The sequence below is a fragment of the Neopelma chrysocephalum genome, unplaced genomic scaffold (assembly GCF_003984885.1).
Source record: "Neopelma chrysocephalum unplaced genomic scaffold, ASM398488v2 Primary Assembly neopelma1_70, whole genome shotgun sequence".
NCBI lineage: Eukaryota > Metazoa > Chordata > Aves > Passeriformes > Pipridae > Neopelma > Neopelma chrysocephalum.
In genome coordinates, this window is record NW_020897730.1 from 1,834,549 (window position 1) to 1,978,727 (window position 144,179).

Below are 144,179 nucleotides of genomic sequence, written 5' to 3' on the forward strand. Positions count from 1 at the left end.
AGAACAGGAAAGAAGTTCTGCAACCTCAGATCATAAAATGATAGAGAGAGCATTGGACTAGAGGAACTTGCCATTGGTTTGGTAACTGAATAACTCTGATACTGGTTACACACCTCATAAACTTTTGTCTTGTGAAACAGTTCACAGTCTCTTATGAAGGTAAAAATATTGCATGGGAAGTCCTAACTAAAACTATTAAGGGGTAACTCTTTAGTTAACCAAATGGTATCTTATCACCTTTGTAATCTCACTTTTTTTTCTATTGCTATTTAATTGAAAAATGCTTAATCCTTAAATTTTACAAGAACTTCTGGAGGCTTTCTCATTTCTGAAACTGATTGTGCTAATGCAGAATAAATAATTCTTTGAGCTGTCTTTCTTCATTTTGAAAGAATCCATAACAGTATCCATATTTAATAAATTACCAGACTAGAACTCTCCACTCTTCATCCATCAGATTGTAAGCAATAGAGTGATTTAGCCCCCATCCATAAATCCAGGCTTTGGAAAACATTAGAAGACTTTCAGCATGCCACCTGTTATTCAACAGCATCTCAGTGAGATGGAACTGTTACATAAAACCTTTACAGAGTGAGATTTTCAGATGGATTTCTCTAGTTTGGTTAATGATCTTTCCATCTGTATCATCCCTGTAAGTTTTTAATTTCCAGCTGATCAGGAGATGCAGTCACTTAATGAAACCCTAGGGTCTATATAGCACAGAAAGACAGAATTTATATGATGTTTCTCAGTAAAAAAGCATAGTTAATTCTGGTTTCCAGAAACAAAAATTATAAGTGTAAACAAAAAAAATTATTTTACTCCTTTAGTCATAATCAAGATTGGTTTTTTGCTAATTGAAGAGAGAAAATAATCTTGCTAATTGAAAAAGAGAAGGAGCATTGTTTTAAAGTACATTGTCTAACAGTTGGTCTTTTGAAAACATTTTAATTCATATTTGCAAAAATCCTAATAAGGTCTCCTTGGGTCTTTTTGTTGACCCAAGGGCAGCCCTTACATCCCTCACATACTTCATGTTGGTTTTACTAAAAAGAATAACTTTGACCAGGAGCTGAGAGTGGGAGCAAGACTGCACAACAAAAGGTGAGTCAGGCAAGGAGAAAGCAACTGTTTTTCCTGAACTGAATTTATCTCATTTACTGTAGATACAGGTACATTGGAAATATGAGTGATAATAAAGAAAATCAAATCTATGTTCAAGGGAATTTATTGAAAAATAGCATGGCTAAAGTGTTTGACTACTAATGGGCATTGTATGATATGGATAGTTATAATTTGTGACAGGAATACTTATGAAAGTGATAAATAGTAAAGGTAAAAGCATGATGCAGGGATGGAGTTGTGGAACCAGAGAAACTTGCAGATAAGGGAACCTCTCATGATCAGGGCAAGGAAACAGGTACAGGTTGCATGCAGGGGAAACCACCACTACATGACAAGATGAAGAAGCCATGTCAAGCAAAAAGCAATTATGTGACTTGATCTTAAAATGAGTGAAACAGGAGATAAAAAAAAGTAGAAGAGCACCACAGAAAACAGCAAGAGGTCAGAGGGAGAGAATAACAAAGTGCAGCTCTCTTGGGGTGGAGGGAAAAGCCCAGCTAGTGGAGAATTCTGTTGGGTTGGATCAGGGCCTTATGTGTTCTTTCATGATATATATGCTTATACTTATATATGCTTATGTACTGATCAGATTGCTCTAAGGCTCTAGTAGCTCCCTGTCACCATTCACAGGGAGACTTCCATACATTGCTGATTTTGTTCTGGAGAGAATTTATCTTCTGTTCTATAGATATATTTGACCTATCCCTTAGTGCTAGTTTATTTACACGTTTTACCTGATAACACTTCATTAATGACACTATTATTATTAAAGACAGCAGTGATGATTAAGTATACATGAGAGCATTGCAGCATACCAAAGAGGGAGAAGAGATGAAAACAGGGATATTCGACTGTGTCTCCTATTTTTCGATGGGTGGCAGTGTTAGCACAGAAATTATTTTTTCACTGCTTAAAACCTGGCTATGAGATCCACAGGCGGTTTGCTTAGATGTCATTCTGATTTTCTTAGTGGAAGAATTTCAGATTACACTATCTCCAAAGTATGTATTCCCTACATGAGTGTGGAAAGCTCGATGTGTCTTTCCCACCCAAGCAGTAAAATCCTAAGCTTCAAATGCAATTATGCACCCCTAGGAAAATTAAAAAATGTGCATGAAAGTATGTTAAACCATGATTGATTTAGAATACTTAGACAAAATACTGTGTAATGTCCTTAAAGTTGCATTAGGCTTGGTAAATGGTATAATTTGGAATTGGCCTATGATTTCTGACAGAATTTACTACCGAAAGGAAAAAGTTATTAATATATTACAGCAGGGTGCATCAAAGCAAACACACTGATTTCATTGCTGCTTTAATGTCACTGATTTATGTCTGAGGTACATTTAGCCCCCTAGACATGAGATAGGCTCAATGTGCATGGCTGTGACGTGGACCACACTGCAGGGCAGTGGAGGAGAGGGCGAGGGACAGGAGACCTGTGCCAGGCAGGCCTAGGAATCTGCTCCAGGCTTCCCCCCAGGCTTTGGTTGTGTTTTTCTCTGTTACATTTAAACTTGCTGCTCATGCCTCAGCTGGTTTAACCTTTAGCTGACCTAGTTATTGAACCAGGGCAGCTGGTAGCATCTGAGGAAGTCAATATTTCTCCTTTGTTGCTTGCCTTTTACCAAGGAGCAAACAGACACACAGACACTGGTGAGAAGCTGAGCAGCACAGAGGGGAGCCTGCACTGGTCCTGTGTACACCAGGACCCTTGAAGCTCCTTGTGTCCCTGCCCCTGATGCACAACCACCATCATTTTTTTGGCAAATGCATGCCAAAAAAAAAGAAGAGAGAGTGGGCTAGTGCAGTGCAGGTACTGATGGTCCGGCTGCCTTCTGTCTAGGAGCCTCCTCTTCCTTGATTCATGTGCTACAGGGAGGGAGTGACACAGAGATGTTCAGCAATAGGAAAATTCCTGTGCAACTCTACATCACAACTTCAGGGAGCACGGACAAAGTTTTATTCCAAAGGTAAGTGTTCAAATACTGCAAAGCTGCCGTAGCACTGCATGGGGAGCTGGGAGTCAGCACTGGCATGGTGGTGCTGGCACTGTGGTGGTGCAGTGAGCTGGCACAGGGCCCCGGGAGGGAGCAGTGGGTGGCAAATGCTGTATGGAAACTCCTAAACAAACCAGCGAGGCTGAGGTTTATGGTGAAGGCTGTATTTAAAGCTATTTATAATAAGAGAAGTATAAACAAAAGGTAACTTGCTAATTTAAATGACCCAGTTATACGTTTTGACCCTGAAGACACTAAAGACTTTGGGGCTGCCTTGACTTAGTGGCTTACAGCAGTGTTTTGCTGGTATTATGTATGACCTGCACATCAGTGCAGTAGTTTTGTAATTGAGGTCCTGTCTGCACATTCCTGCTCTGAAGTACAGTCCCTCTTGTGTAAGTGTACAGTTTCTCCTGAATGTTGGGATTTTTTTTGGCACAATTTGAACAGCACAACTTCCCAAGGTATCTGAACTTGCACAAGCATTGCTTTGTGCTGGTCCACCTTCTGTTTAGTCATACCCTGCTATAGAACTGAGTTGTCATATACCTCATTGAGGAACTCACTCCAACAGTCAGTCTCTACAGGCTGTAAGTTGCTCCTTCAGTTATTTATGAATCTTTCCCAATCCCAGCTGATATTTCAGTATTTCAGCTCAGGTTTTGTCTCACTGTGGCTCTCTCCAGCCATGTAGTATTACAAGGAACAACACTTGCCCTTGGGAATTTGAACAAAATCAATCCTGATACTGTAAGGGCTGTGTATGTTTGCCAAAGACCTACGCATTAGCACCTAAACCCTGTCTTTTTCTACTCGTGCAGCCAATCCTGCTTTTTAACTGGTATAAAACTTTCCTTTTTTTAATCCCATTGATTATGGCTGTACAATGGAACCAAGGCATATTGCTTTATTGTGTCAGCAAGTGTCTCATTTTTCTAAGAAGAGAATTTGTGGCTCTTGGAAAATATAGGTCTTTCAGCAGACTGAGGCTGAGCTTGCTGACCCTCTGTTTATGTCCGTATTCTGCTTGTTGCCAGCTTGGGACAGAAAAGAAATACAAGCAGAGTTGTTCAACATAGACAAGGGCTCACTGTGCCCTGTCCTTTCCACTGGACAAACTTTGGAAAGGCTACGAGAGGTACTAAGCTAATATTAAAATGCAGCAAGAATTAAAGCCATCCATTGAAATGAACAAGAATGTACCTCTGTGTTGCAGAACACATGGGAAAAAAAAGAGCAATTAGTTAATGTTTCAGTAGTAGAGAGGAGTGCAAGACAGAGAAAGGTAAAATCTCTGTCGACTAAATCAACTAAATTTATGAACATTGTTTGTGCTCCATTTATGTTGTTCAACTTCTTAGGCAATAAGTTTAGCTGAAGGAAATAATTGTGCAAAAGTGCATGTAAAAGAAAAGGAATGGAAAATAAATTTTAAAAATGTCAGTGGTTATGTACACTCTAAGGAAGCTACTACGATGTGCTGTAAAACAGCAACTAATCAACACCTCTTAAGCTGCAAATATGAAATCTTTACAGCAAATTGTTCTTCCTGGGGATTTGCACTGCAGTAATTATGTGGTGAAATTTAGCAAAAGCTTTCACTATCAGATAAACTCAAGCCAAATTTGTAGACGGAAGTATGCACAAGTCAAGTTTTTATCTTTTCAGAAAGATGTAATGAGGTGTAAACATCTATAAAACATGTTTGACTTCAAAATCCTTTGAGCTAAAGCTCTGCAAAGTCAAAGGCAGTTAGCTACCTGGTCCAGAGGGCACCTAATACCATGTAATCCCTGTATCTCAGCTCAGATATAGCCAGAGCAGTATTTCTATCCAGGTACAGATTAGGTGATTCTTGATTAATGTACATTTATGATTAGAATGTGACCATTTAGAAATGCAAATATAGCTGCTGACAGTGGGAAAAAGCAAGAGAAGGGGGCTAAAAATGTCAGCGTAATCAAGCTGCAGCCTGGAGCGACTGGATAAGAGAGCATGATGAGGGCTTTCCTTGGGATGTGCTTTCCTGGAGATGTGCTTTGGTCCTGCCTGATTACAGGTAAAAATTGGAAAACTATTGCAATTCCTGAAACTTCATTCCTCCCCTGAGACCATTATCTTTTGCCCCAGATAGCTCCTGAGCTATCTTCCTGCAATTCATATTGATTCAGGTGCTTTTTGTTCAGCTAGGAGGAAGAACAAGGCTTATCAACCCAGCCTACAACAACTGATGCTGTTGGTCCTTTTGCTGCTGAGGTAAATTTGTATTGATAAAGCATTTACAAATGCCTTCTTACAAACTCCCACAGCAATTCTACTAATAGCTGATGGCTGTCAGAATGGCATCAACAGTTAATTCTGCTGAGGACCAAAATGTTTTAAGCTAATGCATGTTCTTTTTTGGCTGTAATATGAGTGTATGTAAGAGGAATGCAGTGAGCGTGCCATTCTGGTCAGAACATCTCATCAGATGTCTCTTCTCATGTTAAAATATAAGAACTATAATTTTTTTCTCACAAAAGAAGGAAAAAAAAGAAGCCATGAAGAATGATGAAGATGCTCCTCTTAATCTAGCAATTTTGTGCATAAAGTTTTTATATTTTCATATATGATGGAATTGTCTAAATAAGATACTTGAATTAATTGTTATATTAGATTTAGTTAGACATTGCCCTGTTTATTGGAGATTTCCGTGACTATGGAGCAGTAACTAAGTTTCTTCCAAGTCCCATCAGTTCCATGGTAATAATGGAGTAGATCACAAGTGCGAAAGATTGCTTTGGTTTAAAAGTTTACATATGCAACTTGCAAATGAGTTTTGGTGCAAGACTAAGAATTTATTCCATAAATTTAAAGTCTGTAGAAGGCTGGAAAGAATTCACAGGAATCATTTCCTTAAAAGTAGTATTCACTTCCTCTATCACCACTGAAAAGGCACAGGGTCCCCCGCAGCACTGCTATGGGGAGTGATCTCAAGGCAGGTGGGGAGGGCCAGGGTGTTGCCAGAGGGGCTGCAGGTCCTGTTCCCAGTGACATGTGCTGTCCCCCAGTGACTTGTCATGAACTGGCACCTCAGCCACAGCATACGTGGAGAAACAAAGCATATTTGCTAGTACCTGTTTTCTGAATCTTTGCTTACTGCCAAATATTTTCCAGTGGGTTATGGGGAGACCACGTCACAGAGAGGTGCTGCTTCCTAGCTCTCACCCACCTGTCATCTAAATTAGGTGTTTTATAAATGCTTAATCACCCAAGTGTCAAAGCCTTTCTCTGCCCAGTCATGCTCTCTGGTTATGGAACCCCAAAATGATGGGAATCACAGACTGAGGTTTGCATGGAGTTAGAAGTGGATGGACAAATTCAGAATCAAGCCTCCTCCATAATGAGAGACTGATAAATCACGTCTGTTTTCCTCTACAATGCAAAGAGGAAAAAAGTGAAGGGATGACCTAATTTAGTCATTGAGATGAATGGTGTGATAGAAGAGTGTTCCTAAAAACGCACATAAAATGTAAATCCTTTTTTCCTGTGAGTGCCTGGGCAGCAGTTGACTTCTGTGACTCACTTAAGAGAAATTCCATGGGAAAAAGGTTAGGCTTTCTCTGGGATGAAAAGAACAAGAGTAAATGATATAAACGGTGATTGTAAAGCAAATCCCTGCCTAATATCCCACCTGCACTATACGGAAAGCAAACTTAGACATTAAAATTTTAATTGCTGCAGTAGGTTCCCTGTCTTTGAGAGGTGAATGGCACAGACTCCCAAAAACAGAGCTCAGCTTTGAAGGCCAGCCTGGGAATGTTGATCCTTTTCAGAAGAGAAAAGAAGTGCATCTCATCAGAGGCTTTTGGCATGCCCACTGAAAACCATGGACATTTAACCATGGTTTTTCCTCACTCCAGTTGGTTGTTGTTCTGATATGGAATAACCTATAGTGGAGTCACAGCCAAAACATCTTCCCCAACTGGCTTCAGGGAGAAGCAGCCAGACTGGAAAGAGTGTGTGGATGGCCTACGTGCAGTTCAGTTCCAATGCACAGCGTTTGTTTATGGAAGCTTATATTCAGCTACACCATCAGCTGTCTCAAATAGTCCTAGAGCACAGGGAGAATAAAAAGCTGGAATTATGTTTGAGAACTAGAGGATTGTTTATAGCAATTCAACAGAACAATTGCATATTGATATACAGCAATCTGGGCTGCTTTTGAGCAGCCGAAGGAAGATATGAAGAGCAGGATTAAATGGCTGACTCTTACTGAAACAACAAGAATCTTCATTCTCTCTGATACTGATTTGGAAAAAGATACATGAGGTATCAAGGACAGAAAGAGGCTGCCACTAAAATTTTGCAGAATCCTGGCTTTAGTGGTGTATGAGTTTTCTTGAATTTCTCTGATTTAAAGGGGAATTTTTTTTCTGCCTTTATATTGTCTTTGTTTTGCTTTGGAAATTGTGTCATAGTTCTCTCTCTGGCTTTGGTAGCTACTTGGAGCACAGTCCAATTTAAAGATTATATTTTGTTTTGGAAGCAAGTGGTTTCTATTCTTTAGACTGGAAAGCTGGGGATGTTATCACTGTTACCTCTTGGGGGGTGAACCTTAAAACTGAGTAACGTGAATAGCCTGTGGCAATAATAATACCTCACAACGGCTTTATATAGTGATTTGAGGAGTCCTGATGGCTCAGTAAATATTTAATAACAGTCTCAACATCATCATTCAGATTGCTAGCCTCCTACTATCCCTGGTGGTGCTCAGTAGGCTTTTGCAGGCTGTCACCACAATGCTGTGCACAATGTGTCTGACACTCTTCTGGACTCAAACAATACCATATTTACTAAACTGATAGCAATAATAAAATCAAATTAATAATAATTTACTAGGATTACTTCATGTTTCCTGCTGAGGAAAAATGTTTCCTAAATATTTTTTTTCCTCCAAAAAACTTCCAAAGATGGTTATAACAGCAATGTGTTATTTAGGAAGGTGTCAAACCACTACAGAAGGCAAGGTTGAAAAATAAAAAAATTGCCTAATTGCCTTGCCTTGGGATGAGAAATCAGTAACATTCGTAGGAGTCCCTGGTTTCTTGCACACAATACAATTTTGAAATTACTTTCATGGACACTATTTTGAGAACTGGAAACCATGGCTTTTATGTTATCTGGCAACTTGAAATCTTTCGTATGGCACTAACCTGCAGGGGCCTGATCCAACAACTGCCTGGATCTGCATTCAGTGTAGGTACAAACACTCCAACTGGAGTATAAAAGTACATGCAAAGTGATCTGATTCTTCCTTCTCATGAACCAATAACTTCAAAAGCATCTTGATAAAAAATGAAGGCCACATGACTCGAAATGCTGTGCTTATGGCTGAATCCGTTCACCAAGGGGCTAGAAAAGCATGCTGATGTTCCTGAGCACTGTTCCAGGTTGGAGCAGACTGGTGAACTTAGAGACAGTTGAGTCATCTCCACACAGAGGGGGCAGGACAAACAATTATACACAAAAAAATGCAACAGAGATAAAGATAGTCACATGTCCCCGTCATGAAACACAGAGAATGAAATATGCATGGACCTGCAGAGCTTTTATACTGAGACTGGGCTAATGCAGTTCTAGATACATTTCATGAGCAGTAAAAAAAAAGTGAACAAGAAGCATCTTGAAAAAAAGGATACATGAAAGGGAAATGATATGACAATGGCTGGTGTAAAGGTTATTTTTTTGTCTATAATTTGTATGAAATATCTCCAGTTAGAAACATTTCAGTAGCTTAACACAAATGTTTATGTAGCTTTTCCAAGCAGAATAACTAGAGTAGTATTACTGATTTTTTTTCCTGAATCATGTGTACAAGTCCCACTCTGGGAACCTGAATGCAAGGAACACTGATATTCCCCACTACATGTGGGGAGCATTGCAGCTGAGCACAATGAGTTTTGCAGGCCTTATTTCAGAAGAATTCTAAATTCTAACATGCAGAGTATAAGCACAATGAGACAGTCACATTAGTAAGACTTTCCTGTACGTAAGAATTTTGCAGAGGTGATAATTTGCTAGATAGCTGCCTGCCAGAGTCAGACATAGGGGCTAAAAGTTTTTCCTCATTTCATTCTGGCTACATCAAAAAACACTGTTAATGTGTAAATACCTCAAAGGCAAATATATCCTTACATTGGTACAGGGATACAAGGAAAAGGGAGTTGTATCCACCCCTTTTCTTTGCTATGACAACAGGATGGATTTTACCTGGAGATTTACTAGGAGTGTCCTGGGGATGTCTGCTCTGTGCCTACCAAGTTTCCAGCCTCCTTTAGGCACTCTGGAATAGACGCTGCCTGCATGGTTTATCTGAGGATACTATTAGGTTGAGTGTTGTAATTTTCATTCTTCTAAACCCTACAGAAGTGATTTTGGCTGCAGGAAAATATACTACATGTATCCTCTTGGTGGAGTGGAAAAAGACTGAGGAAGAGGGAAAAGCTGAAGACAGAGACCCAGGCTTGCCAGCGTGTGTTATTTAGTCTATGTGCCATCTTGGGCCACTTTGTTAATTCTGTTTGGGATTTTATAAACAGCCACTCAGTGCTGGAGCACTGCAGGGCTACCTGTGACTCCTGCTATTTATCCATCACACTGTTTCTCCCCAGTCTGGAGGAGGTTGCTGCCTCCTACGTAAAGCAAGTTTGTTTAGTTTACTTTAAACAGGAAGGAATTTCATTCCATCACATTCCCAAATGTAGACTCAACCTGTATGTTGCCTTGAACAGCACAGGCTTTGGATTATCTGGAAGTGAAGCAGCCAGATCACCCTCCTAAAGCCCAGACTGCAGGAGCAAGATGTACTGCCAATGTCAGGTTTTGCCAACCTTGACACGTCATCAGAATTATTTTAGTTACAGACTTCATCTTCCTGAGCATCCAAACTAAAGAAGCACAATTGCAGCCTCTGAGAAATTATTTCAGAGATTCAAGGTAGCCATCCTCCTGGCTACTGCTGAGTGATGTGCTAAAAATAATTAAATTTCAAAATCTTTTGAGAAGAGTCCTCTTGAGGATCTGTTGGAAGTTCTTAATTTATTCCAGTCATTCCATTAACAGCTGATAGGTAAGTTGTCTTGAATGCAGAGTGGATAACATTCATCAAAACTATGCTGCTATTCAAAGTCTGCCTCTTCTATGCCCCTTTCCATGTAAGCTGAGAACAGTCAAGCTCCCAATCTTAAAAAAAGGGATGTGTGCTTTTGCTCACTGGCCTGAAAAATACAATTGAGAAGAAGCATCCAGTGTACTGGATGTATTTCCCTTTCACAGTACACAGCCTGTAACCTAAAACTTTTTCATTGCTTTAGTAACTCCTGGCCATTTTAGTGTTAAAGGTCTGAATTTGTTTTGCTCTCACACTTACCCTATCAGTGATTGAGTGAAGTGATTAAGTCCACAAGTGTGGGTTAACAGTTGTGAATGCTGCTCTGCAAAGAAAGTTTTCTGGTAGTGATCTGAACCTAACCTCCCTTCATATCCCTTTTTATCAAATAAAACTATGTACACACACAATGCAAGATAGGAGAAGAGGATGAGGAAAAAACCCTCAAAGGTATAAAGCTCCTAAATGTTTCTAAGTTTGAAAGCACATTCTCCTACTGATTCAGTCATGTGATTTTCTTGCTTGCTTGCTTATGCCAAGGACACTGCTCAAAACCTCAGCTTTCCTGGTAACTGTATTTAGTTGTTCATTTAAAGATGCTATTTTTACTTTCCACACCTTGTTTTTATTGGCCGCCACCTTTTTTCCCTATAAAAGGGTTTTTTTTTGTCAGGAGGCAAAATAGTTAGGTATTGCAAAGCCATATAGTATTTTGACCAATGACTAAATTAGGAAAGATCTGTGGTTCTTAGCTTTTCCTCACCTTTCCTGTGGTTGCTCTTTCACACACTGCTTGCTGAAAAGTGGGAGCTGAAAGGCTCTGCACAAGGGGACTTTGCAGCAGCAAAATAATGGTCAGTCCACCTCCTTTCTTTCTCTCTTGAATCCAGCGCTCCAGAAATGCTGCCAAAAGTTGTTTTGGGGCCATCTGGGATTCCTCATTTAGATCATACAGAAAGTATGAAATAAGACTAATTTAATGGCAATGTTGTTATAAATCAAACTAAATTACTAAAAAAACCTACCTGTCAAAATTAGGTTTTGTCAGACAGCAGTTTCTATTTACCTTATACAAGTCAGCTGGAGAGAATGAGATCATTGTGGACACACAGAACAGACACAAAACTCCCAGAGCAGAGGCAGGAAAAGAAACTTGGACCAAAACCATTCCAGTAACAGAGAATATGAAATCTGATGTCTTCCCATAAAGGAATACTTGTGGGACATGCTTCTCTGCTCCAGCGGTTTTCCCAAATTGCCACTCTAGAACTCTTCACTAGTCTTCTGAAATCACAAAAAAAGTAGGCTTTAGGTCAACTATTGTAAAACACATACTGACCTCCCCTCCTCTGTCGATCCTACATGTGTGACACTCTTTGGCCTGTTCAATACCACAGGTGTGTTCGGAGGAATACTTTTGCATTACGATTGTTTGTTGACAGACACAAAACTTCAAGTGCCTCCCAGCTTCATAAAATTTCTTAAAGGCATTTTTCTACTAGTTTCTATGAATCCCACAGTTGATGTTTAAAATTATTTTTTTGCCAGTTTTCTTGAATGTCAATTCATTTTCTATTATATTCTTTTCTGCATCCCAAAATAACAAAAGCAACACTTTACGTTAGTCATTATGATTAATTGTGCATTTCAACGCCTCTCATTTGAGAATCTGGGCAACGTTTTATAGTTTATTGGGTGGTGGGAGTGAAATCTTTACAAGATCAACCATGATCAGCTTAGTCTGCAGGATTTAATTCTTGGTTTCTTTGCCTTTATAAATAACATAAACATGAATGCAGTGAAAGTGAAAAATGGGGATCAGATATTTGTGTCCACCAGAAGCAGTGACAGAGGTCTAATGCATCTGGTTTAAGGCCAGGTGAGCAGGATTTCTTCTCTTATGCTGCTCACTGACTTCTGTAGCACAGGACAGGCCCTTGAGGCTGGAGCAATCATGTCATAATGCCAAAGGATGGACCACAGACAAAAACTTAGCACGGCTTTTCATGAGCACTCATGTCTTGCTGCTCCCATCTCAGTACAGGAATGTAACTCTCCTTGTAATTTCAAAGCCACTCATTCAATCTTTTTGAGTAATTATGGGATGACAGCCTATTATACCCTGAAAATGCTTGCTAACACTATTAATCTTTTGCTCATATGGGCCGTTTATAGCTATAATTATAAATGAGTGAATAAAATGAAGTAATTTCTGATTGGTTGATTTGGGAAAGAAACTATGCCTGTGGTCCAAAGGGTTGACTCCATGCTCAATAGCACAAGGTGCTGAGCTTCCACTGAAATCAGGGGGGCTCAGCATCCCTGAGGAGCACTCGGCACATCTTGGCAATGGGCTGGATCACACCCACAATAACAAGACTGGGGCAGCAACTCAGAGAAATGTTCTTATTGAAGTTGAGGATAAATTAAAGGGAGGCAACCAAAGAGAAACTATTTTCAGACAGCAAGTCTAGAATTTCAGTAACATTTAGCCTGATTCTTTGGAAATAAATTGTCTGTGGAAGATATCTTATTGGGGTTGAAGTACTTAAGAGGCCCTTATTACAGGCTCTTATGCACATAATAAGTCAAGCAATGTGATGCACATTTTAATGCCATATTATTGCCAGATGGACTTTCACATTCATATTAATGTTTTTGTGAAAAAAGAAAAACCAAAATTAATTCTAGTTAAATTCTACTGTTTCATTGGCTTGTGGTCAAATTCAAACAACTTCAGGCATCTAAATGAAATATATCTGAAGAAGGTTTACTCCTATGACTGAAAAGCAATTTTTAAATTTTTTATTACTTTAGAATGTCAGTTTCTATTGCTATTATATTATACTGCTGCTGGGGAATTGTTGACAATTACTTCTGTCACGTGGCTTTCCACAGACCAATCTTGTTATTTTTCTTTTGTTTTAATTACTGTGTAATGAACAATTTCAGTGTTATAAGATTAGGGAAGGAAGTTCATGTGACCAACACTTCTCCATAGTAGCATTTATTGAAAAGATATTCTAGTGGGTCTCCAGAATAAAAAAATAGCTTTAGAGGCCTAGATGCAAGATGAGGTGAGTTCAAGGACAGGCAAAGCACAGTAGGAACAAAGACTGTGTTTTATAAAGACAGTGAAATGAAGAGTAGTCAGAGGATGTGAAAAAGGTCCATAAGAAGTGTCTGTGGTTTAGAAGGCAGCTTCCTGTGACAGGGCTTCCCTCTCTTTGACTTCAGTGGTGGGCTGGTAATGGTAACTCTCTCTGTAACTCTCTCTGTTTCCATTCCATGTGACACCATCTATATGCATTTTGAAATATAAAATTGGTGGTGGTTTGGGGAAGACGGAAGTTGCCAACCCCATGATAATTTCCTACAGACAATCAAGAAAGAGACCTATGGATAGGCAGATACAGACAGGGAGTTGCCAAGACCGTAAAAGAACTCTCTAAACATCTGAGAAAGGGGCACTGAAGGAATTGAGATTAGAAACAATTCAGGAAGCTGTTGTCTTCTGCAGAGGTCCTGTTAAATTTTGCCCAAACACCTGCCAGCTAAATCGTAGATATTAGTGCTGATCTGTTGAAAATGCACAGGGTCTGAAAAAAAAAAATAAAAATTTGGCAACTGATTATGAGGTTAGAAAATCACTTTTCACAGTTACTTTCAGAAGTGAGGACTTCTTGCGAAACTGTTCTTGTTTTCCTCACTACTGCTGTAGTTTTAGGACAAGAAAACTCCTTGGGCTCCCACATTCAGAGCCCCACAGCTAAAACTCTCTCCTCTCCTCCATGCCTACTTAACCAAACTGATTAATTTCTTAGAATCATGAAGAAATGGTCGTTGCAGAAGAGAAGGAAAAAGGCTTGATAAAGTCAAAAGTCAAAAGAACAAAGAGTGACGAGCAAGAAAGTGACCCTGTTTTTTTGGGACGTGTAGGAATTGTTTCTGCAGTTAACCTCTGTAGCATAACAGGTATATTTGCACATTACATTACACACTGCTTATGTTATTCTTTAAAATTATTTTGGTTTGAGGGTAAGTTCCTACTTAGCAGTTCAGAGATTTAAAGGATGAGTTGCTATAACAGTAATACAGTATTGAAGCAACAGCATCAGGAGAGCTGAAGACCCTGCTAACTACCAGCTGCCAGTTCATGCCTTGAAGTTGGGATTTGTGGACAAAAGTAACATTTCTAACCCAAGTGTCTGTGAAGGCAGGGCGAGACAGAGCCCTTGGGCACTGCACAGCTGGTGGAGCTCTGTTCTGGAGTTTCACAAACATTTTCCCTTCCATCAGCCAATGTCCGAGTGAAGCCTCTGGGGGAGGGAGATGTCTTGACCACATCTGTCACTTTGAAAGAGTGTTTCGGGTAGCTTTCAGCTCTGTTTTCTCTCTGGGGACAAAGCTTGCATTTTCTAAGAACAGTAAAAAATGAAACTAGCTTTCAAGAGACCAAGAAAAATGACAAGAAAATGTATAAGTTTCTAGTCCAAGTCTGGGCTTGCCCTTACAGGTATGAGCTGTTTTTATATCACAATTCTCTCAACCCATTTTCCTCATACATTAGAAATCTCTCTTTTCCAGCAATTTCCTTTCCTTTCATTGTTGCATGTTTACAGAGTTCTTTCACCAATTCTTTTCATTCTTCCCTGCTACTGTTTACGTGTTCATTTTGATAACAAAATGCCTCATGGGATCTCTCATGGCTGCTCCCTCCTCTTTATGCCTGTTGGTTTCCACCTAACAGTGTTGTTTCAGGACCTGTGTGTTTTCTCTGGTGAAACTAGCTGCTTATGACAGAGGTGAGGTGCCAGACTGATCTCTCAGAGCACTGTGTATGTACGTGACAGTCAGCTGCTGATTTTACTCTCAATTCTCAAGGCTGAAGCTTCATCTGCTTCCCGTCCCACCCATGGGAGCCATGACATCATCTCCATGGTATTCTGAAATGTTACCCAATGTTCCTGTCTTTTTCCTCTCAGACTTTAGTGATGAAATCAGTCATTTCTTTCAGGGATGATGTTATTAAGTGTGTTCTACATGCCTTTTCTAATTTAATCTCTTCTCAATGTGTTTTTACTTTTTTCAGCTTTGTAATTACACATTCTTTATATTTCTCAGTATGAGTGTTACAGTTAAGCTGTTCTGGATCTGAGGTGAGGTTTGATCTGTCGAGCACCTCTTTTGAAATGCTTGTTTAAAGTGTTTTCTACCTTAAAACTATAGCTGTCATATATTAATTATTTTTTCCATCGTTGTTTTTCATAAGCAAAATTTCTTGAACTTATTTAAAAAACACAAACAAAACAAAGATTTAGTAGCATCCCATCATGGACATGTGCATAAATGTGGTCATACTGTTTACATTTAAAAGGTACTTGTTCTCTGGTGAATCCCTGTGTGCCTGTCAGAGGTGGCAGGAGAAAGTATGTCACGAGTAATTGCCCAAGAATTGGAGGATCTTTTTTGTTTCTCCATAGTTTGCAGCTTCGCCATCATCAATTGCATGATTACATTTTCAGTTCCCAGCTGCTGCTTTCATGGGCCTCTGTTGTAGGAGCTCCTTCAGACCAAAGACCCAGTCTTTTTCTTCGGTTGGCTCTACCTCCCTCCCTGCTATGTGCTGCCTGATCCAGAAAGAATGAGCTCTCCTAATTAAACGTAAAAGTATCTGGGCGCATAATGCAGGCTCTGATTTCTGCCCTGAGTTCCAAATAAAAGCACACAGTTCTTACAGCTGCAGTAGCCCAGGTCAAGTTTTCCCTTCTTTCCCCCTTTTTTTCTTTTCTCTGTGGCTCCAAGAAAGCACATCTGTTAAGCCCATAGACACATTTAGGATAAAAAATGAGGTGTCTTTGATGATTATATAGGTGGATCTCACATACATGACTGTTGCTTTCACCACTAATTTTTGTTTTGGATTATGCCTTTGGTCTTCAAATAATATTTCCAAGGTGTAAATCCACACTGATTCCAATAGGCTGACATCTGCTTTAATAATTTTACATGACTTTTAAAGATTTATGGCAGTTTTTCTGAATATACTTTGTATCATAAGAAGAAGAAGAGTGGAGTGGGTCAGTACACCTCCTTTACCATGGCTGTGCTTGCCTTCAGTGATTTTTTTGGGCGTTTCTTTAATGTTAAAAGTGTAATAGTCTTGTGTGTTAAGCTTAGGCAAATGACCTGTGTCTTTATGGAAAGTTGAATGCTGAGCTGATGGAGTGTTTGACAGGTATGTCTTCCACAAGCAGAGCGGATGAGCGGCGCGGTCCCGATGCCATCAGGGCGCACATGCGAAAGGGTCGCGTTGTTTCTGTTGGCTCATGGAGCAGCAGCTTCAGGTGCTCACAATCGCCCGAACAAAATTAAATTTTCAGAAATAGGTTTATGGGGACATAACAGCCAATGAAAGCACTGAGCAACTGTCTAGAGGGGCAGGCGAATGTAATTGCCCACACGGCCAGCACTGGCCTCTCACCCGGCTGGTACCGGCGCGGGGATACAGCGCGGGCCGAGCCGGGTCTCGCTGGTCCCGCGCCCCGCCAGCCCGGCCCGCTGCGCTCCATCCCTGCGGCTCCCACACCTCCGGCGGCGGGGCCGAGGCGGGGCTTGGCCGCTCGCCCCTCCCCGGCGGCGGCAGCAGCAGCAGCACCGTGCGCCGCCAGCGGCTCCTGTTGCTCCGCCGGTGCCCTCGCCGCCCCGGCCCTCCCACCGCCGTATAAAGCCCGGGGCGGGCGGCAGCGCCCCTCGCTCCTGCCCGCTGCGGAGGAGGAGGAGCAGCAGCGGTACCGCGGCGCGGCGGCCCCCAGGCACCGCTTTCCCCTCTGGTTTTCCACGCCCGCCCCTCTCCCCCCGCTGTCGGGGGCTGGTGGCGCGGGCAGGCCGGCGGGTGCGGAGGGGGAAGATGGCGTGGAGCGGCGCCCGGTGGCCGCGCCTCCTCCTGCCGCCGCTGCTGCTGCTGCTCCTGCTGGCCCTGGCGCTGCGGGCGGCGGCGGAGCGGCGCCCCGGCCCCGCAGGTGAGCTCGGTGCGGTGCGGGGGTTGGGATGCGATGGCGGTGCCCCGCGGGCGGCGTGTGCGGGCGGCAGGGATGCGCCGGCGGCTTTGTGCCTTCCGGCTCGGTAACATCTGCCAGGGAGGGAAAGCCCTCCCGCCTCGGTGGAGGCTGGGACCCGCCGCTTTCCCGGGTTATTTATTTATTTCCCCCCGCCCCGCACGGTAACGCGCCGCTCGGGGCAGCGGAGCGGCTCGGCCGTGCGGGGAGTGGCGGCGGCGCCGGCCGGGGCAGCGCTCCCCAGGTTGCCGACGAGTGGAACCGCTCGGCTTGAAAGTGCCTTAACCCGCCCAGGGGGTCGTAGATGCGTGATCACCCTTGGGAGAAAAAAAAAGGAAAGAAAAAGGATTCCTTAAAGGGAATTGAGTCTCCTAGACTTTCGCCTTGCCCGCCCCCCCCTTTTCTTCCCTCTCCCTGAAACAAGGTGTTGATGAACATGTTTTTCCAGGCTGGGGAAAGCAATAGCGTCAGTTGCTGTTTCTCTGAATTGTAGCAACCGCTGGTGAAGTTTCCTACTTCGTGCAAAAGTCAGCTGGAGACTCACTCCAGTGCCCCTTCCCGCCCCGCAGTGTCTGCCTTGCCTTTCACTTGTGTTCTCTAGTAGCTTTAACTTCAAGGAACCAGAAGGTAGAAGAAAATTTTATCTTCAGCATGTAAAATAAAGGAACGTATACAGGAAATTCCCTCAGAGAGAGGTGTCCAAGCACATGTATGTCCATCAGTATGCCAAAACATATTTTTTGCTCTAATACTTTTTAAGAGTCCGTAGTTCTGATTTCTATTCTAAGTGTACAAAGGTATTTCATCCCACTAGATTATTACCACATGATATCCAAAATAGTTTCATTTCTTGGCTTGTTTTACTCAAGAGTGTAATCAAGTTATTTTTAATATCTGGCTTAATTTTCTAGTGTGCATAAGGAGGCTGCTTTATTTGAGAACCAAGTTTTGTCAGCAAGTTCTTTGATATGAAAACTACTGACTTGGTTGATAACTAGTAAAAAGTTAAAACAGTTTAAAAGAATGGTGTTGATGAATAGCAGACTTCACTCAATGAACTTCTCATTCCCACTTTTCTTCGTACTTTGCTACTTTTGGTCATCCAGAGGATTTCTCTGAAGGCTGTGGTGTGGATGCTGTCTGTCAGAGGGGTGTGAGCATTACCATTCAGCCTTTGCTGCCCCTCAGAGGTGCGCCCCACAGGAACAGTTTTGAGCAAAAAGTTGAGCTCCTGTACCTGTTTTCAGGGCAGTGATTACAAGTCAAACACCTTTGGAAATAATTTGTTGCAAACACAGTTACGTTTTCATGAACATATCTATTCAAATAATGCTTTTTTTAACTATGCGCTTGAAATATGGGATCTCAGGCTGGTATAAACCAGTAACTGGCATGGTAAGGATTTTTCTTTAATCCTGCTGCTGTTCAAATCTGTGAAAAGTGGAGTGTCTAGTCCAGACAGCTCTGTATGATTCAGCAACCCAAAAATAGACTGCTATGTCTATATCAATAGTAAAAATGACTCTACACAAGTTACAGTGCAAGAAAGCACTGATAAGTTTATATATAGGTGTTCACACAGGAAGACCTTAATTCTTTTTAGTTTAAACATGAGTAGCCTGAGCTGTAGAAATCTCTGCTGAGCTGAAACCACTCCTTGAGTAGTTTCTTGACCCCAGACACTTCCTGCTGTGTTATGTGTTTTTATTCCGGTTTTAACCCTTAAATGTTTTCCCTGAGTCAGTGCTGTATAGCCTGAAGAGAGGCAGACCTTATGGTGCTTCTAGTTCTAGAAATCTGTTTTTTAATTTCTAGTCTCTTGATACTTTGTACAGTTTGGTGTAAAACAGCAGGCAAAGACACAATTTGCATGTCAGTTTTTAACACGGTCCATTCATGTTGCTTTCTTGAGACAAAAGCTCTAACAAGAGTGTCTGAAACTGACTGCCAAGCTGCATCTTCATTTCTTAATAAGACTTTATTCAAAAAGTCTTTGGAAAGAACTGCCTGTTGCACAGCACTGTGAGAGTCAGTGTGGCCCTGTGGCAAACAGTGTTTGCAGAAGTCCGTCCTGTGCTCCTTCCTTGGCCGCAGGTTTATATTTCAGGCAATTGCAGAGAAGAGCACTATTGAGCTCTGAAACACTGACCCCTGTGTGGTGAAGATGCAAAGTTTCTGTGTTAAAACATCAGTGTTGAAATATTTCCACTGCACCACTCTTACTGCATGTTCATTGCTGATTGTGACACACAGAAAGACAGTGGAAGTGACATTTGTCATTGCCTGAGAGGCAGACACTGCTCTTGGCAACAGATGCTGATAATGTTCTCACCTAAAATATTTTGTCAGTCAGCTGTTTGCATGGGAAATGAGTTTGCTGCCTTTGAGTCTGTTCCCCAGAGCGGCTGTGGGGACTGGGCTGGAGCGTATCCGTGTTGAGGTGTTGGGGCCCAAGTTGGAATGGTGGCAAATGGGCAGGTTTTGAGGTGGGTCTGTGGTGTCTGTGTGTGCTCCTGAAGTGGGAGGGGTGGGCTGGGGGGAAGAGGGCTCCAGCAGTGTGGGTGGCTTTCCAGAGAAGCCTGGCCAGGAGGTGGGGCAGCACAGCTGGCTGTGGGAGCGCTGGGAGCCAGTGGGCTTTCTTCCACCTCGGTGTCCATCAGCTGCTGGTCACAAATGCTTCAAGCAGTAACTGCTGGCTGGTCTAGCTCTGTGAGGACTCACTTGAAGATACAGCATGTACTGTTGCCATTTGTGTTGACTTTTTCGGGGTCAGCCAAAATAGTATCTATGAGTGATAGCCATCAATAGACCTTCCCTTCTGGGTTGCCTGTGGTGCCCAAACAAGATATTTTATTCATTCAGCCATCTTGACATACTTATTGAAAGTACTGACAGACTCAGCCTGCTTGGTGGAGATCATAAATACAGCACACTATGCCTGCCTCCATCTCTCTGCCTAATCTTCAGTGTCTTGCTTCTTTGCTGGTGCTACTTCGGTTTCCTCTTGTCACCACAGTACCTAAAACTGCTGCATAAACCTGTATTGTGGAAAAACCTCCTCTGGGTCTCCTGGGGCTGTGGCCTTTTCGTGGGGACTGTATGGAAAAAGCTGCCACCTGCCCCTTAGAGGTGAATGGTAAAAGCAGAGGTTGATGAGCCCAGAACTGACCCTGCAGGAGACATACTTGGGTTGCCTGTGTCTGGGGCACCATCATACATTTAGCATCAGTGTGCTCCACTTCAAATGGAAGTATCTATTTCAAAAGATACCTTTAGCCTGGAGCTTTGAAATCAATAGTGACTGACAAATGTAACAGTGTGTAGTGAGGGATGTGGGTATTTGAAAATAAGTTAAAAGTAAGAAAATGTGGCTGTGGAGGTGCAAAACAGCAAAGTTGTTCTCTCGTCACATCTTTTTCCCATGAAAATACTCATCCTTGAAGACACCCAAAGTTTGCAGTCTGAGTTCTGTGTAGCACTTGTTTCAGAGGCTGCACAGTGCCAGTATGTGTGGCGAAAGAAAAGAAAATGTAGACATTTTTGTTCAGGCTTTTCTTTCTTTCTGTAGGTAGAGGGAATAATGAGGCTGTGGAAGTAGATCACAGAGATGGACGTGACATTGCTTCTCTCTGTGATATACAGTGGAATTACTGCAACTTTGACTGTAAAGTGCATTTTTAATTAAAGCAAGAAAAACAGTTGTGACCTTTATCATCAGCATTAGATGCTGTAAACTGCACTGTAAAGGTACAGTGGAATGACTGCCATGATTCTCTGAGCCAGGGGTATTTTGTGTGAAATGTGTCCCTGTCAGGGGTCTAAACTAATATTATTTCTCAAGGTTGACTTTATGTTCGTGGCACATTCTGGAGGGTCATTATTTATGTGCAAGTTCTTGGCTTTTTCCCTCCTTTCTGCTTATTTAAGCAAAAGTGACTCAGTCTCTTCACAGGGAAGTGTTTCGTTTGCCTGTTGAACTAACACTGTTATGTTGTGTAATCAGAAGCCGTATCTTTCCATTTGTGTAGAGCTGCCAATCTGAATTACAAATTACTTGACATGCTGCTCAAGTGAATTTCCTTGTCGTGAAGAGTAAGTATGGTTGCAATAAGGGCATTTTTGTTTTTATTTATGTTGTTAGGGGTTTTTATAGTTTTTGAGGGACCAGTTGCAAACAAGTTTGAAAGGGAAGAAATTTTTTGATCCTTCTTATTTTAAACATGAGCAGGGTTCTCTCAAGCACAAAACACAGCTTGACCAAACAGATAAGACACAATCCTGCTACTAATGTGTGGGAGTGTTGTAGCTCTAGAGAATAAACAACACTTAATTATCAAGGAATACATGCTTGCAAGCACAGCCTGACACCACAAGTGGCTTTAGGATTAATAAACTGCTCCTGGAGTATTTCCCTAAGGTGAATTCAGTTTTAAAAATATAGATGGTACTGGTCATGAGGAAGCTAAATATGTAAAGACACTGTTTCATCTCAGATATCTGTTTTCCAGGAGCTAGAATTTGTTTACAATTTGTAGTAGGAATAAAACAAACAAATGAAAAACAAATTACAAGTGCACTAAAGAAACATTATTTGATCATCAGAGTAATCTGGCTTCTTCATGTTTTCTGTGTGTGTGCATGCCTTTCTTGCTGTGAACTGTTTTTTTTAATATAATATTTTAACGTTGGTTCCAATGAACACTAAGACTGGAGAAACTTAGGTACCTACTCATTGTTTAAATATTTAGATTATTGACTAATGATACGGTTGACATATTTGAATATTTTATTCTGTTTCTGCGTGAACCAAAATTAAAGATACTCTGTATTACTGTATAATTTCTTTTAAGATATGACTATTTTTGTAGTGGAGTTACAAAGCAATTACAGATGAATTTCCTTAATAGTTTAAAGCTAAACCGTAGAACTCTGCTTTGGCTTAAAACATTACTTTCAAATTTATAGGACAATTCTGAAGAAACTGCCTCTATTTTAGTGTTTGCCCCACCAGCTCTTATGGTCTGCCCTTTGAAATATTTGGGGGTTACTTCTTGGAAAAATTGACCATTGTGAATTGTGAATTTTCTTAAAAAATAGGCATGGGGGGAAAAAAGGTGTGTGGGGAATCCTTTTTGATGCTAGTACTGATTCTTGCAATGACAGAGCAAGTATGTTTTTAAAGCTGCAGTATTTGTAATTAATGCTAACAAACCGTAAGGAAAAAAAAAGGTAGAGGAAAAAAAGCTAAACAAAAATAGGTTTGTCATTAAAGTGCCACTCCTCTGAGAATGAATTCTGTACCTGTGGGTCTAAGTGTTAGTGTTCTGAATGAGCCCATTGTTGAAATCAGCTGTCCAAGAACTAATCAGTATCTGATACAATTGCTTTCCTAATTTTTTACTTTTTTAAAAGGTAAAAGTAGATTGTTTAGTTTTGTAGTTCACATGAAACTTTAATACAGTAAAGTGTTTCCTTAGACTATTTGCATAAGCAATTTACTAATGCTGTTTTACTTTGCTGTAAAGCAGTTGTACTTGTGTTGGATCAGAACCAGGCCCATAACTTTATGAGCTGAAGTTGCTGGGTCAAGTATATTACGTTAAAAGCATCTTTAAACATGCATCATACATGACATGTCATGGTATCTTGTGTCAGAATTAGGACAGAAATTTTTACTGCTATTTCATGATTTGAAGAACTGAGTTGTTCAAAACAGGGCACTGACCTATATCCCACCAGTGTGGAGTTTAAGTTGCTTGTTTGCACAGAAAAGAGAACTTTGAAAAGTATGGGATTTCCTTCCTTTCCAGGGTAGTGTGGCCTGTGGTTCTGTTTGGAGAATTTTAGATGTCCAGTGTTTGTACACAGGACCAGATGTGAAGCTGTAGGGCAGCTTTTTCAAATGAACTGACTGATCCGGGTGGTAGCATCTGTTTACAACATGAACCACAGCGCGGGCACGAAGGACAGCTCTGTCTCTTCAGGATGGCTCCAGTTCCAGCTTAAATTTCTCTCTTTTCTTAAAGTAAAGACTAGTCTAAGGCGAAACCATTATTGCAAGTCCTAACTGCTGAGTTTCATTGATGGATTGATTACCTGTCAAAAAATGGACTTGAACAATGCCTGGTGCTGTGTGTGACCGCTTCTGTTTAAACAGCTGGATTTGCTAAACAACAGCTTAAGTAACATGCTCTCCTCTAGATACATATTTATGAGAGAAGCAGAGAGGGCAAGGCTACAAAAAGGCAGAAGCTGAGTAAACTTTCTCACTTAGCCAGCTGATGCTAATTGTGTCCTGCTCTCAGCTGCACAGCCCTGATGACAGTTTACAGAAGGGCCATCCAAACGGTGCATTCAAGCAAGACACAGCTCGTGCCATGACTCCATCCATTCTCACTCTCAAGAAGATTTTTGTGGTTTGATTGCTATCTGGGCACCAATAAACAGCTGTAACCTGATCTGTTCCCCATTTGTCAGGAAGTTAGGCAGTTCCTTCATGCATGGCAATGATGTCATTTACAAACAGTTGATTTTAATTTTTTTCTCGTCTGGGAACTAAGGAACTCGTCTTATCTTTGCTTTACTACAGAATAACTGACTCAGTAAATAGGGTCTGATCCAAGTCCTCTGAAACTGATGGAAAAACACTTTACTCCTGCTTGTATTTGGCTTTGTTCAACTATCAAAACAAGGAAATCTTGCATTAGAGTGAGTGCAGGCCAGAGCACTGGCCAGTGCTGCACCCGGGACTGATGTGTGTGATTGATGAGTGCACATACAGTTCTTAATGAGCTCTTGTTGACTGTGTATTCAGTACTACTAAATTAAAAAAGTAAGTTAAGAGCTGAGACATAATCAGCTTTTAAATGTTTCCTGAAATCAGTTGTATATTGGGAGTAACTGCTAATCCTTGAAACTGTGTATAGGTAATGTATATGCATATACAGAAAAATAGAGTTACAGCCTGTGGGCCACGAGTTTTTATTTAATTGTTTTAGAACTGGCTCTGTTCAACATTTGATCATTTTAATGTAACCATTTTAGGTGCTGTATCAATGCAACATCAGAAATGATGTGATAATAGACAGCAGTAAGCAGCAGCTCAGCAGGCTTGCTGTTGGAGTCAGTCTGCATGGGAGAGGGAAATGTGTGTTCACACCCCTGTATGCTGTGAATTAAAGCACAAGGGAATTACAGTCTGTAGAAAAGAAAAAGAAGAGAAAAAAAATTTATTGTCCTGGCCAGGGGCTGTGTGTTAGCAAGTGCTAATCTAACATAGATTCTATAATATGAGAAAATTCAGAGCAGCTCCTGCTTAGTTTTAAGTGTGCGTTTCAAAATGTACTGTGGCTGAGGAAGTCGCAATAGTACCAGCTATTTGAAAGTAACTGAAACCAGGAAATGATACTTTCTATATTTCTCTCCCTAGAGAGCTCCTGAAAGCTTCCTGCATTTATTGGTTCTATTCCCTGGCTCGGAACAGTGTTGGCAACTTTGATACCACTAGCTATTGCTCTGTAATTTCAGCAAGGTTTACAAACAACCTGGAGGAGCACAGGAAGGATTATCCACAGATAGCCCATGCATTGAGTGATTCTGATAACCATAAATGCCAGCTGTGGTCAGAAACTGTTTGCAACAGTTTCAAGGCAGAAGTTATTCTTTTTTTCCTGCTGGTTGAACCAATTTAAGGGTCAGGTGGTAGTAGGGGTGATACGTGTGTACCTCCATTAGTTCTGCAATAACTTTATACCATCAAAATAAAGACTTCCACAAATCTGCTAAGAAGGATTTTCAAGTTTTTGGAAATGACATAAATAATGTTTGTGCTACTCTCTGTATTTTGCAGCAAGGCATGTGTGTATGCATGTATTGAAGTGCAGTGATTAAAGGGAGGTTTGTGATACAGAGGAAGACAGACCAAACTTTCAGAAGGGGTTGGTACAGGAAGGTCTGCTTCTTCAAAATCTGGCCTTTCAGAAGTATTTGAAACATTGGTTCTTGCTGATATTTCATGAGTTTTTCAAGCATATTTTGTCTCCCATCCAAGGGTATTTTTTAGCATCAATCCAACCATGTTATTTAGTTGCAGAGAATCCAATCTTACAATGCGATCATGGCTATGGTTAGTGGAACTTTGAAACCAGTCTGCCTTTCTGGGAAGCACAAAAATGTGGGATAAATGGAGGAATGCAGCGGTGTCCTGTGCAGAGCGGAAGTTGACTGTATTATATAAAGATCAGATTAAAAAAACCTCAGGACTTCCAAATAGGAAGTAGTATTGTTTATGCCCCATTCATCTTTACCCCTCCTACAGTGTAATGCACATTTATTTACTGAGAAAAGAAGATGACCATGTTTGCTATTTCAGCACATTGTTGCCTTTCTAAAGAATCCTAGGGAGAAAATAAACAGCTGTCGGATGGCTCTGTCTTTTCTCTCTTTATGCCAAAAGTTTTACTTGACCAGAAATTCTTCTGTTGGCTTACTGCTTTCTTTGACCATATGTACGTCACCAGTTCACACTGGATGGATATATATGTTTAAAACTTGTGTTTTTTCTCATTGTGTACTTAAGATATTTGTTTGCTGCTGGATTACATTAGCCAAGTGTACGTCTGTAGGTATAACTTATAATCGTGGTTACATTGTATATGATGGGTTTCTCCTGTCTCTATCTGTTTGTCATCTTTTCACAGTATGTGGATTTTCAATGGTTTTATTTGATGCAGAATCTTAAGTTTAGGCAATAATCCTAAAATCAAATTGCTTTTTGAGTAGTCTAATCTTGCCCTTATGAAGGATAAGTGGAAGATTGTGTTGTACTAAAAGATCTGGAGTCTGAAAGTACTCTTTGATATTTTGGTTGTCTTAATGGTTCTTTGGATTTTGAACATACGGTCTAAGTCCATATAAATAGGGAACGGAAGTTACTGTTGGCACCACTGATGACTCTATAGCCATCTGCAGAGCTTCAACTTGTCTTGAAAGCATACAGAAGAATGTTTTTTTGTGATCTTGAACTGTGACAAGAGGAATCCAGGCTGAAAACACTTTTTTAATTGTGTTGAGCTTTAGTGCATTTCTCCGATGATGCTCCTGTGGGGTGTAAAGGCAAGCTAAATCCAGTCTGTGGGTTGCTTGGAGTTTTTCTTTTTTGTTTGTTTTTGTGGGAAATTACATCCTGTTGGTTTCCTGTGTCTCCAGAGATGCAAGAGACATAGTAGGCACAATTGCATAGCTTGATCAATGGGCTTGGATGCATCCATGTGCTTCTTCCAGTTATCTATCCCATCCATCTTCTCTTCCAGGCATCTGCTTAACCCATGCCTTAGTACTACCTGACCTTTCTTTGCCAGTGTGTGGGCTTTTTTTTTTCTCTTTCTTAAATCCATGGAGGTGTTCCTAGTATGCTTCTGGTTTCCAAGGTTTTTCTGTGATCTCCAGCAACTTGTTTATTAGCTTGCTGGAAATTTTTGGTGATTTATTTTTCAATTATACGTAACTTTACACATTTAATGGGAAGATGGATACACAATTATTACTCTGTTGAGCAGCTCTGGGTGGGGTGTAATGTGCAAATGGGAAAGTAGATTGTGTTTAATGTAGACACTGGAACATGGATAAAAATGTATTACAAGTACAAAACATCATTTGTTTACCATTATAAGCCTCTAGTTTTAAAGATAGAGATAGATTTTAATGTCATAATGTGGTACCATGCACAGATGTCCTTTGATCTTCCAGCTTGCTTCTGTTCCAGAGAAGTCCATGGTACTTGAATCCAAAGACTAAATGTCAGCTTCCGTGTGGCTGTAAGCAATATCCTCAGTTTTGGCTGCTCTGAATCTACTATACTAGTGCCCACAACCCCTGGTAGAAATTATGTAGTAATCTCTGTCAGTGTTCATTCAAGATAAATAAGAACCATGTGGGTGTGTGAGGAATGACTGCAGTTCTTTGCATGCTTCTTTGCCAGGATCCAAGGAGAAAGGTCACTGCTACTTAAAGCAGTCCTGCCGTAGAAATTCCTGACTGAGACCTTGCCAGGCAATTCACTGAAGACAAAGGCTCTGGTTTATTGTTCTTATTTCTGGAAATAAATATTTCTGGTGCAGCCAGGTCCCTGAAGATAGCAGCACAAATAAATGGGTAGAAGAGTGAGATGTTTTGCTAAACCTTCACTGGATTTCCTAATGCGCTGCATGTGCTCTATATGCAGTGTTGTCTGTGCTGAAGGGTTTCTGAATTTGCATATAAAAATGAATTCTGTATGTCACTGGATATACTTTTCTTGGCCAAACACATGCTCTCTCAGGCTTGTTTTCAAAACAGAACAGATGTTTTGTGAGTGTAACTATTGGAAATCTGCCTGAAAAAATTGCATTCTAGTAATTTAAGCACCCTCATACCTGGCATGGAGCTCTGGGGAGATTTTTTTTTCATGCCTTCCTGTTGAACTTCAGTATAGGGTTTGCATTTCCTTTTTACACAAAGTGACTTTACTTGTGGAAATAAATACCAAGCTTGGTAATCCCCTCCAGTGAGTGCCAAGATGCCTCTGGCAGCCTGTGTGCTGGGGTAGCCCAGCCCTTCCAGGCAGCCTGTACCCTCTGTGGCATCCCAGTTCAGAGGAATGTTAGTGGGGAGGAATGTGACCACCTGCTGTGTTCTTGTTTTCATATGTGTTTGCACTTTGGGGATGCTGTTACTGTTGGAAGATATTACTGAGAGTGGATGTTCATCCCCTTGTGTGATAGTCAGACTTAAACTGTAGAGCTCAAGCCTATATGTAAGACCACACAGCAGAGCTCCTTTAGGGTGAACACCTCAGTGGAGGGCTGGGGTTTGTGCGAAGTGGATGGTGAAGCAGGAACTAGCTGCAGCTAGAAATCCTTGTGGGTTTTTTGTGGCACTCTCACTGGGAGTTCTGGGTGACAGTGGTAGCCTGGGGTCTCTGTAATTGCAGGCATCTTTCCACTGCTACACCTGACCTTCACTGCACCCTATTCGAGCCCTGGAGGTGGTACAGTGATGCTGCTGGGGACACTGGGCTGGTCACTCAACCTCTGTGTGGGAGGGCTCTGGTGCAGCCCTGAACCTCTGCACCGACAGGGCTTGTCGTGGGGCCAAAGCTGCTCTGCACAGCAGGGACACTGCGGGTGGCTGCAGCTGAAATAGATGTAGCTCAGCACATCCTGAAATGGAAACAGCACTTGGATAAACTTGCTCCCTTGGGAGTGTTGTACTTGCACTTTGACCCTCCTGTGCGATCATGAAAGTCACTTTAGATTCATGCTGCTAAACACAAATGGGACAAGTGTTCTAAGAGGTTGTTGGACCTAAATGTAGTGAGCAAGGAATAGATTTTTCGAAGTGAATGCAGTTAAAAGGTCAAAAAGAAATTAGCAGAAGTATTCAGTGGTCAGAAGCATTCCCTTCACTCACTTCCACTGGAAGAAACAAGTGTCTCCCATGCTATGTTTAGTGGAAGTCTGCCAGTGAAACTGTGCAAGTTGTCACTTACATCTAAATAAAATCACAGCAGCCTACAGGAATTAGATTAATGATTTTTATTAGCTAAAGGAAAATAGTTCTGCTTTCCTCATTTGATTAATAATACCCTCTGTAATGTGCCAAGGTGACTCTCATTTAATGCACTTTGCATTGCCTCTCCATACACACTATATATAGAATAAAAACATGTTTCTCTGCACTTTGGTCAGACACAGCTTACTTTAAAAAACCCAAACAAACCATCACAAACTAAACAAATGCAAACAAAAAAAAAGGCACAAAACAACAAAGCCTAAGTAATCTATAAAGAATCTCTAATTCTAAAGGGACTTTAAATCCTATAATTACACCTCTGCTGCACTTGAAAATTATTTAAGTACCACATGCATCTAAAAGTCAGTGGTGCAACAAAGACATGAAAATAAAGTCTTTTAAACCTTTTAATCTGTAATTTAAAAAAATTGACCATAGGCAAGTATGTTAAAAAGAAAAACATTTTCAATGTGAATAATAACTTTAAAAATAGCTTTCTTTTGTACTGTGTCTGTTTGCAAACCTGACTCAGACAGCCTACTTAGATTTCTTCATTGGCTGCCAGTGCAATACATGTTCTTTTCCTTTTTCATGTCAATATAAACTGCATTATTTGTCTGCTCAGCTTTCTTCATTTTATATAGCCCAGGTTGAAATCCCTTATGCTTTGGCACATTATTCTCTTTCCTCCTGTTCCACAAAAGTCAAGTAACATACCAGGCCCCATAGTGATTCTTGAAATACATGAATAATGTGTATTCCATTAAGAGAGAGTAACAATATCCCATAAAGAACAGTAGATTATTTTTTGCTTGCCAAACTGTACTTGTATGTTACTTTAATACTTCTTTTGACTTAGTGACTATGGAGGGAATCTGATGCAGCCCACATTTTGTAATTTGCATGATGTTGTCAAGTACAGATCTTTGAAATCCTTGTTGCTAGCATTCCTCAGGAAGGTGTAGGTGTGAAATATGCCTACTCCAAACCAAATTCCATAATTCTAGTCAGTGCTTGACTGGTCACCTAGGAAACTTTCAATAATGGATTCTCTTGGCTTGGTGATGCAGTCTGGTATGATCAGATTTTTCCAGTTCCCTGTAATTTGAAAATGTAGTGCTTGAACAAAAAAAAAAAAGGTCATAATTTAATCTGTTCCATAGAGGAAAACCCTATTCTCTGTCTTCTGTTTTAGTCATAATCTAAGATATCATGTTCTTTATTCTTTCTGTGGTGGCTTCTGTAGAATTACTTTAAATTGCATGACCTTTAGAATAAATGATTTTGAAGGTACTGAGCCATAATTGCTGTGTTTGTGTCTCTCTGTGAGTCAGTATGTCTGTGAACGCCTTGCATTGGAATCCTCTGTGGAGGTCCTCCTGTCCTTTTGAGATGTACTTGTGGGATTTTCTACTGATTCTTGCCTACAAAAGGCTGCTAACACTTAAGTGGGATAAAGATGGAGCAATTTATCTTCCAAATCTATCTTACCCACATTTTTGGATGTTTGAATTGATTGAAGCATTTAAAGTATTTATTTCCAGTTTCTTTGCTATGCATTGTATTGCAGGAGTGTCAGTCTGGTTGAGTAGAGCCAGCAGTTGAAATTGTCACTGGGACTGTTGAGGAAAAGGATTGTGTGTTGCTACCTGTTCCCCCACTCCCACTCGAAAAAGAAAATGTGGTGTCAGGATGTGAGAGAAATCTATGAAACTGTGCGTGGTGGGGAGGGCAGGTAGAAATGGTGTCTGTAGTTGATGAACTTGGGCAGTGTCGGATAAAACTGTAGGTACTGGGTGCATGGTGTTGTCACTGCTTAAGGGTTGCATCAAGGAGTGACTAGGTAAGAGCAAAGTCTCAAAGCAGATCGAGTGTTTTGGAATGTACAGAAACACCATCTAAGTCAGGAAAACCATTAGAGACAAGGGAAAAAAAGGGCAGAGAAAGCATCATATGTGGTTATCTTATCCCTGCTCTTCCTCACATACACCATTGCAGCTGCAATTGAGGATGGACTAGCCAGGCTTGGTAGGAGTGTTCTTGGAAGTGATCTGTTGACTAGGGCTGAATCTAAGCTTTATTTCAGTGGAAACACTCCTGGTGGCTCCTGAGACTAATCTCCATAGTTTGACTGCTATTTCAGACAGACTTGAATTTCATTACAAGCGGTTTTATGTTTCTCTACAGACTGTGTGCTCTAACAGGTATTTTTGCTTGACTGAGCAGAGGTATACACTTGAAGTATCCTGGTACGTGGTTGCAGAGCATCCCATGAGTAACTTGCAAGGTGCATTTCTTCCACAAAGTGAGAAGTGGATTATCATCTCGTCTGTTAATTTTGCTGGTGTCACACAGAACAAAATGGCAAGCGGTGAATGATTTTCATACACTTAGGATGACGTCTGGGCTGTCTGAAGGCTGCTAAGCCTGCGGTGGTGGGCAAGGTTGAAGGGTTAATAGGAATGTTTTCCATAGTAGCCACTTCTAGCACATGTTACCAGGCTGGTGAAGATAAATCTGGAGGATGTTTTTTGAGAAAGTGAAGCAGCAACAAGCACTGTGTCTGGAATGCTATTTGTAGGCTATTGATTTTATTTTCTTATAAGGCTTGATCTCATGGGCTCTGCTTAGAGGGCAGCTGCTGCTTGCACTTGGACTGAATTGGGGAACTGCAGTGTTCTCTGGCATCCTGGCTGGTCTGATTAAATACTTGATTTTGGATAGGGGTCCTGTCCTCCTCATAGCTTTGAATTGCATAGTTTGATTATTCAGCGTAATGCATAGGGTTCTAAATATTGTTTAGTAGTTTAATTGGGAAGCTGTTTAGTGGGATTTTGTGACCCTATTCGAACTGTGTTAAAAGCTCTGGATTGTGAAGAGGAAATGGGTTGCACGGTCATTTGCCTGCATGCAGTAAGAGGGCAAAATTACCACTGCTATAATGTACATAGGCTCTGAATAAAAAAACCAACCAAGCAAACCCCTGCCCTTTTGTCTCTGCCCAAGGACTTAAAAGCACTAAATGCTGTCCTTTGGGGGACTGATTTCCATGGCTGGTTTTTTTGTCTTGTTTTCATGAAGAGTATGAACCACTGGCTTTCAGGGGAGTTACTGAGGATGGATGAAGTTCTCTGGCACCATTCAGTCCTGTGATAAGAGGTCACAGGATTAGCTCAGACTGAAAACTAGTAAGTTATTTTTGCTTTGAAGATTCCTTCCTGTCCAGTAGTCATACTAGCTTTGTATTTGTCTTGATCTAGTTATTTACAGAGTAGATAGGTTTATTTGCTTCTTTTCCCTGAGGATAATTTTAAATACAGCACCCTTGTCCATAGCAGTTCTTGTTTGGTGATGTTTCAAGCCTGTAATATGACAGTGTGTTTGCCTCCTCTATTTGAATGAGATACAGGCAGGTCATAAAGCCCCCTGATCCAGTTCTGTTCTGTGCATTTTTTCTTATAAACTGTGCCCTGAAAACATATTAATATGTGTTCCTTACTTTTCTCCCTCAGATAAACTACTAGTCTTTACTGTAGCAACTAAAGAAACCGACGGCTTTCACCGTTTCATGCAAACTGCAAAGCACTTCAACTACACAGTGAAGGTATTGCATGTTTTGTACCAAATATTCATACTGTACATGCTGTAAAACAGAACCAGTAAAGAGTAACTGACCTTGTCTGAGCTTTCTTGTGTGCTGCGACAAAGTAAAATAATTGCAGAGCTTGGGGGCAGGAAGGGCGCTTGCTGCTCTCCCTGTTGCTTATCTGCTGGTTCTCCTCTGAAGCATCATGGGAGGGAGATGCTTCCACTGCCTTAGGAGCTGCTTTTCAGATTTGTAGCCCTTGTGGTCAGCATCCTCAGTCACTCACTGGTTCTGTCATGATTTATCATATAGCCTTGTTTTTCAGTGTGGCTGATTTTGTTTGCATGAATACTTCTGGAAACTGTACTGTACTCATAGGGCTTGGATCTCCCTCCTCAAGAAAGGCTGGACCACTGCTGCAAGGAAGGAGGGAGGGTCACAACTGAAAATTTCACTGTATTTTCCAGGAACCTCTAATTCTGAGAGGACAATGCATTTCTGTAATTCTTACCAGCCTTTTCTGCCTCCCTCCACGCCTCCATATGTCACGTTCTTAGGCTGGCCTCTGTGTGACCTTGGGAAGAGGGAGGGCACCAACCTTCTAAACTTTCCCCACAAATTGGTTCTGCCAAGAGAAAATCCAGGAATTCATATGGTGTTATGAAATTTTTCAGCTTACTTACCACAGTGCCTGCACTATAAATAGGAAATTATTTGGATCTGTGAAGTTTGACTTCTACCACTGAATTTCAAGGACTGAGAGAACCTTCCTGAATATGATAAAGCTGTACTAAAGCACCTGGGAAGCCTGAGCTCTGGATACATCTCTTAGCTTTCCAGATTTGTCTGAGACATCATGCAATGTAGTTCTTCCAGCCTTTATATGTTCCAAAAACATTATGTTCAAAACCCATAAAGAGTTTATTTTTTTCTTTTTTTGACAGGTAATCTGCTATAGTGCTTGGCTTGGGAGGAATTTTTTGTTTATCTGATTTTTAGCAGTGATCTGTATAGTGGGGAAACTGTCCTTCCCTTTTTGGGCAAAAAGACTGGAGCTTGCAATTTGAATTAATTATACCCTGATCCACCAAAGTCTCTTGAGCCTCCTGTTCTTAAAGTGATTCTATTGATTTTTAAAGGTCTCATTCAGAATGTTTTTCTAATAGAAATTTTGGTACAATTCTTGCCTTTTTTCTTTCTGAAGGAGACACATTGGAATAAATGGCAATAGCAGGCAATTGCTCGATTCTTATTTGGTTAAAAAATGTCTCTCTCATGTTTTTCCAGTGATGTCATTGTGCTGAATGCTGCTTCAGACATGGAAAACTTACCATGCTGGAAATGATGGCTTGCTATGCCTTAGTGTGTTGCTTCTGCTTTAGCATCTGTTTTTAATAAGGACCTGCTTTAAAAAAGCCTCGTGGTTTTGGATACTAGCAAAAAGTGCTTTTCTTTTTTTCTTGTTCCAGGTTCTTGGAAAAGGTGAAGAGTGGAAAGGTGGTGAGCTGCCTAACTCTATTGGTGGAGGGCAGAAAGTTCGATTGCTGAAAGAAGGCATAGAAAGCTATGCTGATCAAGAGGACTTGGTTGTATTGTTTGTTGAATGGTGAGCAAACCTGTCTTCTTGTCTTTATATTTTAGTCTGGGCAGGCATGCAAAAGTAGCTGCTGTGACATGCTGAAAGTTGCACACTGCTTTTCCTCCTCGCTGTTTTATTCAAGAGAGTTTGCTTCTATTTGTCTTCATTCATAAAAATAGTAGATTGCTTTTGGAGCAATCATTACTTTTTTAACAGATTTAAAAATGTAAGAGTTGTTCATAGTTCTGCTGCCTCAAGGGGGTAAAAAAATGTTATTGAGAGCTGACAGGCTTTTAGGGAAGCGTTTGTCCTCTACTTGTTCAGCTGTGGTGAGAGCAGGATGTGGCTGCAGGCTGGGAGTGTGAATGGGAGGGGGAGCAAAAGCAGCTCCAGAAATAAAGTGGCCAGTAGGGACTAGAGGCATAATCTTGTTCCATGAAGTTATAGTGACATGGAGGAAGCTGGAAAATGGGTCCCTGAGGAAGGCATTTAACAGGAGAACTGCTTTTACATGTTAGAGTACCGAGACAAGAGACATGGTGCCAGTTGTACCCCGGTACCTGTCCTGTCTGTGTGATAGAAGGATGGAGAGACAGTACTGCTGTCTGCAGGTGCCAGATTATAGCTCATAGCACAGCTATGCTTGAACATCCTCCCTGGAGGCCAGATAGGTTTCTCCTTGTCACGGAAAACATGAAGCTCAAACATGTTCAAATCACACTTTTTCCATTGCTTCCCTCTCCTTTTTTCTTCTCCTCCTCTTATTTTGCTTCTGTGACAATAGCATGATCCCAGTAGCTAAGAATACAACTTAGAGCAACTACCAAGCTCTTCCACACTCAATTTAACCAGAGCAGGGTCACAGTTTTAATTTCTGCAAGGAAGGCATGGGACCAAGCCTTGAATCAGGGACAAGAAGCTCTGATTGCAGACAGACAGCCTTGTAGAGGCTCAGCTTGGAGAGTGCAAGCTTGGAGAGGTGCATGCACGGGTTCACACTGCTGTTACCAAGTCATATTGGAATGTCTGCTCTGGAATTGTCTTTCAGCTTTTAACTTTTTCTATTTATTTATTTATTCAAATTTGACAGCAGAAGAATTTTAGGGACACTTTTTCAAGGTGGAGTTCTGATAGGATTTGTACAGACATCATCACAAGACAGAAAGTGGTTGGACAGTAGCATTTTATGGGAAGTTAATTTGTTGTTTTGCTGTAGTTATGACTTCAGGAAAGTTTGAATAGCCTATGAAACTGGTAGCAAATTCAAAGACGTTGCTCAGTTTTTTGTTCTAATTTTACCTCTTGTGATGAGTTGAAGATAGAAAGCCAAAAATCTAAATCATCTTCAGCAATTTATAAATAAGCATTATAAGGGACACTTATGCTGAAGATTTTCTTTGTATGCCTAGTTGACTGTAAAGGTAACATAGTTTGGAGGTAGACATTCAGATTTTGAATGTTTTTTGTTATTGACTTGATCAATTTTGCATTTGCTAAGTGGAAAAAGGACCTTTCTAAAAGTAAATATATTACATGTTTGTTCATAATGTTATCCTACTAACCATACAATAGCTGAAACTTTAAGAGATTAATTTGGAAGATTTTATTTTTTACTAAAGCTCAGATGAATCAAACGTTTCCCAAATGTTTTCAACTTATATTGAATTTATTTGTTTTCAAATTAATTATCCTGATTCATTATTATTTTCATCCTATATAGTAAAATATGCAAATTTGTTATCAGATTGCTATCAGGGTATAGCTCAAATTCCTCTCCAACATAATTTATTCTCTTGAGGGGTAGACTGTCTGCTGGCATGGAGGAGAGAGTACAGAGGACCATGTGTGTCAAAGTGCAGAGGCAATAATCTTTCTTGCCATGAAAAATCACAGGATTTAAGGCCTCCCAAGTTCTTGAGGTCCATAATCCCAAGTACATATTTATTTAAAACTGATGGAACTGTTTCCAGATAGGAGAAAAAAATAGTTTGCTGATTGTAGCATTATATTTTAATTCTAATGAGCTTTTTCATTTCCAGAAATCCTGGTTTGCAATTTAAGTGTTGATCAATATAGCAGTAAGTTTGGAAAAGACAAGTGTCATGAACTTCCTTTCTTCTTCAAGTGTTTCTTATTATATTCATTGTGAAGCATTTGGAATATTAATCTTGGGGGTGGGGAAAGGAAATGTCTGGTTTGCTTACTGTAACTAGGCAAAAAATTTCTAGAGAACTGTTTACTTAAACTTAGTTTGTTGGATTTTTTATTTTTGAGCAGTTTTTTAAATAGCTCAAAATGCTGGAAATAGTTTGAGCTTCTTTTGTGGACAGTTCATGTCTAGGTGTAGATAGAAAAATGTCTGCAGAGGGAGCCTCATTTAAATGAGGCTTTTTTTTCGCTTGAGCTAACTACTGGTTTATTTTGGACCATGTCAGATTGAACTGGCTAATGGCCAGTATAGACTGGATAAATTGGTTGATGCTGTGACTGTTCATCCAGAATTCCCACAGCCATCTCTTTGTATCGTGGAAGAGTTTTGAAGCCTCTCAGTTTGTTGTTTGTTTTGTTGTTTTGTTTTGTGGGGTTTTTTTCCGTAACATTTGTTAAAATGTTAAATTTTAACAGTTTAAGGGATAAACATATCTCAAAATGTTTAAGGTGTGATCCTGGTGGGGTTACAGTGTAAATGACAAACTAGCTATGTGGCTGCACAATGCAGCTAAGATAGATGAGACAGGGGACCTGAATTGCTAGTCACTAGTGGGCCATCTCTCATTTGTATTTTGAGCTCTTAACCTGCAGCTCCAATAGTAACAAGTTGTCATTGTTACAAAAGTTGTGGATGCAAAAATTGCAGGGTCAGTTTAGAGGACCCAAGTCACCGTTGCTGTTTCCTGTGTTGCTGGGTGCATAGCCAGGATGCTGCAAAAGAGGAGGAGACACGGGTAGATTCCAGTCCCAAGCAACTGCCATCTGGGAGCTTCAGGAAACGGAATTGGGTTGTGAAACTTTTTGGGTTCTTTTTTCCCCCTTGCTTTCTACTTAATCAGAAGGAATTATGAAGAATAAATAAGAGTATCTGAGCTTTTCCTGCTTGCCAAGGAAGCCTGCTTTTTTCCTGGATGTATCCACACTCTTCCCTGTCGAATTTTGAAGTCCTGTTTAAAGCAAGCCATGAGCATCACCCTTAATAACAGCATAAACTGTAAAGGATAGTCCTGGGACCTGTTTTATGATGGTCTTAGTGGTGTAGACCTGAGGTGAATCCCCCCTTACAGTAGGAGTTGAGTGCTGGATAGGCCAGATGTAATCTGACATAGCAGGTAAACAGGAAAAATGATGCATTTGTAGGTTTTCATTTGACTCCAGGAGTTTCCCTGTTGCCTGGAGAGAAAAGTGGGAGCCTCATAAAGCAGCTGATGAGGACACTGGCAGCAAGGGGCAGAAGGCTGGTGGAGGTAGGTCCTGCCCAGGAAGAGATGTGGTGGCAGTAAATCACCTCTCGATAAAACAGAGTGCCTTGGACATTAATGGAAAATGTAGGTTCATGCTGGATTAATACTCCTGCATAATATCCATTGCAGTTTAGCAGCTCAGTACTGTGCTTTGGATTATAAACTGTACTGCATTAAGTAGCATATCCCTTTCACAAACAGAGCCTGTGGCTGGCCCAGCATGTTGCTCAGCTTTGGCTTTCTTTTACAGAATGACAGTCCTAGGAAGCAATGTTCCAGGGCTATTTGGTTCCTTCCTGCAGCTGTAAGTCATAGCAGCAGCAGCACTAACCTGATCAAAGAGGAGAAGCACAGCCTGCCATAAGCTATTAAGTTGAAGCCTGAGACAAATCTCTTTTTGTCTGCCTTCAACTTGTCTCCTGTTTCTTGCATGTTCTACAGGCTCATTCTGGCATTCAATCGGGCTACAGAAATCGAATGGAAAAGAGAGTGAAGTGTATTCCTGTATATTTGGGCAGAAACAGGCATTTTTTGCAAAACTGGGGAAGCTCCAAAATGTACACTATTTCTTTCCAGCATTCTTCTGCCAAAGTTACAGAAAAACATAACAGTGAGAGTTTTCAGAAACCCACTTACTTATATAGACTACATAACACACTTCCTCTCCAGGGTTCATACTTTGCTTTGCGGTGAAAATCTTTTGCATTTGTAAGCCAGCTGTTGTTCCTTCTCCTAGGCCAATTTCATGAAATCCTCTTTGAATTAAAGACATCTCGAATAATTTCAGAACTATAATAAAGGAGTACCATAAGTCAGTAATGGTCGATCTGTTGGCACTATTGCTGTGTAATAATACATTGCAATGCAGAAAGTTCTGTGCACTGCAAGCTGAAAGCTGCTACAGCTAAAAAGACTTTGCAAGAAAAAAAATCTTGGTCAAGGTTAGACCTTGATTTTTGGCAGCTGTACTATTCCTTTGCCCATTATCAGGGCTGATGACTTTCAGTTACTAAGGTACATGTGTGGAATAAGAATATACCTGTATTCAGATGAGGAAACTTTGAGGCTGAGATGCTGCCATTAAATTAAACTATTGTGCTTCTTCAGCCAGAGACTAATCTGTGACGTGATTCCAATTTTACTGTGTCATTCTTCATGCTGTGTAAAGTGAACCTTGAAGTGGGAGGCACTGGCACAGGTTACCCAGGGATGCTCCATCCCTGGCAGTGTTCTACTCCAGGTTGGATGGGCCTTTGAGCAAACTGGGCTAGTGTGTGGCATTCCTGCCCGTGGGGGGGGGGATTGGAAATAAATGATCTTTAAGGTTCCTTCAGACCCAAACCATTCTATGAATAATGCTTTTATATGTGGATCTCAAGTACAAAAAAGAGACCATATACTGTCAATATTTTAATACTTTATATGTATTTTGAGGTTTTGGTTTAGTTTCTATGTGTGGTTTTGTTTGTTTGGTTTGGTTGGCTGTGCTCCACTCCTCCCCTCCGAGGCATTGGTTTAGATATGGTTCAAGAACAAGAAACCACTAAGCTTGTGATACCACATTCTTACATGACCTTTGCCAACCCCATCCAGATTTCTTTCTGTTTTGGGGTAGTGTTGACCTTTGGCTGTGGGTAACTGCCAAAGATGAGCCCTCCACTTTTAGGTCTTTGTCCTCAATAGGAATTGAGACTCAAATCTGATCAACACATAAAGGCAGGTGAAGTTTTTCATAAATACATGTTGTGACATTTGGAGCCTTTTAAGGACTTCAGCACATTGAAGAGGCTTAGGGAGAAATCTGTGTATTGTCAGGATGCAGCACAGTTTAGGTTTATGTGCAACTAGACTTCATTGAGATCTAAACACATTCTTAATAATACTTTTCTGAAGAGTCAGTGCCATTGTGTTTTGGAACAAGATCATCTAGAGTTTCCCAGTGAAAGTCACCTAAATCATCTTTCGGTCCTACTTTCATCTGTTTTGATTTTTTTTAATTGCTGTTCTTAAAAATATAAACAATTTTCTAAAGGGAATTTTTTTTTCTCAAAATACCTGAAATAGGCAAATCAATTTCAGACAAAACCTGAAGGAAAAAGAATGTCCAAAATGTGGGTGGTTAAAAAGCAGAAGGGGAAATTGTATTGGATAAATAGTGTTGATTGAAATTTTTCTCCTAGAAGGGTATAAAATTTTTTACATGATGATAAAACATGATTTCTGTGAGTCATTTTTCAGAATAAAAGGGCTGTTTGATTTTTAAAATTTGAATAGTCCAATGATTTTTTGTTTTTAACATAGAAGCATTAAAATTAAACTGATCTAATGGATGTATTTTCTTTACTTTTCAGCTATGACGTTATCTTTGCAGGGGGCCCTGAAGAGCTCCTAAAGAAATTTCAGGAAACTAATCATAAAGTGGTGTTTGCAGCAGATGGACTAATTTGGCCGGATAAAAGGCTAGTTGACAAGTATCCTGTTGTCCGCAGTGGAAAACGATTCCTGAACTCAGGAGGCAAGTGTGATCCTCTTGTGAACCCATTAAACCCTTGAACTTGAACATGACTCATCTCTGTTATCTGTTTTATGTGTTTGTATGTGAAACTGTTCCTGAATTCCCCAAGTATGATATTGAGGACTGAGTTTGTTGTCCTCTTCTTTCCCTGTCCTTCCCACTTCAATAGCTGCTCTTCTGTGCTCAAGCATAGTTTTCATTTGAATTTGCATAGTTTGCTTGGCAATAACTTCTAAAAAGCAGGTAAATAAAGTGACAGCTTAGCAAGCAATTGTGGATTGCAAGGAAATGCTGCGCAGGGATGACCCAATTGCTTCAGAAACAATGTGTAGTGTTCAAGCCCAGTCAGAGCATCACATGTTAATTTATAGGTGCAGTTTAGCTGAGTCAGAATTTCCTGGCTTGACTGTCTTGTTCTTGTGGATCTCTGCATCCAGGGGAGATGAGCTGGTAGCTCTGCCCAGCCTGTCAGCATGGCTGACATAGCTCATTCCAAAAGGAATGGGAGTTACTGCTCTTAATCTCAATGATGGCTTAATTCTGGAATCCTCATTTAAATGCCAGTTTTGGTAATAATTTTGCAGTTGATTAATACATACACTGACACTGATACTCTATAACTGCTGCGGAGCACAGAATGTCACTTCTAAGTACATGGAGTTGGGCAGTGTGCAAGTCTGGGAGTGTCCCTGTTTCTTTACCTCCTCCTTTACCTCACCTATCTGCCCTATCTTTTTTTTATTTTGCCTTAAAAATAATGTATATTGGTTTTGAGTTGAATTCTTTTTATATTTCTGGCAGTATTACATTCAGGCATCTCTGCCAATAAGAAGTGATTAATGAATATCGAACTTTTTCCACAGATGGGCTTCTTGGGAAAAGTGGTAGTCCGATCTCTTTGGTGTTCTCAGGACCATCCTAAACAGATCTGTTTTAATTTTTCCCTTAAAATACCATTAGTATAAAAGTAACCATTAATTATGAACTCTTTGAAACAGAACCGTATGTATCACAGGAAGAAAACTGGATTCTGAGCCAAGTTGTATGAATTTCATACTTTTCCTTTGCTGGGACCAGTCAGAATGATGTCCCTGACTGGTGGACAGCATTGGCAGGGTAATGGTGGACAGCATTGGCAGGCATTTTTATGGAAATAACCTCTGTGTGTGTGATGTTGCAGGATTTATTGGTTATGCTCCATATATAAATCGTATTGTGCAGCAATGGAATCTGCAGGATAATGATGATGACCAGCTGTTTTACACCAAAATCTATGTTGACCCATTGGCAAGGGTAGGTAGTAAATGGCTTTCTCATTTCTTTCTGCTTGAAATAACATGCTGCTCCTCCTAAAACACCAGGAGATAAAAAGAAAAGGAATGCTGTCTCTTTGTTCTGGAGTGCCATGTTAACAGTTGTGTTTGCTCTCCTGAGGTTCCTACTGCAGGAATGATGAACAGGCTTCCAAAGGGTCATGACTTGATATATTATTTCAGGCTGTCTTCAGATCCAGTCAGGTTGAGCTTCACTGTTAGAAATAATAGCTCTGAGGTATATGATCAGACACATTCATCTCAATGAGGGTCCCATGTACTTGGCAGTTTGACGGCCAGAGTATGTGGCATTTTTCCACGGTGTCACTGAACTACTTGCTGATCCAGTGTTTTATACTTTGGCTTGCTGCCATTTCAGATCCTGCCTTCAGCTTTTTGTGCAAATACGTTCAATAAAGCTGCATCGTAAATTTTTGGTGAAGACCTTTTTGTGCCCTAGCTTAACAAAGTTCTCTGCTGAGTAGCAGCATTAAAGCATGATAGATGTCAGAGGCATGTCCCTGGTGCTGGAAGAGGAGGGCTAAGGAAAGTTAACAGTGTATTGATGCAAAAAGACTTTTAGAAGCTGATAAAACAGAATTTTGAAAATGATTTTGATATTTTGTATGCTTAAGGCAGATGCAAAGTTTTTGAAATATATACATGTTTTTCCTGGTAAAGCTTAGTGGAAAATCATGTATATTTGGATGCAGGTTCAGAAATAGAATAGAATATCTCTGTTGGAAGGGACCTACAGTGACCATCTAGTCCAACTGGCTGACCAGTACTGGACTGGCCAAAAGCTAAAGCATGTTGTTAAGGCATTGTCCGACTGCCTCTTAAACACTTGACAGGCTGGAGGCATTGACAACCTCTCTAGAGAGCCTGATCCAGGGTTTTACCACCCTCTTCATAAAGAAATGCTTCCGGATATCCAGTCTGAAGCTCCTCTGGTGCAGCTCTGAACCATTCCCAGCAGCTCAGCACCTCCCTCTCCCCTTCCCCTCCTCAGGAAGCTGTAGAGAGCGAGGAGGTGGCCCCTCAGCCACCTTCTCCAAACTAGACAAACCTGGAGTCCTCAGCAGCTCCTCATAGGACGTTCCTTCCAGCCTTTAATGTCTGAATTGATTTCATGGAAGTGAAGTCAGATGCCAGGTATGCAATTGAAAAGACAGGGTGTAGAGACGTTAAAGCTGACTCTGCACCAAAGTCAGAAGTAATATAATTAGCTGTCTAAACAGATTGTCTTCCAGACAAAAAATATGTATCTCTGTGCAAGGCACTACTGCACTGTGATTCAAAACACCTCCATGGTGCTTACTGTGCGTTGCCACTGCTGCTTTATATGATAATGCCCAATGCTGTAGAATATGTGAGAAAATTTTGGAAGACCAAAACAAAGTGTGCTATTTGTGTAAGGGTTTTTAACTGTGTTTTAAAGGTTATCTGCTTTGATCAACTTCTTAAAAGTGGTAAAACATGGTACTCAAAGTAAGAATTGAGGTAGGATTAATAATACAACATTAGAAACATGTTTTCTATTCTGACATGATACTTAAATTTGACTATTGTATTTTTGAAACTGTGAAACACAGTATGTTTTGTTGCTTGGCCAAGACTTGCTAATTTTCTTGAGACACAAATTTTCTTTGGCTTATACTGCTAAATTGCTGTTTCTTTGGAGAGTTATGACCTTTATCCTTCGACTTTAAAGTTTTTGCACATATAAAACTGATTGTTATTTAGCTGCACAACTCTGGAATTCAAAAAAGTAACAATATAAAATAAAGAATTGTATTTAAGAGCTGAACATGTAGTGTAGTTTTGCCTGATTACTTGCTGTCACTGTGGTATAATTGCAACATTACTGTAAAAATATTGGCTTTTAGAATGCCTCAACATCTTTGGTACTTTTATTTCAGGAACGCATTAACATTACTTTGGACCACAAATGTACAATTTTCCAGACCCTAAATGGAGCTGTTGGTAAGTGTATGATTTGCACATCGTGTGTTTTACTAACTGTTATTAACACTTTCTTAGTTTAACCATGAATGTAATTCCCTAAACATATGCTTGTTTTAAAGAAATATTTGGATGGGTAGACCTGATTAACAGATTAGTTACCGGTCTTTTCAGTTGAATATTAATTAATTAATTGATTTCTCATGTTGATAAAATATTTGATTTAAAATAGAAAAATAGATTTTTAATAAATTAAGTTAGCAGTAAAAATGGAATTAAGAATAATTTTCATAAACTTTCACAAACTTAATTACAGGAGTAAGATAGATAATTAAAATTGTATTTTAGATGTTCTCAAGCAAATGGCTATACATAATGAAATGCAATGTGGAATAATGTAGAATTTCCTTTACTCAAATGTCATGAATTTAAATAGAAAAATGCATCTGTGCAACTTCTTTTCTTACATTTAACCTCCAATTATGGAACAACTTTTTATAGTCAGATCACATCTGAAATAACTATAATTTCTCTATAAATAGCATTTGCACTAAATTAGAATTATTTTTTAAGCAGATTTTATTCCAATACTGAAGACTGCTGATGACAAACTCTGAGGTTTTATGTCACCTTATTTAGCATAAAGAGCTTAGAATTCAAGATCTAATTAAAAAGAAATGAACAAAAGCTTCCAAATAAGTAACACTGACAATGATAGCAACAGCAAGGTATATTGTATCAGCAACGACTTAAAGAACTCTGACATTTTAGCTTTTATTTATGGACTTATTACTGTATGGCTTTGATTTGCAGATGAAGTCCTTTTGAAATTTGAAGAAGGAAAAGTAAGAGCAAGGAATTCAGTGTATGACACACTACCAGTCACCATTCATGGAAATGGTCCAACTAAAGTGAGTGGTAGTTTGTTTTTATTTTCTTGCAAAACCACAATTCTAACATAAGTAAAAAAAAAACAAACAGTGGTAGAAGTGTCTGAAGCTGTCATAGCAACCACCACTACACATTTCCATTTAATATTAGGAACTGCGAGGATAAAACCCCTATTCTAATAGCTCTCTCAATCATGTTATTCTGCTGTCACTGTAACTTGTTATCACTGCTGAAACAACTTGTTCTGCTCCCAAATTCATTGTAGCATGGGATATTAGGAGAGAGTAAGCTTATGTTAATTTGTTCACTAACACAAAACAGTTCTTGAAGCTAGTGATGAATGTCTGTCTAGTTATTAAATTGTAATCAGAAGAAGAGGTTTTCAGGGGGAAGATAAACTAACCAAGAGTGGCAGTCTGGGATACAAAACAGTAACACATCCATTCCTACCAGAGACCTGGGTGTGTGTATACATATATAAAAACATATATCGAATACAGGCAAAAAAAAAATCTGTATGTGTGTGGGTGGCTTTTGTTGTCTTCAGTGTCATTGATCACAGCCTGCACTGTGCCCGTGGCTCCTGAGCTTTAGGTTCACGGTAGAGCACTCTCTGCCTTGTGAAATAGCCGTTGTGACAGATTCTGTTCATGTGTAAGGATTCACTGGTCCAGAGAACCTTGCACAGTTTCTCTGAGAAAAATGACTGTGTTTTGGTAATATGGCAGTTGCATTTTTTCACTCTGTGTCAAAGTGTAAGGGTGTATCATTTATAGGAGCATCTGGTGGCTGAAGGATTGGGCATGGCTACTTTCTAAGTTCTTCTGAATAAGTCTTCCTTACTATAGCTAGCTCCTTGTTTTCAGAAAGATGGCTTTCAGGAGAATTAGGTTTGAAACTCATTAATATTCCAGAGATGGCTGCTGCTTAGTTTTTGCACTCCTTTTCATTTTTGGAATTAGTGAATATAATGATGCCGTTATCTGTTCGGCTTATAATTACTCACTAGTGGTGAAATATTTGACCAATTTCTTCCATATTGCTACAGTTATTTTTACCTCAATTAAATCCTGAAGTTATCTGTCATCACTGGCTTTGCTGACACATTGCCAAAGAAAAGTTCTGTATTTTACAGTTGGGCACACAGTTTAGGATGGAAGTTTTTATACTAATCCATGAGTTATGTTACATTCAACAAAATTCAATCTCTGCGTGTAGTGATGTGGTTTTAAAAACAAAGAGGAAACTCTTACTATGCATCACTTTGTCAATGTGGTTAGACTCTTCTCTTTTAAACTTAGAATTGAATTAAGAGGACAATAGTATACTAGGATTGGAAAAATTTTTAATTAGTTAGTAAAGAAACTAGCATGAAAGTAATTCCCAGAATTTATTCCAAACAAAGTTTGGAATAAACTTCTGTTTCATATTTAATCTCTCCAATTTGCAGGTTAGTAAATAGCATTGGTTAGAGAAACTTTTTGAAATGGATACCAAATTATCCTCACCTTCTGACATGAAATTTTTTTTTACCTCAAGTGCAGTGTCATTTTTATGAAATACTCATTTTCATAGACTTTATAGTACATATGTAATCTGTTTTGTAGATAAAAAGAATAAGAAAAAGTTTTTATCATCTATTTTTGTTTGTTTCTTGTCAGTTGCCTTTAGTTACAAGAGATTAAAGAATAAGCCTGAATTGTTTAAAGGTACAGATCACCATTTGCATACATGTTTCGCTAATCTAAATTGTTCATTTATTTACCAGATTCACTTGAATTATTTGGGAAACTATATTCCTAATGCTTGGACACGGGAAACTGGTTGCAGTGTTTGTGATTTAGACTTATTAGACCTGTCATCATTAACGGTAAGAATACTCCTATCTGGAACAAACCCCTTTTTAATACAGTTGAGAGGTGTACAGTGATTTCTGAGGCAAAGTGGCTTTGCTGTGCAATATCATGTTTCTTAGACACATCAGGACTTTTGTTCTTGTACATGAAACTGTAAAGATGAAATTCTAATTCACTGGAATAATCAGTGGCTTTAATATAGGCTTCTCCAGTATTACTGAAGATGATCCAATCCCCAAAAGCCTTCCAGATCTTTACCTCTGTTACTGAGGGTGAATGAATAATTTTTGAATCATGTAACGTACAAGTGAATAATTAGAATTTTGGGGGAAGTAGAAAAACTCTTTAGATATTTCAGATTTTTTAGCGGCAGACCTACAAAATACTAAGTATGCATCAGTTCAACAATTTCTGTTACAAATAGAGTTTAATAGTTAACTAATATGGTTACGATTCCTATTTTCTGAGATAAACAGTCAAAACTGCTTTACCTTGTAAAGGACAATACAGATATCTGTATTGTATATGCAAATATGTTTCTGTAGAAAAAATATGATGTAATTGAGACTGGATTTCAGTACAGAATTCTTGTAGAAAAAACATACACATGATGTGTGTATATCTAGTATTTGGCAATTTTGGCTCTTTGGCTCCAAGCATGATGTCTTTAGTGTCTTTATGAATATTTCAGCTTGTACTCAGTAAATTTTAGGCAGAGTAAAGACTGAGCTCTACCATGTGGAATTGTGAGGCTTGTACTTAAAAAGAAATTCCGATTTTTCTTAACAGGCTGTTTCCAGCAGCTGTTTTGTTTCTGTTCTGTACTGAAGTTTTGAATGAGAACAGGTCTTAGAAGGTGGTGTTGAGGACAGCATGAAAGTAGTAGTGGCTTGTTATCTTTGTAGTGAAGGGAAGAAGTGAAAGAATTTCTGGGCAATAAGTAGCTAATGGACTGGGATATAAATTTAAAAAGTCATTGCTGGGATTGTAATAACTTTCAGATTTCTTTAATATTTTTGAATTTTATTTTTGTTTTTAAGATACAACATTTGAATGGTGATTTAATAAAATAATGTTGGCACTCGCATCATAAAGTTTACCTGCAGAAAACAAATTGTCTAAGTTTTTTCTAATAGTATTGGTAATTAAAACATGGTTGAGGGAGTAGTTAAATCTTAAAGCCAGTAATGGGGAGTAGCTTGCAATGATTTACTGGACAGTTTCTTATGGTTTATGTACATATACTTGGAATGTGTATTCCTTACTGTAATGCATTCTTTGGACTTCATACCTCGCTTAGTCTGCCAGTAGAAATAACAAGGCCTCAGTGGAAGTGTTTACTTCAGGCATTTCAAAGTACAAGCAGTATTTCATTTTCTGAACGTGCTTTTTGTTCAGGCCTGTCTGGTTGCTACTTGACAAGAAATCCTCAGTGAAAAGAGCAGTACCACTCTAATAATTTTTGCCATATTGTTTTATTTAACTTTCTGCATTTGTACACTCATATATTCTGAGGATTTTGCTTGTTTTTTGGAGTTTTGTTCAAAGGAGCTGAGAGCTTCATGTGCAGAATCTTTTGCTCAGTCCTTGTGCCCTTCACAGAAACAGGATCTCCTGGGCAGTGATCATGGCTGAGGTGTGGAAACACTCAGTAACTGCTTTCATCTGGTAATGTCAGCAGCCTGTGCCACCCTCAAATTAGTTATCTTTTCAGGTAAAAGCAAGGTAATGGAAAATAAGTTGAAGAATGCACCTGGAAAAAAATGTAAATTTTTGCTGCTTAAGTTCTTGGTTTTTTCATTTTTTTTTTTTCCCTAAAACCTAAACTAAACTGGACAACAAACTTAATCACCCTAGAACTGCTTCTTAAGTCCTAAAGCTTGCTACTGCTATGAAGACTTCCCAGTGCATCTGGAAAGGATGACCTCACTCATCCTCTCACTTCATTGGTAACTCCTGTGTCAAGAGATCTGGGACTTTGCTCTGTGTAGTTGTACTGACACATTGTTCTGTATTTCTTCCAAAAATTGTCACATGCTCAACTACTGCTTGTGAAAAAGTAAGCTTTGAAAGTCAGATATATGACCTCAGAGAAAACGTAACATCCTGGTGCAGACTGTGTGTTTCCAACGTGTTTTTGCTGAGGCACAACTGGGAAGAACCAAAACCTCTGACTAAATATGCTCAAAATACTTGTTGTAATGTAGATTCAGATTATGCAGTGACAAGTCTGTGCTAAACCAAGGTCTACATTGATGAACTCTACTTTGAGGAGATGCAGTTTACAGGAATTTTTACTCTTAATTTTTTAAACACTATTTTACTTTGGTCACAGATTTTAGTGCAGAGCCAAGTGGTTCACACTTCAGTGTACTGAAGCAGTGTCAGTAATTCCTCACTCTCTGTATAACCTTTGCAGGTCCAGCCTGAACCTATTTCCCTTTATCCTAGAGAATAAGGGGAGAATGACAAAATACAGTTATTGCAGCAGTTCTAGCATTGCCAGCACATGTGTGTGCTCAGCTTGGTCCGATGTCTTTCCTGGCCATCAATGGTACCAGTTCCTGTGACACCACTCTCAGGTGCCTTTTTCAAGACACATATGTCTTCATCAATTATTTTGAAGATATTAGGATCTCCCTGTGAGTGCTTATTAGGTTTGCAGATGAAGTTGTGAATAGGAGGTAGTCAGGGTAAACACTGGTGCCTAATGTTTCCGATCTGCTGCCTTTGCCAGGGTGTTTCTGGATTTCCGATGTAGACAGTGACACTAAAATCTCAGCAAGTGTTGATGTTTTATCCAGACACTCTTCAAGTGGGTGTTGGAAAGCTAAGGAAAGCTAACTGGCAGCCTTTTATACTCATATAAGGTTTCTCTGAGCCTTGTAGTGGATTAGGCGTTTGTAATAATTGTCTGGGTTTGAGATGGAAATAATTTTTGTTGAATCAATGTATTTCTTTGTGTAGGAGTTGAGACCTCTGAAGGTTAAATTTCTTTGTCTTGCATAATGTAATGCTATACTTCAGGAATACACAAAGCACAAAGGTGCTGTCAATGTTTGTTTTAGTGGTTATGATCTCTATCAAGCACAGGAATTCCACACCAGGAATTAATACCACTGTTCAAAAGATGTGAATTCACATTAAAATAGGGTGGATAAAAGTTCAATATCTTTGGATGTGAGGAGAGAATCTCTAATTAGTTTATCAAAGGTCTTCCTAAAATCAGTGGGTGGGGAAGTAATGCAAAGCCCACTTAAAATGATCAGGGAGGAAGAGTGCATATACATTTATAGAAGGGTACTGCAGTTTTCATCTTAAAGTACAAATGACTAAAATATTTTGTGGTGTTTATTCTTTAACTATTTATAAAAAACTGGTCCCTTATATTTTCTTGTAAATGTAACTTATGTATGTATGTGTATTATTTTCAAAAAATGAGTTTGCCATGCCATTCTAGGTATATTTCCTTAAATGCTTCTTTTGGTGTTTTAGTGTTCTTTTAAAGTAAGAATTTTAAAAACAATAATACATTATTTTCTGCTTCCAGTTCATTATTGAATTCAAAGAATTTTTTAGCAATATTAAATCCATTATGTTTGCTTTTTTGTGAAGCCAGTGAAAATAAACAGGGCACATAGCACTTTTGAGCTAGTTGGTTTTGATTACTTGAAAGCTGTGTGAACTAAATTTACTACAACATGGCATTAGTTGCTCTTTAATATAACTAATCTTAGAAAGGAGGCAAATCTTATTGGTTATGTCAAAATATCATTTTTTTTAGGAATATCCAAGAGTAAAAATTGGTGTTTTCATTGAACAACCAACTCCTTTCCTACCTAAATTTTTAGACAGACTGTTGACTCTGGACTACCCATGGGAGGCACTCAGTATCTTCGTTCATAATAATGTAAGTATGATGTTACTATTGTGCAAAACTTCAATTTTGGAAATTATGTGATGAATCAAAGTGTGTGAGGAAGTATATGGATTCCATATAGGAACCCAGTTAAAATGCATAGGAAGAGATAATTTTTCAGAGTTTAGGATGCTGAACTGTGGAAAATGCACAAATTAAATGAAATTGTGGCAAGGCTTACTGAAGTCTATTTAAAGAAACTGCTTAGATTCTTTTAGTAATGAAAAAGAATATATTTTGAAGTGTGCGCTTTGGAGGGAGGTACTGCTTGGCATAAAACAAGAGAAGAGAGTAGGAATAGAAAGTTCCAGTTGGAAAGGACCTACAACGATCATCTTGGCCAACTGCCTGACCACTTCAGGACTGACCAAATGTTATTAGTAATTGTCGTCTAATGACTGACATGGGTTTTGCTTTTTATCTTGATACTCCAGTGCATATGTGTTTCTCTTGGCATTCCTGATGGGACTTGTGGGAAAGACTGGTGGGTTCAGATATAGTCTGATTGGTACTACAGAGAAGTTGCTTTCGAATAGTTTTTGCTAATTACCTAATGATCTGGTGTTGCTGATACTTCACTAGTGCCTTCAGTCAAGTTTTGCTATTTTGAGCAGTCTGGTCTAATGGAAGGTGTGGGGTTGGAAGGAGATGATCCTTAAGGTTCTGTTCAACCCAAACCATTCTGTGATTCTATGATTTTAGTGAGTGAGGTGTCAAATGTGTACAATTCTTCTGGAAGAAACCGGGCTGGAAGAGAAATGGGAGTAAAACTTAATTGTACCTTTCTCCCTGTGCATACATTACTGTTGATATGATAGCATGAAAGGGATAAGTAACAGAAGTAGAGCTTATCTTTAAAGCCTTCAATGTGCCTTCCTAAGGGGATGTTAAAGGTATAAATGTGATATGCACATAGGAATTGTAGGCTATTTTGTTGCTTCAGCCAGAAGTCATATGGTATTTGAAATGAATATAAAGACTGAATAGCTTTTTATTATAGTGGGAGGAAAACCCCTACCCAATATTTTAATTATTCTAAAGTCAGGCATAATAGGCAGAAGCTACACTGAAGACACTGGTTTGGAAGTAGTGAATGCAGCTGAGCTCTCGTAAATAGAAATTAAAAAAACAATCAATGTGACTCTGTGACTGCATTTTAAAGAAACAATGACTCTGCCTGCACACTTTGATACAGGTGGCAGCTCCCTCTCTAAAGCCATTTAGAGTGGCATGAAAAAGTCCTGCGTGAGGTTGTAGGATGGGCTTTAAAGATTGTAACATAAATATCCTGAAAAATATTACATAAACAATCTGTGAATCTTGCATCATTGTACAGCTTTGATTAATACTGCTGATGTTCTGGATTATTTTACTAAAATTTTGGACAGAAGAGCTTTATTTTAAGTGTTTGGCATCTGTTTCTTTAGGGAAGAGTACAATGTGTTCTTGGACACTTATGTTTATGATTTCATAGCAGTGTACTTTACATCTGCTATAAACAATGTTAACATGATTACAGGAGGTTTACCATGAAAAGCACATCAAGAAATTCTGGGAAAAAGCCAAGAATATTATCAAAAATATAAAAATTGTTGGACCTGAGGAAAATCTGAGTCAAGCAGAAGCCCGAAACATGGGAATGTAAGTTGTAATTTATAAATATGTTCTATTGATGCATACCACTAGCATGTTTTCATTTTGCATGTATGTTATTTTGCATCTTAACCATTAACAACTTTACATCTTCAGATATGAAAGTGGGAGCTTTTTTTGGTAGAAAAGATCTAGACATAAGATATGAACTGTTGAGTGTTTTATGGTTTTGTCTGATATAAAAAGCTTTTAGTCACTGTGAAAACATCCTTCTGCTTTGGACTACTTAATAGTCTCCTGATGGAGCCATAGACAATGCATAAACAATAGTATTTGTTTTATTTTTGTTTTTTTATTCAAAACATTTTTAAGCTAACTTTTTATGGAATAGAAGTACCTGTTGCATTGGATATGCTTTTAACAATCGCACTTTGGTCGTTCTAGTCCCTACTCTTTTTCTCAAGTGACATTATATTTAAGTAAACATACCGTTAAGGCTTGATCTGGGTGTACAGGTGATGGAATTATATTTCTTCCTGTGGTTCAAAGAGGCAGGAATATTTTTTAAGTAATCTAGCTTCTGCTTCCAGTGGGGAAAAAAAGAAAAAAACAAACCAAAACCAAGACTTGCAAAGGCAACTGACTTTATCTTATGCTTTGTCTTGCCTTTTTTCTTTTTCAATTTTTTTTCTTCTTACTAGAGTATCCAAAACTTTAGCTTTTAAACCTGGCACTTGCCAGACCTAAATCTGAACCTCGGAGTTTGTATCCCACATCAGGTCTCCCTGTCCAAAGATCTTTTTAGTGGCTGCAGCACTGGCTGCTACCACAGAGTTGCTCGTGGCCCTTCCAGGACATCAGTCATAGTATAGAGTTTTACAGACCAGGATCCCACCAAGATCAGAGTCCCGGGTGGCCCTTGAGCAGCCTTCATTCTATGATAGTTCTTTCACTCTCTCTTCTACCAAATCTTCCATGAGCAGAGAAGTGAGTTTTAAAAGGCCATTTTCTGTCCAGAGCTTAAGAGCAAAGCATCGGCTGTTCATAGCATCAACTGAAAGAATGAAGGTCTAGTCTTGAGTTTCTGTGGTGTTCTTGGAAATTTGCTTAAATGGCATTTTGTTGTGCTGAAGCCACTTGGAAACTGATCTGTGACTGAGATCCAAGCCTCTCCCCTTGCCTTTCTAGGAATGCTTGTTTATAAATAATTCTTTTCTTTATTTCTAATAGTCTCTAAAGCCATGTTTGCAAACTCTTTTTAGTATATGTAATGTGTAACTGAGGTGGAGATTCTGGAGTTGCCTTTGCCTCTTTGTTGCCATATAGACAGCGTAAAGCAGAATCTTCAGTGTAATCCCTATCTATACTGTTACTAAATCTCACCCAAAGATCTTTAAACCTGTCATCTTTTGATAGAATCTACCTACTTATGTGAAAGAGCTTTTGATATATGGTCTTTGAGTGATCTATGGATAAAGAAATAGTAGTTTAAGTGCATATTTAGCATGCTAAATAAATAAAAATGCTATCCATTTGGGTTGAACTCAATGATCTCAGAGGTCTTTTATTTGTTTAGTCTTTTCCAACTGAGTTGATTCTGTGATTCTGTAATATTTACACAAAACTATTTTAAATTCTGTTTGAAAGGCAGGGAGATAATCATATGTGTGATGTGTTATCCCCTGTGTGGATGTAATTTGACCCATGTTGCTCCCGTTTTGAAAGGCCCCTCTAATAAAGAGTCTGTCCTAAAGAGATACATAGTATATAGAGAAAACATGAAGTGTAACGTGTGTGGAATGAGACAATGGCAAAACACTGAATCATCCAAAAAGCCCGAGTGTCAGTAGTAGGATCTTTCATGTGAACAATGTAGATATAATTCAATGGCTCCCTTCAATTTGTCTGAAGCAGATTCAGTTAATTTGCTGCTTGCTTTGCACACCTGGTCTGCATAGCTGCCCTTGTGAACCTCACCAGCTTCACTGGAACAAACAGATTTTACATTTCTTTTAAAAAGTCTAATTTGGAAGTACAGGATGTTTAAGGCAAGGGCAGTTACTCTAATAAATTATTTGCTTTTCAACCCTTCATCTGGCTTTGAGCATCATAACCTCATTTATTTCTCACTAATGCTGCAATGGGAATAACTTGAAAAGAGTAATTCTTCAAACTTGTTTATTGTTTTGATTTACAGAGATTGATATATTCAGTCTTCTGATTAATTTTCTTCTGCCTCTATCTCCATTATTGACTGATAGTTTTGTTCCATCTGCCTCAAACACTTGCTTTCTCTCCTTTTCCAAATTAGCTGGTTTTAGTATCTCTGTTAATTTCCAGTAGACTTAGAATTAATTTGTTCTCCTCACTTGCACATTTCACACAGAGTCTATTTATTTGAAGAAGCAAAACAGGATTCAATAAATACAGAGAGGGGCAACTTAAGCATTGAAGGACTAGTTTTTCAGCAGAATTCTTTGAGTATATAATGCAGTTGAGCTACTTTTCTCATTCGCATGATAAAGAATAATTGAATCATTTACTTTTTTGCTTATCCTTGACATGGAAAGCCCTCTCCTGTGCTTGTGAAAGTTGAGTAGGGACCAAAAACTTGTTAGAATTCAACAATACTGGGTGACAGGAGTGCACAGCTTTCCTTGTTGTGGGCTGAATCAAAATGGAAAGAGAACAAAGTAGAATAAAGAGAAAGAAGGTTCAGCTGAATGTTTTCTTAATATTTTCCCTGAATGTACATCATTGATTTCCATGTCTTTTTTTTTTTTTGTAGCCTTTGTCTATAAGGTATAATTCTTACAGTTTTTCTTTTTTTTTTTAAGAAAAAAAATCTGTGATTTCTGCCTTGGTTGCAGATGAGATTTCAGCCAGCTGTTACAGAATTCATTATGACAGAAAACATAAAATAGTAATTAAATATGTTCAAGCAATAACAGAAAGTCAGGAAATATGGGAATTTATCTCATGCATTTCTGAGGCTTTATTTATAAAAAGCTTTTTATTTTGCATGATATTTTTTCCCCCAGTACTTAGTCTTCAGGGTTTTTCTTTTGGGGGGATTGATTCTTTTTTTTCTCCTCCCTCAAAAACATTAGTAACAGAATTGCGTGCAGTTTTTCCTTAACTTTAAAAAAAATTTCTTTTACCTCAGCTTTTAGTGGTGAAGTGCACATTTTAATGAAAGTTTACACTGAAAGCTTTCCAAAGTTTCAGGAAGAGTAGATCAGAATCAGCTAGAGTTCATTGACAACACTGTTGAATTTTGAGCTAAATTTGGGATTTCCTATGTGTTTCTTGAAGGAGGATATTAAATCATTGTCTCTGAGCTCCCATTTGGTATTGATAAACAACGGCATGGACACAGGAGGACCCCCTTTCAGCCTTTTGAGTAGGGCGTCTTGGCTGTGGTTGAAGTAAGAGGAGGGGGATTAAATCTTTTTCTCCTAGATGTCATGTGATTTCCATTAGAGACTTGGATTTTCTAGAGCTACTTCTCCAAAACACTTCAGCAGTTTTGGGTTTCAGCCTCAGGTGGAGGAGGAATATTTTGAATTTTTCCACCTGTTCCTGATTTCAGTAGCTTCCAGGTGTGGTGACTGTGGTAACAATACTTAAACATGAGAGGCGAAACTAAACATTAGTGCTGTTTTCTGGCTACATTTGTTTGTTTTTAGTGATGGTTGATAAGAGTTTCTTTATACTATTGTGGCTGCCTGGAGAGATGCAAAATGTAACTCTAAATGGCAGGTGATGTCACCCAGTCTTTCAGTGGATGTTAAAGTCTTGTACCTGGAACACCTTTTCTTTCAGAGATCTGTCAGATGGTTTAAGTGCTCTCACTTTGGGCTTGCAGTCCATATTTGGAATTGTATTTTCAAACTGAGAGGTGTAAAAACAGTAACTTGATCGATGGCAAGTTCAAACTATGTCAAAAAAGAAGGTGGCTCAATGGCAAAGAAATTGGGTAGACAATATGTCTCACTCTTATAAACAGCTAATTCTTTGGAATATCTCAGTGGAAAGTATGGGGAAGGGAGCAGTGACACTTTCCCATTTTCAGATGAGGTCACTGTTCCAGATGGGTTTGTGGTTTGTAAACGAAGTGAAACATCACTCTGATTGCAAAATACTTCAAGCTGATCTGCTGAGCTTCACTTTACACTTCCAACAAAAAAATCTTGGCTGCCTTCTAAATTTTTGTTAATCACTACACTGAAATTACTCTATGTACCAGAATACAGCTTTCTTTTCAGCATTTGGTCTTGGTTTAGAGCAGGTGGAGTGTAAAGCAAGTAGTTTGAAGGTTTTAGCCGTTGCACTTAGGTAAGAAAGTATATTACAATACATATGAGCATTGCTAGAAAGCACTTCCCACTTGTTCCTTGCAGTGACCTGGATATACATAACAAATAGTTTTATGTATGATCTGGGATTTCTGCATCTGGAGAGATTAACATAGACTGTAAGAATACTTTAAAGCATGAGAATATTCAGGATTACATTTATTTCCTTGAGAAAGCTACTTGGCAGCATTGAAAGCCTAAAGAGAAGATGCATGAATTTCTTGAGAGTATGCTTGCTTTATTAATGTTGACTGAAACTTTTATCACTGTCTTTCTATCTCTATGTGAAACCTGTAGTGTAGAGATTTTTGTTAGTGAGCTTAAAGCACAAAGGATCACCAAATGGCAAAACTTGGTGTTTTAAAGCATGATTGTCCTAGCATTTTCAGATACAAGTCATCATGTCAAATGTGAAGAATAAGTTTTACCATTTGGTGATCCAGTCTTCAACGTTGTAGAGAAAGAAATAGGAGGAAAAATGTCAGAATGGTAACTTTGACATATCTGGACTATTTAAGACAGTAATGCTTTCAAGGAGTTTTCAATAGATTACTGAATGAATGAATGAATGTGACTTAGACCAAAGCTTTTTAGTATTCTGTGGTTTGGATTACTGTGTGAATGAGGAACAGGAGGATTTCTAACACTAAGCACATGGGACCAATTGTAACAGAATTCTCTGGTTCTGGATTTAAAGGGAATGGAGATGCAAAAAATAAAAAGGCAAAAGTTAAAGGACAATTCATTTCACTATTATGCAATTAATTTTCCAGTTATGTTTATCTACAACTAACTATAAATCTGTTCCACTTTATCACATGTTTGTAATTAAAAATGTTAATTCCACTCATATTTTTCTTAGCAACAAACAGTTTACTTGCTTTTGGGGATGTGCTGGCCAGTGTTGTGGCTGGAACCCTGGACTGGCATCAAGTCTGTTGGTCTCTTAGGTTTATTTTCCTCATTAGAATAATGACAAAGGAGCTGAATGTTTTTGGAAGATAATTAACATCCAATACCAAGTGCAATATAAAAGTCAGGTTACTATTAGTAATTGTAATTAAGCTAATGATAAAGCTACATGTGAATTGCATTCAGTAGTTATAAAGCTTTGAACAGAACAGGTTAGTAATGGAAAATGTCATAAAGTCTGAATTTTAGGACCATATTATGGTAGTTTCAGCTGGGGCAATTATGTGTGAAAGTGCTGATTAAGGAATTTCTGTCATTAAAAATATATGCATAAGATAGAAGAAGGTCTCTAGTTTTGCCTCAAAGGGCAGACCGAAGATTTAAACTGAGGGTGTTGTCCAAACACAGTGATCTCAGCAGTAGTGGGAAGACCATTTCTGACATTTGAGTATCTTAAAAATTTATCTCAAATAATTATCACATCTTTAGTGATCAGACTTGAAGAGGAAGGATGTCTTAACCAAGTTACACCTCTTCAGTCCTTTGTGCAGAAGAAAGTTTGAGCAAAAAGACCTATAAGATGTTGATAAGTAGTAGTTCTTATGGAACATTTAGTGCTAGGTAGTGGAAGGGAAGGGAAGAAAAGCAGGCAGGAAGCCATGCCAGCTGTTTTCTTGACTTGTATGTAACCTGTCACATCCAGTATTTATAAGATCTTTTGAAGTGACAGAGATCTTTTCCTTTGCAGAAAACAGTCGCAATCAATCAAATCAAGTGGAACTTAAACTAAAGCAGTATTTATAGATATCTTAAAACAAGAAAGTAAAATAATTTTAGTGTTTCAAACTGTTACGATGGAATTAAAATAAGGAAAAAATACACGAAATCAATACCACCACCTGCATGATAGGGAGCTACTGCTGTAGTATTGACTTGAGGACATTCTTGCACTTTCTCTAAAAGTATATTTGATTTGCTGTAATCTCCTGCTGTTCTGATGGCATAGGAAAGCTAAATTCACTCTAGCAGGTATAGCCTAGCAAGTGCACCCTGACAGAAACACAAAATGTGGTCTGTGTATCCTTTATCTTTACAGTAGAATGTGTTTTTTGCTTGGTGGCAGCTTTCTCTTGAAGGCCTGGGAATCTGCGCAGATAGTTTATTCTTCTGAGATCAAAATGGTAACATAGAAATAGTGTGTGGACAAATTCAATTACTTTTTCTAATTTCCATTCACTGCCTGTGCAGTTTATTTATATTTCTCTTTACCAACCATGTTGTTCTTGTAAGTCACAAAAAAGACAAAGAAAAGGTCTTTAAATGTATATTTCTTTATACTTTTTGTCTTACACCCTCCATAAGGTTTCAATTACTATTCAGATCATCAGATCACATCTGTAGAATCCTCTTCCAAAGATAATATTACAACCACATGCAGTTACTTGCTAGAGGAACTTACTCATACTTCACTACTTCACTATAAAGTGACTGTACCGATATCTAGCTATATAAATTAGTGGCATGATTCCCCCACCCTATTTTCCATTAGGAAACTGTATAGTAGGTGTTACTGAACTTGGTAAAGGTTAGAAGTCACTTAGTTTATTAAAAGAAAAATATAAAATCCATGTATTTAAATTTTGTTGTAGTTAATCACTGTACTGTAATCTAAACACACCTTTCTTTACGATACTGTGCTGCAGAGGGCTTTTAATGCAATGAATTAGTAGGGTACTTAGTAGTGCTTTGGGGTTTTTTATCTGTTTGTTTGTTTTGTTATTTGTGATTTTTTTTTCTTTTCCCCTGGACACGTGGGAGTTAATAATTCTTTTTTTGTCTTTTTAGGGACCTTTGTCGCCAAGATAAAGCATGTGAATATTACTTAAGCATAGATGCAGATGTCGTGCTGACAAACCCAAAAACTTTAAGAATACTGATAGAACAGAACAGGTGTAGTACATCTCTTATTTTGTAGAATTTTCTTTTGGGTTGAAAGGATTCTCTGGGGCCTGTCCAGAGAAAATAAGATCCCCTCTGTTCTCACAGAGTTATATCCTCTTTGTTTGCCTGTGGTATTTCATTGCCATATTTCATAACAGGCTTGGAGACCAACAATTCACAAAGCATTTTGTACCTGTCAAGCAGCAATTCCTGATGTGAATTTCAAATGCTTCAGAGTTTGATATTTTCTTATTCAATATGTAATTTCACAGAAAGATAATTGCTCCGCTCGTAACTCGTCATGGGAAGCTTTGGTCCAATTTCTGGGGTGCTTTGAGCCCAGATGGCTACTATGCCCGATCAGAAGATTATGTTGACATTGTCCAAGGGAACAGAGTGTAAGTAGTTGTAAGCTAATTGTTAAAGTCAAGGCACCCAATATGGTTATTAGCAACATATTGCATGCAAATGTAAGAATATGGTATAATTCCTGAAGATCTTAGGTTAGTTGTATTGTTTTGCATTTTCGCTTTTATAGAAATACATTTATTTCCCATTCACAGCTTGGAAAAAAAAAAAGTGAAGTGCTTAACCTAATGAGCTGGTGTTAGTAGTGGACACAGTCATTACTAGTACTGATCTGTTTGTACCTGATTACTCTAGCAGTGCATAATACAGGAAAAGGCAGGACAAACAAATAGCAACCCCAAAACTGTGTCCCTGGAACCTCAACCAAAAGGAACGATTGTTGCATTCATCAAATGACTTTGTCATCTCTTTGGGACAAATGCTTAACCAGTGGGACAACTGTAATTTCTTTGTGTTTTTCATCCTGTATATTATGTCAGGTATATCTTAAGGAGCTCTTCAGCAATACTTTTGTCAAGGATAAACTTTTGAGTTTATCCTTCCTCTAAATGAATGTGATGTAAGTTGTTCCAAGCTTGACTTTCCCATGTGGTGATGCCTTTTCATTGCTCTGGAAGAACAGAAAGGTCAGAAACAGATTGACTGCTTTTTTTCAGTTGTACTGAAAGATGTGCTCGTGGTGCTGAGAGGGAGGAAATCTGCAGAGTGAGCATTCTGAAAGCAATGCTTTTGTGTTGATATTGGCCCAACTCACATAAATACACAGCCTGCTGTGGTCCATGGGTATTTGTGTGAGGAGGTCAGACCAGCTGTGTGAAGTCTCAGTGAAGTCTTTAAACTCATTTAAAAATCTGTTTTGGAGTTACTTTCTCCATCTGGCAGTGTAGAATAATATTTTAAGAGAGTTTGACTGATTGCTTTAACTATAGAAATATGAAGTACATTTCTAGTTAAAACTCCATAGAGAATTTGATCTCTCTATATTTTTATAACAATACTTCATAAAAATTGAATTACTGCCTACGCCTATGTTTGAGATGTCCAGATGTAGTTTTTCAAATGTCTTGGGAACCTTTCAGCTTCTTCTCCTTGCAAATTGCTTACTCTTGTCTGCAGATATGGAGATCCTGATTTAATAGAATAGGCAACAAATTAGTTTTCATAGCTTTAAACTATTTGTATGTGTTGGGTTTGTTTTTGTTTTTTTTTCAACAGAGGAGTATGGAATATCCCTTACATGGCTAATATATACTTAATTAAGGGACAAACTCTCAGATCAGAGATGAAGGAAAAGAACTACTTCATGCGTGATAAGTTGGATCCTGATATGGCACTCTGCAGGAATGCCAGGGAAATGGTAAGGTGTATCTATAACAGCTTGCTTTCAAATACACTCATGTCTTCGTGTCCTGCTGTACTTCACTGCTTTACTTGATTGATCTTGGATATTATATTTTAATTTTAATTTAAAGTACTGGCCAATTTTTGTGAGATAGAACACTTTTGGTTTATTTCTTTGAATTGTTGAGAACAGAGGTTTTTGTAAAGCCAGTGCACTGGTGCACTGACTGCATGATGGTTTCTAGTTAAATTCCCTGGAAATTTCTATTAAGGTTAAAATACCTTTCTCATTGGCGCAACCTCAACAGATGAAAGAGGGCTCAACTTCTCTGCTGTGTTTTGTTTAAAACTTACCAATGCATTTGGACCATCTCTTTTATGCACGTTTTTATACAGTGTGGAACTTGTAGCAGACTAAGTTGGAATATTTTGCAATTTTTTAAATCTAAGTAGATGTATATTTAAAATAATGGTGAGCAGCGTTATATGAGAAGCCTAAATCATTTATCAAATGGTCAGAATCTTCTTAAGGAGCATGAATTACTCATTAAGTTTTCTAGATAGATAAAAACTGGATCTGAAGTGTGTTACTTGCATTAAGCTGTAAGTACTGAGAGAAAACGTATTTGTACTGTAAAGTTATGAATATGTAAATCCACATTTCTACTGATATTTACACTAGTTTCAGCACAGAAACAAATAAGACCTAAACCAGACCTATTTCCAGACACTATAGCATTGAAAAATAATTTTGCTGAATTGAACAAGAAAAGTTGGCAAGTATTGATTTTTTTTATTCCCTCATAACAAGGCATGATCTCCTTTGTTTGTACTGATTCCTCAGAACGTTTCTGTCCAATCATGTTGTGTTCAAACCTTCTCAGCATCAGTTATTGCCAACTGATGTTGTGCTTTCCATGTGCTCATTAAACTAATCTGACTGGCTCCTCAGAAAATCGCTTTCTCTTTTCCTCTTTCTCAGTCTGGGCTGTAGGATGGTTTGGTATGTGCTTGTTTTTGTATTGGCAGCAGATAAGAAGGGGCTGGTGGAAACAGCTTGGACATGTGTATTGAGAGCTTTGCTTGGAGATGCATGTTATCTGTAAAGGCATATCAGCTATAAAGCAAAGGCTGCTATTTACCTGATGTAACTGTGGAAACCTACTCGCAGTCAAAAAAAGAGAAAGATTATGTATCAGAAAACTGATGTGATGATTCTCCTTCATTTTAGACTTTACAAAGGGAAAAAGACTCCCCTTCTTCGGAAACATTCCATATGCTCAGACCCCCAAAGGTTTTGCTTTATTTTTTTTATTAATGAGTTATTATTACATGCAGTATTATTCTACCACAGGAAGATAACTTCTCTTCTGTCCACTCACTCTAATGAAATACTGCTCTAACTTTCTCTTCAGTCTTCTAAGGTTCGAGTTTTTGCCAGGGACAGGTTCTTCATGACCAGCTCAGAGTATCTTAGAGAGGCTCATTGTTTCCCCAGGGAGGTTTCTCAGTGCTTCTGAGATCAAGGTGTGCTGGCGCTGTGCCTCTGTAGCTAAAATTGATTCAGCAGTCTTAGGAAGGAGTAAAGCTCTAATCATCCAGGTCTGCCAGGCCCCCTCAGTAATCACAATGTCAGTTTAAGCTGTATTTCTTGACCCAGGCCCTCCTTATTCTCCTTGCTGCAGCTATTTCATGATTTGGTAAGCGCCCAATGATTTTGGGCATGTTTAACATAATCATTATCTTTCTAACAGTTTAACTCTTTTTCAGACAAAAACGTAGACAGAAGTACAAAAATGCCCAAATGGTGGGCTGCAAATCCAAAAGTCACAAACATTTCAGAAATGAAGTTTTAGTCTGAAAAACTGTAAACTAAAAAAGTCCCACAGAACCTAAGTTTCTCTTTAAAAATACTATTTTCTACTACTATTTCTAATCAAGAGAGTTCTGTTAATATCTTCTGTTAATAGCTTGATAATAAAGCTGTATCTTACCACACTTCATATCTTGCACTTAATTACGTGACCAGACTTCAGAGTGCTCAGCTGTTTTGTATGCTGATCTGAATATTGTTGTATGCTGTATTTGCCAATATCTTTTTATTTCAGGCCAATTCACCAGACGGATCACGTAGTGAATACTCTGAAATAAGTTTCTTGTTCTGATTTTTCAAGAGCCTTTTGATTGTTAGCTTATTCTTTCAGTTTTTAATTGGAAACTAAACCCTAGATGTTGGTTTTCTTGTGTGAGCATTTTCAGTTTGAGAACAGATGCTTCCAGTGTGTCTGCTTAGGTTTTCTGGGAAACAAATCAATCATTTGCTTCTCTGTTTTTTCCTTTCTATAACTGTACATGGTTTTATGTTCTCAACAATGTATGTTTCAGTTTAATGTGTTTAGAAAATAATACAACCAAATGCTTGTAAAGAAAATATTATGAACAGTAGCTGGTGATTGGAGTCAAACATTTGAAAATTAGGATGCTAAATGATCAGCACATGTATAATATGTGTGTACAAGTGTGTGATATATTTTATGGAAGTGCAGTCATAAACAGACCTTTTTAAAACTTAGTATTTGCTAAGATGGACAGTTTTGCTAATGATGCTTTCTTTACTTGGTATAGGGTGTTTTCATGTACATTACCAACAGGCATGAATTTGGAAGACTTCTTTCTACAGCCAATTACAATACTTCCCACTACAACAATGACCTCTGGCAGATATTTGAAAATCCTGTGGTATGCATCTAATTATTGATGAAAGAGTTATTTTATTAAAAAAAAATAAAGGGCTTAGGTTTTAAAGACTTTACATGGAGAACATTTGTCTACTATGCACTAAATATTGATTATGTACTGAAAGGTGTTCTCTTCAACCCATCTAAGCAAATGACGATATAGCAGTAAGCTAACTGATGATGAGAGTAAGGAGTTGGAGACATGGCCCTGATGTAACAGGTTTCATGAGTTTTGACATGACAAGAACCAATTTTTTTATGGATATAAGAAATTGTTTAATTGTTTCAATGCTTTCAGTAGAGCAAATGAAGAGACGATAAATTATTTTTTGTCACTTGAATTTATTTGATTTGTTATAATGTTGTAAAATCATGTTTTTATAGGACTGGAAGGAAACTTATATAAATCCAAACTACTCAAAGATCTTCACTGATAATATAGTAGAACAGGTGGGTATAAGTAGTTTTCTAAAAATTTGTGGAACTGACTGATAATAAATTGGCATATAGTATCTGTTTCCTCACAAATGCTGTTTTGGTCTATGATTGAACAGTTTTTTTTATGTTTTGGGTCAGAACTGAATGTTTGCCATGACGGTCCATTTGATCCAAGCTTCTTGCTTTCATGCAGCTGATCTGGACAGAGCACTTGTGTTGGATGATGAGTTCTGTGACAATTAGGGACTTTGCCTCCTTAAGAAGCTGTGATAAATTGTTTTTGTGTTTAAAACAATGTTAAGTTTTAAACTGTTCCTCATAATAGCTTGTAATGTAGAAGATCAGGGTTGTTATTTAGAGCCATAAGGCACAGAATGAGTGGGTACACTGACACACCTGTTAATGCTGGGTCATGGCTTACGAGGTAGATCGTACTTTCTGCTTTTGTGAGAATGTATTTGGGGATCAAGTTTTTAAATTTTATTTTGTTTGTAGCCCTGTCCAGATGTGTTTTGGTTTCCCATATTTTCTGACGCTGCCTGTGACGAACTGGTAGAGGAAATGGAACATTTTGGACAATGGTCTGGTGGAAAACACCAAGTAAGTGTCAGCCGATATAAACATGACCTGAATGAGTGAGTACCTTTACAATAGTGAGTCACAGTGTACTGCAACAAAAAATATCCCAAGAATCCTGTATGTATTGCAAATGACCTGAAACCTCTGCTTTGTGGTGTAAAATGCTTAGTTTTGTCTAGCATGTAGTTTCTTGTTCAGTAGATTTAGAGATATTCTTCAATTAACCTTGTGGTGGGTTGACCCTGGCTGGACACCAGGCATCCACCAGAGCCACTCTATCACTGCCCTCCTCAGCTGTACAGGGGAGAGAAAATACAGCGAAAGGCTCATGAGTTAAGGACAGTAAAAGATCACTCATCAACTGCCCTCACAGGCAGAACAGACTCAACTTGAGGAGATTAGTTTGCTTCCTACTCTGATTTGATTGATAATATAATGAGCAACAAAACCACATCTTAAAATCACCTTCTCCCCACTCCTCCCTCCCAGGCTTAAATGTAGTCCTTATTTTCTCTACCTCCTCCTCCCCAGCAACTAATGTGGAATGGGAAAATGGGAGATTGTGGTCATCACACGTTGTCTCCTGCCACTCCTTGCTCCTCAAGGGGAGGACTTGCACACTTCCTCTGCTCCAGTGTGGGTCCTTTCCATGGGGTGCAGCCCTTCAGGAACAGTCTGCTCCAGTGTGGGATCCCTGTAGTGTCACAGGTCCTGCTAGAACCCTGCTCCAGCACAGACTTCCCATGGGGTCACAGCTTTCCTTGGGCATCCACCTGCTCTGACATGGGGTCCTCCAGGGGCTGCAGGTGGATCTCTGCTCCACCTTGGACCTCTGTGGGCTACAGGGGCACAGCTGCCTCACCATGGTCTGCACCACTGGCTGCAGGGAAATCTCTGGAGCACCTCCTCCCCTTCCTTCTGCACTGACCCTGCTGTCTGCAGGGGTTTTTCTCTCACATATTCTCACTCCCCTCTCCAGCTGCGATTTCTGTTGCACTGGTTTTTTTCCTCCCCTTTCTTAAAGACGTGACCATCGCACAGGTGCTGTCTCTGACACCATTGGGCTTGTCCTTGGCCTGCTGTGGGTCTGTCTTGGAGGCAGCTGATATTGGCCCTCTCAGATGTAAGGGAAGCTTCCAGCAGCTTCTCACAAAGGCCACCCCTGTAGCCCCCCTGCTACCAAAACTGCCACGTATACCCAATGCAAACCTTGAATTAGCAAATTAGACACTAACAGTAGTGCAGTTTCTGTAGTAGTTACCTGACAGTTACCTCAGGCTGATTTTTGGATAGCTGTTGATAACTGTTCCACAAGTTCTGCTAATTTACCGCCTAAGTACTAATTCGTCAAATTCATCCCCCTAAGGGGGGATATTCTGGGGTATTGTGTCAGTGTTTTCAGAAAATTCAAGCTATTTATTAACTACCACTAAAATCAGAGGATTTTATTTGTCTAATTCACAGATGTGGTACCATGGAAATGAGAAAAATTGTAGTCACAATTTTACTGAAGGTAGGAGCCTCCAGAAAGGATTTTACCGTACTTTTATATTCAAAATATTTCAGTGTTTTTTGCCATGTCAAGTTGAGGCCTGTACTCTCTTAATCTGATACAACTTCAGTTCCATCTGCAACTCAATAAATAAAACCATTACCCCAAGAAGCCCTCTTACTTATAGGCAACACATCCAAATATTTACTCATACTTTAAAAAACTTCCAGTTTTTGCTCATTAACATCTCAGGATTTTTCTTTGACAGTTAGCTGTGGACTTTGCTATACAGCAACCTCACATATGCTCACTGAAGTATTGCTTTGTTGCAGTTCTGTGATTCTGTAGATTTCAAATAAATATTTGTAGAAATGCCAGGAACATTCCATGTTTGTATTTCATGGCTGTTTGCGTTGTTTTCATTAGGACAGCCGTATTTCTGGAGGTTATGAAAATGTCCCAACTGATGATATTCATATGAAGCAAATTGGATTTGATAATGAATGGCTGCATTTCATAAGGGAGTTCATTGCACCAGTAACGCTGAAAGTGTTTGCTGGCTATTATACCAAGGTATGGGATTAAAACTTTTGCAGATAATTACTCCATGGCATGACTAAATTTAAGAATTTTATTGAATTACCCTATTTGGTTTTGTTGGGGAGTTTATACATGGCATAGCAGTAGTTATAAACAAATGTTGTTCTTTTTTTTTTTTTTAACTAAACTTGAAAAAATCCCAAGAATCCTGTATGTGACTTGGCAGTTCACAACTTGAAGTCTGACGGTATATTTTATTTCAGGGGTATGCTTTACTGAATTTTGTTGTGAAATACAGCCCTGACAGACAACGGTCACTCAGACCTCATCATGATTCCTCTACATTCACGATCAACATCGCTCTCAACAAAGTAGGAGAGGACTTTCAAGTAAGTTGACAACTTACCAACTTAAAAAATGTTGTCCTTTGAGTGTCCAATATTACTTTCAAACTAGAGCCCCAATGCATAGTCTTAGAGACCAAGATGAAAAGGAAAAGATGCACATCACAAATTGGGATATATAATGCCTTAGTGTTTTTTGACAAGTACTAAATTTGCTGAATTGCAGGATTCAGAATTGTTGGTGCAGTCAGACTGAATTGATCAAACTGGTTTCAGATGATGAGAGAGAAGGGGTTTAAAGAAAAACTTTGGAGATGTTAACCATTTCATTTTTAACATTTCTGAATTGCTTCATTCCTTTTCAGGTTTAAATAGGGCCAAGTTGACTCAAATGGCTTTTTTTCTGTAGAATTTTTTTAATGGTTCTCTTTTAGATCAGCTGCAGAATGAAAATTTTCAACTCTTTTACCTGTTTAGTTTTTTTCTGAGCTAAATTATTTCCTGCTCTGATATTGATTCAAATAAAACAGTCCCCAGAGCATAGAGCTAGGCAGGGCAGTGGCAGTAATATCCAACATTGACTAGCAGAGAAGCTTAACCTATTGTGTTTATAAGCCTGTGTCATCCATAGTCCTTAAAACCCATAAATGTGCTTGCCACACTTACTACTCTAGAAAGCACACCTTCAGTTTGAAAGCAGCAGCCAGATTAATTCATTTAAGATTTGTTTAAATGCTATCCTGGTTAGGGGTGCAGTCCTGAAACAAGGGCTGTGAACATGATTTGCTTCTCTCTGGTATAATTTACAGTAAAGTTATTGAAGGTGTTTGTCAGAGTTGCTGCTTGAATGAGTTGTTATCCAGCAAATGCTAAAGCAAAGAAGGGGAAAATCTTTGATTGCAGATGCATGTGTGTTGTGTAATGCTCTAAAGATGGTGTCATTTAAATAACCTTGGGATAGTAAAAGAAAAAAATTAACAGCCTATTAATAATAGTAAAAAATTTGAAGTCATGGATGTATACAAATGGACTTACTTTACTAAAACATAGGATAAATATTTAGGGTTTTATTTGGTTTGTGTTTTTACTACAGGGAGGTGGATGTAAATTTATTAGGTACAACTGCTCCATTGAGTCTCCCAGGAAAGGATGGAGTTTCATGCACCCGGGAAGACTTACGCATTTACATGAAGGACTTCCTATCTTGAATGGCACAAGATACATTGCAGTATCATTTATTGATCCTTAATTTTATTTTTTTTTTGCCCTCTTCAACAGCAGTGTTCTTTACACAAACATTTATTTATAGATTTCTTCTGGAAGATGGTGATAAAAGAAACTTTAAGTTCCTGTACCTATGCAACAAAGGTACTTCGGGGTAAAAGAATGAAAAACAGAAAATGTTCTGATATTGTTGAAGATTGCTTGATATCTGCTCTGAGCCTTCAGTCACAAATAAACATGTCCTGCATGTTTTTCCATTCTGCTGACCTAAAGAGTAGGTAAGGAGAGAAAATGGAAAAGCATAGTGAATCCATTTCTTCGTTGAAAAAAAAAAAACAAACCCAAACAACTCTAGATACAAAATCATCGGAAAAAATTGTTGTGGTTTTCATTCAGTAAAGTGACACAGCTAAAGTTTGTGTGGTCTGTATATTTGGTACCAAGCAATGAAAAATCGCAACATAAAAACAAAATTAAGTGCATCTTGTTTACAGTTGTTTCGGATAAGCAATAATTGCATATGCCGGTGTATACTGAAGGGAAAATATCCCGTAGCCTGTTTCCTTAATTCATTTTCAATACTGTAATGTACACCTTCAGAAGAAAAAATAAATTAATTGCAGAGATAGAACAAGGATTAAATCATTTATCCAAGGAAAAAATGGTTTATCATTTGTTTTTGAGAACTCATCCTGTTGAAATCTTACTTTTCTTCAGCAAGTGACCTTCATTTAAAGTGAGTTATTTTTCTAAGTGTGTAATTGCACCCAATTGATACTGGAAATTTGATGTTTATTTTCAGAATGCTGGTAAATTGTAATAATAGGATGTTTTCTAGAGATAATTTTCTACTCTTAAAATTACTTGAATTTTGTATCAGGAAGATGAAATGGTGACAGTCTCTCTTTAAAGCTAAGGGTCTTAACTTGACATTTATTTTAAAGAAATTGGTTTAAGATATTCCTACTGTATCTACTGTTTGTAATTTAAAGAAACTTGAAGCTGTCTCAAAGTCTACCGTGCCAAAATGCACAATATGTTGGAAAAACTTGTGAAAAATAAAGGGTAATTTTAAATTAATGTAACAGCTGTTACTTGACTGTATTAGATAGTTTCTTTGCATTTGCCATTGTTTTACAGAAACTAGACTTACTGACAAGTATTTTCTAACAATCTGTAGATACATTTAGATGGGAGGTTTCTCTAAGTGTAGGGTTTTGGTTTATTTACTACTGAAATTATTTCTTATGTGTGTTGGTGCCTGTGTACCAAGCCTTGCATTACATTTTCAGGCCGACCCCAGCAGGAGTGAAAATTCTTGGTTTTGTTTTTATATAGAGGCTATTTGATGATCTAAACAGTATTCGCTTTTTACCTGTGAATCTTTGAAGAAGCTTTATATCACATTTCCCAGACAGAAACTTTATTTGCAGCTGACAGGACTGGGAGAGGGTTTCAAAGATTTTTCTTTTACATGTCTGCTTATTTCCATGCTCTGCATTTTTCTGTACTTAAAGTTATGCTGAAGCAAATACATCAAAGTGAGGTAACCTCAAAAATGTATTAAAATGGGCTGGCTTGAAAAGGAATGGCTTTTGATGGGAAATTCTTTGCTTTCTTTTAATTTCTCTTTACACTGTCAACTTTTCTTCTTTTCAGGCTAATATTTGGAGATTGATATCTCTCAACTTTATTTCCAGGCATGGAACAGCTGTCTTCGTGTCTCTCTCTCTCTCTTGCCTGTGCTTAGGCAAGCCTTACAGATAACAAAATCTTCAAGCCTTCAGAATGAAAGCAGCCTTTGTTAATCATCTTTTTCTGAGAATTTGCCTGTGATCTCTTAAGCTGACTTAGAATGATATTTCTACCACTGGATCAGTTACAGTCAGTTTACTGTTATGAGGAACTTCCTTGGAAAAACCTCACAAAAATACAATCCTGTAACACAGGGAGTTCTTTTGCAGATTCCCCCCCAACTTCTGTTTTAATTATGTATTTTATATTCTTGGTCACATTTTATTTTTTTAATGCATATTTTCCCCTCAAACATATGAATGGCTTTACTTACTTTTAAATTTTTGTTTGCAACTGTTAATTCACTCTTGTCACGTAGTGACACATAATGCTGTGTTTACTGTGCTGCACATTTGTTGGAAGGGAAAATGTGTTTACCATGCTCAATTTACTAAGATTCTCACTTATTTTTTCTTTTAATGAAGTATTTGCAAAAGCTCACAGCTGCCTTTCAGGTGGACAGCAACAGGTATGGAAGTGTTCTCATTAACTTCTTAGGAGCTTACATATGCCAGGAAAAGAAGTTTATTCTGAACAGTTCACCTGAATTAGTTCCAAAAGCTATGCTATACTGTTGAGTACACAAGCTGACACAGGCTAAACAGAATTGTCACTATTAGAATATTCTTTCATTATTTTTAAAAAGCACTTAGACTCTTGTGTCTCCTTAACAAAGTTTGTTTCAGAGTGTGGAAGATATATGCATTAGTAGGAAAGCAGCAACCCTAATTCCAGCACTGTATGAGAAACCTTGGGAGTACAGGGACATAAGGGTGCTCTGCAACAGCTGAGACATTTGTAAAATATTTTGTCTGTTCTGCTTTCATCTGACTTTACTTTTCACTGTTAAGTAGTTGAAGGGACTATGATGTGGGTAAGAGAACAGTATATAAGCAATAGATTTTTTAAGTCTTCTTTTGGTTAAAAATACTGAGTATAGCTTGGTTTTATTTCATATTTGTGAACTATTCCAGCTGTTCTCCTAAAAAATGTTCAAGGCATTTAGTAGTATTTTACACATGTTGAACAAGTAATTCCAATATGTATTTGTCACTTCATTGTTATTTTTTTTTGTTGTTCCAAAAGGATTACTGTTTCACTCTTATTGTGAATGGGTAGGAATAAGGCTATTACAAGCCCCAAAAGAAGATAGTTTGTTTTTTCTTTTTTTTTTTTTTTTGCAGTGAGGCAATAATAATGAAATCTATTTGATCGTGCCTTTTCTTTTTAATGCCTTTCCCCCCCATATCTGCTGTATTTGTGGAATAAATGTTGATTCAATGCAGGGCTTCCACAGCAGTTTCTCAGCATGTATGAAGTAAGGAGATCGGGATATTGAAGAGACAGAAGAGTCTAGAAAGGACCTCTGTGATTATTTCCTCCCACGTGCATGTATCTAGTTTTGCTTTTTCTGCTTCAAAGAATTGGTTCAGATTTTTCTTTTCAGCTACTGCAATGAGATTTTTTAAGAACTTCAGTTTTGTTTGATTTATTTCTGACATGGCCTCAGTGGATTCAGTTCTGGAATGAGTAAGTATTTTTTGAATCTTTTCTTCCATGAACCCTCACTTTCTTGCATGGCAGAGTAGGCTGCTCTGCTATTTTTGCGAGTGAAAGGGAACACATTACCTGTCTGGGCAGCCCTCTATGACTGAGGTGTCAGATAAATGACTTGACTATGGGATGTTTTTGATTCCACAGCAGAGTGTGAATTGGAGGGCACAGCTTTCATAAAATACATTTGTAGAATTGATATTGGTAGTTCTTAGAGATGAGATTTGTACTAATAGAGTTAACTGTAGAGTTGCAAGAATAAGTAATTGATTTGACTGCCAGGATTTTGTTGTACCTAGATGGTGGAAATGTCACTTCAAACAGCTTTTCAATATGGTTTCCCAAATACTTACTTCATCTTAATATAAAAAGTTATTTGGAATCTAATGAGGCAGATAGTCTTACTCAACAGTACTGAAGACCCTTGGTCCAAACCTGAAATACAATTGGAAAGATAAGCTTTTATCTACAGCAAAATTTTTAGCCATTTCCTTCTTTTTTTTTTTTTTTAATCTTTCCTTCTATAATTATTTTCCGATTTGATATGTGGGTGAGATCTGTATAAAAGCATCCCACTTACAGGATGATGGCTGTCTTTTAGTGTGTTTTAGGGCTGGGGAAAGGTGAAATGAGGAAGGAATAGGTGACAGTTCAGAATTCACCCCATGCAATTGCTTCCTTCTGCAGCTGTTAGTGCAGAGCTGTGTGCTGTGTTCCTATGGCACTTCATTCCTAAACTAACAGGAGGAGATCTGAGAAGCAGTTGATATCCTGGAATGATGCTAAGGCTGTTAAATGCATGATCATCTTTTTCTCTTGGTAACTTACTGCTTCTGGAAAGTTAGTTTTCTGGATTGAGCTTCACTTCAGAAAAGATGTTTTGGCTGTGTTAAAGCAATGCCCCTCAGGATTATTTTGCACAAGGATCAAACGTAAGATCAGCTCTCTGATAAAAACATATTGGTCTTAAGTTATTTAATGGAGTATGGCAACAGTTCAAAAGAAGCATTTCAGTCAGCATGATTACAACCTTTATTGGCATCAGTGCAGCTGCAGAAATAGCAAAGCTGAGAACCTGGCCAGTGAGGAGGTATTGGCTGTGTTGCAGGTGGTGCTTTGGGGTGATGCCATGGCCCTTAGGGAGTGGAGAAAACTGCCTTTTCTTGTGTTTTGGGTCCTGAATATTGATCCCTTTTCTCTTGCCTGCTGCACTTACTAGTGGTTTATGGTTGTCAAATGTCTCAGAGTGCCTGAGGTTGGCAAGGGAGATGTATAGTCACACAGTAACAAATTTAGTCAGGAACTAGACTTCTGGCATCAAATCAGAATTTTTCTTTTTCCAAGAATTTTGCTTAGTTTTAAAAGAGTTGCTCAGCTACTAATGACTCTGCACCATTTTGTTTCTGTACTCTGTTGAGGGTGGGGAGCAGAGAGAGGAGGAAGGGAGCGGGGCATGAAGGCATTGCATTTCCACAGCTTCAGCTGGAGGGGCAGTTAGTGTGGGCAATACTGTAAGCCTGGGAGATGGTTTATTATACTTAATACCTTAAGACTACCCTTCAGAGTGGGCTTGACTAACACTTCAGGCTTTAAGCTTTCTTAGACATGGATTACTAATCTCTCACAGTGTACATCCAGTGTGTGAAGAGAAGGTTTGCAACCTTACTGTTTTCCACTTTTTGTTTTTTTAGAGTAGTGGTGTTCAGTTTTACCTTAAAGCATATTCTTCCAAGCTTAAAAAGTAAATTATCTTCTCCATATCATATAGCAGCAGAACTAGTAAAATAACTGCTCAGGTCTTGGTTCCTTAAAGTAAATTGGTGACTGATAACAGTTGCTCTTCTGTAAGGAGTAGGTGTGTCCAACTGGTGGCGTTAATATTTGAATGATAGGTCTTTCTTCATCCTCTTGTGGTAGCAGTTAGGGTGGAGAGATGGAGTTGGTGAGGGTACCTGAGAAAGCGAGTTGCATCCTGCTCCAGTCCCACAGTAAACACACTGATTACAGAGAAATTTAGGGTCTGCTGCTATTGCTTGATCCAACTTAGTTGCCCCAGGGTGTGTATAAAGTGCTTGGAGAAAATGGACTGTGGTTTGTAAGGATGAACTCCTTGGATATTTTAGCTCCTAAATTGTAGCAAGTGTCTGAGCTTGTGAGAGACAACGATTTGGGGGGGTTAACTTCCTTTTTTCTCAGACTTGTCAGGCATGGTGGTATTTAAGGCATTTCTGTACGAAGTGCCTTCTAAAGAAAGTTACTCTAGCATGAAGTGAACACAAACTCATGAGAACTTGAGGAAGAAATTATTAAGCATAAGCTACTAAAAGCTAGTTTTTACCTTTGGCAGTACTGGGAGGATGTAAGACGTGGGTGGGTGCACAGTGCAACAATGAACTTCTGGCCCAACCAAATTTAGAGACTCATCATCTCTGAATCACTTTTGTACACTGTGATTCACTAGGGAGCTATTTCAAGCATTTGGTCATTCTTTAAAACACGTACCATGTAAAGAAGGACAGGTCCTGGTGTATAAAATGGTATTTTGCCTTAAAATTTCTAGATCCAGTTGTCTCAGACTTTTCTTTGCTGTGCCATCATCAATTGTAGAGTGGAGATTTTGATAGCATTACTTGAAAAAATAGGAAGTTATCAATTCTTGTACTTCAGTCACATGCATTAATTTGCATGAGAGCATTTGGCCACATAAGCTATGAACTTTTGGTTCTTTTAGACTCCTTGCTTGTGCCCTCATCCCTGATGCGCATGTTTCTTTCCGTGCAAACCGTGCCCCCTTCATGTCCCATGTGTTTGCCAGATGTCAGCTTTCCATCAGAGACAAAAAAAAAGAGCATGGTGGCCAATGGCTCTTGCATAAATGTAGGCAGGAGCAAGGAAGGTAGAGACAAGGGATCTTTATTTTAAAGTGTTCTTGAAGTGTAAATTTTTAAGCTGTTTCTTCTGTGGTAATGAAAGATGCCTTAAGATCAGAACTAGGGAGCTATTATATATCAGGGGTATAACTGAGCTATACTCTGTAGAACAGCACAGATGACATTTCCTGATTTATTTCTTTTTCCTTGTAGTTTATACAGCCAGTGGGATGAGATGGATGCAGAGGGCTCCAGGCAAGAGCAGCTTCTCGGATCCCACAGGCAAGTCCTTCATGCTGACCTGTGGCATCGCTGGTGGCTGTTGGAGCAGGTGACCACTGCCATGTTTCACTGTTGTGTGTATTTGGTGAGGGTTTTTTAGTCTTCATCTCATTATCCATCGTGTGTGTGTGTGTGTATTGGCACAAACCCATGCTTGATTTTTTTTTTCCATAGCCTGGCTGTACCTTGGCCTTGTTCTGCAAATAGGTTTTTTTTCTTCATGCAGCTTAGACTGGAAAAAAATTATTCCCTTATTCTAATAATTACGGCACACAGAAGAGTACACAGACAGGGCTTGATATTATTTTTTCTCCAAATATCACTGACACAAAGGGAATATGAATATGAACTTTGCATGAAGTAATTGATTAAATAGCAATTAAATTGATTGTTTAAACAGCAGAAATAGGATGAATGAGATATATTTCAGCTTGAACACAGACGTACAGGAAATGCTGTACATTTTTCATCATTAGGTAGACATAATCTACCTGAAATTACACAGACAGGAAAGGCTGAATGGACATGTCAGTATGTTCCCAAAATAGCTGTGCAGGTGTTTTTGAAATGTTGTTTGAGCAAATAAATGGATCTGTTCTTGGCAAGTTGTTCCCATTTTTATTTACTTTTAGTCTGAAAGGGACAAAAGCACATTATAAAGCCATAGCAGCATTCAAATGCTGGGAATCAGAAGCTCAGAAAAAAATAAAAATAAATTAAGATTATATTGCAGAGGAGGGGAAAACTTTGCAGCCATTAAAACAACAAAAATATTCCCTACATGGAGTGTTTTATGACCAGAACCCTGAGATGGCGCTTGAGGAATGTCATCAAAATACCACAGCCTGGAGACCTCTTTCTTTTTTTCGTACCATTTTAACTGTCTTAAAGATCTCCTAGTTGCAGACTTTATTCCTAAAGGGTCTTTTCTTCGTGTACAACCAAAAATGAGAGATATCATTGAAGCATATGTATTAAAAAATATAGCCAAATTTCCAACCTAACCAATGTTCCCCAGGTGAGAAGCTCCCACATGCAGTACTGCGTGTAGCTCTAATACCTATCCAGTCTCATGCTTGGCATTAAAATTCTATGGCAAGTAAGTTCTGCAAAGCTAGCAGGCAAAAAAGTAGACAAGTGTAGGGACAGGTGTGTTTTTGACAGATTTCATGCAGGAACACTGGGCAATGAAGGAAGCTAATACAGTTCTTGAGCAATAGAAATCACTAGAACTATAGAAATGTGGTAACATGTGAGAAGTGAACACTTCTTTCTTTCAGGGAAACAGATAAAATACATAATCTGAGTGTTCAAATGTAAAGAAATTCCCATTGACAAAGTGTAGGAGATCTGCAGTAAGCAAATCTTATTCTTTTTGCAGGAAATACCCTTACAGAATTATTTGATTTCTTCAGATAATTGAGTAAAATACGCACAAAGTAAAACTTCAGCTCTTAGCTAGTGCAAAAGGGATTGGTCTCATATAGCTGAAAAATACTTCCTTGCTTCACAAAGAAACTTTAGAGAAGGATACCCTTGCATTTACTGTAACTCATACATAAATTCTGCTTCTGTATAGTTATTTTATAAATATTCCCATCTGTGTCTGCTCTTTTGTTTTTGATGTGTTTATCTTCAAACTGAAGATTTTATGTGCAGCATGCTGTATTGTAGTGCTGCTCCTTGCTTCAAAGATAAGCCAAAGAAGCTCTTTTGGACTGAACATCTTCCGGAGAATATTTGCTCATGATAAAAACTTACAGCAAACTTTACTAGATTTTTATCTTTTCTCTTTTAAATGTCTAAGAAGTGATGAGTGTTTGTTGCTAATGAGAAGAATATTTTCCTTTCACTACTGAAGCTTGCAGATCCAAGAAAAAAAAAAGAAGAAAACTGGTTAGGAATTCAGTTTTTTTACAAGGGAAGAAATAAAAGTTTGTGGTCTTGTTTTTTTGGGTTTGGTTTTTTTGTTCTTTAATAATGGAACCATGTAATTGTATACGAAGTAATACTGTAAGTCTAAATGTGTAGGAATTGAGTTTAGAAAAAGTGCAAGGCAGTGGAACTGAGTAAGCTAGTGACAACACTGCATATAATGGAGTACCGTTCATGCAAAAAATAACATTAATTTTAGTGACTTATTTCAATCCACCTGCCAAGCTGTAATGGACAGTGAAATATATTGATCATGTCTGAAGTTAGCAGATCCTTGGTCGTTTATTTTCTACTCTAAGGAGCTGAATTCCCAGTAAGATCTCTGCTGTCATTTGTCACATTTGGCCAGCTGAAACAATGAGAATTATTTATAAGGCAACTAATTGGAACTCTTAGGTTCCCCCACCCCAACTTAAGTTTACTCTTTATTTCCTTGCCAACAGCTTTTAGATAAATTTGCTTCATTATTTTTTGACTTTACTGTGCTGCCTTCTGTGTGTGTTGCTTGAGGGAGTGTCTCATGGTACAGGCAGAGTACTAAGACATGACATTTCTCCATCCTTTGCGCCAACTTCTTTCTTGAATCCAGTATTTTCCTAAATGCCTGTGGTCCACTGGTAAAGCGATTACAGAGGTGCCTGCAGTCCTTCCTTACCACTTTATGAAACTACTTCTCTTGGATTCCTGGAAATTGGTTGTAGATACAGAGCTTCTTTCTGCATTCCCACCTGGCCTTAGTTCAGCATGTTGGTAGCCCTCTGTATAAAGCAAACCTTGATAAAGAGAATATTCTTCCTTTGAGCTAGCTTTCCAACTGCCAAAGTTTCAAATTATGAATGTTTTTCTTTGTAGAAGAGTGGTGTGGGAAGAGAGAAAACAACAACACAGACGATACCATTGGCAATAAAAATGCTACTTAAATGTGAACCATGGTTTCTTCATGGTATGCTTCTCTGGGCTCCAGTTCCTCTCTGTCTCCATCCCTCCTTCAGTTCAGAAATAAATATATTCAAACCAAATCCATAAGAATTCTCCTTTCCTTCTTAGACCAGCAATAGGTTCAGTACTGTGTAAAGACTTTCATAGATAGTGCACTAACAGCTTTGCACAGTGACAATTTTGTATTTATCATTCACGAAATTATCTGAAGGTGTGTTGTAACTCTTTGAACTGAACTGCTGCCCTCTGCAAGTTGCAGAGAATTATGCTTTGGTTAAATAACACAAAGCTCAAAGAAGGCCCTCTGAATATTTCATGTTGCTCTCTATGCTCATTTTCTTGAGAAGCTGGGGCAGAAGGCTATTAAAATTCTCAAATTCACTGAACTTAAACCAAGAATAATAGCAACATGAAAAAATGCTTATAATTTAGGAGTGAGTTTTGGAAAGGCCTACAATAGCCTTCTGTCTGCTAAGCTTCTGGTCACTTATTCTGCTGTCATGGGTATGTATTCCATAAATACCACAAGGACAAGATTTAATTAATTTGTTGGTTACTTAAGACTATTAACAAGAATTGTCTTTAAAACTCATAAAAAACTAAATAACAGTAATTTTAACCCAATTAAAATAGCAGTATGCATGAACAATAGTGAGATCTGTTTTCGGGTCACGCTTGCAAATTGCTGAATTTCTGCACATCTGACTTAAGATTCCTCTTGGAAATTACCTTTCTCTTTCTCAATTTCATTTCATGATCTTTGCATTCTATAAACTCTTTTCTGTAATTTACTGGGGAGGTCAAAGTATTTAACCTAGTTAATAAAAGTATGAGCAAACAGACAGTGGAAAGAAAAACCGCTTTACCTTATGTATTTACTTTTTCCCTGGTGAGTAGAAATTGAAGATAAAATAGTGCCTTTATACTCTGTCTGCCATCCTGCAGCCAAAATTGAATTTTACAGATGCTTGTTAGAAACAGGATGAGGTCTGGATAATAGAAATTAGGATAGAAATAATAGCTGCAAAAAGACTTCAACAGAATACTTAAGGTACAGTTATAGAATTCAAATCTAGCTATATCGTCATATTTGGACAGTGTGCATTTGGACATGTATACCTAAAAAAAAATGAATAATACTTGCATACCCACATTTTTAGGTAGTGCAATTTATAACCTGAGAGAGGATGAAACAGTGTCTGGTAACAGGGCAGTACTTGTATAGCCTTTCATCTAAATGCATCAAAGTATTTTGTAAGTAGATGGGAAAACTGTGGCTCAGAAGAACTGATTTGTTCATACCATTTGGCAGCAAATCTGGGAAGAGACTGCAGAGTCTCGGTTTTCAGTCTTGGCTTTGACCTCTGCCTGAGTGACTCAGTTGCCAGGCGAGTGTCCGCGATTCATCCGACTGCCTTCCCGGCAGCCCCGCTCGAGTCTGGGGGCGGTGGGACGGGAGGGGGCTGTGAGGAGGGACGTGCTTCACATACCAGACAGAGCTCTCTGCCAACTTGATGTGTAGAGCAAAAAAGTAAGACAAAACTTTCCCAACAAGCTGATGTCTAGTGCGGGATCTCTTCTCAGTCCTATTCTGTTACTTTCTAAAAATGTCTTCTGGTACAAAATCAAAATCTCCCAGACTGCAGGAGCCAAGAGCAACACCAGCCAATGCAATGCTGTGGGAGCATCTCTTCCCTCCTCTTGTCTACAGAGAGGCCTCCACCTCCCTACACTGTGAACAGTCTCTCCCGTACCTGGCACTTAAGCACTCATTTTACATTCTAATGAAATGCTGCCTCTGACTCTGTTGTTTGATTGTTAATATACAGGGATTGTGTTAATATATAATGGAGCGAGTAACTTGTTTATTGCTTTCCTAGATCTTGGTTGGATGTACCATTTCAGTACAGTGCATGTGGTAAGTATGAAGTTACCTGTGTGACCCCTTTTTCAAGCCTTTCTGCTAATTATTTGGATGAGAGAAAATAAGTTACCTCCCAGAGTAAAATTCCATCATGTTTCTTTGAAATTATTTACTGTTCCAAGTATTGAAACACTAATTTTATTTTTTGATGATGCTCTTTTTTTGTTTGCTTATCTTTGCTATCTTCAGTCCTCACAAAACACTGTCAAATATTTCAAGTGACCACTGAAATATATGTTTGGTTGTACCTTTTCAAAGCCAGGTCAGAAAAATAATATAGAACTTAAAACTATATTAAAAAAAAAAAAATTGCACAGAACCATTTCTTGAAGTTTCTTAACAAGAGGTAGCTGCATAGAGCCATTTTTATCAGTTCTAATTTGATGGATTTGCCTACTCATTTTAGTCAAGTTAGAAAAATTTAAATGGAAACTCTTTGTATAGTTCAGTGAGTGTATTAACTGATTGTGTGCTTTGTGGGCTGCAGAGGGAAAGACATAAAGGAAAAATTATGTACATTTTATATATTAAAACTGTAAAATGCTTGGGCTATTATGTTTTATAAATATTCATTGTTAACAATAATTTGATTACCTGCTCTAGGCTAGATCTTGAACTTCTGACTGATAGAATGTGAAATCTTTGAGCTATCTTGTAAATTCTCTGTTAGCAAAGTTCAGTTGTTTCTATGTAATTTTATTGTCAAAGGAAGTCATTATCAGAAGAGGCAATTTTTTAGTGAGTAAAGCCAATTTGAGTTTTTTGGATTGGTTTTTGAATTTGTGGGTGTGGCAGATTGGAGAATAGAACTACAGAATTTTTTTCTTAGTAGAAAGTACTAAATCCCTCTTCTATGTGAGCTCAAAAGTTAGAGTTTTGAAACACATGGAGCCTTTTCATCCTGCAGGATTTCCTTTCTATCTGTGATGAATGGGAAGAGCATTTTGAAAGTATTAACTGGAAAACAAAAGAAATTCCAAAACTAGCCTTAAAAACTAATCCAGAAAAGAATCCATATCTTGTTTGATGGTTACTTAAGGTTTTGCTCTTTCTAAATGCATTAAAAACTAAAGGAGCATAAAGGGTTAAGAACAATCTTTCCTATAAGAATGGAAAATGTAGCAACTATCTTTAATTACAATGGGACTTCTGTGGTTGCTTGCACTGAGTCAGGTTAAAGCAGACTTGCGGGACGAGGGGAGAAGACCAACTTTCTTTACAAAGAAATCAGGTTGTTGGTAACACGAAGATACATCGAGTCACTCTTGTGCCACGTGTCAGCACTGTTTCACAAATACCATGGTGCTGGTCTCCTCCAGTGTCCTGCTGGATGTCCTGATTATCCTACAGCACTCTTCAACCACAGCTGGGCTGTCAGCTGGGTAAATCCTACTGTGTTTGTATTGAGAGGTCATTCTTGGCCAGGATCGAGTACAGATCTGGCAGTCCAGATAGTTTTGCGAGTACACAGCAGTGCTGGAGACACCAGGGTTTCATCACATTAGTGGAAAAGTTTTGAGATGCAGAGTGGGTTCAGTGTGTGCTGGGCAGTCACTGGGAGACCTGTTTGTTTTCATGGCCCTGCTTTCCCTCGACAGCCGTCCCTGCTGCAGGAACACAGGAGGAGGTGTGGATGTGAGAGATGAGGCTGCTGCACCATTGCCAGGGGATCTGCTTCTTCTATCACCCGTTCAGCTTCACTGAGCTCGGGTGACATGTCTGGGAAGCAACAGAAATGTCCTGTTGCCATTTTTAGTCCTGACTGACATTTATAGCATCAGGCACAGAAGAAGTTTCTCAGCTCTGAGTGAATGAAGCCTCTAAATCAAGAGTTGTATGTCTGCTAATAAAGCAGCTGCTTACTCATTGGACCTTGCCTTCTTGCAGATTCTTCACATCTCTGGTCAGGTTTCATTTCCTAGATGTATGGAAAGTATATATCCATCAAGGAAGGTGCTATTAAGGACAAATAAATGTGTGTAGTATATTTTATTTGAATTGTCATTTGGATGAAGGCACTTTCAGAAATGGCTTTTTAACTGGAAGACTGTTTCAGAGCTGAAGTGATTAAGAGGAAGAATAAAGTCTGTGAAACTCAATTCAAGCAGGGCTGAAAAGAGACAGTAATTTGTCTCTTGCTCCATTATATAATTTGACAGTAGGTTAAAAGTGCTTTCAGCTGCAGAACCAGGTCTTCTAAAAGCAGACAACAGGTTTTTCTGTGTCCTGAGTTGGTGAGGGGAGTTGGCTCGTGTAGTTACAGCCTGTGAGGAGGAAGCTCAGCTCGAAGGCATGTGCCAAAGCTGATTCCTGAGGACAGAGACCATGAGTCCTGCCTGCTGCCAGGCTGTGGGCTCTCCCGACCCCGGCAGGAACCTCAACCTCCTGTAGAGAGGTGTTGGGAGCTGGGAAATGTAAACTAGGCCATGGGTGCTCTTGGCAACATACATCTCTTTTTATAAGACAGTAAAACCTGGGTTTTACTGCCCCTCATTTTCTCCTTCCCAGAACAGAGTAAATATTTGTCCTTAATTTCTGTCCATTTCCTAATATTTGGAGTTCTGCCCTGAAGTGTGTGTGTCTGTGTAAGAACAGGACAGGGAATAAGGAGAAATGTTTCTGTTAAAGTGTCTGCAGAAGAGAGAAAAGTAGCTGGATGGGTTTTGGGATTTTTTTTGTTGGGTGTTTTTTTTTTTTTTCTCCTCCTCAGAAACAAGATCCAGCAAAATCAGCTTTTCAGGAGATGCACAGATTTGCTTTTAAAATTTCTTTCTGCTTCAACATATTCTCTTTGCCAGCTGGTCTCTGGAATTCATTTAAATTCATTGAGTCAGCAGCCACTGTAGCCTAAGCACTACTGTAAAAGTTTCCAGGGACTTTAATTAATTTGACTCCTTGTGTTATCCTGATGCTTAATCAATGGATCAATTGTGGCAAGAAAGATTTCAGAAATTTTACTTTTTTTGCCAGCGCATGGCAATTTCTGATTTAAACTTGATGATTGTTAAGGGAAAATGGTGGCTCTTACAGACTCTATTGGACAGATGTATGTGAATGCTGATTATGCTATTTATTGTGTAGATCTCAACTGACTGCATACTAATCAGCAGCTAAAAAGCTAGTCTGGAGTTGCTTTTCTAGCAGTTTCTACTTTCCCCATTCCCTCGCCACGTATGTACTTTCCTAGTCTTTTATTCTATACAGATGCTCTATTGATGATCTTTGAACACAGGCAGGGAAAAGCCCCTTGTCATAAATATTTTCCTTTTTTTTTCTGCCTCTTTGGCAGTGAAGCATTTGGCCACGTCTCCGTGTTCTCTTCCTACCAGGATTGCTTCCAGATGTTTTCTTGGTGCTTTTTTCTTGTTTGCATTTGGATTGTCGCTTATCATTAGCGCTCTGTTTTCAAGAGGGATGCCTTTGACTTGGTAGCAAGCAGACATGATCCCAAGCCACAATTGTCTGACCTCAGTTTCCTCAGTTTGAGGTTATGTTTGGATTTAAGAAGTTGGTTTGGCCCATAGCAACAGTCAAACCCAACCACTAAGTGCATTTCTGAATTCAGAGGTGGATTTTACCAATGAGTCAAGACTATGCAACTGATTGCTTCATGTTGACTACGTGTAGAGTCAAATTCTATTGCTAAGGATTTAACCCCTTTGTTTGTTTGTTCGTAAGAATGCTATGGACAACTTGCATCTTCAGAGGAATTAAATAACCTGAAAGTCTCTGCTTGAGGTGCTTTTGCTCTTGAGGGCCATAAGTATTATGGCAGGACAGAGGATGGTCTCACTTTACAGGCTGGAAGTGAGAGCATTTCTCCTCAAGGTTTGCACTGACCCTGGCACAGACCTGAACTGTGCTGCTCTGATAAGAGGAGTTGGAGCTCAGTTTCTGCTTGCAGCTGCCTCAAACACCTTTTCCTTCCCTTAGCTCTGTGCGGTTCCTGGAGGAGTCCTGGGGAGTCAACCTTGCTGGAGTGACAGATGTGACAGTGCTAGGGGCTTTGCAGAAAGAATTATTCATTATCAATGTAAATACCAAAACAAGCCCTCTTCCCCTGTGCTCCTCAACAGCTCTCATTACTCATGAATCAAGTTCAATAAAAGGAGTATGGTCTTTTCTCACAAAGCCCGGGTAATCCTATCCTGTCTCCTAGCTGTTGCTTCTGGCATGAAGAAATCAAATATTAGCTTCCCAGTTTTTAAGTGGTGTCTGTATTTTGCGAGTCACTGGGTTTGGAGCATTTCCTACCTCCTACTGGTGGGGAATTTGTCTCTTTATCCTATCATTAGGAAGTGGAAAAGTAGCTGGAGACCAACCTAACTACATACTATCCTAAATCAATTCAGCCACAGGTCAGAATACAGGATGGGCCCCAAATTCAGTCTGGTACAGAAAGGGGGACCTGCAGTCCCCAAGTGACAAAAACATGGGCAGTGACACACAAGTGACAAACACCTAACTGTGTCATAACAAGGCTGTTGTAGACAAATTCCCCCAGCCTAGTTGAGGGAGAGGCCTACCTCAAATTTTAAGCAAAAATGGTTTATGCTTGGGGATACTCAAGATTGAAGCCTCCCAGTTTCAGGCAAAGGATGTAAAAAAAAAAACAATCTGCTGTTAAAACCTGCTGAAAAAAATGAAGAACAGGGTTTGTTTTTTTGGGATTTTTTGTTCCAGAAAACTTCATATATCACCACCCCTCCTTCAGTTGGAAGAAAGCATAAATAATATTTGTAAGCTGTGGTTGATTTGGCAAGATGCAGATGTTTATTCCTATGGAATAATTTCCTATGCAGCAGACTTTTTCCAAAAGCGATTTTATCTGGAGAACAATGTTGCATTTACATGATTCACAGGGATTCAGCTCATCTGTGCTTACTCTGTCTCAGCTGGAAAGAGCAAACCATGCCCAGATTTCTCTTGATAGGGTGAAGGCGTGAAGGAGCACAAGAACTCTCCCGTTTTTCCGGCCCACAGGAGGGCAACATCGAGCTGCAGCTGAAACAAGCCTTGCCAGAGGAGGTGAACAATTTACTGAGTTAAGAATCAATGAACTGAGACGAATTAGCTAATTTAGAGGTATTATAGACTGTGGCTATTTAGTCGCTCTGCATCCACTTTGACTTTGGGTTTGGTTGTATTTGTGGTTAATCTGTAATTGTTCTAAATTGCTTTTGTCATCTGTGGCCAACAAGAATGTGTTGTCAACAATAAGACAAAGTTGTTTATTAGATGGTAGCTCTGTTTTTTTTTCTTCATGCTTCTCTTTCCAAACTGTATTGCATAATAGTGTGTGTTGAGGAAAATGGACTGTTAGGGTTATGATTTTGATTTGTGACATTATCTTAAAGAGTACCTGTATGTTAAGGACTGTTAGATGGATTGCAGGTTGGGAATTACATGATACTCATGGCACGAAGTTCAGGTATTCTGGCATTATATGAGCTGTAGTGTTTCATTCAGGTGGCTTTCAGTAGTAATAGCAGTGTAGCAAAGGTAGGAGCCCAAAGGGTCCTGTTTTGCAGTAACCTGTAGTCTCCATAAATTCTGATCACAGTCTAGAGTGAGGTGCTTTGGGAGGCTGGGAAGCCAGATCAAAGGGATCTTGGAGCTCACGCTTTCTGAGTTTCTGGACACAGGATGTTTTCAGGTTGCAGTCAGTTACTAAAATTAAGCATTTCTTCCTCTATACAGGTAGCTGTATAAGCCAGAAATAGTAAGTAGGAGCAAAGATACATAAGGGTAGAAGTGGGAGCAGGTGTCTGGTACCTTTGCCTGTGTTAGTGCACAGGGCAGAGCCAGAGCATGGCAGAGCAGTCCAAGAAGCAGGTGCAGCACTCTTACCTACATTGAAACTTTGAGCTAACCAAGTGGAATGAGAGCACCAAATATCATGAAAAGGCATGGAGAACTTTAGGAAGGGCAAATGAACAGGCACAGAACCTGTGAGCTGTGGCCTCAGTCTGGATGAAGGCAGCAGGATTGCTTATTTTGTTATGGACATACAGAGATTTATATGTTGTTATTGCCGTAAGGCCTTTGTATAGATGAAATGAAGAAAAGTAGTAAAGAATAAATGGCTAAAGACTTAGTAAGGAGATGTGATGTGCAGGGGCTTACTCTACAGTCTGGTGCCCATTTCCACTGATATTGAGCCCTGGGTGCTGGCTGAACTGGTGGTAAGAGGTAAGTGAAGGGGAGAGAGGGCCAATGACTGCAACAGGGACATCACAAACCTTTCTTCAATCCTCACCTCTGCTGTATTCCTTTGGCTGGCAACACTGTTTTTGCCAGGGGAATTACCAGGGTACCTGAGCTTTCAGGGCTTTTTCTTCAAGGGAGGATGGAGACACAGGTGGAGATTGTGGTATAACAATTTTGGTTAGAAACACCAGTATCTATCAGGAGGGATAAACAAGGCAAAGTTATTTAGTAAAAGTGGTGTCCTCTATTAGATTAACTAATCCACACTCAGGTTGAAGGAAGTTTCAGGTTTTACATTGAAGTTTATGGTATGGTTAAGAGATCTTTGTTCAGGCGCTGCAGGGACTCATAGAGGCAACATATTGCCAATTAAACCAAAATCTATAGTTTGGAAACTCCTGTCCTCTCCCAGCCATATAAGCTAAAAGCATTTTTGAAACTGAAAATGAGTTACATGAGTCTGTAACAAGGCATGGATTGTTGTGCCAAGTTCCATGTTTCTGCAAGCGGATAGTACTTGAAATCCCTTTTTAACATTCAAAGCAGGAAAGACCAAACTACGCCTCCCCCTGGTCCCTTTTTTCCTTTTTTTTTCCTTAGGAACTCCTGAAGTATATTGGCATATACTAAAACAGCATTGACAGGATGTTGTAGATGATAGATTGGTGTGTAAAGGATACATTCTAGTATTTTATTAGAAAAGCAATTGTTTGGATGTGTATCACTTCTAGTTTAGCCACAGGCAGATACATAATTTCATATAGGCAGTAAGGTTAACTCTCTGGGAATTGACATTTTGGGAAACTATCAATCTTACGAAGTCTCAAAATAATCTCAAGTAGAACAGGCTTGTGTCTGTTTTGCTCTTATCAGCAAATGCCCTTCTTGGGTCCTTGGGAGCCAGACTTGCATTTGAAAACCATTCCAAATCATCATGTTTTAATAAAGAAAAAAAAAAGAGTCTGGAAGTGATCTGGTCTTCAAACCTACTCTGTTGGCCTTGCATTACTGGACTCTCAAAGAACAGGTTTGTTTGTCTGTGCCTTTCTGGCCTTGCCAGTAAGAACTGTAGGTCTTTGGATGCATTTATTCAACTTATCAGCAAAGGGTGTAAGTACAGATACGAAGAGATTAATCAGAATGATCTGTTTCCGTGTGAGTAATAAAAATGCTCAGTGCTTTTATTTAAAGTTCAATTATGCTAGTAAAAACTTAACAAAAAAACCCCAAAGAGACACAGATGAGTTTTAATTCTCTTAAGAGTTACTTCTTAAAAATAACTTCATTTTCTACAAGTGCATTTGACTTAGTTTTGATGGGTTATGTGGAAGAATTTTAGGGAATTTGTTCCACTTGTATTTTACCTCCTCCTACCACCTTGTCAAAATGCAAAATGCAAGGTGGTCCATGGATTGCTACGGTGGGGAGGGCTGCCCTATAAAGAGCAGTCAGGTATATCAAATCCAGGTAAAAAAAGAGGGGCAAAATAAGCATGTGGAGGCAGACACATGGAAATATGCAGTGGTGATGCTGTGGATGGGCAGGAGGAGGGCTCAGGCTTGTGTGCAGCACAGCACCTTCTCTGGCTAAAGGAATCCATGCAAGGCAGCCACCAGTGCTCAGCCAGCCACATCTGCCATCACAGTGAAGTTCTCACACAACAGGTGAAGCAATCCCAGGCCTGCCAAAGCCCTCCCTTTCAGTCCCCGTTTACTAGAAACCCAAGGCTAGAGTAACAAGAGTAAGTAAGACACTTTTTTAGATGAGCACAATCTACCCTGACTTGCCTCAAACTGAGGTCCCAAGTCTGTTTAATTTATCTCTGTCTGCAAATTCCCTTCTCACGCCACCCATAACCCCTGTTCTCCAACCCCCTTTTTCTCCCCCTGGAGCACTCTACAAACCCTTTCTGACAATGAGTAGTTTCACAAGATATCTCTGGTGGCAGTGCCTCCTCCAGCCCCTGCACTGGTGCCTTGCTCTGGCAGCCACTGGTGAGCCTTTGCTGCTGAGGAGCTGCACAAATTCTGTCTGCGGTTGGATGGGAAACATCTCAAAGGTATTGCTGCTGCTGTGAGAAATGCCTGTGAAGCTGGAGTGTCAAATTCTCAGTGGCAGTTGATTTATAGCAAAGTGGGATGATGTAGTATGAAAATATGACATTCATAAAAACACAACCTATCAAAAGAACCCCCTTTTTCTCCCCCTCCTCGTCTAAAAAGCATGAAGCATTTGGACTGGATCCAATTATTGGCCAAGTTTCTACACTGAAGTGTCAAATGGTGAAATTTAGAGGAAAATCCGAAACTGAGGGAGGAGACAGGATAGAGGGCTGCTACAGGGGTTAATATTGTTTCAACGTAAATGTGAAAGACTTCTTTACTCTGTAGCCCTGATAAGTCAAGTTTCAGAAAACATAAAACATGGAACAATGATGTCACCCTGTTGGACAAAGCTATACACATCACACCAATTAGGGTGGTGTGTTACAGTTTTCTGCTACCAAGTACTTGTGAGTGATTTCTGGCTCGGTTTGACTTTTTCAATTGAAAAATATTAATGCATTTCAAAATGAAACTTATGTTTTTGTGTGCATGTAGTTGTGTTTGTGTATAAACTCACTGATTTCAATTAGTTTCTTGGCCTCTGGACCATTGGTATGTATGCCAGGACTAGGCTATGATTCAATGATGTTGAGACCTTCCGGAGTAACTACGGATGTGGCAGAAATCCATACAGCTGTAGTGATTGCCTTATTCGGGGTATGCAGAGTCTGTGCCTAGGTCAATGAAGTAGATGAAAGGATTAGGGAGATTAACTGGTGTTTCCAAATTCTGTCACTGAAAAATTTTCTCAACACACCTACGCTCGCAGGCACACACACAAATTGTTCTCCTAAGAAGAAGTGCTCAGCATGTATCTTCTATCTGTAATCTCTTAGACACTGAGCTTCTGAGCCCTTGAACGTTCATAAATGGTTTGAAATTTATTTCCCAGCAGTGACTTGCTACTGTGGAGGAGTTAGGAATTCTACAAAGGGTTCAGGGACTAGTATTGGGTGACTGTAGGCACAACCCTGAGATATACCTGTGAAGGGCTGGGGAAATGGAGAACTTTGTAAAGGAGGGCGGAAGGGTTGGTAGGAGGCTGCACATCATGGCCACAGAGAACCTTGTGGCAGCCAGGCTTGGTAACAAGCAGTTTCTGCAGCTAAAAAGCACAGTCCCTCTTACAGAAACAGGCAGTTGCCATTAATTTTTGTCAAGGAGAGACTGGCATTGTTCCACTGTGTCTTACAAATCTTTCTGTGATGCTGCTGTGTGTCACAAACCAGCAAGCCTGCTCCCTGGATGGGGATATATAATGGATGGCTTTTGGATCAGGTCAGGTGTCTTGTGTCCTCCAGGGCATGGGCACAGTGAGCCCAAGTTGGCTCTGACTGTCACAGATAGGTAAAGGACAATTTGTTTATCTAATTGTAAAAATGATGGGAAGCTCTCGGGTATAAACACCCTAATTTTCCTGAAGTGCATGATGATGTATCTCCCATAAACCTCTTGCCGTAGAGTTTGGCACCTGGCATGTCATGATGAATTGAATTCTAAACTCCTTAACAACACTAAGGAATTAATATCTAAAGCTTTGGATCATCAGTGTAAGAGAAGGACTGTACATCTTAATTTCATAGAGTTCAGAGTTTTCATTCCCTTCTGCAATTGTGGAAATTTCTTTAAGACAGGGTGTCCATTTTAGATTGTTTAAATGATGTGTCAGAAGAGCAGGGGCATGACTGATGAGTGGGTGGAGAATAACTATTACTTTGATGTTTAATATTACAGGCTAGCTGAAACCAGAGACGGATGTTTTCATTACATTTTCTGTCTTGAAAAGATGGTAAATTAAGGGTGGTCCTAGATAGCAAGGTGCTTTCCAAAAAAAGCAAGGCAACAGCACTGAAATTGATGTATTAGTCATTCTTCTCTTTGTCCTCTGAAAAATGAAAATGCTGCATGCTGCATTATGGAACTCTGCTTATGGTGTCATTTGTCATGAAAAACTGTGCTTGCTTTCTCCACCACCTTTGTTAATAATTGATACCAATTCTAAGATCTAAACACACAGTACTTGTGTAGTGACAGAAAATAAAACCCCAATAGAGAGCCACGGATAATAAACCAACCTTTTCTTATGCTTTTTCTACTCAGATTTTGACCGGAAGTGTCACCTCTGGAGAAAATACTTATGAAAACATTTGAGAGTGAACAGGCAAGGAGCTCATATATCTGGAAACAGTAACCACAAGGAGCATGTGATGCTCTCATTTTGAAAGTTTAGATGTCCCTATATATTTGCTTTGTCTTATTAGTCCAAAGTATCTGCATTGCTAAGGCAGAAAACAATGATTTATCAAAAATAAATACCATAAAGGAAAGGAAAGCAACTACTATATAAAGTTTCTGTATATCTAGGTTTTTTGAGGTTTTGTCAATCTAATTTCCAAGAGCAATTCTCTGCCCAGCAAATACAGATAAGTCTGTCCTCCTAGGTGTCAAATTGGAGTCAGGAACCATTAGATCCAGTAGTACGCCAATGCTGTTTGAGCAGACCCTCAGAACTGGTGTTTGGGTCTCCCTGGGAATTTCTCTAAACAATGGGAGTGGTGACTAGAAATCAGTTCTTCACTGCAGGATCAATTATTTGGTGCCAGTCCTCCTTTATCAAAAAAGGGGTCCATAAGTCTCTAGACTGTAGTGTCCATTTTTTGCTAGACACAATTAGTACCACTGTCTCACAAACTCAGTGCCCTCAAAGAGCTGGTAAGGGTCAAATACTTGTGATTTGAACTGACTGGACTTTTTCCCTCAGGAATTCTATAAACAGAAGTACCTGACTTTAGAAAGCCATCCTAGATTTTTTGTTGTTTGAAAATCTGTTTTTTCAGCTAGCTCATTGAAATAAGGATTTCTCTTTCATTTCTTCCTAAAAAGAACTTCTGCTAAATGTCAGCAGAGGTGGAAACTATGAGTTCAGTGTGTGCACAAACTCAGCAATACCAATGCTGGCACTGAGCACTGGTAAAGCTGCTCAGCTTTGTTTTGAAAGGGCCACCTCCAGGAGCAAAAGGCAAGTTGAACAACACAGGTCTCATAATATTTTCCAGAGTTTGCTGTGAGTGCTGATGATTTTCATACTTTTAAGACTTATTTCATAAAGCCAGGGAAGGAAATATCACCAACTAATGTCAGAATAATCTGTTTGCATCCAACTCCACTTGGGTACGGCTGGCTTGCATTTTTTACTTCACAGCTATACAGATTAAAGGGAGGTATTCTGACTATGATAACAGTGGAATTGTTTTCAGCAGACACTTTAAAAAACCCTAGAAAAGGCCAAACAACGTAGGTGGAGTACTAGAAGTTCTAAACGCATATTAGAGGAATTTATATTAAAATTCTGTCAACATGTATTTGGATGAAGGCGAACTCTAAGTAGTACTAAACAGCAAAAATTACTGCCTATTAGTTTTAGCTTAGTGGAAGGAATCTAGTAATCTTCTTCATCAAAGTATAAGTTATTTCAGTGTACATACAAGAAGGAACTGCTAATCCTGGTTCTTTTTTAAAGGCATAAACACCCATTTCCTAAATGTTAAGAATTTATGAATATTTGTCCTGTATATTTCGTTGGTATTCATACATTCACAGAGTTTTCTCTCTTCTTGCTGTCTTCTACATGGATTTATATGGCACCCATTTACCAACGAATAGATTTTGGATAGTCTCGCTATAGCAAAATCTTACGAGCATTATGATCTTTCATAAGTAATTTATCCACCTAGCTTTTCAGCCTCTAAAAATTAACTGCATAAACGTCACTCATTAAAAATAATTACAAATTTCAATCTATTACTTCCCAGGGATATCAGGCTTTTTCCTGTATATGTATTTTAAATGTTAAAATACTGAAGGTGTCTTTGTGGGGAACATACATTATGTAAAAATATTTCTGCATTGGGCACCTTAAAATCAATCTCTTCTTGCTCATTAGAATAAATGCATATGTTGGCTGGTCTCTACTGCCTGCTGTTAAATATCTTTGACTTTCTCTCTGTAGAACTTGTGTCTTGGAAAATAAGTGAGGTTTGACTAGTGATCATTGACCATCACTGAATTTCCATACAACTGATTAAGCAGTTTCCTTCTGATATGAAAAAAGATTACAGGGAGCTTTACAAATCGTAGATAAATGATGTTACTAATAGCTGTGATTTCATATTTCTTCCTCTTGCAGGTTTAGACAATGTGTGCAAATGCACGTAATAACAGTGAAAACAAAAAAAGCAAAGCCCAGGTTTGCAGAAGCACTCACACTGGGGTATCCTTGGAGAATGGCCAGTTTAGTAGAGATAAGTCAAAATCTTGTTTGTTGTAGCTGTAGCTTTAACTAAATACAAAACCTAATAAACCGTTAGGTCATGTTTGCAGTTAAATGCAATAGTATTGATTAGAAAACAAAGTAAATTAAGTATTAAAGGGAAAAAAAAGGTTTGGCAAAATCAAAACAGCTGCATATTTCGCCTGACAGTTCTTTTTGTTCCTGGGAAATACTTAACCATTTTCACATCTAGCAATCTTGCCATAACACAGAAGGGTGGAGTTTCCTACCTTTCAACATTTCTCTCTGTGTGTTACTATTGCCTGCTGTGCTCTTTGCTGAGGAGAAGATAAATAGCTTCTGATGCTAAAGAGAATATTCAGAGACCTTTCTGAGAGTGTGCTTGCAAATGGCATTCAGCATTCCTGAGTCTGCTTGAAAAAAAAAAAGTGTAGTGGAGAGTTTAATTTCAGTAATTAGGATAATACCTATGTTCAAGATATGAAAGTTAAAATATTTAACTGAATCATGAGTTTCTTCCACATGCTCTGGAGGTCTTCCGATATTTTTCAAATCTCAGTTACTTAGATGTCCAAGTATAAAACCACATTAGTATTCAGAAGGAATGTTTGAATCTTCATGCCTTATTTACTCAGGCTAAGTATGCATCCCCCTTTGATTAAGACTTTGCTGATCCTGGAGTAAAATCATTAAATATTCATACGTGGCCATTGCTTTTTCTCCTCCTTGAGAATGTACTGACACATTTTATGCAATTATTTTGTCTCGAGTATCTTCCTGAACTTTTAACCCTCTTTACATTCTCTTATGACTACTTACATTAAGGCCAAAAATCTTCATTTCAAAGCATTTTCAAAAGCTAATATATGATTCATTTGAGTTCAGTGAAAGTAAAATTATGAAAAAGCACCCTGTCATGGAAGGGCTCATTGCTAATTAACTACATGGGTGGTTTCCTTTGAGGAATAATTTCTCTCAATTCTTTAATTTCCATGTTAAAATGCCTTTGAGTCTATGCTCATCTTTTAGAAAGATGTTTCTAAAAGTGATAGCTGGATAATGTTGTCCTCCAAGGTAAAGTCTGCTATCACATCTCCTGATCTCACGTCTCAGCTCAATGACATGGGGGTAGACAGGGAGTTTAATCCAATGCGGATTTTTTTTTTTAAATTTCTTTCAGCTTGGCTTTTGAGCACATGAGGTTTGTGCTTCTTTTAGCACTCATCTAACCCAGTCCTCCATTCTCTCTCATTATTTGTGTGTGGTCTGGAGTGAGAGGGAGCGGGATGTTTCCAGGACTCCAAGCTGTGCTCCATGGCACTGAGCCCACATGCAGCCCAGGGCTGTGCCAGGGTGGCTGCACACCATCTTCTGCTCCAAAGGCCATGACCCAAAGCACCAGACACCAAGCCTGTCCTTGGGTGATCATGGACCTGCCTGAGCACACGTACAAGCCTATCCTACCCTGTGGGGATTTCCTGGCACTGTATGGAGGAGCGGTCGTAAGGAGAGCTGCAAGATCCATGGGCAGTGGCTTTTCTTTCCTCCTGGGCTTCGTGCTCTCAAGCTCTAACTCACTTGGAGGTGTAAAAGCCCAGAAGAAACAGATGAAAGCCATTATGTTCAGAGTCGGAAATTTTAATGCTGAAATACTTACAGCAATTCCAATTGGTAGGTGTGCAAAGCTGGCAGAGTAACCAGCCTTTTCCCATCATTTATTTAAGTGTAAAAAAGTTCATTTTAGAAATCTTTATAAAAGGCTCTAGAATATCCAGTCCTTTTATTAAGACTTCTTTAATGTGTTTATAATTTTAGATGTGTACTTACTACAATTAAAACTGATGATGAAACCATCACTGGCTTCAAGAGTAGGGATTAATCAAAATACTTAATTATTCATTACTGGAAAAACACCTGCACAGGATTTTAGGTTATCAAACTTGTTTGCTTTTGATACCTTGGTTTAAACTTCATGTATAGTAAAGCCTAAGTAGGATTTTAGTACAAAATAGGAAGGATATATCTATACTGGAGAAGGAAGGCAGTTTATATTCTCAGTAAAAGCTAGATCGGTTTTGTTTAAGGTGGAATATAAGTCCTTCTATATTTATGGTTTCTAAAGCTTAAGAAAGATGAGGTTTTTCAGTTCTTTAAGGTCATAGAGATTCTTCCCAGCCACATCTTTTTCTGCTGCTTGCTTTAATCAAAAAGCTATGCATTACTGACATCAGAGATACCAGGAAACAAACTTCTATTCACAAAGAACAAATGAGAATTTTAATCAAATTATTAAAACATTTCAGGGTGGCTATGTTTTTTTTACAAAAAGCCTTTTTCTATTGGAAATCAAGAATGAAATAATTTCTCATGTGTCCATACATTCAGAGGACAGGATGCGATGTTGTAGTAGTCATCCTTAATGCTGAAAATTGTTATTCATCTTTATAAATCTTTCAAGAGCAAAAAGTGTTAAAAAAACCTGCACATAATATTTTTTTTTTCAATTTCCTTTACAGCCATTAATGGTATAAAGCAATTTTTTAAGTGGCTAGTTTGCTTTTACATATTTAGGACTTCTGGTTTAGCCAAGGAAATAAGAAAATTTCCTCCTACTCCTCTGATTACATTGCTTACAGTCTCATGTAATCTGAATGTAGTCAGTCCTAGCTGAGTATATAAGTAAAAGGGTCCTAATTTCTGTTTCAGAATGAAAGGTGAAGTACACCCTTTGACAAGCTACTTCTGAGATTTGTTTTCAAACATTTTGCAAAGTTTTTTGCCATCCATTGCTTTACCATCTAGATGACATGGTTTGTATCTCGTCTTTGATAAAGTTTATGTTTTTGATAAACTGTTAGATAGTCATTCAAACAAAGTTTCTATGAGTTGTTTGTATTATTTGACTTTTATATATATTTTATGGGCAACTTGTGGCAATCTTACCAACAAATTTTTCTTCTGGATGAAGTCTTTAGTACTACAAAGAAAGGAAATTTAAAGTCTTAAGAGATTACTATTCTTGATACAGCTTTGAAAAAATAGCTGTCATCAGAAAAACCCCATCAGGTATTCTGCCTTCCTTCACTGTCCTCCAGGTTATCTAAGGACAAACACAGGAAAAAAACCATAAAAGTGAGGATAACCTTGGCTTTCCAAGAAAAGTGTTGTACAGATTTCAACATCTCTTTTATATGAGAAAATATAAAAGAGTGCTGATTTTCCAGATTTTCCTCATTTGAATCACAGGATTTTCTGACATTATTTATAACTATAATATTGTTAGCTGGATATTTATCTATGTATATAATTATCCACAGTCTTTTTAGAGTAACCATCTGCAAATATATCTTTAAAGAATGTATTACATTAACCTGCTAATATTTTAAAGCACTATTACATATGCTTTTTCCCCATGTTTTTTTTACACAGAAGTTATCTATAATTTATTCCTTGATTGGAAAAAAGTTACCTGTAAGTAAAATTTCTACATCATTAACCCTCAGGATCTATACAGAAAGAGTAGATCAGAGAACTGCAGGGGATAATGCCTGTAAAACCTTTTTAATATACAGAAATCTATTAAGATCTGTAAAATTGAGTCTCACATGCTGACTACCAGTGAAGCTAGTGAGACTGCAGGAAAAGACAGATTTTGAGTAGTTTCATCTCTTAAGTATTTCTCAATGATCTTTGACAACTATGTGTTATTGCTGTGTTGAGACTTGTGTCTGACTTGCATGGATGGTTTGGTGCTTAGTGCCTTGAAAGAGGGATCTTCTGTGGCAAAACAGAGAGATCTAGGTTTTGAATGGTTTAAATGTCAAGAAGTCTGCATGTCTTCTGTTGTTCCACTTCTCTTTAAGGGCTGTTTTGTTTCACTGTGATTTAAGAGCAGTGAGTCCATTTAGTGCAAAATTCTGCTTTGCTGACGTGACTGAAGTTGTGGCACTGGCTGGTGCAAAGCATTTGTAACCAGCCTTGCAGTGGGCATCATTCCCTTCTATCATAGCATAGCTTGGCTGCCATTCCATGATAATCTAGTTTTCTCAACCTCCTATCTTTTATTATTGCAGTATCAGAACTGCCTTCCTAAATGTAGAAGAAAATTCTTGCTACTCAAAAAATGTCTCTATTGTCATTGAACAGAAAACACGTTTGTTGTGTGCTGAAATTGCTATCTTCTCTCTCATAAAGCTTTCTAGGAAGCTTCGGGCTGGATGGAAACTTGTGGCAGTATTAAAGAGATGTTTATTACCACCACTACCTGCCCAATCCATTCCTTCTATTGCTCGTGTCAACACACAAGTTCAGGGATGCTGTGGCTGTGCAAATTGCCCCACCACTGTTTCCATGACAGTAAAAGGATCAGGAAAATGTCTGTTTGTGGATGTCTGCTGGTTTTCATTTACCAGCTTCTACAGCCATGAAGCCGTAATGTTTAGGTGGCCTCTGTGGCAGAATTATTGATTATTTAATAAGGATGAGAAAGCAGTCAAGGCATAGATTCTTCACTGTGGTGGAAAAAATTAGCACTTAGGTAGCAAATACACACCACAGTGACCTCAAACTGCCTGATTTAGCAAACGCAGTACCTGATTAATATGCTAAATATGTGAAACATATTTGATCAAATTTAGGGGAATAAAAAGTTCATTGAAATGTTTTGAAAGGGTTACAGTAAGAAGGCTTTTAAACATGAGGCTTTTATTCTGGGATCAATATTCTAAATGAACTCATCGAAAGCAATGTTTCTGTCACTGCAGCAGTGCGTTACACAGGCAAATTATATTCTGTGTTAGGTGACATTACAGACTCTTACACTGATTATAGAAAGCTCGGGAAAATGTACTACAGTAACCCATATTTCCTTTTTAGATGCTGCCACTTGGGCACTGTAAAGCATCCACAGTGGTGAGGAGGAATCTGGTGCTTGCTTTGAAAATTCTCAGACAGAAGACGCTCTGGTTTGTGTACATGTAGCAAACCACACCATTCTCTGAGGTGCTTTCTGACTCAAATAGAAACATTACTTCTTTCTTCCTGAGGAGTGGCATGGTTTTCAGCATGGGGAAAAAAAAGTTGGAAAAGACTCTGAGACTAAAAAAAAAGAAAAATGCAAAATTTTTTGATCAGCATTTCCCTGGTTTGGAGGATGGTCCTTCGTGCCTGAAGGCAGGAGAGTTACATTCTGCTACAGGTGCCAAATCGTCTCCCCTCTCCCTCTGTGCCTTTTTTTTTCATGGTTTTGTAACACTCTATGCCATCTACATAATAATGCAATTCTTGCTTGCAAATGTAGCAGGAACCCGAAAGGAGGTTGTAGCCAGGTGGGGGGCAGTCTCTTCTCCCATGTAACAAGCAATTGATTGAGGGCTAGGCTTCGGGAAGGAAGATTTGGGAAGGACTCTACCCACACAAGAGGAAATGCCCTTAAGTTGCACCAAAGGAGGTTTAGATTGGATATTAGGAAAAAGTTCTTCACTGAAAAGGTGGTCAAGCATTGAAACATGCTTCCCAGGGAAATGGTAGAAATCACTGTTCCTAAAAGTCTTCAAAAACCATGTAGCTGGGGTGCTTATGGACATGATTTAGTGTGGACCTGTCAGTGTAAGGTTAAAAGTGGGACTCATTGATCTTAGTGGTCTTTTCCAACCTAAATGATTCTATGATTCTAGGAAGTGCCTGACTGCAAATCATCCTTTAACCACTCAACTGAAAAAAAGTATTTCATGAAGTACTTGTTTTTCTTTAAAAAAACCCCTTTAGGAATATGCAAGAAAACCTGATTTTTGGGCCTAAATATCTTACAGTTATTGTCATTATACTTACTAAACCACATAGTTATTGTTGGAGCTCATGCTAGCATTGCAGAAGCTACTAGACCACTCTAGTAAATCAAGTGGAGGGAAACTGGAACTAAGTCCTCTGTTTCTGTCTACTGGCCTGCAGGCATAACTACATACCACCAGTGCACTTCAGGGACTAACAATAATAGCTTGCCAAATGCACTTTTAGTTCCTGGTGACTTAGCAGATAACTTAGGGGCCTTGCACTTATATTTTCCTGCCATTCCACTTTATATTTTAAGTTATCTCTTTTTCAGTGCAAGCCTTGTGTTGTTTGTATTAGTATTTTTAAAGCCCTGATTACAGACTAGTGGTGATAAGCAACTCAGTCCTCAAACTGTTCACAGCTGGAATTTTTTGTTATGATAAGGGTAAGAGTCGGGAGAGAGCAGAAGATAGATGGGAATGTGAGGAGTTCCCTGCTTAGGCACTGACTTGCAAAGATCAGATCTGGAATCAAAACTAAATTCAAATAGTCTCTTTTACTTTCTTCACAGCAATAGTCTATTATTAAAACCCAGTGGCTGAAAATTAGTTTAATTAGTCTAATCTTAATCAGATAGCTTTAAATATTCATTTACATTGTCCAGGGACCACCTAAATTAAGTTGATTGATAACTGCTTATAAATTGCAAATATATATTGATCCTTTCTGCCCACCCTTGTTTTCAAGTGGAGTTCATGTGCAGGAAATCTTCTTTCTCATAAAGCCAATCCATATTGGAACAGCTGCAGTCAACACATTGACAACACGTGGCATGTGCAAACAGATGAGGATAACAAACAAGTCAAATTTGTTTTCAGGAAAAATACAAACTATCCTGGCTGATACATCACCATTACTGTGCTCCTCACTTCTCAGGGCCCAGCTCATTTTCTCACAGGTTCAGCTGCATCCCTGTTATCAGTGGAACCGACCAGAATTTTAACACTGAGATAAGCAGAATATGGAAATGCATCCCTGCTTCCAAATCCATCAATGACATTGTTTAGTCTTCTCGAGGCAGGAGTGTAAGACACTAGAATAAGCCATATCCCACAAAAATGGATCTTTAAGTTTCCTGAACCAGTTCAGTAGATCAATATCTCCTCTGAATACCCTCATCAGAAATGCTGACCACTTAGATTGATCTCCTCTGAGGTGTTGTTAGGATAGGGCTTGCCAAGTCCACTCCACAGCAGAGTGGACCTTATTAGGCAGAAGTCTCTGATCCCATTTCCTATGATAGAGAGAGGGAGGACATAAGCTCATCAAGCCACCAGAGAAACAGGACTTGAATTCTGTTGGGCTCTTTGTGTCGCCAGACTTCAGCAGATGGCATGGTAATGTCCTGCAGTCCCAAGGCTGGAGGACTGAGCTCTGGGAGAGCTGCCACAAGAAAAGGAATTTCCAGCTCATTGGGGAATTGCTGGCATGAGCACAGGGGTGTGGGAAGGGAGACTGAGAGTTTCTTCCCTAGCACATAGTTCCTTTTTTCTATTATACCCTATTACAGCTCCAAGCTCTTTGAGTACTATTAACTCCTTCATGCTGCCAGAAACAATACAAGGAGTAGTTCAGCAAGAGTGCAAAAGGGGAAAATTGTGCATATAACAATGCAGGACCAAGACATATAAACAATATTTTCAGTAAAGAAGTCATTCAAATATTTCCTTTCTTCCTTATTTATTTATTCTGATGACCATTCATGCTTTGCCATTCTTGCTGCATATGGCAGATTAGATATTTTGTGTTCTTGAACTCTCATGCTTGATTTAATAATTTGGAGACACAATGACAATGAAATTAGGTGAAAATCCCATAAACCATCAAAATGTCACATCTAGAGGCATGTGGAGTTCAGGGTCAATATTTCTGTTGGAACAAAGATACAGAGCACATTGCTGTTTTCATTTGGTCATACTGACTTTCCAAGTTGCTGACATACAGTGGTATGAACAGCATTCTTACTGCTCTTTGTGTGAAATTTTGTTTTCTATCAGTTTATTTCTCAGGGTATTTTTTCCAGATTCATACATCCAAGAAGTAATGAAATCAATACTGTATACTCAAAAGTTGTTTCTAGTGCCTTATTGTCAGCAATCAAACGGTGTTTAGTCTCCAGTTGCAGAATGTTCAGATCTAGGGTTATTAAGGTTATCAGCAGTTTGAACTTTCTTGTGCTTATGCCCCAGAGGTCTTAGAGAAGCAGATAGTTTATAAAGAGGTAATTTTTATCTCAGTGTTTATGTCACTAGAAAATGAAGACATAGCAAATGTCAAAGTAGTTTTCAGATTTAAAAATAAGAGATATACATATCTTTCCTGTCTTTTATGTTCCAGCCAGCTCAAAACAGTACTTATAAAATGACTCATAAAATGACTGCTTCACAGTAAAGGTGGTACCGTAGAAGTCAGTCTCCAATACATGGTGCCATCCATGCCCTTTCTTGCCACAGGCCAACAAATCCTGTTTGTACCAGCAGCAAGGTGAGCAATGGACCCACTTGGTCCATGTTCATTTGACCAGTGGTCAGACCTGTCTGGGCTTTGGTGCCACCTAAGGCTTGTTGTCACTGTCTGCTCGCTCCTGGTGTGAGGGAACTGTAGCTGATCCACTGTGGGGAATGTTCAAGGAGGCTTTTTCCTTCCTGTAATATTGTTGTTCCTTCTACAGAGTTCATCTGGCCTTTTCTCTGTAATTCCTCCATTACTGGGGAATGACCAACAGGAATAGAGTCATGTGGTCAGGTTTTTTATAAGTTTCTATTTGTTTCTTGAAGCTGTTTGAAATCTGTGACCAATTTGTGCCCTGAAATCAAGCATGGTGCACGCAGCCATCCATCCAAGGAGGTAGTCAGGTAGACTTCATAGAGGTAAATGCAAAAGAAAATGAGATTCATTGAAGCGTTAAAGATGTTTTGGTACAATATCCAGGATATTTGTATCTACCTGTGTAACACTGCTGCAAAAAAACCTGCTGCATCTCCTACCATCCTCAGAAATACTGGATACCGCTTTTTTTTCCCTCAAATGCTTTAAGTCACGTTCATTTAGATGTTTTGTATCAGGTGTTCCTACCACTGGAAGAAGCAGTAAATAGATTTCTGAAAACTGTAGCACTTTTTAACATACATTTTCTCAATTCTTGGTGAAAATAAATTGATTGAAAATGCACTCAGTAAAGCACTCCAGATTTCAATATTCAGAATTTAACAAAATCTTTAAAGAGTAAAAAATATACTCAGATAATAATTATGTAGGCTAGTAAAAATGAAAACTAGGTAGAGTGTTCAATCAATGGGGCACTGTTTTTTTTAATAATGAATCAAAACTGTCCATGTAAAGAGATTTTTATATTAGCCTTTTATAATGACAGTGATGTTATTTATTGCTGAGACAAACCTGACTGCTATTCACTGAAGTAGTAATAGGCTGCAGGAATACCCATGCACTATACTGGGTATGTATTTATGTACTCATGTGTGTTCCTGTGCAGAGACTGATGAAAAATTTTAAAAGCTATCTACTAAAGCACAAATCCTATCAGAAAAGAGGTTTTGTGAGAGATGCAGAGAATGTATTAAAACAAAAAAGTCTACTAGTTTTAAAACCAGATGTGGTAGGTCCCTATGAAATCATTTCCTACTGCTATCGTGCTGATTAACTGCACAGATTGTGTTACTGGTCTCTTGAACAGATGGTCTGTACTTCTCTTGCAAACTCTAGAGTTACTGAACGACAGAGGCATTTAATTCTGAAGTCCTTTAAAAAAATTGTCCTGTTTTAAATTTATTTCTTGTTGAAGATTCACATATTTCTACTACAGAGTAATATTTCTCCAAAGCTTAAATCCATACCACTTTATTTCTGGAATGATTCAAAGGTTTTACCTCCAACATTTGCTTCATTATGTTGGTCTGGCTCCCAGCTCCAAGTGCTTTATTTTCTGTCCAGTGCCTGCTACATTCCACCCATCTGCCTGTGTGACTGAAAGGAAGGCAACATTAAGCAATCTTTGCTTACAATAGCATCTTCCAGAAGAGCTCAGATGCTTTCAAACCCTCTGCATTTTTTTCTTGGGTAAGAAAACAACTATTGTTTCAATGACTGCCTTGAGAACTTCTAGGTAAATATATAGTTGCATGAACCAACTTTATGACTATGACCAGTCTTAGTCTGACACAACACAGCAATCAAGTACAGAAAAAACAGCTCTTTCCCATCTGTCTTTATGTAGCACATAGTTTTGTCTGGCAGGGTGGATTGTGCATACAGACGTAAGCATGTTTAAATACTTCCTGTCAGTATAAGACAGAACTGTAACTACCATCAATGCTGCAAGTTGCACTGAGCGTTTTATTAACTTGGAATTTATTTTAAGTTTTGTTTTGCTTTTCTGCCGTGTGTTTTCTTAGAAAGACCTCGAGCTGACAATATATCAACTGACTTCTAATTTAACAACTTTACTGCCTTATTTTATATTTCTGAAAATTATGTTGGAGAATTTAGTACCTGTGAAACTCTAATAGCTTTAGGGCTAAACTCAATACAAGGATCTATAGCAGCACAGCTAGCAAACACCATGACAGATGGATGAAGAAGCAGCAACTCCATTTGCTCAGAAGGAGTTGCATAAGTCAAACCTGAGTGCAAAAATTCTACATTTCTGGTAAACATAGAGACATAACAGGCACAGTCGCATATGGACTTCAGGGCTCATCCAAGCATTCTTCCAGCTGCTCCCACATGGAGAGGGATGCTTAGTCCCTTCCTCACAGATAAAATTCAGAGAAGCAGCTTTCTAGATGCAGGGACCTCAGCTGTCACAAAAGGATACAACTTATCTCTCTCTCTAAATGACTGTATAACTTGACTATAGTCTTAGTCCAGACTACACACCTATCACCTCTGTGTGAGATGGCAGCATTACTGCTTTTCTGATTATGCTTGTCCTATCATGCAACAAATATGAGTGGCATATATGCAATTGGACATGCATATTATTTGCATGTCTGAGGTCATCTAACCTTCCTACATCTGACATAATGAAATGGTAATTCATACCCTATCAATTTTCTTTTTTAGTTGATGTTCCCTGCTCACCATCTCTGTGAAATTCTAGGCCATAGGATGCTGGAAAACAAAGACTTTGTCATGTAGGTTGATCCTGGGTGTCTATTCACACCTTCTTGAAGGAGTTGTATCTTTACACTTCTTGCTGAGCACATAATGGAATGTGAATTCCCTGACTCACCATGTAGGAAAATGGCTTACACAAAGGATTTTCTCTTTCTCTGTCATATAATTCAACAGAGCTAGGTCTCTGCTTGCTCTTTTAGCTGATTTAGCACCCTCTCACTCAGGAGAAGCGACCAGGGAATATACCTCTCTTAAATAGTTTTTATTACATTCTGAACCAGCCTCTTAGCATCGTCCCTGGATTTAATTTTTGACTGAGATAAGCCATTTGAGGAGACAGATCTGAAGAGAAATTCCTACTGACCCCAGAGCCTTGGGAGTCCTTAAGGAACATCTTGATCTTCATGACCTTCACTCTGTTATCCTGCAAGCAGTTCTCTCTGAGAGGGTGCTTAGGCAGGGATGGCAGGAATTGTTCGTTGTCTCGCATATTTTTTCACAGAAAGAAATGACATGGCTCTTTTTCATTCCCTTTCCACTTTGTTACCAATTTACAAGCTTTTGCTACAAATCTGTAAATCCTTATTAGGTAAATTGACATGCCTGTTCTGCAGCAGAGGATATGTCTGGGCTTGTATTATGTGAGAAGTTATATGAACTATTTGGATGCTAGAATATTTTTTTCTAGGCAGAGAATCTCAGGGAATGGACATGCTTGTTTATCTACAATGGCTCTAGTGCTCTTTGGCGTCACTGCTGCTCGCTGTTCTCCACAGGGAAGGAGTTTCAACTGTAAAGAAGTGACCTTATGAATTGTTATTAATTAGCACTTCCACATGTAAGTTAGCACCTCTATCATAGGCATGCAGAGAGCCTGCTACTCCGCATGAAATGCAGGCAAGCAAGTTACCATCAGCTCTGTCCAAAACTTTAACAGTTCCTTCCTACATCTTCTGCCACGCCAAGCAGAACGACATGCACACATCAATCTCCAAGACAAAGGAATATTCCTGAAGACATAAATGGGAAAGTTATATTGCCAGAACATGTGATCTTCAACACAAATCACATTTACAGGTCTTCTCAGAGTACCGAGGACTTCCCGACTACATGAAGCTTATGAACTGAAAACTCTCCTGGCATGTCTAAATACAGGGAAGTTCAATTTTTTATATGACTCCAGGGCCCAGAAGTTTTTATTTTCTCTCAAATATTTTTTAATTTGCTCTGTCAATCTATGTGGTTACCTCTTAACATTAGAAAATTTAGAAATCTATGGAGTTACATAGATTACAGATTTACAATGCTGTTTGAGTTTATATGCTGCTATGGCACATAAGTCAGATTCTAGAGGGACCAGCTATCTCAGAAATTATCTCAAGGCCGTAGGAACAGAACTAGTTATTTTTGAGTGTAGTTGTTCCTTGAAACTTCAGCTTGATTACATCATGTGGATTTATAACCTCCTTGATGCTAAACATTTAAACATAAGCATTTTCAATACTGTCTGGAGAAAACATTTTCAATACTGTCTGGAGAAGGGCCATGGATCTGCCTGCTATGGGATTGATCAAATCAGTTTTCTGATAAATAGCAGGCAGTTAGACTGCCAATAGCCTAAAATACTCAGGGAACAAAATAAACTGGCTGTAGAAGAAATGTTATCCTTTATTCATAATAATATATGAGAAAATTCTTGAGTAGAATATCAACACTTCTGGCAGTAAAGCCTTACACATAAAGAGAAAAAGTTCCCTGGCATGTAAAGTGCACTATCTAAGAAAAATAAAAAAAAAAAACCCTTACTGCTTCACATACTTTTTCCCTCATATTCAGTGTCACTGTTGCACGGCAAGAAGATTGGGTGAGCTGCTGAAGATGGTGTAACCATCTGGCACCCAGCATTAGGTTCCTTCTCTCTCTGTTAAGGAGCCATGAGAGTACCTTCACGGGTTTTCTTCTTAGCAATTAACTTTCCTTTATCCTCTTCTTGCTCAGAGTCTTTGCTTGTAGAGCTTGGTGTTGCTGCTTCAGGGGCTCGACAACAAGGTCAAACCCAGAGACTCAAGTTTCTGAACCTGAGGACCAGAAGGAAGCAGTGCTGGTGCAGCCTTTACTCTGGTGAGTCTATCAGATCTGGGTGGTCTCTATGTCTCTATGTGGTTGTGGGGCAATCTTAGGGAGATGCTTCCTTGAGGCAGAGACAGGAGTCCTGTGCTGCAAAGCATCCTCCACTCTGTGAGGGAGAGACGTGCTCTTCTCCTGTGGTGTTCCTGTCTCGGGGTCTGAATGTTTGCTCAATTGCTGGATTAACGTTTCTGCAATTTTAAACTCTGTGTGCAATAAGTCTTTTTACTTAATGTATATTTAGACCAGGAAATAGTACCTCTTTTCTTATGGAAGCAATCTTGCTGCATAAGAGTAAATGGTACCTATGAATTTAGCCTTTCTAACCTGTAAATTGTATCACAAATTGGCAGAAAAACAGTTTCCATCAAGCTCCTTTTCAATTCCTTCAAAGGAGAAACAAGTTTGTGGTTAACACATATATGATCCTCAACCCTACAAGTTTGGCATTTACTAGTGTTGTGCCAATGACAGAACCACAAATGTATATGTAGCAAGTTCTCTTACGGAAATGTCATCTCCTTTGCCTTCTGAGAGCCACAAATGTTTCCATTTATGAAAAACATACCATCAAGTGGTGTGTGGAACTTACCACCACAAATGGAGATCTTTGGTGAAATCACATGCACAGGTTTGTTCAAACTGTGCAGTGTATAATTTTCCTACTCCACAAATGGAAACTAAAGAAATCAGTGTCAGATGGTCCTTGTGGCCTGATGTGTGTCACATTGTTTATTTAAACACATCAGTGATTCTGGGGATCTATTGCACAGCTTAATTCATGCTGGAAATAGAAAACGGAAGATAAATAAATCAGCAGTTGAAGAGTAAAAGCGCAAATTTTTCCTTTTTTTTTTTTTTTCCCCCAGCTTGAGGGATGTAGTTATGTGTAAACATTTCCACTGGGACCTAGTGATTGTAGCTGCATTGGCAGTGCTAGGTCCCATCAAGAACTAATCTGTTTAACAGTTCAGTCTGAAGCCACTATCAGTAGAACTCATCTGAAAAGATATTTCTCATGCACACTGACTTTAAAGCAGTTATTTAAATTACTGTTACAATCCTGTTTTCCACAGAGCCTGTCAGAAGGCCTCTCTGGCCTCCACTCACAGCCAGGCTGGAAAGTTTTCTGGGGGTTCAGGATCTCACGGCAAGAGAAAACCTGCAAAATCTCGCACAATTCCCTGTGTTCAGTGCTGTGAGTACTTCTGTGGGGTTTAATTCTACAGCTGCATTTTTGCAACTCACTATTAATACAACTTCAGCCACCAAGATGTAGCTGACCCTCAGATGCACACCACTCAAGACGGGTAAGAGCCTTATACTAATTTTGTCCATCTTAGAAGAAATCTTGTAAAGGATGTGTAAAAGTTATTAGTTAGAGACTAAACTTTAGGCAGAACAGGTTCTAATGAAACTTGATTAAGCCAGTAACATAATTTAGCAACACAAATGGGTTTTGGTGAACAAAAATATATTAAAAAAAATTAAACAATCAGAAAATTAGTTTTTAGATAATGATCAAAGTGCTAGCCTGTTTGTCTGTGAGCAGTTGATATGCAGTCTTGATGAAGTACTGTGGGTTAAGTTCTGTAAGTAAGCATGGGAAACACACCACTGGATTTTAATTTTAGTGGAAATTTACAAAGCTGAGACGAATATGATCATATATGTACTTAATGTCTTTTTTTAATTGCCTTTGCTATTTATTTCTTTAAGATGTATTTTTTCCTGTATCAGTAACTAGGCAGAATGGCCCAAAACAAACCAACTTGTCTGTATACTTCACTTAATTTTTGATGGGTAAATTTCAGAAAGGATCAAGATGCAGTGACTTCTCACCAGACCTTTGAGAGCTGCCCTATGCTAGGAGTGAAGTTGATGGAACTTTTCTGCTTCTGCTTTTATCTTATGAAGGTAACAGACATGAAATGTGGGTCACTCAGACAAAAGTGTGCTATTCAAATTAGAGAAAACTAAAAGATGGCTTTCTAATGCTACCTTGAATTGTTCCCTAAACCTCCCTGCAGCTTTGTTAACAAGTAGTCTCTCATCAAATAAACATCAAAACCAGTGAAAGCAAGTCAGTCACAGCTTGTGTCCAGTAATGAAATGAATGAGTTGGAGTAAAAAATTACCTGAGGCTAAACAGATATTAGGTGCTAGATGTGATATTCCTGTACTTATTCTTTTTTTTTCTTCTTTTTTTTTTTTAGTCCTCTTCAGTCAAAATGCTTTGGACTATAATTACCTTTTTTGAAAAATCTATTGAATCCATAAGGCCAAGTGCTTTCAAGTAGTACTACTTATGACTTGACTCTGTATTTAAGACATAAACTGTATATAAGAGGAACAGAAAATATGTCCGGATCCCATCACAAATTAAACAGTGTAACCAAAGCCAATCTTTCTCTCTCTGTTTTCAGCAGCTGCAGATCTGTCACACTGGTCCTAAGCTGCTGTCCCACACCACAGGGGAGAACCAGGGAATTCTGCTGAAGCCCCTTAGGGCTCCTTGCTCAGCTGTGCAGCCTGGCTGCTGGACCGTGTTGGAGGAGCTGTGTGTGCTCAGCTTTCTCCTTTGTTAATGTGAGTTTTCTCCATTGAGATGCTGAATGGCAAATCTCAAAACAGGAAAAACTGCTTACCTTCCAAATGGCAATCTACCACAAGATGTGTCTGCTGAAAACGTGGTGAGAGCAGTTATCAGGGGACACATCATGGAACCATAATACATCAGAACAGGAGACTGAAAGGAAAAAGAAACAGCTCTGTGTACACTAAACCAGCTACTTTATTATGATATACTAGGGCTGCAGCAGAGGTGTGAACTTTGTCAAATAAGGCACACCACAAAGTTTGAGATTTTGTCCCTGCTTTTCAGCACACTGTGTTTCAATCAAGTGAATAAAGGCTTAGATGGAAGTGACAGCACAGCCAGAGCCATGACAACAGCAAGCCAACTCTGCACCCCACTGAGCCAGTGGGAGATGCAAACTCCCTGAAAGGCTAAGATGGCTGGGGTTGCTGTCAGGAACAAATATCCCACTTTAACTCTGAGCTCCAGTATCTCTGATGGATGTCTCACAAAGCTGGCTGCTACCAGCATTGTCAAACATATTTCTGCACCAACACAGAAGAGCAAAAATAGCTCTCTCATTTCTTATTGGATGTTCATGGCCAAAATATTCCTGTCCAGATTAATAAAGTCATTACTAATTTAGAAAAGCACATCTCACATTTCTCTTTATATAAATCCTGCCTCTGCAGGGATAGCCAAGCAGCAGGACATTTTCAAGCACCACCTGCGCAGCCTGGCTAACAACCTGACACAGACATGGGTGGTCTCCAGACACCAACTGCAGTCGTGCTGACACTGCACCTCCAGCTGTACTTAGAGGGACTTGGAAATGTATAATGCTGTGTTAGTAAGTAAAGCCCCTAGTTAGGCTAACTGAAAGTAGCTTTTAATCTTTTCTAATGAAAATCTGCAGTTATGATCCTAAGTCTTTTTCCCAAATACTTCTGCAGCTTTGGGTGCAATCCAACACCCACTGACTTAGAAGCAAAAATCTGACTGGAGAAGGCCATTCTGCTGACAGTCCTGTACCAGCTCCAGAGGCTGCCCAACACAGGGAGAGTCCAAAACTCAGCGGGGGCTCCCCAACCAACCTAATACTCCCACTGCGCTTGCACAAGACTCCTGCACACGCCATTAGCAGTGCAGACTTGGCAGGCACTGTGCATCAGGCTCTGGCATGGGTCGAGGTGTGCACAGTTTTTCTTCTCTCAAAGAACTGCTGTCACAAGCTCAAGTGCTCCTCAGGTAGTTCTTTCTCTTCTAAAGCAATCTGAGGATTTTGCACAACCAGAGCCTCAGGTTCTTGTTTCTACAGTACTATAAGTTGCGTACTTGTGGGCTGAGGAAAGACTGATCAGATTTGTCGTGTTTTTATTCTTCTGTTTAGTCACAGTGGAAATGAGCCTCCAAGCAAAATAATCTGCAGCCTCAAGGGACCATTGGACTTGGCACTTCAGCTTCACTTCATAAGCATCTCTTTTGCCAGCAGGTCTGAGCTAGAAATAGCAAACCTGGACATGACAGCTGAGGAGAATGAGAGCAGGTTAGGAAGCACTATTGACTGCAGTTCACTTTCAGACTCCCCTACACCTGAGAGAACTGAGTAATGAGTTTTGACTAGAGCAATGTTAATGTGCTTTTCCCTGTTCTGCAGCCCCAAGTCTGCCTTGCTGGGAGCAGAGTGTGGTGTGGGCTGGCTCTGCTGCTGCTCAGGCAATTTCCCTTACTTTGGGAAGATGGCTGTGCAATTTGTTAAGTTTAAAACTGGCCAGCTCTTCAGGGCCAGCATGTGCTTGAAGACTGTCAGTGAGGGAGAAGTTGATGTGTGAGGGGGCAACTACAGAGAGGTCCCCAGGCTGGAGCTGAGCCTCCTCAGTGCAAACATCAACAAGTCTCTATTGAAGTGTCATTGCATCCTTATGTCACACCTACAGAGACAGTGACAGGGAGGAAACTCGAAACTCTTCATGAAGACCCCACCTCCACAGGGAGATAGGACCCCCTTTTTGCAGTAGCACTTCTGCTCCAGCCTCTGTGCTCAAGTCCTGAGGTAAGGTTTCAGCAGGCCAAAATAAGCTCGTTTAATGAGGTCCAGGGGGCATTGTGCCTCTTGCCAGCTCCTCATTAGTGAACTGACTGCACTACAAATAGTAGTCATCAGCCTGGTGCAGTCAGATAGTGCTGCTGGGTCTGTTGCTGATTTACAAAGCTCAGCTGTTCTGCGTTAAGCAATCGCATATGGGAACTTGTTGGAAGCTTCCTTGAAGTAAGCCCTAAAGTAAGTTACATCTTTATGGGAAAATGTTTAAAAATAAAACCATATGAAGAATCATGCAGGAATAAGGGCTGGAAGGGGGAAGACAGTTCTGTTTTTATTTTGCTATAACTCACTGTCTGCATCTGGTAAACAAAAAGAGGAAGAAGCAACTATTAAAAGTGAAGTTACTATTTCAGGGGTGAAGAAAATGGAGATTATTCCAAACTAAGCTTCAAAGATTTTTATTGATCTTAATTTTTTTTCCCTACTCTGGGCAACAGAACTTAAGGTTTCTTTGCCTTTATTTCTGTTTCTCCAGTTGGAAGAAATTATTATGGTAGGGGCAGGCAGTGGAAATAGCATAAGCTGGAGTTATCACTCTCCTGTGGCCATGAGTATTTCATTACTTAGTTTTCATTTGTACTAGATCAGAGCAGATCCTTTATGTGGGATAGTGACTCCAATAAAGACACAGCCTTGAACAAATGGATTGGTTTCAGTGCAAGTGTAATAATTTCTTTGACTATAAGAAAAATATTGCATAGCAATGTGACCCAAGCACATTGCTTGTGAATTCCAGTCTGAGGGAATCTGTGATGGAGGGCCCGTAGTAGAGTCCATCATACATGAACTGTATTGAAGGACATAAATGCATACTGTTTGTTTTTACCCCAGTGCTGAGGGAGCAGTGAGTGACTTTTTGCTGAGTCTTTAGTTAGGAAATGCAGTTACAGTTTACAAGGGAGCTGGCAGAGTTTTCTCAGGAATGATGGGCTTGTGATCCATGGAACATTATTTAATTCGCGGTGGCAGACATGTTGGCAGACATGGTGGCAGAAGAAATGGCTTCTACTGGGCAGGCCCAGACTCTCCCTTCCTGTAGTCTGATTTCTCATCTTTCACATCTCTAGGAAAAAGGTTCATGAATATTAGCTCACAATGTGAAAAATTAATTTTGGCCACTTATAACCTCTGTTCTTTTCCAGTATGTTTTGCCACAAGATTTGGATTTTTTTCACAATCAACAAGGGTAAAGGAAAATATTTTGAGAAGTTGGCAGAAACATGCTGAGAGTTTAGCAGGAAGCTGAACACTGTATTTCCATGTAAGTATATAAACTGAGATCTTTTTATAAGTAGGAGGAAATGAAGCTTATGTTTTGTGGGTTTTAAAAATAAGTTACTGTGTCTCCCACATATTACATGAAATAAAAAAGTCCAAAAAGCTAAAATTACTCACATATGCACAAACTGGCACACACAGTTTTGTCTATAAATATCTGGAATTGATATATTCATTGATAGCTAAATGGTATAATTGTCCTCTTAAGTTTGTCGTGGCTTAGTGATCCCATTTCTACCTTCTGTCTTCTAATTGTAATGAAGGTGCAGTCTTCAGAGATCTGCAAATCTGCTGAGGGTGGAAGCAGGTGATGGTAGGATATGTGAACAGACTGACACAAGTGCTTCAGCTACTTGGCTGGGATGCTCCGGGGTTCCACAGGGTTCTCAGCAGCCCGAATGACTCCTGCAGAATACAGACTTTTCCACATCTTCAAAAAACAAAGCACAGCAACAAAAAGTCATCCAATGTTCATTCAAGAATCAGTTCTATGACTTTGATACATCTGTTCACTATTAATCACATGCTGCATTTTACTCCTTGTTTTCTTTATCAATATTTTTCATTATTTTATGGTATTCATATATTTTCTGGTTTAACTTATTCTGTCTTGGTGGTGATGACAGTCAGTGCTTTGGATTTCAATTTTCCCTTTTTTGTCAATGGAAGTTTTACTTTTCCTCTGGCATGAGGCATCTCAAGTCTGACCCCATGCCAGTTCTTTTAGTATTCTGGATGGATATTTCTTGCGTGAACACGCAAGAAATCCAGCTCAGCTTTGGAAATCCAATTCAGCTTTGGATGAATTTTGAATATGGTAATTTTAATTTCTATAGTCACAGTTCATTAGTTAACCACAGCTTTATCTCCATATTCTACTTTATCATCTTTATTAATAATGTAGGCATATGTTACATCAAATTTTGGGCTTAAAGTTCTTTAAACTTTTTACCATCCTACTGTAAAACAGTTCTGCTTGATTTCTTTTTCCTGCCCTTTTTTCCCCCCAGTTACTTGATTAATCATTCTTTTGGAATACATGTTTTAAATTGAATTTGAAAATTCAACCTGAATTTGTATTTTGGCAAACTTCACTTTATTAATTAGGTCTTTGTCCATTGAAATCTGATTATTTTCCAGCCTTTTGCTGGGATCTAATTTAAATAAGACCCATAAGTGCAGCAGAGCTATCATTCTGCATATATTTGTCAAAAATCTGCACTTGTTATACAGAAGCAGTTGAATATGTTCTTCATTTTGGAAATGAAAATTAATAGGACATTATATGGAGCAGGTGGCTCTAGAAAAGGCACCTAGGAAGTAAAAGCTTTTTATACGTAATTGGTGGATACCATTTCATTGCTATTAATTATAAATGGAAAAAAATATGAGCAACCTTAATTTTTTAATCTTGTTGATGGTCAAGGGCATTTAGAACTTCTACTCATCAGAATAAATTTTAAACAGCAGAGCTTTCAGAATACAAATTTAAAGCTCTTGTAAACAGTCCTGTCAGATCTCTAAGGAGTTAAATTTCTGATTATTATTTTTGCAAGTGTTTCTAAAGCATTTTGTGAAAGATGAAAAGAATTGCTGAGATCACATGTATAATAGAAATGGAGAGGTACAAGATGGGTTATATAAGCTGAAGCTATGTCAATTTTGTTTGTGTACTCATTGATAAAATTTTCTAAAAAATTTAGTCATTTTGCTGCAAAAAAAATAATTCCCCATGTGATAAACACTCGGCATAAGAAGTAATTATTATTTTTAAAAATAATTCATAATAAGTAATTTATGCCTGACAAAATGAACTCAGCATTTAGGTGCCAAATGGCTCATGCCAAAATCCTGTCAGCTGAAAAAGTTTTGCTCATTTTTATACCTGCAAAAGCCTGAAGATGAAGAGAGAGTTTGAGGTTTCTGAATTCACTGAGAAGTGAGACAGTTGTAAACAGAGACACCAAAAGTAGTCTCCTTTTACTTAAAATACTGTTTACTCTCTCCAGTATTTCCTTAATTCTCTTGGATGTTGTTTAAGGACATGAGTCCTATCCCTGCATGACCTCTCAAGGGTTATGCTGGGCCTTACCAGTGTCCTCCAGCCAGTAGACAAAGATGTGCATTCAAACGCTGGACCTTTCCTTTGGTACTGAGAGTTACTGGAATAACTCCTTAGAAAAGCAGCTCTTTAGCACAATGTCAGAGTTGTGGAGACTTGTGCTGTTCTCCCTGTGCCTGAGAGTGCTGCCTGCTCCTCGCTGAAACATGCAGCAGGCAAAGGGATGATTTCACGTGATATCACATGTGTTCACAAGCATACCTGACCTTCTCCTTAACAAATTTGTGGTTTAGGAATCTGATTCTCTGCTGTGGTAGATATTAAAATACAAGAGGAAAATCCTTAAAAATAAGTTTTTCGAGAACAGACCAGTAGAAAAGTCAACAACTGGGATCTAGCTCAAGCCATCTGCACAAAGTACATAACAAAGCAGGGTACAGAAGGAAAAATTCTTATTAAGACAGAGAAGGAGATCTGTGAATTGCTTTTGTTTCTGTGCCCTTAGAAACACTTTCTCCCTCTGATGCCATAGCCCATGTCCCAACACCATGTTATTTCTTATGCTATACCTTAGACAATAGGACATTCATCTTGTCTGCGGCCTCTGAATATTACTCCAGTCTTAATTCCTTAATTGGACTTCAGTCCCAATGCTGACATTCACTTTCTGAGGGTCTGAGTAAGCAATTTAAATGGAGCTGAATCTAAGTCCAGCAAACTAAAAACTGATGAATATTATCTTTATTGGCATCATAGAGAGCTTTTTGCACTTTCAGTTTTGTAAAAAATTTGATACAGAAATATGGTCATATGTATGCTAAAGTCATAAGAACTCTCCTGCCCTTTTACTTAATATCACATTAGTAAAGAGCATCCAAGACCATCCATTTCACTGTCACCTTTTTCACTTTACATGTGTCTTCTACAGTTTTACTTTGGGATTCATATTCAATTTTTGTTATTCTAAGTCTGGTCTGCCAAGTTCTTTTTCTTCTTACTTAGCTGTTTGCCTCCAATCTGCTGACTTGTACTTCAACATTTTTTTTTCTACACCATTGAGTGCACTGGACTCAGAAGCGAGTGCATCAGCTTTTACACAAATAACTTTATTCACTCCTAGCCCTTTTCTCTTTCGGCATTATCACATAGGGTTGGTGCTCTGAAAGTTATGAAAGGTTAATCATGTATGACAATACAGGAATCAAGAAGAAATACTAACTAGTCCATTGCCTGCTCATGCATTCACTAATTATACATAACATGGGGACTTTTTACATAACAGTTATGCTTCACTAATGCCTGTTCAGCATTTCTGAGAGTGGAGAGAGGTGGATTTCTTAGGACAGGTTTTAACTTGTCATGTGCTCAGTCATGATGCCTCAAAGACTTCAAAGAGTTTGACCATCCTTTAGAGGTCCAGGGACAGAGGTGATTGTAAATTTTGAAACTTTATACACAGTTTTTGAATTTCAAAGCAGCCTGGAAGATATTTGCTGTGTGCTGGGGATATGAAGTCCTGCTGGACTGTGCTGGCAGCCTATTTGAGTCAGATAGTCCTCTCCAGTCTGATCTAGGCTATCTGCATTGGGAAAAAAATGGTACAAAAGCTTTGTTCAGGTATGCTTGAGGCAATGGGTTTAAACCTGATCAGGTCTAGGGACTTAAAGACGGATTGGCTTAATCATGAGTTCAATGACTCAGAGTACCAAGTAATCTATCTTTCAAAAGAACTGGTCTGGGAGCAGATTGTAAATCAACCAGGATAAAAATTCAGTTGTGAAGCAAGGAAGTGGGTATGTTCAGGTGACACTATGACAATGATGCCTGAGGCAAAGATGGAGTGCAGAACCAGCATAAACTGCAGTCGGGTGATTTCTGTACAGGCACAGAGGTCCAATACCTGCAGCAGTTTCTGATCCATCATGGAGAAAACAGATCTGTAAGAAGAAAGTGTGGATCATAGAGATTGTTAAGTCAGCAGATCAGTAGAAGAAACCGTAGGCTTAAGAAGATGAAACCATAAAAAGAACAGTGGTATGTAGCATACAAAGCAGATGCAATGATTAAAATAAGGATAGCAGATCCATCTGAAGGACATTCCTGTCACTGAGCAGCAAATACAACCATCTCTTTGGAAGGTTTCCCCAGCATAAATATTACATCTAACTGGAGCAGGAATTGCCAAGAACAGTAAGATACAATGAAAATAACTTATTCAGTGTGAAAGAGGCACAAGCCTGCCCTCTGAAGGTGGTGTGAGGTTCAGGTAGTCCATGAGCGGTTAATGGCAGAGAGAGGGAGATGCCACAAACCCAGGGGAGCCTGGTACTGGCACCCTCCTGGATGTTTGTTTTTCTACATTACAAAGAGAGTGTGTGTGTGTGTGTGAGACACTGGGGATGCAAGCAGGGAGCTGCAGTGCTGATAGTCCTCCCAGTGAATCCCTGCCTGGCCCAGGTTCACATGCCTGAGGAAACAGTGCACATGTACAGGCTTGGTGTGCTTTGGCCAAATACAACAGTGCAATGCTCTGAAAGGAAACTCTGCTCAAGAGAAACAACTATATGGTTAAAAGAAGGAATTAGATTTGAAGCAAAAAATAAATATTCAACCTGCATATGCTGGAGAACAAAAAGAGAGTAAATTGAGTCTTTTGGCATGATATTCTCTTGCCAACCTATCTTGCTGTGGTTTGGTGATAGTTTTATAACTATGTTCTTGTAGCCATTTTGAATACCTGGAAGTAAAAAATAATAGTAGAAGCAATAAATAGCCTATTAGCTGATTGGAAAATGCTGGGATTTTTTACAATGATTTGATAAATAGATAGCACGGTATTATTGTTTTGTCATATTTTGATTTATTCTTGCACTAAAAGAAATCCTTTCTACACAGGAATATTGTAAAAAGCAGCAGAAAACCTACATTACTTACCTTTTGTTTGGTTTTTGTTTTGATTTACTCCCTGCAATAGTAACATTGCCAATCAGATAAGTGTAATAGCACCTTCTAGGCTTAGCTAGCTCAGAACTGCAAACATTTCACAGTGAGCCTAAAGGAACTTGCTTAATGTTAAGATTGCTACAAAATAGATTAAAAAAACCCCACCTTTCTGCCAAAGGTCTGTAATTCTTCTTTGTCACAGCTCTTATCTCCTTTTCCACCTTGGTTTCTGTTTCTTTGAGAGAGCACTCTTCTGTCTCAGAAAACTTGACTGGTTCTTCTGTTTCTTCTAGTTCGTTATTATAATGCTGTTCTCCAGTAAATTATGTATCTGTTAAAACACTGTAGAGAGACTTGGAATTTCTTACTATGTTTTATGAACTATTTAAAGATGCAAACTGAATTTGCTTGTAGTGTAATGTCCCTGAAATAGCTAAAAATGTGTTCTTAGTATCCTGTGAGGTGTGTTTGTCTCACCACTCTGTCCAGGTCTGAAACGGTTCAGACCGGTGCTGAGCTATCTGAATTAGTTCTTCTTTTCATGTTTTAGGAACTGTATAAGGGGTACTCTGAACTGTCAATGAAGTAGGTTGACAAGAAGATTAGAATGACTAAAGAGATCAAATTCCATCTAGAGGGACTTTGACAGGCTTGAGAGAGGGGCCTGTGCAAACCTCATTAAGTTCAACATGGGGGAATGGCTTTAAACTGGAAGGTAGATTTAGATTAGATATTAGGAAGCAATTCTTTACTGTGAGGGTGGTGAGCCACTGGTACAGATTACTTAGAGAACCTGTGGGTGTCCCATCCCTGCAAGAGTTCAGGGCCAGGCTGGATGGGGTTTTAAGCAACCTGGTTTAGTGGAAGGTGTTCCTACCCATGGCAGGGGGGTTGGAATGAGATGATCTTTTAAGGTCCCTTCCAACCCAATCAATTCTAGGATTATGGGAAATCAAGGAGTTGATAATAACAACCAAATGACACTATGCTGTGTATCTCAGTCTCTGTATGGTACACTTAGAAATAACAGCATCTTTTGGCATTCCATATTCAAATCCTCAATTCCTCTAATGTTTGCTGCATTAGAGCCTGCATCAGCTATGCTGCCCACTCTAGAAAGCTGCTTCTTCCATACTATGTCCTTATTTTGATATTTGATTCTATTATAAGCAAGTTGCTTAGGCACTAAAGTAAGGGAAGATAAATGCTTAGCTATTTAATTATATTGGCAGTGTGTGTGTCTAAAGAAGTTGGCGAGACACTTATTTTCCTTTAAAATTATTTGTTGGTCTAAACAGTTGGCACATGAATTCAATCTTAACAGCTTTTCATATTTGTGTCTCAATCAGCAGAAAAGCATGCTTTTAAGGTAAAGTATATTTTAATTAGACTCTGGCTAAACTGTAGTCCCTTCTTATGCTTATACACGTATACCACCAACTGTGCATTTTTTTGAATACTTGAAAAAGTAGGGTTAGGAATGGTATAGTCAGTAATAGGCTATAAACACTGTCAGCATCATATGAATAGGATTGAAAGGAGTAATGTTGGGAAGATCTAACTTGGCAAATTGAGACTATGGTGGAATAGTAGCCCATGGAATGGCCCTGAGTGTTGCAGAGACTATGAAGTACCTTAAAGTGATTTTTTTTATACTCCTTCCTATCAGTAAACATGCTGTCATAGAGAAAGACCACGATTTACCTTCAAAGGAAAACGTGGCTTTATTTTCCTTATAGAGAACATGTTTCTCGTTTATTTCAAAATAGATGATACATGGCACACTGTCTCCCTCAGCTCACCATCTGCTAACCAGCCATGGAGCTACTGGGACTCACAAGCTACAGAGGAAGTGCTGATATTTTAGCACTTCAGCAAAGCTCTGTAGTTCTGTAGACTCTGTTTTCATAATTTTGCCACTGTTCAGTTGGGTGACAGTGGAAATTTTCATCCCTCCCAGGCACCCTTCTGGAGGAGCATCCCCCTTCTTGGTCTGTCCAAGAACTTTACAGTGATGGGAGCCTGACTGACTCCTCTTGCATGGCCATGGCTTTGCCTGAAGGAGTTTCTGGTGTCACCTGGAGGCCTCTTACCTTAAGACAGTCTTAGTTGTGTTATTTCTCTGTAAGAGAAGCAATTATTTGACCTTGAATGTGAAATCTTGTTACAGAGGGAATCCCTAGGAGACACGTATGCCTGCTTTAACATAACGTGGCAAAAATTTCTGTTTAGATTCTTGTGGCACATTTAACCATCTGAGGATTATTCACAAGAAATAATCAAGGAAGCACATTTCTCCACACCCAAGTTAAATTGTTCTCACTTCGAAAGTTAATCTTTTAGGGAAAAAAAATTAGAACTGAATTTTAATTTATTTTATTCATATTTTTTTAGGCCTATAGCAAGCCACTTCTGTCCATTAAAAATAAATAATAAACATTTACAAATATTATTAAATAGATTTTAAATTATTTTAGTAGTATAAAATAGTAAATAAAGCTATTAAATATAATTAAAAATTAAAAGTAAGATAGAATAATTCTTTAAGAACAAACATTAGTCTAAGCTGTAAACAACATCCCGAGATCTGTGCAATGCGTAAAAGATTCTTCTGTGCCAGTCATTTGCCCCTTTTACTGAGCTCACAAACTCTAAGATACTCTTCAATATAAACCTCACAATTTTCTATAGTTTATAAAAGACTCGTGAACAATCAGAGAGACAGACATAAAGCACTTCAAAGCAACACTATGATGGACTACAGTGCTAGGACACTATAATGGACTGTAATGACAGGAAAAGATGAGAGTTTGCTGCAGCAAAAAGGGGAAATGGTAAGCAAAATAATGTCAAGTGAGCATTGCAGAGCATAAAACTTCAACATCCAACCTCTCATTTCCTTTATGTTTTGAAACATCAGTATTTATTGGCTGCACTGAACTCATACCCCCTGCCCAATTCTCTTTTAACACAGTTTATAAGTTCGCACACTATGAGAGTTACAAGGCCTTCTAGATGAGGGGAGGTTTAATGATGTGCAAGGACTGCTTGATGAAAGAAAACCAAACACCTAATGAGCCAATCAACCCATCCCCCCCAAAACCAAAATGAAAACAACCAAACAAAAATATAGCCCTCCCCCTTGCCAATACATTTTCCCCTTAAGGGGGATAAGTATTAATCAGTTGGGAAAGCTTTTCTGGAACTTTTATGAAATTCTCTGTAAAAGCAAAGTCTTCAGTGAAATTACTCTCAGAGACAAGGGACTGGGATAGTCACTGTCTCCATTCAGGATGATAACACCTCAAACTATCACATTTTTCCAAAGCCCTTCGATTCTTTACCAGTAATGACACAGCCAGCTGTGACTGTTATAAGAGCTATTGTATAAATCCAGACTTTCTTTGAATAAAGTAGTCTCTGCTTTTTTTCAAGTAACAAAAATAATGGTACCTTTAATATGTAAGTAAAGGAGGGAGGCAAACACCAGGCGTTGCTGTGGGCTTCAGCTGCCTTGGCTGTCCAAAGCACTGCTAGGATCACACATGCTGCCCTGGGGCAGGCTGAAAAATCTGTGGATAATAGTGACAGCTTTCACAAGGGAATAGCATTATAACAGTCAGTTTTGATCTTCTGTGAGATCATATTTATAAAAGTGTTCTATTCTAATGTAGCTTAGTAAAATTTAGTAAGACTAACACTATTACTGATGTACCAATACTTCTGTTACCCAGGTAATGGAGGGTTATGGATTATCCAATGCTCTGGATTTACTATCTCATTAGACTTCATTAGCTCTCAGGACATACATTACCCTGACAGGGTCAGAAGCCACAGATGTCTGCTCTGCTTTGTCCCTCCTGTACTTTGCCATGAAACCACAGCTATCCTAGCTCAGTGTATTCACTCTGCATCAGTCAGATTGGCCCTGGTATGTTCAGGTTCATAGCGTGAAATATGACATGTGCAAGGCGAGTTTGTTCCCTGACAGGAGCCCACAGAAAGCTACGTTTTAAAAGACTGGGAAGGCTGATACACGAGATCATTAGAAATATTCTGTTAGCTAAGCACATCATTACTTCGTGACCTATGAGCTACTCTGTTTGAACAAGAGCCCAGTTGAGACACAAAGCCAAGTAATGAAGCCCGTTAAGAAAAACATGACATGCAAAAAGATATATCATGGTTTTGTTAATACTATAGGTAAGCCACTGCTACTGCAATACTATAGAATGACCAGTTTTTCCTGGCCAGTTATTTCAGGAAGCTTCACACATTGCTCATCTCTTTCAGGACGTGCTGTGAAACCAATGAGCCGCAGGTCGCTTTGCCAGGGGTGAGCTGCTTGAGCAAATGGAGGAAGGTTTACCTGGTTTTGTCTAGTTTAGAGTGGAATCGTAGGGTTCCACCAGTAGCAAACAGCCCACTCTGTAGTCCTTCTCTTACTGAACAGACCAGTTCAGATTGTCCTGTCCTATCAATTTTCTGTTACAAGCATTTGATCAAATTAATGAAGGTGATTTATAAACAGCTTCCTCCAAACCAAGAATTATTTATTGTCAATGTTCTGCAATACCCAGTGCAATGGATTCAAACAAACCAACTCAGAAATATTTAGGTCCCTGAAAACACCTGCACATTCCTCCTTCTTGGAGCATAGCTCTGTACACAGGTCAATACAGATTGCTTATCTGTTTTAACACCTGGGAAGCTTGCAGGCCACAGTAAGCCAATAATCTCCAATGAGAGGTAATGAAATAAATAACCATAGTCTCCCAATCACTGTAATATCTGCTTAGTGATTGTTTCTTCTCTTCTGAAGAAATTGCTCAGTGGTCATCTCTGCCTCTAGAAAATAAAGCAAGAATTAAGGAGGATGCTAAGAGTGACAGCTGAGGTGGACTTTGTCTTTATTAAGTAGTGGAGAATTATTGGTAACTATAGCATTTTATTGTTTTGCGTCATTAAAAGAGAATTGAAAAGGTTAAAAAATCAATAATTAAAAGGTGATAGTTTTACTTAACAGAAGAATTTTAAAGATATGGAGCAACCACTAGAGAAGATGGAACACCATATCCAGAAAATGAAAAAGTAGAAGTCAGAGTGAAAAAGAAAACAAAAGGTAAGAAACAAGGATTTGATAGTCATTTATGTTCATCTTGTCTGCAACAATCCCAGTGGAAAATCCCAGAAGCAATTTTTCCAGCAGATTAACACAAATCTTTATTTCAAACCGCTTCATTTTTCAGAGCCACTATGTCACCTGTTTTATTAAACTATCCTTTTTCTGTCTATGCAGCAAATATTGCTTCCTCTAAAAGCCTACAGCATTTGCTCAACTACTGAAAGCTGATTCCAAATAGTGTAATTTTCCCTTTGTAAACGTACAATTCATGATTCATGAGAAGGACTGTGTCTCTAACACCAGAAGGGACTCAATGCAGGTCTTGGGCAGATGAGGCATAGTGGGAAAAAGCAAGAAAAAAACGTGTTTGTGGCTATCAGGATTGTACTGGTACCTAATAACCATGGCACCATTTGGTATTGCATTGAAATAGAAGTTTGCAGGAGCAAATGTAAAGCTTGATATTCAGTAAAAACTTACTGGCTGGTTCAGGTTTCAGACAGAAATTTATTAAAGCCATGTTACACAACTCAGTCTGTGATCTGTCTCTTAAAAAAAGAATCTGATTTACAAAAGGATGTAAATGTGAAAAATTTATGATTTGTCTACAAGTGTCTGATTTTAGTGATGTAATTCCAAACATTATAGCTTATTTTAAAAATACTGTTGTTGTTTGGTTTGGGATTTCAAAACTTTCCACACAGTGAAAGAGACATTGAAAGGGCTAAACGAATGAAGAATTTAACTATTAAGCAAAAACTGTGTTAGCTTTCTTCCAAACTGTTTATTGCCAAAGGTTTATAATGTCTAGAGCAAAGGTTTAAAATATATCCAAAATCATATATTTAGTTCCTTGCAAACAGCATCTTCTGTCTGAAGTCTGTTTTGATAGAATAGGAAATCTGGGCTGCTGTATTTCAGCTCCACTCTACTGGCTGATATTTAAACCTGTGCTTATTTAATCAACATTTGTAAACTGAAAACTGATGACTCCACTAAATGATATCAGTTCTGAAAATTAATAGATTAAAAATCAGAATTAAATCCTTCCTCCCATATTTACTTTTTGACAGTATGTGTCCATTTTGATGATACTTGGAAGCTCATTAAGTGAACATGAGGACTGGATGTGTCACCAGAGTTGTGTTCACTATGACCATAAAATGTTAACATTAAGGCCCAAAACGTTAATATGAGGCCCTCAAATGGTACTATTATCATGATAATACATGAATATTATATTACAGTAGTATATTCATAGATCCACGGTCCTCATTTTGATATAAACCAAAGCAATATTGGACATGGTAGTTTTGATCTAACTGCATGCAGTTTAGCACTTGGTACAGACTTTTGACCCTTACACAAGAGTCTTTATTTTAAGGCCAGACTCCAAGTGACCTGCTTTCAGGAGCAGTTAATGCTAAAGTCATAAAACTATGTGAGCTTTGCAGCAGCACACGCGTAAAGGTACCTCACAGAATGTTTTATTTTTGCTGAAGAAACAAATCGTATTGCACACAATATATTTTTGAAAGTAGGTTAAATGTGCTTTATACATTCACAAAAAAGACCAAATGTCAAAATAACTTAAATGCAGTGTATGTGGTGATGATTTTTAACACATAAGTGAGATCAGACGAGTAAGTATTTTGGCAAAAATCTGTGATACCTTCTAAGTTGAAAAAGAATGGCAATTCTGTGCCAGTTTGAAATGTGACATCTATTTCCACACAGCTATTTCTTTGATGCATATAGAAAGCCATATTTGACACCTTATTTAAAAGAAAAGGTTCCACTCTGTATGAAACAATTCTGTATTAAATGGAAAATGGTTTAAAGTGCACTCTTGACTTTTCTGTTGAAACAATGATTTCAGCAGATGGTTCCTGTGATTTCCATAACCCAAAGGCAGCTGAGGAACCATGCCACAGTTCAACATTCTTTGAAGACAATATGAGTCCTTCCACTGACTTCAACAGATTTGGGATTACAATCAAAATTTTATTCAAATGTGAACTATGTTCATACCTCATTGGTAAGAACATTTATGATTTTTTTCCCAATTTGAATCATAGAACTCAAACTGTAGAGCACATTTCCTTTTTTATATCTCACTTCTCCCAGTCAGGTGTTGCCATCTTTTTTTGGCTAGTTATCAATGGTTTCTGAGATACATTCGGACATAATGATAAAGTCCACTGATCTTCTCAGGAAAATCTTGAACTCAGCCAGGAGTGCTTTCATACAAGTGATGCAAAGGGGACAGGACACAGTATTGGATGCACCCAGCCTTGGAGAAAAAATTTCAGCTCCTGTGGTTGTTAACTTTTATATGCAGAAAATAGAATGGAATACACCCCTGTCTCCTATGAAATTTTCAACTGTAAAATACTGTATAGCAGAATAGCTATAGTAAATTGTTTCTTGTAAAACTTTGAGCCCAAATTTTACTAACATAATTTATATCTTGCAAATTACCGCAGAACTGGTCACTAGTTTCTCTCTTGTGAGAGACCATAATGGAAATCCTCCTTCTCCCATTATGCTGAAAAGGAAAAGTTTTTCTTTAAGGCTGTTGTGCAGCAGGATATGAAACAAGCCAGCACAGGGCCTGTTTCTAATTTTCTAGGGATTTTCTGATATAAGAATCTCCTCTATTTACAAGAATACCATTTAATTTTTATTTTTTCAAATTCGAAATCAATAAAAAAGAATGAGTGAAAGAAGTGTTTGAACCTACTTCTCAGGAGGAAAAAAACATGAAGAGTATTAAGGAAAAAAAAGTTTGTCAAAAATTGAAGAGAGTTTTTTATTTACACAGAATCCTTTTTTTTTTTTAAGTTTCTTCTTTCCTGTGCTTGTATATGTTCCTGATTTTTGCTTTCTTTTGACAAAAGAGAAACTATGAAAAATTAAAAGAATTACACCAAAACCGTTCTTTTATAGGAAGGATTTCCATTTCTATTTTTATATTGGTAAAAGTGAGGAAAAAATTGAGCACAATATCTGCTCATAAAATTCTGGCATTGCTTAGGAGTGCTCTCCACTGATGGCAACACACTATTCCATCAGGGAAGGGAAGTCAAAGACTTTGAGTGCTGCACAACTTCCTGTGGTTAAAGTTTCCATGGTTTTGCAGTGCAGAAAACTTACACTGCTATTTCTGCCTCCTCGTGCAATCAGGAAAGAGTTAAAACCTTTAGCACAGCCAAATTTTACAGAAGAAAGCAAATCCCAGCACAAATTCAAGTTCAGAAAAATACATAGAACCAAAAAGTGGGTGACAGTGGTGACATACAGGGATCTAGATTTCCTCTCATGTGCTGCCCAGAGAGGGACTGACACCTTATTTTCGATGATAGTTCAGCCTTGAGCTGCTGCTGACTTTTTTCTGCTTTCCGTAGCCTTGGTCAAGACGTGACTTCCACACAAAATAGTGTGGGAATAATATGGTGGAACTTTCCTTTGATGCTTCTTCAACTATGAAACAGAGTTACTGGATTTATTCTGCTGTAACAGTGAGATCTGCCTGAAAATGTCTTGGCACATATAGGAATAATTTATTTTGTTCCAGGTAACATGTGGAGATGTTTGCATTATATTGCATATTCATTTAGCTGTCATCACTACGGGTGGGTTTCCATTTTCCACTGTAGGTGCTGGTAGAAGACAGTTCCTAGACAGTTACTACGGGAACACATGAAAAAGTGATCGAGAGTCGCCATAAAAACAGGCTGGGTGGAAAACGGCTTTACCTACAGGTATTGATATTTCATTGCACACTTCAATCCCTATTGAGCGATTGCTCATAAAATGTTCTGGTTAAGCTGGCAATGACTGGAAATGCCACATATATATTGCAGACTGCAGTCCTGAGGAAGTAACAATCCGTCACTCAATTACAGCCCCACCATGCACAAGATGCAGGTCATACACAGCCTCCCGCATGGCATTCCTGGCCTGGAATGTGGGTGCCCATAAATGATAAATATGACACGGTAAATAGATGGCAGAAAAATCAGAGATGTGAGGATCCTATACAACTGAAATGGAAGTAAAACTGGAATTTCATAGTGAGAGATTCCTATTATCAGATGGAAAAAAAAGGAACCTTCCAACTATTGCCAATATTGCAGTGAATCCTTTGACTGCATGGTGCCCTCAGTTGAATTGCTTTGCTGCTATTAGGGATGGAACAGCACCAAAAATAGTTGTTCCCTGTGCAAACATTTAATTTGTGCTTTCTTAATAGCACAAAATTAAGTCACACATTTAGTCATTTTGAATCATACTTATGTTGCCATTTCTTGTGCTGGGCTTGTTGTTTATTGTCTGTGCACACCATGGTTAGTGCACATGAAATGCTCACCCCATATTGTGCCACTTGGGCAGTACCATTACAAATAAACAGGCGTTTGCCCAGACAGAAAATTTGATAGTAACATACTGAAATATGCCAACAAAAGCACTGAAACAATACTTTTTTTCTGAAGGTTCAGAGAGCTTTCTACTTGAAATTTCATTTAGATCTGACATTTTAGAGGTCCAGAAAATTGCAGGACAAAGGTTTCTAGCTTTCATGTGGGTTTTGTTGTGGTTTTGCTTTTGGAATAGGTATTCCAAACAACACAAAGCGTTATTCATTAAAGCTGTATGTGGCCAATAGACCTCTACAGGATATTTTGATTCCTCCCATAATGACATCACTTCTCAGTAAGCCTTCTATATAAACACCTCACTGTTTGGAAGAACATTTATTTTGGTTTTCTGTATTCTTGACTTATGCTACTTGTGTGGCTGAAAATCTCTCCTGAACAAAGCAAATTACAAAGTGTCATTGGAATGGCTAAATTCCATGGAGAAGGCCCCCAAATCACAGACTTAGAACAACCACAAAATGTTGACAAAAAAAGTTGCAGAAAAGTAGTACCTTTTCTATTCTATTCTAGAACAAGCAGTACTGTGCTAAGGGAAGAAGGTGGAAAGCAGAGAAATGTAGCAGATTCATCCTGCCATCAATTTCTGTCTGAATGTTAAACCCTGTTCCACAAACACATTACTTTGCTAAAAAAGATTGTGCTGCTCTGCTGGAGATTCAGAGTAAGATAAAGTTGAAAAGTAATCTTGTTGAGGTAAACCTGGTAATTGGGAATAAACAGGGATAGGCAAGTCAGGGATAGGCAAGATCAATTACCTGTGTTTGCTCACGTACAGTCCTCATAAAGAAAGGCACAGACCAAGACAAGCATTTGCAAACTCTTACTGCTCTTTCTGAAGCCTAAAGGCTCTCCCTTTGGGTAAGTTTGAGCTCTCTTACAAAATCTGACCAGCCTAATAATAGTGAGTACAGAGAGAGCTGTATGAGAACAAAAATATCTCCTAAAGTCCTCTTAAAGAAAAAATATTAGGAAACCCTGCATGTATTAAATTACATTTAATGAACATATTAGAACAGTAATCATGAAAGTAAACAGAATTTTTACTTTTTCAGAGAAATACTTTTTTCAAATTCAGATGTGTAGGAGGTGCTGGCCTCTGTCTTTTTGCTTAACTATGTAGGCTTGAAAATACAAGCTATGCATTGAGAAAGATTTGCCACGCTGAACAGTTTTTTGATTTCATTTTGTCTTACAAACTTAAACCAGAATTGTATTTCATGTTAGATATCTGTGACCAGTTTCAGATATGCCAGAACTTCTTGGTAATTACTGGATTCTTTGCTCAAACACACCCCACTGCCCCACAGCAGAAGGCATTGGAAGCTGTGCAGTTGAAAACCCAGACACCCTGCAGACACAGTGGCCCAATGCATTTATTTCACCCAGCAAAGATGGGTATCCAGAAATTTTAAGAGGGAAATACAACCCAAGGTTCTGGTTTCCTTGGGAATGCTGAGATTAATTTAACTTACATGATGGGTGATTTTGATTATGAGCGAAGAGAAAAAGAAAGGGATCCAAAGAGTAGCCTTGAGTTTCATTCTGAGGTACCCAAACAAGGAATAAAACAATTGCTTTCTATGACTAATTGAAAGACTGTGCCATTGACAACACACCATCTAGATCAGCCTGAAATAGTGAGGAAGCTTCATCCTGTAGATATCTGAAGCCATTTCAGAAGAAACTGTGCACTCACAGACTCCTGAGGTATGTGAGCTTTGACAAGGTAAAGCCAGTTTGTTTAAGTGCAGAGGAAAAAGATAAGTAAGAGAAAATCTGTCCCTCATGGAGAGTAGCAAAAGCCAAAAGAAAATAATACACCTCAAAAACCAAGGGAAAATAGAGACTAACTTGGCAAGATCCAAGGTAGACCCTGATTTATTATACAGATATTGTTCTTTGGCAACCTACAGCAAAGTGATGAAGAAATTTTCTAGGCTGGGACATAATTTTTTACCAATTTTTCAGTTTGTTTAATTCTGAGCTTGGTGTAGGAACATCAGAAGGAGGATAGTACTTGAAGGAGCTCAATTCTGTGTATGCTTTGCATCTAATAAAAAATATTGTTTGTATGTTTTTATAAGCTTGCATCTTTCCCCTATCAAATTAATTGTTTTAATTGTTGTTGCTCTCAGTAAGCTGTTGCTAGCATTTTTGCAAAAGATGTATGCAATGCATTATGCTGGGCCAATTTCTTCCAAGGTAGCTGATGAGAAAAACTAACTTTCCTAGAAATAACATTTTTTTTTACTACTATTTCAAGGGTCCAGTCTTCATTCCAATTTTATTGTGAAATATATTACTATGAAGGTATATTTTGACAGCTCTTCTGAAGCTGAGTAGAGAATAATTAAAAAAGAATAGCAATTAACCTGTCTTAGGGAAAGCATTGTAACATAAGTGCTGCTTAAGGGAAATTTCTGTTGTAAAATCAAAAGGATACACAGGGAGCAAAATAGTATTTAGGCAAACTGCCAGTTAAATTATGTTCAGGCAAGTTCAGTATGGTTGATTTAATGTTCCTTCATCTTCCTAGTCAGAGTCATGGTCTTGAGAAACATATTAAGAGCATGTAAGGAGCTATAAATACAGAGGATATAAGATGGAATAAAAACAACATTGTAATTTAGGATTAGAAAAATTAAACATATATATATATATATATACTCAGTGGAAATGCAAACAAGCCTTAGTTATTTTATTTATAGAAGTATGTCTTATACTTTTTACTGAGTAAACTACTTAATACACTGAGGCATATAGGTAAAAGCATTGAAATGGCTATACAGGGTAAGACCAAAGTTCCTAATATGCTGTCTCAAGCAATGACCAAAAGCAGATGTCTAAGACAGACCAAACATGAAATCAGAAACTACTTCAGTCAGAGAGAGTTTTCTTGTTTCCCTGTTCTTAATAGTTCCTAGCATTTATCTTTACTTTTCTGTGAGCTGATGGATTGTGTATTACTCTGCAAGATGCAGTCTGCAGTAATTTAGAACCCATCATTTTATATGTGAAACTATGATTTCTCTTTCCTTCATCTATATAATTTCCCATTTATTTTGTTGAATTTTATCTGCCATTTCAATGACCAGTTGCCTCTCTCAAAGGGTTTTTATAAAAATACCCTCAAAGGGTATTTCTTTAGTGAAGTTTCACCTTCTACTGTCTGTTTTCAGCTCTTTAATCCTTCTCCTTTGGTGAGGGAGATTTTGAGAGCCTTTTCAAAAGCCAAATATATCAAGTGGATCTCCTTTATCACAGACTTTTTGTCTGCTTAAAAAAACCCAAAGAATAAAGATTCATCTATATTCTAGTTTATCTATTTCAATTTTTCTTGTACTTTCTAATGATTTTAGAGGTATTGATTTCAGATTTATTGGCTTGTAATTTTGTGGCCTTCTCATGACCCATATTTGTCATATTTTCTGTTTTTCATCCCTCAAGTACCAAAGGTAGGTTTGAGCTAGAGGTCATAAAACAGGTCAGTTATTGCATCCCAGAGAAACTTTAGAATGACTGGAGATGGTCCTGGCAGATCTGTGTCTTGCATAGGCATTGTCTTGACCACAACTGATTTTACTGATATTTATGTTGAAATGTTCCTAACTACTCTTAGATATTCATATCTACTTTGTGCTCCACAGAACATGAACCAAACTGCACTATAAAGCCAGACCCTCTCACACTCTTGACAGGAACTTCAGCCTCTGCTAAGTTGACTGTAGATTTTTCTGCTAATTTCAATGGATCTAAGTTGCCAAAATCCAGAATTTACTTTTCCAACTCAATAGCCAGTGAATAGCAGCAACAGGAAAATCACTTTTACAGACAGAGGAACAGCAAAGTGTTGTTTCCATTTGTCTTTCTGCTTGGTATGAAAAAAAATTGCCTGCACCCACAATTCCAAATACTGCAGGAAGTCTGGTATTGAAAATCCATACAACTTCTCCATAAAAGAACGTGGATTCTTCTCAAAAAATTCTGGAATTACTGACAAGAAGAAAGGTTCCCATCTCTCGTTCATCTGCACTACCTGAGCAGTATCAGAAGGTGTATAGTAGAGACCTGATCCAGCAGAATCTGTCACTGTATCTCCTTCAATCAAGAAAACCCTTCTGTACATCTTAAACACAGAAGAGGTTTTCAAGGACTCAGACAGAAAATATTCAGAATGCCACAGCTCACAGCTGCACTGACTGCATGAAATATTACAAAGTATTCTTGTTGATATAAAAAATATTATTATTCAACAGCAGAGACCATAAGCTACTTAACTGTAATGTCACACTATTAGATTTAAGAAGAAAGAAACAACTGTAATGTTTGTTCAGTACAAAAAGATTAAAAAAACTCAGGAGAATAAAACAGCAATTAAGAGTTTCTGCTGCAGGATGAGTCAGATATTGCAGCACCAGTCAAGCTGCTGCCATGACTGAGATATGGGCTGATGGCATGCACTGCTTGGGAAGCTGGTGGAAGCTGGAGTCTGGAGCCAAAGCACATTGGAGAATTACTGTAGATTAATTTCTGTTGGTGTTGAAGGATGCATCTCTCCTAAACCCTTTGCTTGTTATGACTCTATTTTAGTCAAGTGGACTGGAAAGGGATAAAGCCAAAAAGACATTTTACTAGGGGGATAAATACTGTTGGGATCTCTAACATCACAAGATACTTTACCTTCCCAAATGCAGACTGGAGAACAGATACTGTTACGATGGTTCAGTCAATGCAGGTTGTTACAGGTGAAAGAGTTCTTCACCATTTTCAAAGCAAAAGGTGCTTTTCATCCTGCCGTGAATTTTGGTGGAGGAATTAATTTGAAAGTGATAGAAGCTCACACAATATTTTTGTTTAAATATCAACAAATAGTAAGCTTTGGTTTAAAAAGGCCAACCTTTTAAAAAGAAAAAGAAACAGTTAATAAAAGCAAGTGGGATGGAGAATTCAGATTATTTTTAAAATTAAGGCAAAACTTGTCTGAAATCTGTATCCCAGTAAGATGTGAAAATTAGTAGTTGAGAGGTTGTTGGACAATATCCTCCTCTAACAGGATGGCAAAGAACGAGCAGAACAAAAGCTGACTCTCGGAGATTTAGGCAAAGTAATAGATACCTAGGGAGAAGATGTGAGGAAGTAAAAGTTGACAGACTTTGCAAAGGAAATAAAGAACACAATATAAACCTTGGATAGCAAAATGAAAGAAAGCAACAGAAGATGGGCTATTTAAGGCAATGCAGACGGTCTCTCCAGGGTGTGGGTACATTACGTTTTCAGTAGGAATATGAATGTAGTTTATGGATGTGAAGATAGGATATCTAATGCAAGAGTGTATTAGCTAAAAAGCCTCACAATAGAGCTGGCAGTCAGATACAAGGATCTCCATACAGTCCCACTGAGGGGCCCCCACAGTGATGAACAACCTGACACTGAACTTCGCAAGACTATAAAAAGGATTTTAATCATTCTTTCGGATGTGGGTGTAAGGGGCAGATAATACCTCACAGCTTTATAACATGTGGTAATGACTGAAGCATGGAATGAGATGGAGAAATGGGTACAAGAGAAAGTTAGGTGATGACAGCCCTGGGCAGGGACAGGAAAAAAAAGGGGGACAGAGAGAGAATTGAAGATCTAGAAGTAAGAGGCCTTGAAAAGCAACACTGAAAATGCAAGAGCAATCCACTCCTGTCCCTAAGACATACTTGTGGTAACTGTATGTTACCTAGATTTTACATAAAGCTTTGAAATGTAGCTGTGCTGGTGCTGGGCACCCAGGAAGGGGAGGACTGTATAATGAAGGCTCTGCATGGTAAGCCTGTGGGAGTGAGGTAGTGGGTCTGCTTCTGTTTGGGAGGGGATGTGCTGACATCATTCAGTGTCTTGCCTGAAGCACCAAGAGCTAGACCCAGTGACCATTCAGCCCTTTGCCTTTGGGTGGGTTTTTTCATTGTCTTAGGTCAGAAAACTATTCTGGTATTGAGTGTGAGCTCTCCTTTTCCACATATTAAAGAACTGCACTCATTCTCACACTACACAACACTGTGCACCTTTAAATATGTATCACATAGACCGGATGGTCACAGATACTTAGGTGCTGGCAAGCAGCAGCCAGTACAATATCTAAAAAATAATGAGGGATGTTCAGTGCTGAATCTCATAAAAACATTCGCCCTCCAAGGAGTAGTGCTAATGTTTATAGCCACTTATGGTGCAAGCATTCTTTTCAGACTAGAGAGACATTTGTTTATTTAATATGGACATTGTGTGGCAAGCAAATGTGTACAAGTCACAGTAGCAAGTTTAGCAATTATTTTTATTTTAATCTGTGGATTTCAATCAATTTGTCATTTCCCATTCTGTAGTCAGCAGAAACCAATCATTTTTATCAGCACTTTGAGTGCTACAATATGCCACCAAGACTGGAGAAAAATGGGGATATAAAAGTAATCTCTGCAACAGGTAGGGGTGTTTACATATAGATAGCATGTTTAGTTTGATAAATACTTCTTCATGTAGTCAGATAGTTTTCTAATATCTGATATCAAGAAAACACACAGAAGGTGACAAGTTCCATTTCTGTTTTCTATATAGAACAAAATGTACTGAATTTATAAATGCCACTTGTCAGTCACTCATTTACTGACATTAAATTCCGAAAATTGTGAAGAAGGACAGCAGACGGGAGGCTATTTTATTTTAATATAGAAGTGGCAGTTCTTTGACCTTTCTTTGTCATTTCTTATATGATCTTACCAAGCAGCATGAGCAAAAGTGACACTTGGAACAAGAGACCAACACGGTGAATGTAGCGACAATTTTTTGTTGTCTCCTTTTTCCAGAACTCTGTCTTGAAAAAAAGGATATCCTGCAAGTCAAAAATTTGTGAATGCAGCACAAAATTGAGTAAAACTTTATGACAGATGAACTGCATTGGTTCACTCTGCCAGAAAAGTAAATGGGTTTTAGAGTTCTCTGTTCTTTGCTTTCTTTGCATTTATGTGACATCCTTAGTTTAAAGTAGGGAAAGATACAATCTATTCTTCTAAAAGAAAACCTATAAATATGTAGATACAGTGTTAGCATGAAACCAAAACCCAGACACCTGAATTTACCATTGCATTTTTGCATTTTTTTTTTCCTGATACAGTTTACTATTATTTCAGGTTAGGAAAAAAGAGAAGACAACACCAAATATCATGCAGAACATACAAAAGAGTATTTCACGATTGTTTTCAGAGCATAATGTTCAGACGGTATTTAAACTACATGGGTAGGATATATCACTGTGTTTGTTTGATTCCTTGTAAATCCAAACCTGATGCCTTGCCTGTGGCCGTGATGTTGCAGCTAAAGCCTAGGAGAGAGCTCAGGCTTGATCAGCACATCTTCCCAGGTTCCTCCCAGCTTTAGCAATGTGATACTGCAGTAGGCCAGTAGAGTTTTCACAGCTCCACCCCTGGGTAGCCAAGGGCCAGCCCAAGGTTACAGGGTGTACAGAAAGCAAACCCTCAGTAAGCAGCACCCCTGCTTTGCTGGGCACAAAGAGAGTGATGCTCAGTACCTTGCGCTAACACTGCACTGGAATGAGTGTTCTCCCTCTTGGTATAGGGTTCTTCTCATCTTGGTGCCACAAAGGTACTAAAACCCTGCAGAAAAACTGATAATTATTATTTTTTTTTCAGTAAAACCATATAGGTTATTTTCTCAATTTCCAAGAAAGGATTAATTGAGGTATCTATTTTAACTGATCATAGCCTGCTAGTACGGGCTACAGCTGCAAAAATGTATTAACAGCTTTCTCAAGCTAAATCTTATTTTTCATGGCTCATTAACTTTGGTGAAGTCTGCTCCAGGCTGCAATTTTACAAGATTCTAGCTCTAAAATGTTTTCTTTAAAAACTGATAACTAAAAACGGTTGTCAAGTTCAATGTTATACAAAAATAAATAAGTTATTAGCGTTAGACACTTCTGATTTACAGGGCTTGAAAATGTCTGACTAAGAAAAAGGTGGCAAACAGTTATCACTGTTAATTACCATTCAGCTCTGTTCTGGACTCATCTGCAGTAGCTGTGAATGAAGTGCTACTCTTCAATGCATCTGAAATAGACTAATATAATTTTGTAAAAACTTCAGTAATAATGTCTTTGTCAAAGGCAAAGGGTATTCAAATTTCAAGCAGAGAATTATCTTAGCAGCCAGAAAACTGTCCTTTCCCAGTGCTATGCAAGAAAAGAAGCAAGAGGAATCTCTGGCAAGTTTTCCTCATTCCTTTGCCAGCTCATTGAAGGCAACAGTCACACCAGCGTGTTCACAGCCTCCACAGCTCCCCACGCCTGCCCCAGAGAGTGGCAGGCCCCTGCCCTGTCCTTTTCCTCCCTGGGCAGCGTGGCCAGAGCAGAGCCCAGGGACATGCCCCCGGAGATCCTCACCTGTTGCCCATTCACTGTGCTCCCCATTGCAGCTGCTGTTAAAACAAGGCTGTGAATTTGTAGTCCCAGAGTCAGAAATAACTCTGCAGTCTGAGCTTCATGACTTTTCTCAGCTCCTCATCCAGAGATAAAACAAAAACTTTCTAGTTATGCAGTAATTCTTAAAATGCAGACTCAGTGGTGCAAAACATCTCTAAATCATCACTGGGCACAAAGTGGGACCCTGCCCACCTCTGACCACCTATTGCAGATGCAGATCACTATGATTGTTTAATGTAGAGGGTATATTCTCCCACTACCCTCCCATGATGTGTCCAGTTGCAACACATCACTCCCCAAGTAGCCCTGGTTCTCCTGACAGACCACAATCTAATACTTTTGGGTCAGGGAAGGACAAGTGTGTATCCGACACTGCCTAAATTATTGCCACACAGCAAGTGAGACAAACCCCATAGCTGGGAGGGGGCACGGGCTACTGAAAAAAAGTACTCAAAAATGCAACAGGGTTTATTTGTTATTTATTTTGCTTACCATTTTTCAGATACTGAAAGAGCTTGACCTTATATTTACTGCCAAAAAATATTAATAGTTAGATTTTTTTGTACTCCCTTTCAAGAAGGGATTTGAGGGTTGTCTTTTTGGAGGGGCTGGGAAACTAATTGCCTCACTTAAAGCAAAAAGGACCTTTATTTTCACACAATATGGATCATGTTTCTATTATTAGGTCAGTTTGTAAAGCAGGTTTGAAAGAAACGTTGCCAGAGAATCCAAATCCAAGTCAATACATTGTCTTATCAACATCAACTCTACTTTGAAAAAGCAACACCCATTTCACAGAAACTGATTCTATTGATGTAAAGATGGAGAAAAGATTCTCCCAAAAGTAAACATATTTTAAATTTTTTAGATTTTTCTTGTCCTAGTTTTTTATTTTTGAACTGGGTTTTATACTATACTGTGTGTCATATGACTGAAACTGCTTCAAAGAAAGAAAAATGGTTTCAATATGTATGAAGAATTTCTTTCCATATGTCATCAGAAAAAAAAATAATGTTTTACAACTGTTTTGTCATGAGGCAAGATTTGTATGTTCTGAGATGCAGTAACATGTCATCAGCTAAGCTAGTGAACAGCAGCAGTTCTAAGCAGCCAGTAAGGATGGCTGGTTCAAAAGAATTCTGCTTTTTGAAAGCCAGCTGCAATGCCATTTATCATTTAGCTGGTGACTGACAGTCAACATTTCTCTTTGGATTCAAATAAATATGATCTATATGATGATTTCTTAGCATTTTAGTGTCCATTCTTCCTCTCTTGTCCAGCAATTCTGGGCTTTGTTATGTTCCTGATTGTGACGTTTGGGATCTGGTTTTCTTCCTTTCCATTTTTAAAGATGACCTTGCTGGTAAATCTGCTTTCAAAGGTCCCTCAGCTCCATTTAAAATATGGACCTTTAAATGTAGTCGTTAATAGTTGTAAAATGTTCTCATAAATTCCAAGCTACGTATTTTCTATATTGTTTCTTTATGGTTCATTTAGTGTGACATTATATAAAAATTTAAAAAAGGCATTTCCTTCTCAATCACTTTTGAGTGAAGTGTCTGAAAAAAATCACTCTTAAAACTTTTTGTTTGAGCCATTAATTAGCTCACTGCTTGTTAACTGTTGCTGTAGCTTTTGATTCACTGGCATGAGCACACTTCTGGTGTGATGGATGTCCTGTAAAGGCTTAGATAGATAGGCTTAAATGCATTTGCATGTCAAAGCAAAATGAGATATGGCATTCACTTTCAAAATGAACTTTATGGGATAATACTTTATAGAAATAATGGTGTTGTTCTGGATACTAAAGCTTTGTAAGTAAATACAAATAATGCTCCGTGTGTTTTATCAGCCTTTGTCAGTGTAACCTTTAACATAAAATTAAGACAAATTCAGTGTAGTATTTTAAGATAAAAGGGGCATTATCATAAAAGTATAAATAACAAGCCAAGAATTTATGTAGGTAGCTATGAATAAAGATACAAAGGTTTCCTGAACATAAGAAAGAGTCTGCTGTGAGGGAAAATCAAAAAGCCATGTGGAAGTAGAAGGAGCTACTGGAAATCAGACCCCTTGAGATGGGCAGGAATTCAATGGTTCTGGTTTATTTTGACTCTTCTCCTATAAAATAAAAAAATGTTTTAATATTGCCTAACAGTTTTCTGTGTGAATTATGTGTAAAAAGCTTTTCACCTAATGGGAATGAACAACCAAGGAGAAACACCCAAACAACAGAAAATGAAGAGGGACGTGTGGAGGTAACACATCACCGGTCACCATCCTCTTTCTTGCCCTGGTGAAATCTCAGGCCTTAGGACACTTGTGTCTTCCAAATGTCCTGTAGCACTGTCATAGCTAATACAGTGTGGATGCAAGGCTTCCAGGTGCCGTGAGCATGCCCACCTGCACAAACTCATCAGGAGAGTGGCTACAATGAGCTGAAGGGTCACATCTACCAGAACAGTTACAGGGTACTCACCACAGTCTGAGCAGCTGCTACAGGACACAAAGCGAACCCAAGGAGGTGGCTGGGTGAGCTCATGCTGACCTCTGAGCAGCCACCACCTGCATGAACCCCCTCTGAAGATCTCTGCATGCCATGGTGGTGCATGAGGTGGTCTCCTGCAGCTGCAATGCTGGATACCGCTTTGAAGCTGCTGAGGGATTAATGGCAATGAGGTGCTCAGACGCCACTGTAATGAAAGGGCTAGAACAGTATTTCAGAGAGAAAAAGCAGCCCGAGAGCAATGGAGAAACCACAACTGATTACTGCCCTCGGTTTTGTTGGTCACCAGGAGCCATAACATAACAGCAAGAAGTAACATCTGTTATTTGTCCACAATGAATAGTGTTACTGCTGGAGTGAACATCCATCCCAGGGCTGCAATTTTGCATGAAGACACCAGGCTGGGTGAGTGCCTGGCTCAGGCCGGGCAATGCCGGCAGGTACCAACCTCCGGCAGAGCGCGGCTCCTCCAACCTGCCTGCTCAGAAAGCAGCAAGGAACAAAATAGCATTAGTAAGGCTATAAGTAGATGTCTCAGAGAATTATCAGGGACATTGATGAATCACACAGGCATTTAGAACATGCTCCATGGGAGCTAAAAAGTGAAAAAGCAATTTCATTCTGTAGTAGGTTTTCAAAATACCTGGAGGCAGACATTTCCCTGGGTCAGGGCCCAGTCTTGCTAACTTCCCTTCTTCAAACTCCTTCTCTATTTAGTTCTTTCTTCTGGTGCGCTTGTATGTGATATAATAATAACACGTTTAGGTAAAGAAAGTTGCCAGTGACAGCAATAGCACCAAGACTCAGTTATGGGAGAATTGTGTAGTATTTTTATTTGGTCATTACAAGTAGGATTAGTGAAAGGCTGAAAGGATTGTATTTGAAAGAAATAACAAATGTTTTTTAAAGGTGGATAAATCTAGTAAATAATCACAGTCACCAAAAAAAAAAAAAGAAAAATAATTAAAAAAAAGAAAATGTCAGTTTACATTCTGCAAAACTTTATATTTTTAAGAAAACAGAGACAGCTGGGTTTTGGCAGTCAGCATTAAATGCAACTGTTGTGTTGCTGTGCATCATCTCAGGACAGAAAAGTATTATATAATGCTTGTAGTTAATGTATTCTACTTATGTCAGTCAGTAAGCGATAGCATGTCCTATCTAATTAAATCCAGATTTCATGTGCAGCTCTTCATTTGCTTACTGTGCAAATAATGGAAGCTAACATTAAAGTATTAAAATCAGATAAAATTGCATTTCATATTAATACAGTGTGTGGAAATGTATAATTTAAAATATATCTTATGAAATGTAATCTCTTTTACATATTGCATACAGCTCTGATATTGATCAAGATATTCCCAGGAGTGTATGATGAGAGGAGAAATGGAGTATGTTATCCTTCCTCTAAGGATAAGGTAGCTTATTGCTGATCTCTCACACTGCTTCTTTGAATTAAACTCATTCTTGTTTGGTTTGTTTTCTTGTTGTTGTTTAAGGAAGGTTAGTTTCAAAAAGGAATATCAGAATTTAGTTAAATTCTCTCCAGTCAGATATTTTGCAGAGCAGTAGGTGGGCAATCTGTGGCCTTTTCAGCTCTGTCCATTTTCTGGTCCCACTGGGATCAATTCCTAAGACAGACTCTGCTTTATTTTCCCACTTTCAGACAAACAAAGGCCCAGGGGAGCCAGCACTGTCTCGCTGACAAAGGCACAGAGTGACTGGACTGGGTTTGAGGGCTGCCCTCGGCAAGGGGAGGGCATGTGATGTGCCGCAGAACAGACAACCCGCAGTTACTGCCTCTGAGTAGGGAGCGCCTGGACACCTCGGATGGACAGGTCATGTAAAGCACTTTAACTTTGCTTGCAGTTGAAAATTCAGCAGGTTTAGAGACAGAAAAGGCTTTAAATTACTTTCCTGAACACTGTGTCTTTCAGATGGGTTCACATGTCATTCACATTGGTGTAAATCCTCTGAAGCCAACGGCAATTGTGCTACAAATGCAGTATGAATGAGGTCCTCTATCACATGCAGGATCTTCTCTTTTTTGGAATCTACCATGCCAACACTACCTATTTGTGACTAAGGATTTGCTTTTTAAATTATGATTTTTTTACAGAAACATTCAAACATAATCATCCTGTGCTACCTACACATACATTTGTAATTGAAAGTCTTTAAAATCCTTCTGTCTTGTTCCTTATGGGAATATGTCTAGTAAATCCTGTATATATCCATATACAGGAGGTAGACACTATTAAAATTAAGAAGTACTTTCAAATTTAAGAGACACTATAGGATTAGAGCCTTACATTTTAATATCCAGCATCAATGCTTCAAAGAAATTTATTCAAACTTGTACATCAGCAATATGTAAAATGGCAGGTGTCCTCCTACATAGTTATCTGATGTCTGGGGACCAAAAGCAAAAATTAGTGATGCAGGAATCTGAAAACTGAAATTAAAAATGCATTCATAAAAAGATAGCATGAACATTGCCTATGTCGCTGGAACAATAACTAATACAGTTTTTCAGTTTTTTTGCTTTTTCATTAAACAGTCAGTTGAAAATGTTCAAAGAACAACATTATCTGAGAAAAAAAACCCTTAACTCTTTTCATTCAGCATTATGTTTTCCTTTAGAGAAGCAAAATTATTTGCCAAATGTGGGATGATTTCTTTGTTTAAATCCTGACTGGCAGGAAAAAAAAATCTGCTCTCTGCTAAAATTATCTAATTTTGTAGCTGTCTCAAGGATGTGTCTCCTTTTATCAGATGATGCCCTTTCTTCCTGGCTAGTGGAATACTCACTGCACTCCATAAACAGTCACTTTGCATTTTGTAGATTATTTTCCAAGAAAAATGAAGAAGCGGGCTTTTGACAGTGATGGAAACAATGAAGCATGAAGAAATCAGAGAAGATCAAAGGTGCTCATTAGTTTAGACGGTAAGAAATAGAGCCGTTAACAATAACACAATATCTTTCTTGTTACTCTTTCATACTCTGTGAAATTCCATAATTGTTGCATCAGAATATGTCTCGTTTACTTTTCATGAATCAAACATTTAAAAGAAATCCTTATGCTTCATATCACATGTAGTAGAGGGACACCCTCATTTATTGTGTTCCTTTGATGTATTTTTTTATTACTTGAAAGGCTAATTCAAATTGCAGAGGTTTTATGAATATTTTATAGACTCTGTGTTCTAAATGATCAGAAATATCATTCTGTGATATGCACTGGGCTTACAATTCTGCTGTGCCCAAACTAAGCCCAGCAGAGGAATAGACTGTGGAAGCAAAAACCCAGTTTCATCTTCCATATTCCTGTATTTCTAGACAGAGCATTCCTAGAACAGCTACAGGTGCCTCCCATATGTATACAGCAGAGCATATCTATGGTCCAAAGTAATTTCTTTTTCCTGTCTCTTCTTTGGTAAGACATACCTTTATTCAGGGAGAACGTAATTTAGGCAACTTCATTTTATAACCATTGACTTAGTTCAACTTAAAACTAATTTTGATCTTATTTATTTTCTTGCACTGAATTATAAATGTCTGCAAATCTCCTAGTATGTGGTTCAGCAGTTTTAATATTACTATTTCCTCCTCTATTTGAGTTTGAAGGATAACAATAATACAACTTGTTTAATTAAATTTTTACTGCTTTTTATGTCTGCTTATGATAACCAGACTTGTTGTATAGATACTGAATTATTTTTATTTAGTAGCACATCAACAGCTACTACATTTTATTCACTATTGACTTTCTCCCTGTATATCCTGCAAAACAAAAAGGGACCAATGTGTTTAAAAAATTGTAAGGGAATATTCTGGGCCAAGCAGTAGATACATCAGTGAAGGACAGATAAAAAGTACATTAAAATATATCCTCAGCATCCACAGCAAACAAAAAAAGCATACTGAAAAAGCTAGCCAGAATACCACTAAAACCTACAATACATACAGAAATTGCTTGTTTGTAATATAATGGATACAGTCTTTTTCTTCAATAGTGATAAAAACCTCATCAAGCCATTTCTGCTTGCCCATACAACGTCTGTGTCACCCATATTGCTCAGAAGACTTGTTGTGAACCACTTCAGGCAGTGGGTCTCAAATACACTGTAACAAGGTTGAAAAACTAGTCAGTCATCCTGTCCCACAGCCGATGTTCCCCCTGCTCATAGCAATTCTGCATAGACCATCTAACCAGTGTATCAGTATAAATCGTTTCATCACTTTTTGTGCTTACTTGAACTACAAACTTACCAATGCTTGTTAACTGTGACACTGCTGATTTGCAAGTGTATGCAACTCTCCTATATTTTTCTTGTGCTGTCTTCCAATACTTCTTTCTCACTGTGCATCAGTACATGGGACAGGATCCTATTTTCAATAGGGTTTATTGTCTCCCATCCTTGCAAAGCCATTAGCTAATGGAAAAAAATGGTGATGGATCTATGTGTCATGCCCCGAGACATACATGCCACAGTTTATCTGCTAGACTTTTCAATCATTAACACATATAAAGATTATGCTGAAAAGTGAGATTCCAATACACAAACCAGCTATGAAATAGCAGACTTACTGGTATTTTTTCTTCTCAAACTGTTGGCTCAGATACTGAGGGAACAGGGGAGGGAAGGAAGATCTGCTACAAAATAAAGAATCTCCCAACTCAGGCTAAGGGCAGAGACATTGGTCTGGTTCTGTGACCCAGATCAGACATGGTCAGACCTAGGCAGATGGATCAGACAGACACAGAACAAGGCCGACCATAAAAACTTCAAATAAATCTTCCAGTCTATGTCTCAAGCTCTCCAGTACGCTCAGAGCATCGTTACTCTCTAAGTTTTAAAAAGGAAAGCACAAGAAGCAAAGCCATTTGCCTATCTTTTCACTGAATCCTGCATTATACCTTCTTTTATACAAAGCAGGCTAAATCTAATGACTGTACAATCTTACAACCCACAGGCCACAGAGATCAATTCATAAAGTACCAAGGAAAAAAAGGTAGCCCAGAGCAGGATGCAAAAACAACTGTAAGCTGCCTGCCCTCTCTCAGGTACTCTCTTTTTGGGCAAGAGCACCTCCACACTGGAGGCAGGGAGTGAAAAAATAGTGATGAAATGAAGTCATCTCTTCAGAGAACAGTATGTCATCCCTAAAACTTTTCTGAAGTGTTCTACTTCACTGATTTTAGGGTACTCAAAATTTATTTACAGCACATCAGAATTTAAATAAAAAACTCAATCCGTGCCAACTTTTAAATGATTTCTTGTTCTTCAAGATACTGGCTACCTGATACCAAATCCGCATCCCTTTATTTGTTTTAAGAAGACCTTACAGACCTAGAAGTCATTTTCCCACTCTATCAAAATTCTACAAAGGACATGAGAAAGGTCAGAAGAAAAGCTCTGGTTTCTCTGACTTTGACCATACAGCTCTCCAAAAAGCATATTGAATATCATTGCACCCAAACAGAGAAACATCATACCATTACCTTTTTAATCTATGATGGATGGCATTATATGGCAATAACAGGGCAATACAATGGCAACCTTGTCTTCTTCCAGGTTTCATGTAAATCAAATCCCTCAAATGAAGCCCAATTTATAAAGAAAAAAAAAAGAGCTGAACTTAAAATGCTACTACTATTTAAGTGTGCCAGTTAGAGTCCTGCAAGGTGTTCCTTTTTATCTGAAAGCACATGCAAGTTCAAAATCCAAATCCAGATAACCATATACTTTTCTCAGGGTGGTCTGTTTGCTTTGGTGAGTCTTGGGTTCCTTGTTACCCAGATCAGGAGTCAGACCAGAGAAGTAATGGTGAAGTTTGCATGGCCCTGGCTTCATTTCCCCTGGAAACCAGAGTGCAGGGACCAGAAGGAAAGATTTTAATAGTTTACGCCTGGGTCTCACCTGTGTGCATAAGGCTTTACAAAACAGTACTTCTTATAGGCAGACATCCTTCCAGCTAACATAGTGCAAAAATCCTGCTGTACAGCAGAATAATATTCTGAAGCTGTGCTTAAATTTGGGAAGTAGTCGGAATAACAAATTACAAAAATATTATCTATCTATAAATATACCTCTGTAGATTTTCTTTAAAGAAAGTTGTAGGAACTGAGCCATGCTTATTTTGCAACTGTGCTTCAGAAGCCTTCCTTAGATGTCTCCATGCTACATGGAAAGCACAATATGAAGGTATGATGAGGTTTAGGAGTGCCATGTAGACGTGTGTTCTGTCCTAAGCAATTACAATCCTTTACAGAAGAAACTGTGAGTTAAATTAATTGATACGTTCTAAGTGTATTTGGTGCTTTGTGATTTTTGAATGGATAGAAGCAAAACTACACGCTGTTTAATAACAGCTTAGCAGGAAGGAGGTATCTGTATGCAAGATGAAGTGTGTCTGTGAGAGGAGGAACTTTCCTGTGAGTCTGGCAAGATAAGATGGAGATAAACTGTGGGTTAGAGGAAGTCTAATACCACAGTAAGTGATATCATAAAAATAAATAATTTTTTAAGTCATAAAAATAGAAAAGTCATAAAATGAGAAAAAGAATGAACTGCATTTCTGAGCAGTTTAGAAGAGAAAAAAAAATATTAATACAGCCCCTTAGAGCAAGGCAGTTAGAAATGGTTTATACACAAGACTGACAATGACAATAAAAATTAAAACCAAACTATGGCCTTTATCATTCTCCCCACTTAAGAGACACAAAACATATTTGTGCCTATTTTGCGTTTACCAACACTCAATATTCTGAAAGGTGTAAATATTGATAACTAAAACAACAATGTTAAATCATAAAAAAACACTGTAAAATGAAGAATATTCATCAGGCTCACACCTCAGAAAACAAACTCTCCATACAGATGGCTGCAGCCCAGTCATGGTGTTGTTGGTGTGGAATTTCTCAATGTGGTGGAAATGGACACGTTGGAGATTTTGCAGTTTTCCTAAAGGCATTTTAGATTTCACAGGCACCTCTGCAGAGACCCTGTTGACTGAGATCTTTGTTCCCCTCACCAAGCAAATCAAATTGAACTCTTTACATGGCAGGTTCAGTAATGAACAGAAAACCAACTGTTTGGTTGTCTTGAACTAATAAACAACAAACTCCCAAATCTCTACGTAAGTACTCAAAGGCTGAAATGCTTGTGTCTAGGTGTAAAACACGCAAAGTCTTCGACTTGTACAGAGAAATTGCTTAGTCCCATGTAGTACTTATTAATTTCTTTGATCATGAACAGTAATGCCTCTCAGATTTGCATTATCACAGTGCTAGAGGCAAAAAGCTGTGTGGTTGCTTTCTTTTTAGATAACAAATGAAGTGATGCCATTCACATTTTATAGATAAGGACGTTAGCTACAGAGAACTGAACTGTCCTGCCTAAGGTCACAGAGGAATGAATTAGTCTGAGCTGGTTATCACTTATTTTAGTCACATAAAATAATTTGCATCTCAGGTATGAACTATTTATCTTTAAATATGTCATGAAATAAAGAATAAAGACTCAGCAACACTGTCATAATTCAACAGAAAGACATCTTGGCGGGGTGAATCATCACAAAGTGAAGTTCTGTAACAACAGGATGTTTTAACAATAACAAGATTAGAGGCTCAATATTAGAGTTAGAGAAAGCACATAATAAATAGAAGATTACTGAAAACTTATCTAGTTTCAAAAAGAAGTGGACATGGTGCAAGTCATATCACAGGTTTCAGATCCTTATGGCTGCCTTGGTATCAGGCTTAGAAATAATAGTTCTGATTCTGGCTTCCTGTTGCAACCTTGTGAAACTCGCCCCTTTTACATTTTGATGT

At 38.7% G+C, this 144,179-nt stretch overlaps 1 protein-coding gene across 2 annotated transcripts; it reads left to right on the plus strand.

Annotated features, from left to right (window-relative positions):
- Positions 1-17,170: 17,170 nt before the first annotated feature.
- On the plus strand, positions 17,171-69,194 carry PLOD2 (procollagen-lysine,2-oxoglutarate 5-dioxygenase 2). Of its 2 annotated transcripts, XM_027686119.1 has the most exons (20): positions 17,171-17,297; positions 32,396-32,487; positions 33,939-34,075; positions 39,855-40,018; positions 41,199-41,311; positions 43,254-43,317; positions 44,110-44,207; positions 45,956-46,057; positions 49,828-49,953; positions 51,482-51,603; positions 58,671-58,775; positions 59,039-59,164; positions 60,351-60,492; positions 61,708-61,770; positions 63,102-63,215; positions 63,599-63,664; positions 64,148-64,252; positions 66,150-66,296; positions 66,527-66,652; positions 67,701-69,194. In XM_027686119.1, exons 1-20 carry the CDS (start codon positions 17,186-17,188, stop codon positions 67,854-67,856), a joined length of 2,280 nt encoding a protein of 759 aa, XP_027541920.1. In that variant the 5' UTR covers positions 17,171-17,185; the 3' UTR covers positions 67,857-69,194. The 2 variants fall into 2 exon arrangements, with proteins under 2 accessions (XP_027541920.1, XP_027541919.1); XM_027686118.1 differs by lacking the exon at positions 61,708-61,770.
- The last annotated feature ends 74,985 nt before the right edge of the window (positions 69,195-144,179 follow it).

Excerpts from the sequence above, each read along its gene's own strand:
- PLOD2 (XM_027686119.1), top strand. The coding sequence starts at position 17,186 with ATGGCGTGGAGCGGCGCCCGGTGGCCGCGCCTCCTCCTGCCGCCGCTG. Across the intron at positions 41,312-43,253 it reads ATGTTGACCCATTGGCAAGG|GAACGCATTAACATTACTTT; the intron begins GTAGGTAGTAAA and ends CTTTTATTTCAG. Across the intron at positions 44,208-45,955 it reads ATGGAAATGGTCCAACTAAA|ATTCACTTGAATTATTTGGG; the intron begins GTGAGTGGTAGT and ends TTTATTTACCAG.